This window comes from Elgaria multicarinata, chromosome 7 (assembly GCF_023053635.1).
Source record: "Elgaria multicarinata webbii isolate HBS135686 ecotype San Diego chromosome 7, rElgMul1.1.pri, whole genome shotgun sequence".
In the NCBI taxonomy this organism is placed as follows: Eukaryota; Metazoa; Chordata; class Lepidosauria; order Squamata; family Anguidae; genus Elgaria; species Elgaria multicarinata.
The window spans coordinates 44,581,238-44,725,416 of NC_086177.1; the positions used below are offsets into that span (position 1 = coordinate 44,581,238).

At 41.9% G+C, this 144,179-nt stretch overlaps 4 protein-coding genes across 6 annotated transcripts in view; 1 reads left to right on the plus strand and 3 right to left on the minus strand.

Annotated features, from left to right (window-relative positions):
* The window catches only part of ZNF407 (zinc finger protein 407), a 364,381-nt gene extending 342,837 nt beyond the window's left edge, over positions 1-21,544 (minus strand). The window contains exons 1-2 of the mRNA XM_063130500.1: positions 16,833-21,544; positions 6,367-6,481 (exon numbers count right to left, since the gene is read on the minus strand). Coding sequence (XP_062986570.1) covers positions 6,367-6,481; positions 16,833-21,528 — 4,811 coding nt within the window. The 5' untranslated portion in view covers positions 21,529-21,544. The remainder of the gene's footprint in view (positions 1-6,366; positions 6,482-16,832) is intronic.
* A 33,625-nt stretch (positions 21,545-55,169) lies between these two features.
* On the minus strand, positions 55,170-86,558 carry CNDP1 (carnosine dipeptidase 1). Its single transcript, XM_063129802.1, has 12 exons — positions 86,473-86,558; positions 73,432-73,557; positions 71,715-71,858; positions 70,512-70,674; positions 68,570-68,658; positions 66,190-66,390; positions 64,020-64,104; positions 62,098-62,258; positions 60,913-61,077; positions 58,625-58,766; positions 56,806-56,953; positions 55,170-55,757 (listed from the first exon to the last, which is right to left on the minus strand). Exons 1-12 carry the CDS (start codon positions 86,473-86,475, stop codon positions 55,649-55,651), a joined length of 1,536 nt encoding a protein of 511 aa, XP_062985872.1. The 5' UTR covers positions 86,476-86,558; the 3' UTR covers positions 55,170-55,648.
* Positions 86,559-88,947: 2,389 nt separating this feature from the next.
* On the minus strand, positions 88,948-117,487 carry CNDP2 (carnosine dipeptidase 2). 3 transcript variants are annotated; one of them, XM_063130502.1, is made up of 12 exons: positions 117,425-117,487; positions 111,675-111,767; positions 108,731-108,874; positions 104,011-104,173; positions 101,027-101,115; positions 99,049-99,249; positions 97,150-97,234; positions 93,612-93,772; positions 92,689-92,853; positions 91,313-91,454; positions 90,805-90,952; positions 88,948-89,800 (listed from the first exon to the last, which is right to left on the minus strand). In XM_063130502.1, the coding sequence occupies exons 2-12, from the start codon at positions 111,735-111,737 to the stop codon at positions 89,731-89,733; spliced, it is 1,431 nt and encodes a 476-aa protein (XP_062986572.1). In that variant the 5' UTR covers positions 111,738-111,767; positions 117,425-117,487; the 3' UTR covers positions 88,948-89,730. The 3 variants fall into 3 exon arrangements, with proteins under 3 accessions (XP_062986572.1, XP_062986571.1, XP_062986573.1); XM_063130501.1 differs by lacking the exon at positions 117,425-117,487 and adding an exon at positions 117,015-117,113; XM_063130503.1 differs by lacking the exon at positions 117,425-117,487 and adding an exon at positions 113,776-113,792.
* A 16,957-nt stretch (positions 117,488-134,444) lies between these two features.
* Positions 134,445-144,179, plus strand: part of DIPK1C (divergent protein kinase domain 1C) — a 20,235-nt gene continuing 10,500 nt past the window's right edge. Inside the window, exons 1-3 of the mRNA XM_063130020.1 lie at positions 134,445-134,937; positions 135,009-135,256; positions 143,802-144,179. The exon at positions 143,802-144,179 is cut by the window's right edge and continues 303 nt beyond it. Coding sequence (XP_062986090.1) covers positions 134,445-134,937; positions 135,009-135,256; positions 143,802-144,179 — 1,119 coding nt within the window. The remainder of the gene's footprint in view (positions 134,938-135,008; positions 135,257-143,801) is intronic.

Genomic DNA, 144,179 nt, shown 5'->3' on the forward strand with positions numbered 1-144,179 from the left:
ATTTAGCCAAGTCTGCAAAAAGGCCTCTGAATTGTTGCCTGTTTCACACTACAGACATGCATTTCATTCTACTGAGTCTCAGCATTTCATTCTATTGAATAGACAATACATTTCTCTATGAGAAAAGGTTGAGAAATCCCATCTTACTGGACATAGGTACACTTAATTATAATAAACTCTATAGCACTTGCAATCGAGTGGATGCAACATTTACAATCATTTCAGTTTTATTAAACACAGGGCATGTCCCGCAACAAATGTTTCTACAATCCCATAATGTATCCTGTTTTTCAGAACCATTCACACACACACAATGAAACGCCTCTGGAAGAAGCAGTACTTGTTCTACGTGGCACATATATCACAATCACATCGCTGTGTGTATCTTTATAATTGCAGTTTGAAAGTGCATTGCATTAGGTTATATATAGTAGAGGTATAGATATAAATCTTTGCACTGTCCCTAACTCAAATACAAACATATATTCAGCTAAGTATGTACTTTTCATATCTTTTCACTTCAGCAAGTCCAACAAAAGCACTGCCATAACTCAACTGAAGTACAGGTGGATAAAAATACGTTTTTCATACAGCATTACAACTAGAAGTTGGCCTTGACTTTTCTGCTTCATTTGCCATACTGGACACTAGTGAAGCATACTGCTAGGTATTCAATAGTAAGACCTTTATGACACCTTTGAGGGGGCCCCTCACATGTTAAAGCAAAACACTGATTCATTTCAGCCCAACCCCCAGAAAGCACAAAAGCACCAACATGCCCGTACCTTACATCTAGCATCCTATGAGGCAGTAGCAGATCACATTTGGAATGCAGCATATCACCCATTACTAAAACTTGTCTTGCAATATTAGAGCTATTGTATTTTCCTCTCTCTGTACTCCAGTTGAATTACTAACTAAAAACTAAATTTTAATCAAGGCTATTACCTTCTCTGAGCCCTTAAGGATAAGGTGGGCTATAAAGCTAGGTGATTATAACTGCAGTAAAGAAAAAAGAAAAAAAAATGATAGAATTATATGGGTTGGATCCAAATTTGCACTGGGTTAACTATGCTGGCATAAGTGGATTCTCCGCCCCTCCTTCCCACAACAGCCTCTCCAGCCCCCTCAAAAGACTACACATATAGTCAGGAGACTCTGCTGCATGGGGTGAGCTGACCTGTGAGGGGGGCAAGCCGGGTTCTTCCCCTCTCCCAAGGTCCCTTCCATTGCGGAAGATAGATCTAAACCTATGATGGCAGAAATGTTATATTATGCAACTGTAGGGTAGAAATACCACTGAAGGTTATCAAAGTCTAGCCCTTGGTTTATATCACCTGTGAGTGAGGCCAACTAAAAGCAACCTATAGACTCACACAGTGCCTTAGCACATATATTCTAGCATTTCCAAAAGAGTCTTAAAATCGAAGTTTTAAAACATTGACACTGAAATATATTATTATTGGTACAATATTTTCCTTTGTGAATCAACACCCACAGGTCGAACCATCACTAGAAGTAGGGCTGTCTCCTCTCTAACGTGGATAATTCTGATGATTTGAGCAGAAGAAGCAAGCACCGTTTTATTTGAATACAGCTGTGGATATGATGTGTGTAATTAATTGTTCAGTCAAAAAATGCAATTCCGTGGTGCATTTGATGATTTAAGTATACAACAGCTTTAGTTTTCTGAGCCAACTAAAAATAGTGATTTTAATTTATTCCTGCTGCCTACAATTACTCACAACCATGTATTTTTAAATATTTCCAGCCTATAAAAATTACTAATTTTTGCCACTTGTGTTTATCTGCCTTTAGACTTTGATTTGGATAAATTAAGCTCTCAAGTGTTCCTTGCTTTATGAAACTCTGCATGTTGTACACTTCAACACAAATAAATGACTTCTACCATTAGAGGTTTAAATAATGTAATGTATTTCATGCTCAGCCTGAAGCGGGATTCCAATGAAGTTGCTAATGCACGTAATGATTAAGTGTAACTCAAATACTAACTGTGTTGTTGAAAACATGACAGGCAATAATTTGGTCTATTATATTCTGCCATTTAATTGCCTAGTACAGACATTCTCTGACACGTTATGAAGCAATGATTTACAATTATTCAAGCTGCAAAGGTCAGAAAGTGACATTATAATCATCTACACAGAGATCCCTTCTAATGCACAAAAAATAGGTAATACCACACAAAAATAGTTTTACTGAAGTTTCAACTTTCTATTTAAAGATTTCTCTAACTACAAAACAACAATTCATTTGTGGCACCTTTAAGACCTATGTAAAAACCAAAATGCATCTCCCTCTCTTCCAAATGATACATTTAAGAATGAGTCTTCTTGATTCTTCAAAGGCAAGAATAGACACAAGTGTTTTTCAAGTCCAAGAATATTTAAAACACCAAGTATAATATACATAGTATTTTTTTTTGTGACAAAATGGATTCCTAGTAGCAAAACACTGAAATGGAGGAATATGGATACTTGTAAATATTTGTAACTACCAACTATTCTTCAGCAAGTTTTAAACTTGTAAAATATCCCATTGCCCTCAATAATATTAACATATCCCATTATATTAAGATTAATCACTTCAATTTATTTCACATATATTTTGAAAATTCAGTATGATTCTTTGAAATGGTAACTTAACTATTACAAAAGACATATTAATCAATGCATTGGCAATATTGCCAAGGTAAAACTTCAAAAGAAGTTTCAAAGCACTTCTCTGAATGTTGTTTAGAATAAACCTAAGACAGACAGACAGACAGACAGACAGAGAGAGAGAGAGGCAGAAAGATGAAAACTACATGCATGTTTTTAAAAAGAAGGAAAAAACAAATGCTGTTCAGAAATCTGAACACTAGTTGTATTTTAACAGATATTGTTTTAAAGTTATTGGAAAAATGCATAAACAGAAAAAAAAATAGAATACATAGGTTGATTTCAAATTATTTACATTTCTGGACACACAAAACCTTCCTCATCCCTGCAGTGATTTGTTTATGAGTGCCAACTTAAGAAAAGAAATAGAAAAGAAGGTAAATAATGCTATTTGATAGGTTTGTTGTTTTAAGTTCTCTATCCAAAGTAAGGGCAAGACAAAAGAAGATGCCTTTTTAAATTATAAATCACCCATAAATTCTGTTTAAAATCTGAAGTGCTAAACAATTCATTTTTCATGTACCTGAGGCATAAAATCTCAAAAGTGCATGATAAGCCTTTTTAGTACATTCCAGTGCACAAGTTCTAAAAACACAGCTAAATGCTGGGAAGCCAGTTCGGTTTGCTAATCTTAGTGTCATGAACAACTTCATAGCCAGACTTCTGAAAATTAAATTTAAATAGGTAGCAGTTGGATACTCACTGAAAACAGATCCCTTCTCAAATAAGGGATGCATTTTCCATTCATGAACATAATGCAAAGGAAAACAATCACCACACATCTGCCGATAAGGAAATGAGTAGCAGACGGTTTATTTCAAATGTTGAAAGATTAGTAGCTTCCAATTTCAATGGCAGAGTATTTCTACTGTGCAGCTGGAAAAAATTAAACTTGGATTTGAAACAATAAAAGCAACATGCAAAAACACTTCTGTCTTTTTCCTCCCTCTGTGTCGACCGTGCTACACGATACAGTACATAAAATCTTCTGTTCATTTTTAGCACTGAGATTGGCATTATTTTACAATGGTTCTTCACTTTCCAATTCATAACGAAATTGTATTTCAAGGCAATCAAGTGAAATCTTATATCCATAATCATTGACATTTCACCTTTAAAAAAATGCCCAAACAAGTTGTGTAGCAATTGGAAAAACAATTTAACCTTCTGCCTAATAGAAAGCTTGTTGTTTAGAATCTAAAAGTCACAGGATAGACTCTAAACTATGGAAGAAAAGAAAACATAGTACAGGACCTTCTGTTTGTGACAAAATTACTAAGTTAATGTTGCTGAAAGATCACTTCACCTTTTTAAACATGATTTTTTAAAAAGGTAAATTTATAGCAATTAAAGCTAATGAAGAAATGCAGCACGAGCTGCTTATGTTCAGGAACTAATAGGTCCACTGAGCATTTCTAAGATTATTTAGCTATCAATGATAATGAATTGACATTGTCAGTGGTGCTAAAGTACCAATGCTCTATATAGCCACTAATCCGATAGCCAATCCATGCAATTTTATGTTGCCACTTTATTTTTTAATCTACGTATAACCCTCCCTTTTTGGTTAACATGGCAGAAATAAAGCAGAGTATTATACTGTCTGTCTGTCTGTTTCTCTCTCACACATACACACACGCACGCATGCACGCACACACACTAACAGTTCAAAGTGCAAGAGCTATCTCTCTTTCTTTAAGCCTATTATAGTTTCTCAAGACTTTGCCAATTCCGCCATTGTTAATGTACAAAAACTTCGGGTGTATATCAGATTAAATGTAATCATGATTTTAATTGAAAAACAAGCAAATATCTATATGAGGCAGCTTTTTCGTTTATCTCTCTCTCATTAGCTATCACACACACAGGTCATCTCATAATATCAAAATCAATTATGTAATGCTACACAAAAATAATGAGATGGACTCTTGTATGGCATTCAAAGGGACTTTGACAAGTGATGCATTTAAGCGTGCAGTAAATATGACTCTTTAATTAACAAAACTGGCATTTTCAATGAGTTATACGCAAACTTTCCACCTTCTTCTGGCCAGTATACAAAAGCACACTACTTGTAAAGGTTATCTCAGTAACTAAAAAAGGTATGCCAGTCCTGTACTACCACCCCCACACAAGGTACATTGGACTACTCAGACACAAGTCCAAATTCTGGGCAGTACCCAATTGAACATTAACACTAATGTAAAATTACATTGCAACACTGTAAGGGAGCACAAGGCCAATAGCGTTAGCTGGAGCAGTGAGTTTCCCAGGAAAACCTGTTGTGCCATTTAATGCTATTGGTCTTCCACTAGAGATCCCTTACCCTAGTGCAACGTAATTTACATTAGTGCCAATATCCAAGTGGATTTTTCAGAGAGGTTTACAATCGGCATTTTCAGACAAAAGTTTCTGCTAAGTCAAGAAAGTCGTGTACACAGAACTATTACATTATTTTTTAAAAAACAAAACTACCCAAAATTTAGTATTTACTGCTAAAGGCTTAGATAATAGTCCTCCATCATTTTACAGTGAACAACTTTCACAATTACTTCCTTTGTGTTTTAAGATAATCTGGCCACCACCTCTCCAGTCCTTCTTCCCATCAGAGAATAACATTGCCCTTAACAGCACTATTGCTGTAACAGACACATGAATCTGTGAAAACTATTTTAGTTTGCTTTCAAACATTGCACTCACTTTGTTCTGTAAAGGGGTTTAATTGCAAGAGTTCAAAAGACAAAACTCTGGCTGAATTATATCCCTAACCATCACTATATTACCGTGCACTGTGGCACTCTATGCCTTACCATCAGGCCTCTGGAACAACTTTACCTGTTTTGAGGAAAGTGTTTTTTATATGATACATATATTAGCTAATTCTTTTACATAATAATATTAAAATACTCTTTTAATAGAAGTGCAGTACTAAAACCTACCTCTGAATGTCCTATGATGTACCATATATGCCATGGCATTTTAAAACCTTTTAAACATTTCTCCTAAATTAATTAGTTTTGCATTAAAGAGTCTCAGAGCTTCCCTATTAAATGCAACACATTTGAAGTACAATTAAATATTACGAATGGTCCAGCTCATGAAATAACCATTACGAAAGACAGGAAAACAGAGGTTTTTCTAAGACAATAACATTTGCAAGATGTCTCTCGTGGTTTTATATATATTTCTTACGTGTGGCAATATATAAAATCCTTTGAACATTTTCTTCTCCTGTGTCTCCTACAATACAAAAACCCTACAGGAGTCCATAATCTGTTCATTGAGCTAGAACTATAACAAGATATAGCACAAATACATGTATGGGCACATATACACAAAACACGTACAAAATTAAAGTCTATGTTATTTTTTTATATACCTTTAAAAGGGAATTTACAGTTCTCCCTGGCAATGTGAATGAACATCCTATAATTTAGTCAATTTACAGATTACAGGTTCAAATTGACCTTGTAGCCCATAAAATTGCTCATCTGCGGTACCGGATTAGAAGTAGGAAAAGAATGTCATAACTGTATTTAAGGAATTTACCATAACAATGGGAAGGAGGATATGCATGCATAATTTTAGCCTCTCTTGCTCACATCCCCGTTCTGAATGCTGAAACAATGCATAGCCTGCACTCCTCTCCGGTTAACCAAGGGAGGAACTGTTTCAATTTACTCACCCACAGACATGACACTTGTATTCCCTCATCCCAAGGTGCCTCTTGACATGGTTTCTGGCATCTCCTAGCTGAGCTGTTGCAAAGTGGCAAATCTTGCACTTGAACGGCTTTGATCCTAAGTAAAATTTAGCATAAAGATAGGAGTTGAATTAGAATATTATATTACCCTTGGATAAAGAAATCACAATTTGTGGGGGAAATAGCCTTTTAAAAGGGGGGAGTGGGTGTGGAAACTACTATCCGATATTTAACCTGTTTAAAAATCTTGCCTAGCCCGAAAAAGAAAATGTTCTGTTGCATACATTTATAACTCCAGGGATGCTGTTAGGGTATGTGCCACATATTTCTCATTAAAGATACTTTCCCGAAGTTCAAACACAAAAGTTAAGCGAGAATAGGGTTTCATTAATGAGCACTCACTTATTATAGAAACAGTATCGATAATTAGAAGATGAGACACTTAGGGAACTTTGAAATGAGGCCACAAAACTTGTTCCATAGTTTTGCCCACTATAAAATTGCCAGGACTTGGGGTACAACCCAGCAGAAGCCTGTTTTGGTCCATTTCAATATGACTCAGACTGCAGAGGTTTCTGCTGAACTCAAATTTCATTACTATGTTTAAAGTGCAAGTGTGGTCTTTTCCCTCCATTTTTACTCAAAGTCATCTCGTAAAGGTTGAAAACATGCTGGAAATGGCTAGAAAATGTAACTGTTTCAAATCATAGTATCTTAAAGTTCTATCACTTGGAAAAACTTTCACGACAGCATATTTACTATATGAAACTTTAAACTTTTTTAAATACACCCATACTTTCACATGAAAGCTGCATCTCATGTTATAAGTCACACATACTATGCCTAAAATCTAATATGGGAAGCAATGGTACAATTGCTTCCAAAAGAGTCAAGGGCCACTCCTGGTTTCTCACGGTATCTGGAGTTTTCCAAAGAAGCACATGACAGTATTAGGCACGGTCAACTTACTGTGTGACTTCTTCTTTTTAAAAATGAAAATGTCCACAATGAACAGATTGCTTATGCTTACATTCCACACCAGAGAGCTGTATGTGGTTATAAGTAATGAAAGAATTGTACATCACTTTTAAAAATGTATGAGAAACCTATTTGAGCAGTTATCTATTTTGCCTATGCCCCCCTCTCTGATAAGGAATAATTTTAAACCTTAACACTGATATTTCAGGTCTTTCTCTCTTGCTTTGCAGGGGGGGGACCATAGAGAAAGAATGATTCATTGCTTTTCTACTGCAGTGACATGCAGTGTATGAATATACAGTGAATAAAATATTACACCTTTATGACTGTTTTATGGTCAGGAATTTATGATTATTCTGAAAACCAGAAGTATTGACATTTGGGCTATTATTTATTTGAAGAACAAACTTTAACTGCCTAGAACAGACCAAAGAATTATAGGATTACTCCCACCACACACACACACACACACACACACAAGCAGAACTGACATGTTCGTTTGCAACACAATCAGGCCAAGAAAAAAAAGTGAAATTGCACCTTCTAATTGAAGATGACTTTCCAATCAGACTGAGACAATTATATTATCACAAAATGAAGTCATTGAACCTGGCAGGTGTCAGTACTGGGATACTGAGTGGTAACACATCATTTTAAAGTATGCTATGACCCTTTCCAACTTTTATAAGACCAAGAGATCGCTATATCCATAAATCCCAGAATTGCAGTTAAGAGTAAGTGCAATATGCTCGCAGAGACTTCATATTATGTTTGGGATATGTTTTGTGAAGAACTTCCTCCAATATAGTTAAGCATAATATGAAATATGGGATCTTTAATAAATATACATAAAAGAGCTTGGATAAGAAAAATGTTACAGTCCATCATACTTGATCAATGAACCTTTCTGCTATGCCCTTGAACACAGAATATCCTCAAAGAAGACTTTGTTTAAATTGAGGACCTTGGTTAAAAAAAAAAGAGTCTTAAATTTCAATTTAATTCCCAAAAGCTGACGAAAAATGGAGCATTTAATTTTAATCTTCTAACAGAAATAAAAAAGTCAACAGTACTAAGCACGGGCAGACAAGGTTGAATATTTCACAGTTCAATGACAATGAAGCCAGATCTCTTAATACTTCCATTTCTACTGTTAGAAGTAGATGTAAAATATATTTAGCACCTGAATGGTTATATCTAGCCAGCTTTATATGTTTAAATGTCAAAAGCAGGTTGATACTGCAGCTAACAGTGATCACATTCTATCAATCACACCAGAAAATTCCAGTTTATTTAAATTATCCTGATAAAACCAAATTAGCCATTAATTTGGTAGCATTCCATATCAACACTGCATTCTATAAAGGGACCTATGAAAATAAAATAAATTTGAGTAAAGTCAATCTATCTCCACATTAAATTCAAAGTGTTGAAGTTGATGTTCTAACTCACCAGTTTAAAGACTAATTAGGAAATATATAATGCTAAGACTATGACTGGCTATGGTGAAGCACTCTATTCGTATTTGTATTTCCATTTTAAAAAACAGAACTAAAGTATATTGCAGTTTCAGCCACATATTATTTTAGTTTCTTTCCTCCAAATGATTATATGGCAAGTTTCTTCTTCTGTTATCAATGATGCTCCATAGACTCTGTCCATTTCTTGTTCTCCTTTAAATTCCTGCTTTGCCCCAGCACCATTAGGCCAGTTCAGATGGTATGCATAAAGCATTTAGAAGCTTGGGGCAACATTTCACAATGTAGCAATTATAATTTGTAATTTTGATATTAATTCTACATCTACAAATACTTAATACACTGTAGCACCAAAATAAATATTTTTAGGTATTAAGGGTTAGATCTGGTCTGTTTCTAACATACTGATTGGGCTCTTAAAAACCATGAAACTAGTTCCGTAAAGCCCAAATGCTCAAACAAAAGCCCACCATGACATATGGCAAACCACTGTTGAAACTGAGGGGATTTTCAGCAGAGAATTAACTACTGTAACAAAAAAGTTTTAACATTTCATTGAGCTAATATAAGCCCCTTGTATTCACAAAAACTGCCCTATGGACCGTTACCATTTATATATAATTTATTTATTACATTTATATCTTGCCTTTTTTCCTCCAAGGAACCCAAGGCGGTGTACATAATCCTCCTCCTCTCCATGTTATCCTCACAACAACAACCCTGTGAGGTAGGTTGGGCTGAGAGTATGTATCTGGCCCAAAGTCACCCAGTGGGTTTCCATGGCCGAGTGGGGACTAGAACCCGGATCTCCTGACTCTCAGTCCAACACCTTAGCCACTACACCACACTGGTATTGTCCAAAGTATTGTCTTTCTTTCCAACATCAAGAGCTAAAACCCATCTGTGCCTGATCATTTACATTACTGCATTATCTTCCTTGCTGCGCTCCACTCTTACTCTTTCCCACCTCTTAAATCGATTCAAAATCATTCTACTGAAATTTTCTCTGTTATCTCTTAGATAATGCTTCTCTTGCCATTACTGTATCCTCACTGGATCATTTTCCATCTAGCTTAAAACTCCCCTCCAACTCATAACAAAAAACTATATTTTAAACAGAATTGGACTCTAAGAGTGCTTATAAATGGTACCTTCTTAAACTGGGGGGAAGTAACGAGTGGGGAACCGCAGGGCTCAGTCCTGGGCCCAGCGCTCAATATTTTTATTAATGGTTTGGACAAGGAGGTCCAGGGGATGCTTATCAAATTTGCAGATGACACAAAATTGGGTGGGATAGCTAACACCCTGGAAGACAGAAGCAAACTTCAAAATGATCTTAATAGGCTGGATTGCTGGGCTGAAAACAACAGAATGAGAGGACAATCCTCTGATTGATGGCAACCTCTATTGAACAAGCTGTCTTGTCTAGGTCTGGTTTAATGCCAAAGAATCATAAAAACAGAGAGCAACAGCCCCGAATTTGCCTGTCAACAGCACCTGCGCTGAGCAAAGCACCCAAGTCACAAGGTCACAGTCTTCCTCACTATGTATTGCATTTGTATTTAAATTATAGTAAATATTTTAAAATTTGCATCTATATGTATAAATTATCATATGCAAATTTCATGTAAATATGTGTCTGCTTTTTGTCCTTTTTGGTGATGAATTTCCTCTTTTTGGCAATGAGCCAACGGAAAACAGCAAGAGCGGGATTAGGCAGCCAAGATAATAAAGCAGAAGAAACTTAGGATCCCTTTTCCCTTCACCTCAGCAACATGGGAAGCACTTCCCCATAGCAAAATCTCATGACACTTGAATCACTATCTGTACATGGAACAATGTGGGCCAACTACATGGGTCTTTGCCATATGGCTGCTGTCCTATTCAAGCAATGACTGGTGGAAAACATCCACGAGAATGGCCCTGCTCAGAAGGTTCAGCCTTCTCGAGCCTGGCGCCCTCCAAGTTATTTTGGACTACAACTTCCAATACTCCTGACCATTAGCAACACTGGCTGGGACACATAGGAACTGATGTCCCAAACATGTGTCAGGAAAGACTGATGTCTACAGACCCTACCATAGTCATGTAAAATCTCACCACGTCAAAGTGGCTCCCACACCAGTAAACTTGATATAGGAACATTCTCACATAAAGAGAGAAGGGAAATGTTTTATAAAAGTGTACGGTCCAACTGAATAGCGGTTCTATGAAGGCTGGAGTGCAGGGCATCTATAAGTTTTTTCTTCTCTCCATTCTAAACTGCTCCTTAATGTTTTTAAGTATATAGCAGTGTCATGACACCAGTATCCAGCAGTGACCTGGACATGGACTCAGAGGCTTACAAACGAAGGGTGTCAACAGAAGAGGCACCAGAAAGAAACCCCTGAGCCTGAGTGGTTTCAACAAAGGAGGCACCACTGAGGAACCAGATACTCCCAAGCCTGAGATGCTGAAGACACTGCAGCCTGAGATGCATTAACTCTGAAAGTCACTTATAATTTGGCATCCCAAATTCTTAAATCAGCATTAGCTATGGGTTTCCCTGCAACAAATGTCTTCATCACAAGAGTTTTCCTGGCCCCAAATAATCTTGTACAATTACATTTTTTTAAAAAAACCTAGGATGCAAGAACTGTGGTTTAAGCAGATGAACATTTGAGCAATGAGTCTTCATCACATTAGTATCTCTACCCAGAACCCATTTGTAACTCCTGAGGAAATCATAAACAAGGAAGGGACAGGGAAGCAACTATATTTTCAGAATTCTGGTTGTTAATTAGGCATACAGGACCTGTTTGAATTGAAAGTTGAAAAGTCCTCCACCTCTAATATTTCTTTTGCTTTTCTTTACACTTCCTCATTTTCACTTGTCAATGTGTGATGGACTTGCTTGTTATCCGCTATCTTGTATAACCTCCCCCTTGCTACGTGAGAAGCTTTGGAATGAGTGCAAGGAAACCCTTTATTTTCTACAATTTGGAATCACTAGTGACTGGAAGAGGGGAGGGCTTATGAGAGAACAACACCTTAACATTTAAGGACATGTACAAGAATAAGACTGCAATCCTATACCCACTAAGTTGGGAGTAAGCGCCGTTGAACTCAATGGGTCTTACTTCTGAGTAGACATATATACAATTGCACGGTAAACTGTTAATGTAAATATCATATAGAAATCTGGTATACACTCATGCAGATGAGGTCGACATTTGCTCCTGCCTGTTTTCTCCATGCAGGAGCATACATTGTAGCATTCCTCTTTGGCCTCTAAACCAAAATGCTTTTATTTCTAAACAGAACTGCTTTTATTGTGCAGAAAATGGGAAGAAACGTTACATAAAACATTCAGTAAATCAAAAAATAGGAAGAAAAAACACACCAGGAATTGGAAGAGTAAAAACCTCTTCCAGTTAACTATTAATAAAAATACCAGCATTACTATTTTATGTGCATAAGCAAAGTTATCAGAAAAGCAATTCATTTTAAGGTGCAGGGAGAAAGAGAATAGATTAAAACCTCTTCTACAACTCTTCCCCCACCAAAAATGACTTGCAAAATGAAATGGTAGATACGTGTCTTATCATCCCTGCCCCCGGCGTTCTTTTGCGGTACATTCACATCTAATGCAAAGCACAATAAAAATACACTTGGTGATAAGACATACACAAGATGTTAAAAAGTGTGCTAACTTTTACTAAATGTTACAATCAATGATGTAACTTATGTAAGTAGGGTTGCTTTGTCATATATTGATAGTTACCTCACTTTCACATCCACATTAACTTGATTTTAAATGCAATTAATACATATAGTCAAGGAAGACTAATGGACTACATTCTGCACTTAACCTGGTGGACATTTTCAAATGGCACAAGTGACCAGTGCAAACCTATTTTGCATTGTAAACGACTAAATAAATCTTAATGGATTAAGAATGATCAGCTATCAACACACAAGGGAAATTAAGTGCTGAAATGCCTACATTGATTATTTTAAATTATTAGCCTTACTCTGTTCTTGAATTTGTATGCTTTTAGTGAGCTTTAACACATTTACAAGACTTATTGACTATAATTACAAGAGAATTCAAGTAATGGACACATCAATTATAAGCAACATGTCTTGACCAGACAGTTGCATAAAGAATTCTAAAGAGAGCTCCATTAGCATCTTCCCTGTAGTTTTATTCCATTTTATCTGCCTTAAGGAGGCATATTAAGGGCTTATAAAGCTGTTCTGACCATGGGAATATGTATGTGCCTTCTCAAAAGTCATCCTCAGATCCAAAAATCAAAACATTTCCTGAAACATTATGCACAAATATCGTATTGGCAGGCTAACGAAGGCTGGAATTCCTAAGGTTAGGATATTACTGTTTCTCAGAATTAATACTTTAGTTGCAAGAAGACACCTGAAGATGCTTAAAGGCAATGCCAATTCTCCCCAAATGAATCTTAAACACATTGCCCAGTGCCCTTCTTCGAAGGAAACAAAAACTATTTCGGGATTGCACCAAGAACATTAATATTTTCATAATACTTTTGCATCTCTTACCTTTTCATTTTCTTTCTAGTAACTGTGCACTAAGTTTCAACTACTGCATGAATTTAAACTATAGCTTCTATAATAAGCCATTATTTAAAAGTACAGTAAAATAAACCTTACAGTTTTAATGAAAATATGTTCATTGAAATGTGAATTTATTATTCAAATCCACTCATAAATTCAACCAGAGAGACACCACTTGTCTAAGCAGAGCTCAGTGATTTAGAAAAGCTGTCTATTTAAAATAAAGAATGTATGGCAGGTTTATAGAAACATAGCAGTGAATTTTTACATAAATTTAGAACTGCAGCTTATGCATTTTCGACAAAAGTGTTGTTTTAAATTTTTCCACTTAATATAAAACATAAAAAGAGAATGGAAAATGTGGCACAGCCAGGGTCTAAATCACCCGGCCCAACTTTCATAGGTACCACATTACCTCTACCACTGCCTTCTAAAATGATGGCCAATTGCAAATACTATGGCAATCATACAAGCTTTTTTCTAAGATCAGCAACATATATCCACCATTCAACCATTAAATGTGAATGCTGGATTCTCATTGCAAAAGGGATAAACTATTTATTTATTTGTTCATTTTTAATCCAACCAATAACGAACAGTGGCATTAGGCCAAGGTTGCCATCAGACTTGCATTATACCAGTCTGTCAATTGCTCAGTATCTGAACAGGTCACTGGCCTATTCAATGCAGTAATGATAAAGGTGTCATTTCCCACACTGCAGGGTGGAACCACCCATGAACTCTGTCTAATACTGAACTCAGCCGGTGCGGGCCAACCTTGTAGGCAAAATGAGGTTCATACAATAGGACTGTTTCCGAAATGGGCCACAGAGAAATAAAAATGAGGAACTAGCATGCAAAGTCTGTAGAAGTACAAAAAGCTCTAGGGGGAAATTCTAGCAGGAGGGGTGGACTCAAAGCAGCCCAATAACTAGTGAGCATATTCAGCACCCACAGACTGCTGAGTGTGGGTGTAGGTGGAGAAAAGAGTAGGAAGGGTTTGGAATACCCTTAAAGAGAGCTTGGCTGGCTGGCACACAAAACAGGAAGACACTCCATACTGTAACATTTTGTTTGAAGGTCCCATTTGTTACCATGCTAGATGCAAGTTCTCAATCTCACATGTCCCAAGGTAACACAAATGCAGGGAAGAAATGGATTTGTATGGGAGAATCAGCAACTGGGAAGAGTAAGTGGTTAACTCTTCCGCTACCTTCCAACTTTCTCCTGCAAACGCCCCCAGGTCATTTCCCCCTCAGTCAGGCTTTTTTCCCAATCCCAGATCATGAGTGCTAAGAAAAAAGTGTGAGGAACTGTCTGTAGGAGGACATTTTTGTTAGTTCACTCAAAGCACTGATATGCTCAGAAGCTGAAGAGGATGCTTGGACTGATCTGGTTACATGTTCACAACAGGGCTGACTCCCACGTTCTGTGGGTCCCCAGCAGCCCTTTCTGATCCATACATGACATGCAGGCTCAGGGCAAGGGGAGGGGAAGAGTTAGAGTGAAGTCCCTGATTGCACAATCATCTTCCTGGGTTCATTTCTTGGAGGCCCTGGAGTGGAGGTTTGAGGAAGCTCAATTTGGGGAGGGTACAGGCATTTCCACGTTCCCAATTCAGGTCAAGCTGAGTGCAAGTGTGAGATGGCATGGCCGAAATAGCTGTTCTGAGAAGAATGCACTTCATTCTTTGGAAAGAGATCTGTTAGTTGAAAGGGAAAGCAAAGAAAGAAAGAAAGAAAGAAAGAAAGAAAGAAAGAAAGAAAGAAAGAAAGAAAGAAAGACAAACCAAGAGAGGGGCAGATGCGTTTTGGTATCCTGGTCCTTGCTTGCCTGGGGTGAACCTAGGGAGCTGGTGGTCTGTCAGCTCAGGTGGCCACAGAATGCCACCCAAAGTTTCTTAGTAAGTATTACACACCAGATTACAGCTGCCCACCTGGACACATCTCTCCCCCCTTCTCCTCCATTCCTCATTTCTACTGCTCACTTCAGCTCACACACCTCTACCCAAAAAGTGACTTACCCACCCCTTTTTCTGGATCAACAGCAAATAATCTTTTTCTCTTTCCCCATCAGAGTCTCTGGAACATGCAAAGCCCCCAAGGAGAAGACAGGAGAGACAGAGGGCATGGCTAGACTAGGGGGATGGGGGGGGCATGATCTCACAATATGATGATCGCGAGATCCTCCCCCTCAGTCTACATGCGCCGTGTGACATCCCGGGAGGAAGAGGACATCACGCCCGCCATTTTGTTTGTTTTCTTTAATCAAAAAAGAGCACAGGAGTGCTCCATCGCAAAAGTGAGTTTAAAAAACAAACTCCCACTCCCCCCACTTCACCCCCGATGGGCACGGAGCTCCTGAGGAGCTCCATGCCCCGTGCCTGGCTCCTTGCGGTTACTCGTGAAGAGTCGGGACGAAACCGGGACAGCTGGCCACATGTCCCATAGTCTCAGGATCATCCCGAGACCATGGGAAAAGTTGGGATTAAAGCATAGGGCGATATCCAAGGGAAAGGGGGGATCATCCCTCCCTGCTCCCAGGATCCCCTGTGCATCATGTGGATGCACAGGGACGATCCTGGGATGATCCCCGAGATATCACCCTGTCTTGACATGCCCAGAGTTTGCCTGGTAAGGAAGGTGTTTGACTCTCCAAAATGTGCACACCCAGGACAACAGTACTGCCCACCAACACAGCGGCAGTAGTTCACACAAGTGTGCTTGCATGCATGGACAAAAATATTTAAGGGGGGCAACTTGGGAGGGATTTAGTTATATGACTCAGCTTGTGAGCCTCTTGCCAGTTCATGGACTTTGGTAGCTGTCCAATTTTGTCAAGCCTTAGCTCACTAGCATCGTCTGGACTTAGATAGTGCTGCTCCTAGGGATAGCACTGTCTCAACACTAACCTTTGGTGGAAGGGAAAGAATACAAATCTAGAGGAACAAAGGAGAAAGGAAGGCCCAGAAGGAGGCAATTTTTTTTTAAGGGAACACGGTAGCAAGCAATTCTAGATTAGGCAAGCAGGACAGTCATTGCAAGGTAAATGTTCTCCAAACCCAAAAAAGATTCACATAATGACCTGTAATCCAATTAAGGAATTATAGGTGGGTCTCAGGGATATAACATGTAAAAAATATACTAACAAAGAGAAGGAAATTACATTTTAAGAACTTTTAAGAGCATTTTTTTAAAAAACACCTTCAGTTTCCTGTTCTTTGTCTACTGGGGAGTACTCTTGAAATTCAGTTGTGAAATTTCAAGTAAACATGGAATTAGTATATAGTCTGGGTGATCTGAAAGGTTAGGATTAATTTATGATTTAAAAACTGGGAATAGGGAGAAAGAGAAGGAGTAGCAAGTCCTTAACTCAGTTTCCATTTGCAAAGCATTGGCTACACCACTTGTTGAAACATACCTGTATGGGTACGAATATGAGCTAGGAAGGCCATGGAATTACTACTTCTGCACATCTTCCCACAATATTTGCAAATATTGCCCTTGTTTTCTTCTCTCTCTCGGTTGATTTGTTCAGTATCTTCAACAATGTACTTATTGACTTCCCGGAGCAATTCTTCATGTTGTTCTTTAATATGAAGAAATAGATTTTGTTCAGAATCAAAAGGCTCTGTGCACTTAACACATTTAAAAGTGGCACCCCCTTCTGGTAGTTCTTCAACACTTGCTTGTTCATTTCTCATGTGGCCAGCACTAGCCAGGTGCTGGTGAAGATTGCTTTCAGTATAAAATGACTTTCCACACAGCAAACAGTGAAAATGCTTCTCTTTTGAAGGATGTTTCATGGTTATGTGAACGTTTAGGCCACTCAAACCATCTGCTAAAAAGCCACAGTCATCACAGCGAATACGCGTAGATTCTCCAAGGGGATGTCCTTCAGTTTTTTTCTTCTTTCCACCACCTTGTGGGACATCTACTTTCAAAGCTCTGTCACAAACTTTAAGACCACTCAGATTCTGTCCGTCAGCAATGTGGACAACTGGCTCACAACAATCTTCCTGGCTTTTTAACTTTACTATAGAGGAATCAAACTGGCTACAATTTTGGGTTGCTGTCCCCTCCTTGACTCTACCACTAGCAATGGTAAAAGCATCCAAACCTTCATTAGTTTCTTGCACGCCTTCATCTATTAAACCATCTGAGCCCCAAATATTATTTAAAGATGTCTCTGCTTCCTGTTGTGCTTCTATCAGGGTATTCTCTTCCTCTATAGCAGAACTCTGTGGGATGCTTTTCTGTCGCTGTAAATTATGCATATTTTGTATTCTTCTTTCAATATTTTCATCAATAGTTTGCTGTTCTAGTGTACTAGATGTTTCTGAAAGTATGGGCAAATGTGTTTTATCTGTTTTCACTTCCTCAGCAGGTACTTCATATTCGTTTCCAGTGTCTTCCTCCAAGTTGTTTTTATTTTTCATCCTATTTGGAGAATCTTTGCCAAAAGCTCTGTTCTGGTTTCCAGTTTCTGTTGCAAAATTAACATCTGGCTTTGCCATTTCTTGTTCATTTGAATTTTCGTGCAGAACACAATCAACTGTTTCTTTAAATGTGATCATCTCATCAGTTTTAACAACTACATCTTTTTGAACAGTTTCTTGACCAACTGCACTTTCTGTACCATATTCAGCTCCATCTTTGATCTCAGAATCGAAGGCAGAACCTTCTTTAGGGATCTTTAAAGTGGCACTATCTTCCGAAGTCTTCACTTTCTGCTCTCCCAAACTTTTCTCTTCAATGTTGTTTTTATATTTTGTGTCACCCAGTATAATCTGAAATTCCTCTGAGGGTTGCTGCTCTTCTTGAGACACAACAGCAGTTTCTTTGGCAATATTACTTGTATCTGTCTCCTCTCCAGAAGTAGATATATAAGATTGTCTCTTAATTTTATGCTTCTCCGTTGCTGCATGCCTCATCATCTCACGGCGAGTAACTGCATAATAGTCACAAGCCATGCAATAATATTCAAATTCTTTTGTGTGCTTACGTTTTATATGCACTTCCAGAGAAGAGAAAGAATGTGCAACAAAGTTGCAATGAGCACACTTATTATCATTTGCACTTGCAATTCTTGCATGAACCAACAAATCTCTATCTTGACTAATGTCACCTGATTCTGCATTTATATGCTGTTTTATTTCTGAAGAGTTTCCATCTCTATCAGGAAGCTGAAGCACATTTTTTATTTGTACTTGAATAGCATTGCTCTCACCATCTCCCTGGCCTTCCGAAACAGTATTGTCCAAATGTGAAGACTGATTGCCATGGTCAACAGGTTCATTCAAAATATCTACTGGACTATTTATCTTCTTGCTACTACCTTCAAGATTAACTCCTTCTGGGCAAACAATGATCTCTAATTTTTCTCCCCCATTGGCTTCCAAACGGCCTTTATGTTTTTTGGTAGCACAATGGCGTTCCATGTCACCTTTCGTTACAGTATAATAATTGCATATTTTACATAAATAGCTGTACTGGTGACTATGCTTTCGTCGAATGTGAACTGTCAAGTTTGTAACACTGGATGCCAATAAACCACAATGGGGGCATGTCCGAGAAATGGTACCTTTAGGCCTCCCTCTCTTTTGTACACTACCCAAAATCAAGTCATTGCCTTGAATGCCTTCACCTGATGGGAACAGCTCCTTATTTGATACACTCTCCATTGTAGAGAAGGGTACATGTATACTTTCATTTCCTGATACAGTCTTTAAGCTTCCATAAATGGAAGGCTCTGTCACTTTTTTACCATCAGTTGCACCTACACATACCCTTTCAATACATTCCTCAAAGCGTAAACCAATATTATTTTTTCTGGCATTTTCAAGGTGTTTACTTCTTTTGATGTGTTTTTCCATTCCTTCTTTGCTTAATGAATAGAGGTTGCACGCTTTACAAAGGAAGTGATATTCCTGAGCATGTCGAAGTTTTATGTGTCTTGTAAGAACGGAGGAAGATCTTGTTTTATAAAAACATTTTTTACACTGAAACTGGCTTCTGTTCAGAACAGATTCCTGGAACACTTTTCCAGGCTGTTCCACAGAAAGCTTGGGGATTTCTTGCTGTATTTTAACTTCTACAATCTTTGGACAAATACTTGATTCCACTGCAGAAACAGAAGCTGTTTGCAGACCCAAGTCACGGTTCAATGGCCAAATGGTATTTTCTTGAGGTAATAAGCTAATATGTTGCTCAGTTGTGTTATGAGCTGCCACTTCTTCTTCAGTTAGAAAATACAGGTGACAAATCACACAGTAGTGGGACATGCCATGCTCTTCGCACATGTGTTTCCCAAGGCTCATGTCATTTGGAGCAAGAAATGAACACTGAGTGCAATTTATTCTGCAATCACCTATAGGATGGCTATTCTTTCGACAGTGCAGTTCAAAGTCCTCTCTAGTTGCGCAAGAATAGCTACACATTTCACAATGAAATTTAAGTTCTTCAGCATGAGTTGTCTCAACATCCAATTGCATATCTTCTGTGTTTGGCAAATTAAATCCACAGTGAGTACAAGGATGTGGAGTCTTCTGGACATCAACAGGTTTCTTTGGAGAGTTCTCAGGCCCCAGGATGATAGAAGAACATGCATTTGTTCCATCTGGATTAAGTGCTTGTATTTCTGAGGCCCCTTTGCATAAAGAGTTAATATCACCTTCAATTTGTAAAGCTTTGACCTGTGATGAATCACCTTGGCTGAATTCAGCCCTAATGCTGTGCTTCAAGCTAGAGTCAGACTTGCTCCTTTTACCTATACCCAACAGATTATATCGTCTTTTAATCTGCTGGTTTAATCTGAAAGAACCACTTTGTTTGAAAGTTATTCTTCGTGATAAGATGTTTCTTTTGTGGTGGAATCTATCAAATATCTCTGTGGTGTTTACATTGCTAATGGTCTCTTGGCTACCTTCAGCAGGTTCTGATACATCTGGATTGCATTCTAAAACATCTAGCTTTTCAGCCTGGATGCCATCATCTCCATCCACATTGCAGAAAAATGCTTCTTCATTGGTAATAGTCTCTGTTGTTTCTGTGGAAATATCTTTCGATGGTACCATTTCAACAAAAAGCTGGCAGCTTTCTTTCAAGTTCTTTACCTTATTTCTTGAAATCCTTCGTTGATTTGAAATGGTATTCTTTGTTTTTGGTTTGTTAAGTGCAGATTTTGTTCTCACATTCTTTTCTTTGACTGGGCATTGCTGTTTTTTGCGAAAGGACTTTTTTGTTAATATCTTTACAAATCCTCCACGGGCAGCAAGGTTTTGCCGCCGGAGGTGTGTCTTGCCAAGAAAATGGGCTTGCAGGAGGTCTTCCTTAAAAGACTGAAAGCCACAGAGATCACAGAAATATCTACGTTGTCCAGGAGTCTGCTTGACATGCATTTGCAAAGATGGGGTATGTTCTGATTTTGAAGTACAATGTGTGTTTGCATGCTCTTTGGATTGCTTAAGGTGGCTCTCTTGAATATGCTTTTCTAAATCAGAATAAGTAGAAAAAGTCTCCTCACAAGTTTTGCACTTTGAACCATGTTCAGTACTACTGGCTGCACAGCCAGTGCTGCTTTCATCATCTGGAAAAGATGGACATTCTGGCAGGAGTGTTGAGATGTCTTGAGAATGCTCATTCTCCACATGTAATTCCTCTACCACATTACCACCTTCAGGCATGAAATCATGCTGCACACATAAAGCATCTGAAATAAATGCAGCACTACTGGGACAGGCATTTATAGCTAACCCTTCTATAGTTTCACCTGTTGTATTACCTATCCCATCAACAGAGTCTTCACAAATTGTGGCATTAGGTGGTTTGCCTTCATTATCTTCTGGACATTTTGCAACAGTCAGCTTTAATCTTTTTGAGACAGGTTCATTTTCAAGCACATTATCAGGTGATTTGGATAATGTCCGTTTGGCTGTGCCATTCTCTTCAACGTTTTCACCTGAAATTTTATGTTCTTCAGTTGAAAATGTATTTATTTCAGAGAAAGACTCACTATGAGCTTTTTCAGCTAAAACATTTGTTGCAGCTTCTTGTACTAATTCTTTTTGTACATTCTTGTCACCTTCATAATTCTTCTGAATTTTTTCAACTTCCATGCTTAATGAAGATAGCGTTGAGCACAATTCCCATAAAATGAATTAGCTCATCTGTTCCAGGGTTATCTAAAAAGAAAAGAAAAAGAGAGAGAGAGAGAGAATGGGAGGTTATTAGCTTCTTGTGTATATAAAAACAGGTAGTGTTTTATTTTAATACAAGGCATAATTTGTGGAATATAACCTATTGTTAAAAAAGGCTACGGGGACATTCTCAGCTAATGGTTTTGGTAAACACTTTCAAGCACAGTTCCCAAAGCAATGATATCGCAGTGAAGAATATATTTGAACATCTAAATATGTTTGAACATCTAAATAAAGTTTATTTAGTTCTTCGGAAGGAAGTGGAACAGCCATCATGAACAATCGAGTATGTGCTAGTGATTGCTCATGTTAGCAACGGATATTCACCAATGAGAGAAACAAGCTTTGAGTCTTTCTGGAAAACAGAATATTTTTTAACAAGACGGTAGTCTTGAGTTCCATTACTCTGGAACATGTAGCTGTTGCTTGGCTCCAGCATTTGCTCATTTGAATAGGAATATGTGCTTAAAACGGAACTAATCCAACACAAGTTGTTTCATGGTTGTGGCATAAATAACATGGCCATTCTGGGAATTCAAATTTAAAAAGTTTGACCTTTTTCTTTGACAGCCCTGACACAGTACTCTAAGATAGCATGGCCATTCAGTTAAAAGGGCAACTGGGGAAAAGGGGAGAAGATGAGTCTTTCCTGGATTAGCAGTTTCACAATTAAGAAATGAACTGTCCTCAAACTGAAATACATTGAGAAAATATGACTGGCTCGAAACAATGAAATAAGATTAACAGGACAATACTAAAGTCCAGTAAAGATGGTTATTTTTCCCATGGAGGTTACACCTGCATAACTTGTTAGGATTCTATGCTCGACCAAAAACAACATGAAAATACACAATATTAGCAGTAGAAAGAAAAAAAGTAAGAAAGAGAGGAAACATAGTAATGATGGCCACTCCCAGAAGAATTCCTAGCAAATTCCAATCCACGTCTAACTCCTGATGACAACATTGTTCTCAGCCTCCACATTAGGCATGCAAGGAAATCAGCAGCCAACATGCAGCAACAGCAAGAACATAGTTAACAATACTTAATTCAATTCCATAAACCTAACCTGCATGCAAGGCACAACCATGATGCCAGGAAGAATCTACAGCTCCTGTGTTTCAACCAGTGTCAAAGCCCAGTGGTTAGCAGGGCAGCAAGTGGTGCCTACAGCTTCAATTCCCCTCAAACAGAGGTTCAAACCTCCCGGTAGCCCAAACAGCAGGAGTCTGCAAACAACCATCCTTTTATTTATTTATTTATTTACATTTATATACCGCCCCACAGCCGAAGCTCTCTGGGCGGTTTACAATTAAAAATAGTAAACATTAAAACATTTTTGCATTAAAACATTTTGCCAGGGACAATGCAACAAAGGCAACAAGATGCCCATCATATTTTTCTTTATTTCTTCTCTTTGCCTTACAAGAAAAATGTGTCCCTCTTTATGTTAGCAAAGATGGAAATTAATTTTAGATAGTTCACTTAGTACAAAGTGGGTAGGATTACCTAGTAGCTAGAGTTATGTTGTTTCCTTTTAGACAAAGCCCCATCATCATCATCATCATCTTCCTCCAGATCTAGGGCAGGATCTACACTACTGCTTTAAAGCTCTTTAAAGCTCTTTATAATAGTTTTGACAACTGTTGGGGCCCAGGACACACTCCATATACTGTTGTCAAAACTGTTATAAAGCGCTTTAAAGCAGTAGTACAGACATGGCCTAGGATTCCCCTCCTGGTTGGCTAAATTCAGTATTCCCAAGGGAGAAAAACAACAAAAATGCAGACAGCTGTATGATACATTAAGTAATATGGAAAGAACGGCAGTACCATAAGGACTTTATTTAGGACCAACTAAAAAATTATAAACTAGTAAGCAAAGAAGAGTTGTTTATTGCTTTTTAAAATAAATAACAGGATTATGCTACCATTGCTCTTTGTATTTCTTTTTAATGGACCAGCACAGATGCCTGAATTTTTGTCTGTTTTCAGATAAATTACTCAGAAATGTTTGAGTCACAGATCTGTTTCAACTCGCTTTCTCCTACTACTGATCTCCTCTTTTGAGCACTAATGTAAGCTTAACGCTGGATATCATTCAAATGTCAGGATACACCCTTCAGCTGTGGGAATTCATGAACTAGGGGCATTCTGGGAGCCGAAAAGGAGGGTTGCTCCTTGATCCACTGCTGCACTATGTCAATAGTGATGAATCCCTTTCTTTTCTGCCACCTACAACAGCATCATTTGTAAAGGCCAGCACCCAAGGGAGCGAATACATCCCCCTCTTGTTCTGCCCCTGCACCGCCCTGCTGAACATCTCACGCCCAGCATCAGCACACAGCAAGGTCAAACAAACAAACAAATAGGACCCATGAGCCCCAGAGAGTCCACTGGGGCTGAGCTTATTATCCTTTAAACAACAACTACTTTTTCCTCCAACCCTGCACTCTAAAGTTGCAGCAGATGCCAGCTTTATTTCTCCAGAATGCTATTTCCTAACCCTGCCCCAGCTCACCTGTCTTGGTAACCTAACTGGGACAGGCAACTGAGGCCAATGGTGCTCAGCAGAGAAACCCCAAGCAAAGCAACTGCAGCCTCCGCCATTCACTAGGGTAGGACCACCAGGGGGAGGCACCAGGGCTGTGTTGGAGGTCGCTCGCCCACGGGCCTCCTAACTGGCTCTGCTGAGCAGATGAATTTCTCTTGAATGGCACAACTGCATTCTGGAAAATATAAGGGATCACTGCTGATGTAGGAACACAGATAATTGCTCCAGCACAGGGGCTAAATCTGGGATTGGGTTTAAGCGAAACCAACAATTTGTCCCCTCACCTGACCACTAGGTACTTTCCCCACCCCCTGTCCTATGAACCACTGCTACTGCACGTTGGTAACTAAGCTCTTGCCTATTAGGCCATCATCTTTTCAGTTATTTCAACGGAAGCTTAATACCACAATATGCTGAAGAGATATGGGTAATATTACTGTTAGCGTAGCTGTGAAAGTTTGAAGTCAAAAACCCACGCAAAGTAAGAAGTAGTAATCAGCATAAGAAAAGCATTCTGATGACACCTGGTGGCCACTTTACTCAAAGAGACTAAACGATGCTTTCTCGTAAGAGCAATGTTCTGAATAAAATACTTCCTTAAAATGCAAACCCTTACCCCAGAATATGCTCTGAAACATATTTCATATTTAGATTCAATTTAAACACAATCTGTTGTACCCGTTTAAGTAATGTAGATTTTCATGCTCAAAGCGTTTTTATTTTACAAGTTGCACTTCAAAATTGTTTTAGTTTTATCTACCAGGAAAACAGTGGCAACTGTTTTCTTTGTTTCTAGTTCCCTCCACGATCCAATTTTACAGAAGCAGCCACCACCAGTCTTGCCACAAATTTCTCAGAAATCTGAAGATCAATAGCAATCCGACCGGTGAGAGCTCTGAGCAATTCTTAGGATGCATCCCAACTTTATAAGGCTTGGTACCCTCACATTTGTGCCAGGCACAAATGCAGTTAACATAGTGATATGACTCCACATCTGCCATTCTAAAATAAAAGAACTGTCTTTCTGTTCAATTCCCTTTTCCCCAGCTCCTGCCAAGGAGGTCTGAAATAGTCCCACAGCCAGAAATGTCTTCAGATGATGGAGATGGGGAGAGCTAGTACACATGTCCCCAAGGCTGGCTCCCAATTTGCAAACCATGGTTTGCAAGGAGCCAGCGTTACCTCTATCTCTGCCCATTTTGGATAAGTCCACCATATTGATTCTGACTTCCCCAGAAGTACAAATACATATTTTTAAACTGTTAAGTAGTTAATATGAGGTTATCAATTTTTTAAGCACACTGCATGCTTTAAAAGAAGAGATGAAGGAAAGGATTTGTGGAAAATGTGGGAAATGAACAAATTCAGTGCCATTAAAAGCAGGCACATGAGATCCCATGTATCTTCTGCCATTTTTAAAAAGGTTGTTTTATTATCAGTGTAACTAATCACAATGAAGCCATCTTTTACAACCAAAGACATAATAATGAATTTTCTTTACAGCTGAAGAGAAATGGGATTTGCTGTTCCATATCAAACCTGAACAGGCTATATAAATTCTTCTTCATATTTATTGTTAAATGTAATTTTTATCTATAAAATCAAACATGAAATATTTAAAAAGTGAAACAACAGAATTTACATCCTTTACTTAATTTAGTTTAAATGGTCTATTCACTAAAAAGAGGGGAAAGGTTACATACGTATTATTTCGCTCCCTCCATTCTCCCCTATAGCTTTCCCATTATAAACCACAGTTTCTTGATTTATAACTCAGTTGTAAAATTTCCACTCCATACAGAGTATTGGTATACTTCTTCTATAACATTTTTAAAAAATTATCAATCTTTGTACAGGACAAAGAACCACTAGAGAAAGTCTAAAGGAAAAGCAACTAGACTAAAACCTTTGGCTGAAATACTAAGCACACTTAGTAGAAAACAAGTCCTATTAAACTGGGTAAGAGGCTCTTCTGTATAGATATATTTAAGATCACGCATTTTAAGACAATAATTAACATCTATTGCTTAGCCTGCAACTTGTACAGTCAAAATATGGTTTCAAAATATAAAGATCAGCAGTGTACACAGTAGCTCAAATAATAAATAATACTTATCTACAACTGAAGTGAAGGTTTAGTATTAGGGTGTGAGTCAAGGCCTCTCTCTCATGCAAGATCCCCCTTGCCCTCAACTAATTTTAGCATCACATGCAATCTTGGACAAACAAGGTTAAAATGAAGGTGAGTAAACTCCTAAGCGTACTCCGGGAACCCCAGCTGTGGATCAGTGCTTAAATAACTGTTTACCGTTACACCTGAACCACAAAACCATGGTTTAGTCCCTGCTTACTAACCAGGATATGAGACCAGTTCCTAATTGTGCAGTGTATAGGGAGGGTCCTGATTATCACAGCACTGTAGTATATAAATACCTACCAAGGAGCCGGGAACCTAATGCTTGGGTGATAGGGCTCTCTCACATAGGGGAAGGGTGAAAGTCACTATGTGCTCTCCCCAAATAGGGGGAAGGATAAGGCAAAGGCACAATGAAACCCCCTAGGTTGCTGCACTTTCTCACTTTTGTACAAACACCCACTGAATGTCTCTGTCCAGAAACTATGACCCATTTTGCACGATGAAAAACTCCACTGTGGTTGAAATAAGCCACGATGGCTTGTTTAAAGCAACATCATGTGACAGTTCATGCTGGGCAATATTAGCATAATTACCTGCCCAGGAGCAGTTTGTCTTATTGTCAACCCTCAAATAATCCATGGCCTGTTGTTGGGTGATTTGAGGGTTGTTTTCCCCTCAAACAAACCATGCCGCCCGGGTTCCAATGACACAAGAAGCCGTTCCCAGGCGGGTAATTAGGCTAATGGCGCCTGGCATGCACCACTGATTTAAACAAGCTACCGTGGCTTATTTAAATTTAATTAAATCATGGTGGATTGTTTCATCGTACAAACCACCACTATGGGCTACAGTCACTGACCTTTACTCATTACTGCTCCTGCCTCTCTCTTGGCTCTCCAGAGCAGATCACCCTGGGCACAGTGGACAAACCCATGCATGACCACCAGCAGCTGTTCCTCTGTGCAGTAGTTAGGTTTCCCATTCGGTGGGTTCCAATACTTTTGTGCAAACTGTTGTACAAACAGTTAGGTATTGGCAAAGCCACACCCAGGAAACAGATGTAGCATTGGGAGAAGACACATGCTACCCTATGGGCTATTACGAAGAATTAAAGGGCAAAGTTGCTCTACAATACAATGTTTGTTAAACCTATTCATCTTCTTATGCTTTTAGAACTCATTCCACCTCTGACACTATTTAATAAAAGCTTTCACTTTGTTACAGCCGTTGTTTTTGCTGGATGGTGTTTATCAGATAGAGATCCTCCCCCAACACCAACAGCACTACTGGAGATTGCTCCACCAGTGGGGACTTGAACCCCTGTCCCAGAGAAGTATGTATTTGCTATACAAACATGCTTCTTCCCAAGCAAGCTGTTCAGGAGTTGTATTGTACTGCCTGTCCTTTCTTCCTCCCTCCCATGTGTGTAGGTAATTCAAAAGATTATTTGAAGTTTTTGAGAGTGAGTGGCATAAGAGGATTTGACCCCCTTTGTGCATGGATACCTGCTGCATCTGAGTTTCTGTGCTCTCACTGCCTGCACCGTAGTAGGATGACGTTGCGGGAATTTATTTATTTATTTATTTGTTATTTATATACCGCCCCACAGCCGAAGCTCTCTGGGAGGTTTACAGAAGTTAAAAACAGTAAACATTAAAAGTATACAAAATTTAAAAACATCAAAACAACAGTATAAAAACAACAGTATCCATTTAAAAACAACAGTTCTGGGGGTCCATTAAAAAACAAACTTAGCGTTGTTAAATGGTGTTACATGCCTGGGAGAGAAGTCTTGACCTGGTGCCTAAAAGATAACAGGGTTGGCGCCAGGCAAGCCTCATCGGGGAGATCATTCCACAGTCAGGGGGCCACCACCGAAAAGGCCTTCTCCCTTGTTGCCATCCTCCGAGCTTCCCTCGGAGTAGGCACTCGGAGGAGGACCTTAGATGTTGAGCGCAGTGTATGGGTAGATTCACGTACGGGAAGATATCCTAAACACTGGGTCTGTATTTGTTCCATCCATCTTCAGCATGCTGCTCCCTGATTGGTGTGTGTCAGAGGGAGACTGCTGAGACAGACTGGCAGAATTGCCATGTTCTCTGTATTTTGGAGTGGTGTTTCCTTCTCAGTTTTTCTGTTCAGTGTACATAGGAACCTACACTAATGTTACTATAGCTATCGGGTTGGCCTGATGTGGGAACAGAAATCTGAAATAGATATGCCTTTGGTCTGATGCACTAGGGCTCTTGCTATGTCCTGATACATGATCCATTAGAGGAAATAAAAGGATCTACTTCTGATGAAGTTGGTCCCTTCTGAATCCCGCAAATCCTTAGATATAGAATCCAGTTTTTAAGCTTCTGGATACTCTGGCATTGGGATATTTCTGGGCATATTTCTATGAAATATGCATGGAAAGGTACAAACATATGTATATGAGTTTTTCTTACACCTACTTCTAACTGTACAGCAGCTGAGACAAAAGACAAGTTGCTGCACAGTCGGTTTTAAATAAAATCACAGATGCAATGCAGATTACCCCTAAACTGCATTGAGGACACCTCCATTATCCAGAAGGCAACAACCACTGAGGGAAGCCAGGGCGTATCTAACTTACCAGTAAGGAAGAACTAATGGAGAATAATAGGTCAGTTTGGTATGAGCTATTTCAATTCATCATAGCCAGGAAAGGGATCATTAAACACAGCAGTGCAAACGTATCAAATTACAAGAAAGACGACAAGTGAAGTTAGAAATAAAAAAATGTCAATTTTGTATACTGCTGCTACGTGCCCTTTTATTCATCTTCATGAAGGTAAGGTTAAAGGACAAACTGCAGCCAACTAGCACACTCAAGTGGGATAGCCACATACTCTTCCATTGACAGCAAATCACGTTATGGGTAGATTACAGAGAGATAGAGTCAGCCTGGTAACAACACTGCCCTATTCAGGCATTCACCGGCTCCTGCGTAGGGCTAAAGTGTGTAGGGGGATGTGGGCGTGCATGTCAGCCCCACCCACCCCCCAATGTCTCTGCATGCCCAGTACCAGTCTCTATAAGCATAGTCAGCTGAACATGCTTGCAGAGTCCCCATGATCGGAAACCCTGAGAAGGCAGGGTTCTCAATTCTAACCATTTTAGGAACAAAATAAAAAGTAAGATCATTACTGCAAATCCTGCCATGGCACATCAAATTTTAAAAGGCAACAAACTATGTTGCAAGCACAGAGATACCACATAAACACATATGTATGGCTTAACTGGTGGTTTAGGGTTTAGTTATCCTATTAGGTATAGAGGCAAAAGGCCCTCCTGGAGTCTACATTTCTTCATGAGAAACAGTTCAGCATGACTAGGCAAAAATGTACTTCACTCTAGCAACAGTCCCACAAGTCAACCAGTGTTTTTACTTCATCTACACTGCCATGAAGGTAACGGCACGTTTATCTCAGTTATGTTAGAAATAATTTCCTACTTATGAAGTCCCTCCCATCCAGCAGCATCAGCCCCTGGCCTGTTTTTGCTGGAGAGTAGAATGATTAAAGTCAAATGGCTGAATCAGATCTTTCTTGCAGATTTGCAAGATGCAGTTTATAAAGACTAAGCTAGTCCACAAACCAATGGACGTATTGAAAACCACTAATTTATCCCATTTTTCTGCTCGCTTCAGTTTCCTAACTCTTGTTACCGGATAGAAAATTAAACACTTGTCCACTGCTTACATAAGGGGTCCAACATCAAGTGGGTCCTTCAATAATGAGGAACCACCAATTCCCAGACCAAGTCATCCACTACAGCATACAGCGGCCTTCTTCAACCTGGTGCCCTCCAAATGTGTTAGTCTAGAGCTCTCAGCATACCATGCGGGCTGGAGGATATAATGAGAATTGAAAACCAAAGCCGGATCTACACTACTGCTTTAAAGTACTTTACAGCGCTTTATAACAGGTCTGGCAACTGTATACGGAGTGTGTCCTGGGCCCCAACAGTTGTCAAAACTGTTATAAAGCGCTTTAGAGCAGTAGTGTAGATTCGGCCCAAGACATCTGGAGGGCACGAGGTTGCAAGTGCCTGGCATGACGTTAGAATTATACAGAAACATGCACGCACACACAAGAAGCAGCTGAATACCTGTTGTGATGTTTTTGCTAAAGGCTCTAAGCCCCACCAAAGACGGCAGCATATTGGCAGATGCGATAAGAGGGCACTGGTCCAGTTCTAAGTGGCTGTTCCTTAGCAGTGAAACAACAACTAGTGCAATCTGCAAACTGGCTTGAATTGGGAGTACAACTGCTCCCTTCCTAGAGTCCTCCTCTCAAAGAAGCTCAGAGAACTTCCATTTTTCATAGAAGCCCTGCGGACTTCTATTATGGCCTATGACCTATATGGAAATCAAACCGAAGAGAAGCACTGAAACAATTCGAAGTGTGTGTGCAGAGTGACAACTGCTTCCTTTTCTCGAAGCAATAAGGAAATCTGTTTTTGTCTTTAAATCGTGCAAGGTGATCTCTCCGAAGGTAAAAAGAGGCTGCCCTCATGGGATTAGCTCGAGTAGACCTGAATGAAACTGCTGAGTCCACTGCCATATGTTTAAAGGCAAATCCTAGATGCACAAATCCTGTACAGATATTCTGGGAACAAAGCTGTTCTTAAGAGGGAATTCAAAACAAAGATTGCTAAAATTAAACACACACGTCCAAACAAGGGATAGTTTAAACAAATTGTGTTTGTGAGTGTTAGGCTACCGAAATAGTCTGTATCGTATTTTACTGTCAAAAGGCACATCTGAAATGGAGATAAACAGAACTCTTGGGGTCAGATTTGGCTACTGGGTGAGTTTTCAAGATTTGTGATAGTTAGCACTGTGAAATGTATTTCAGAAACACAGAACTTTGCCTTAAGAATAGCTAATTGTCTGCTTATTATGTGTGTGTTTTTCTTGAAGGACTTAAGCACTCCATCCAGGCAAGCCAGTCAATAGTCGATCCTGTAATCTTTGGAGGAATGAAAATTGTTTGCTGTTCGAAAACTCTCCTACAAAAGAGGGAAAGTTTGAAATTTAAATTGTTTTAGAGCTTAGAGCTGTACAAAAACAGATTTGCACTGTGCAATTCAGAAATAGAGCTATAAAAGGTAACAATTTAGAGAAGGTGACTGTGTAAGTAGGTTTTGGAGGGATTGTTTTGCTTTTAAGGTTGAGGATTCCTTATAGCAGAAAGAAAGATTTCCCATAAGCTGGAAAGAACAGAGATACGATTTCTTACGAATAGAAATTCTAGGGAAATAAATTTTGAGTTTACTCTGCAGTAGTGATGGTAGCAAAGATGAAATATTTTTTCATCCTCAGAGAGCTGTTCAGCAGAGGTGTTTCAAGTGATTAGTGGGGTTCTTTATCTTGGCCATCAAGGGAGTGTTCAGGTACCCTCAAAGACCTTGTGTGACATGTTTGCTAGGCACTTTGAAGCTAACATTACTTGAATCCATGGCAACTTACCCGTAGTGTGGTCCATGAATGCATCCAAAGACCTGTCTAGTCATATGTTATTGGGATGAGTTTCCATTGTTGAGACCTGAGTTGTGTGCTTTACCCTTTCTCTTCCTACTTATAACACCTCACAGGGGTGGGAGGGACAGGGGGAGAGAGATGACTAGGTTGGTCTAGGAAGATGGTCATCCTAGGTGTTTTGAAGGAGGCAGTCATGAAACCATTTCTGAAATAAGTAGCATCTTTGGACTCTGAGTACTAGATCCGGCCGGTTGTGAACGTACCTTTACTAGGCAAGGTGCTTGATTTCAGAAGTTTGGTTCAATGTTATAATGCTGGCTTTTCTACGCCTACTAAAAACATATTTTTCAGCAGGCATTCCCAAGAGAGTAATATTGTCTTCTGTACATTGCTTAGAAATTTCACAAGCAATTTATAGATAGTGTTGAATAAATAAACAATTAAATAACTCCAGACTCCCTTAGATTATCTGGATCCATCTCAATCAAGCTTCAGGTTTGGGCTTGGCATGGGCACAATGCAAAGTGCTGGATTTAAACTTTAAAGCCCTAAAATATTTGTAACGTAGATAACTAAAGGAATGCCTTCTTCCACATGAACCTATCCAGGTTACTACGATCTTCTTTAAAGGTCTCTAGGTTCCCCCATCATCAAAGGTGAGGCAGGCAGATGAATCTTTTTGGTTGTGGTGCCACTTAAACACCTTTTTATTTGCCCAGTTCTTTTGGTTTTTGTATTAGAACTGCCCAGTTCTTTTAGTTTTTGTATTATAACTGCTAACAGATTCTTCTCTCTGAAATTATTTTAATTAATTTATTGGCTTTTTTTATCGTGCCAATGTATGCTGCTTTTGGAACCTTGCTTTGGTTGAACAACAGGGTATAAATATTTTAAATAAATACACGGACAAATGAATAAAATAATCATCAGTCCCATTATATGTAATTCATTATAAGTTAAACCATGAAAAAAAAATACTGCTCTCTCACATGAGTGGTATAGTGCCCTAAATTTAGAATGCAAAGTTTCCATTTTACTTAAAAATTAAAAGGCATGCTGTGCTACGGTTGCGTTTGGCAATTGGATTAGTAGCACCCCAACCGAGTTAAACAGTGCCTTCTTCCTATTAGGGTTTATATTACCATATCCTTTTGTTTAAAGGGGTAACAGGGAGATGGAGGGAAGAAAGAGCAGCAAAGAAGAATAAAATAAATATGAAAAACATCAAGTGCAGTGAAAGACAGCAAGAGCCAAGATACTAAGAAGGCCTGGCATCAGCAGAAAGTAAGATAGCTGAAAGTAGAACAGCAAAGTATTTATGCATTTGAAATTTTCACATCTCAGAAAACAGAACTTTCCCCATTTGTCAAAGAGGAGTCTTTTTCAAGGTAAATGGTTTGGATCTCAGTTTCTTCACTCAGATTGCAATCACCACAAATTTAGGGAATACAGACATCAGCTGTCAATGAACAAGCTCTCACAGGCTGTCAACTGCTTAATCAGGGTCTGACTTTACTGGAAAAGTGTGAAATTATGTAATTACCCACATTTGGCAATTCTGATGGCTTAGACAAATTACAACACTCCAAAGATCTTGTTTTATAAAACAAGATTTCTTGTGCAGCTTTGTTCTAAAAAAGCCTTTGTCAGAGATATCGCTGCCTTTTCTCCAAAACTTAATAATGGTTTTTTAAGAGTTCTAGTTTAAGCCATATGTTAACTTATTTTCTGTCCCCACAACACCAACACACACACACACACACAAAATAGATATAAACTCATCAGCAAACACGATTTCCTGGAAGGGGGAACTTAAAAACACAATTAAAAATAAGTCTACTATATCCTGAACTCCATCAAAGTGTGATTAATTTATGCAGTCATAACATGCCCATCAATTCTGTATGAATCCAAATCTGAACACCAAAACACAAAAACCACAAGTATTGCTGTGCAGCTCATGTAAAATCTGAAGAAATTATCATAAAACAAAAATATGTATATCTGTGGAATGACCACAGAGCTCATGGATCTCTTTCTCTACTAAAATTCTGATACCTTTCAATAGAGGTTTCTAGAATAATTTAATTAGCCAAACAGCATAATGATAAAACTGCATACTCATACTTCATCCCACTGAGTTCAATGAAGCTTCCTCATAGGTTACTTGGGAATAGGATAGCAACCTAATTGGATTTACCTTGGATCATCTTGAATCAAAGCAATGGTTTGTATTTCCTCTTCCTCGTTCTTCAGGGCAACAGATAAGTAACCTCTTCTTTGGAGAAGAAGGGATGGTGTATGTAGATGGCTTTAAAAAGGGTTGGGTAAATTCCTGGAGGAGAAGGCTTCAGTTGGAAACCCACCCACCCCCACAGGGCTAACTGCCATCTTCACCCTGTGGGGAAGAAGATGCGAGGGAGACTGGAGCAGGCAGGCACCATTGGAGCCTGCTTCAGTTGGACCCCCCCCCCCCAGGGCTAACATCTTCACCTTGTGGGGAAGAAGGAGCTGTTGGTTTGCCCCTCCATTGGGAGATGAGAGGACGGAGCAGGGCCTTCCCACCAACCTAAGCAGTCTCCTTAATTTCTTTTTATTTTCTCCCTCTTCCCTCCATACACTTTTCCTTGTGTGTCATGTCTTTTTTTAGAATGTAAGCCTGAGGGTAGGGACTGTCTTCTTTATTGATACATTGTAAGCCGCTCCGAGAGCCTTTTGACTGAGGTGCGGGATAAAAATACTCTAAATAAATAAATAATAAATAAATAAGGCTATCAATGGCTATTAGTCCTGATCACTATGTGCTACCTATGTACACCAGTTACTGGGAAACTGGGAAAGCCTATGTACACCAGTTACTGGGAAACATGGGTGAGAGAGTGCAGTTGCATTGTGTTCTGTTTGCGGTTCCTTGGTCGACAGCTGATTGGCCACTGCGTGAACAGAGTGCTGGACTAGATGGACCCTTGGCCTGATCCTGCATGGCTCTTATGTTCTCAAAAAAATATTCTATTTACAAATGTATAAGCTGAACATGCATAACACAGGCATAGAAACAAGCAAGAAAGACAATGACATGGAAAAGCAAAACTGATACTGAGATGACATCACATGATGACTTCTATTAGATGTTAAAGAGAAAGGAAAAAAAAGTCACTTGGGCCTGCCATTATCAGCAGCAAGCCAGTGGCTGCCATAGCGTTGCCCCTTGAGAGAGCCATATCCCCACTTTGCATACAAAACAGCTTGGCTCAGAAAAATACATATTCCAAGCCACTGTGCATTTTCCTTTTTATCTAAATTCTAGAATTCTATAGCACAAGGATAAGCAACTAATGCTGATCCTATAATATTCTTCCTTTTGAAAGAAAAAAGTTGTCAAGTATTCAAAAGTTTCATGCATATGATAATAAAATTCATGAACTCTGGGAGGTTTGTTACCAAACTGTCTTCTTCTATTTGGATCCTTTCAGCAGTGTTGCTAACTGCAGGGGCTGAGTGTGTGGATGTAAGGCAAGTTCAAGAAGCAAGCTTCAAATAAAAAATCTGAAGCGATGGTTTCTTACCCACTTTAGAATATTTATCATAATTACAAGCTACTTATCAGTAGTGTTAGTTGTGCACTAGTGTTCAATTAAAACACTAGTGCACAACTATTAATGAACAAGTATATAATTTTTTCTTTAAAGAAAAAACCGCCAACTTCTGCTTCTCCTAATACTGGGTATTGCACCCACCTCTCCTATAGACCCCAATATCCACTCTTGCTTCCTTCACACAGAAAAGTGTACCCTCACCCACAACCTCAAATTGCCCTATTCTATGATTTATAAAGGTAGACGTGAACTCAAGGTAAGGGGTTTGACCCATCGGACCCAACCCTGATTTCCACACTTTCAAATCTACCATTTGTACACAGCCTACAGGAATACATCTGAACACACATAGACTCTTCTACTTGCTATCCAAGACCCTGCACCTCCCAGCATGCATAGACTCAGCAGAAATGATACACTTGCATGTGAAGAGGTTGGATGTAGCACCAGAAAGTGTGACCTTGGTCAGTATGCACCACACATTCTTGTGTGTACATGAATGAAGCTGCAAACAAGGTGATAAATCAGCCTTCCCCCAACCAGGCTGGCTGGAGATGGTGGGACTTGTATCTAACACATCTGGAGGACACCCAGTTGGAGAAGGCTACTAGAGATACTCAATCTACTCTGGCAGTGATGAACTCATAAGCAGTTCTTCCTCCTCAGTATCAGCCCCTTGTTAATCAATGTACTATAGCCAGTGTGAAGAAAAATTGATGGACACTGACCCGGTTTGCATGTAATGGCCAACTATGGGTTGTTTAACCTATAATTAAGCATGGCCACATGGCAGCAAGTGAGCATACTGCCTCCTATGTGCTCATCGCTTCCACTTTCTATTAACGAACCATGAACGCACTATTCCTGTGTTGTTATCGTGCAGTTCAAACCTGGAACTCTGGGTTGTTTAGGGATTCAACAAACTGCGGTTAACCCAACAAAGTGGTGTTCCTGCGTTGTTCAGTGAAAATTGAAGCGACAAGCCCCAACAATTCCTTGCTTAAATAACCTAGAACGTATAGTTGCATGTGAATTAGGGGCTACTCTTTTCTTTGTAAACAAGAATAGGAGCAAGGGAAAGAGGTCATCTGTGGCAGCTAACATTGCTCTCAATAAATACACTTACCCTACTTTAAAAAGAAATTCAAGGGAGAGAGAAGCCGAGCAAAACAATGAAGGATGCTTCTCAGTCCTTCCCACTGCTTATTTTATCTGTTTCATTTATATTTAATATACTGCTGATATTCAAACCCCCAAGTCCCTCATTCCCAAGTGTGTTCCCCCCCCTAAAGTTATCTTTGTATTGCTCGCTGCTCCAGAATCTGTCTAGATGTGGATCAGTACATAAATGTTATAAATAAATAATAAACGTGTTGCCAGAAAAACAGGCAGTGAAACAAGGGGCTCTGTGTCCTGATGTGTCCAAACCACTGGGCTCTTTTTCAGGGCTTCTCCAGGTGTACTCCCTTCAAACCCCATCCAAGAACAGTTTTTGTTTTGTTTTGTTTTAAGCGATTATTTATTTAAATTTTAGGCTACTTTTCAACCAAAGTCTGTCAAAGCAGGATATAATACAAAATAGAAATGCGAACATAAAAAGAAACTGTGACGTGAGCGATAGAAAAATTATCTGTGTGAGGGAGTTCCAAAATCTAGGCAGTGATATCAAAAAGGGCCTGCTTTATATAACCACCAAATGAATCTCTGATAGTGGTGGACAAGGAACAGAAACTCCGCCCATGATCTCAATGGGTAGATAATTCCATATGGAGAAGGCAGTCGTTTAAATACTCTGGTTCCAAACTGTATAGGACTTTCAAAGTAATGATCAGCTCCTTGCAACATACCAAAGATCAGGAGCATCACCTTCCAGACATGGCTTTCATTCCTCCAGATAGACATCACAGTATCCAGAAGGGTACTATGAGAAATAGCATTAAAAGCCACTGAAAGATCTAAGAGAACCAATAGGGACACCCTTCTTCTGTCCATCTCCCAACACGGATCATCTATCACGGAAACCAAAGCCATCTCAGTCCCAAAACTAAGTCAAGAACTGGAATGAAATACATCTAGATAATTTAGGTGCCTATTACTATAAGGAAAACAAAAGTCCTCTCATTTCTGTATGTACTGCATTTTCAGAATACTCATAAACCTGTTATCTACTTCACCCTAGTTAAAAGACTATGTTTTTCATTAAATCTAGATAACCAAATTGCCGTTTTGCACTTTAGAAGTTGTAAAATAGGCATCTCAAATTCTAAGATAAGGATAGCTGGAATAATATTCATTAGAATCTGGGATATATATTCAATGCTGCATAACATAGTTAAGGAAAACTCTTCATTAGCTTATCAGCATCAAACCTCCAACTTGTAAATAATTTAGAGTTATGAATGCAGACCAAAGGAGAGAAAGTCAATGCAAGGACTGTCCCTATTATAAAAATAAAACAAGGGTGGGGGGAAATCACACGAAGGCTGGAAGATCTTGAAGACATAATATATAACATACATTTCAAGAATATGCATCATTGAAACAGGTTATTGGGTTGAATCTCATCCAAAATATTAGTTTAGACATTCATCAGGATAAGCATGTTAAACTAGCTGCATACATGTTTGTGCTACCCTCAGGCTATTTGCATGTAGAAAATACATCATGAATTAAGCAATCCCCAAATAATCCTTTTTTACCCGTTTATTCTTCCAGAAGGGTCCATCTTGCAGCCATGTCATAATAATAATAAGCACTATAATTCTAGCTCTAAGCTAAAGCAGAAAAATAGCTTTCCATCAGCCAAATACACTTAGATAGCATTCTTCTGTGTCAGGTACACATTTGTGTACAGTGAATTTGTGGCAGAAAAGGTAAAAGAAGAACGAAAAGGTAATTACCTCTTTTCTTTCAAATTATCCCAAATAAATATGAAAGAATATTCACAGAGATATGTTAGCCCAACGTATATCCAAGTAAACTGATGGAAAGCATTCTTAAAGTCAGAACACTTAAGTGAAGAACGAAAAATGTTGAGGAAGAATCAGCAAGGCTTCTGAAAAGAAAATCCTATCTAACTGTTTGGTGAGAGCATGAGCATGTAGATCAGGGTGCAGAGCCCCTGGCCCACAGGCCTAATCTGGCCAGCTGAGCTCCTCAGTCTGGCATGCAGACTGGGCTCCTCCAAGGTGCAAGGCTCCCTAGAGGGGTCCCCATTGTAACCTCAGTTGAGATTGGAAATAGCAGCAGGGATTTCCTTGCACGGTGCTCTCTCTCCCAACAGGGATATGAGCAGTGGGGGACTTGAATGGAGCTGGGAAGAGCTAGCTCTTTATGTAGAATTTTGATTAGTGTTTTCTAGTTGTTCTCATAGTTTGCTTTATCCTGCTGCTATGAGGAATTTACTCTTGTAGATGTGGAAGTGGTGATTGGCTCCCCCCCCCAGTTTTTTTTTACTGCCTTTGCATTTTACAATTGTGTTTTGCCCACCAATACAAGAAGCCATTGAGAGTAGATCTGAACAGGGACTGGATTATTTTAAACATTTCAAAGTAAGACAGTTTTATTTATTTACTACAGTAATTTATATCCTGCTTTCTACAGGAATTGTACTCAAGGAGGACCACAATTTTAAAAAACAACAAAAATAAAACAGTATTTTTTTTAATAGCAGCAATTTAATACATTATAAAAGAGGTAACATGCTGGAATATAATCATAATAAAACAGGTAGTACTCCAAGACAAAAATATACAAAAGGACTGGAATGACTAAAATTCAGTCTTCCTTCAATAGTTTCCTTCAAGATTTGATTCAGTATTTAATTTAGATCATTTGAATCACATTTCCTAAACTAGTCTTAAGAGTGACATGTTTGAACATACTAAAAGTCACAATCCATCATCCTGATGTCGTATCAATGCACCTGGTTTTAAAAAATGAATATATTATACTTAAATGCTTATACAATGACCACATTGTAGTAATTTATGAAATAGAGAGAGGGAATGAGAATACTGTTATCTTTACAATATATAAAACATAGAATAGTCTGGGAGATTTGAAAGCAGGCAAAATGCAGTCTGAGTCTTAATTGTGCTCACAAGGATGTGACAAACAGCCAGTACAATCGCATGCATATCTACTCAATGGGACTTCCTCCCACATAAGTGTGCAACGAATTGCAGCGCACATATACCCATCCATTTATCCAGTGCTTTTCCTTTGATCAGAACAATCTGAAGACTGATAGTGGTGGATGCCTTATATTACCTATGCTGGGACCAGGACAGTGGGAGTGCTAGTTCTGGATCTCTCAGCTGCATTCAATACCATCATGCATGGTATCCTTCTGGATCATCTGGCAGTGCCTGCTTTCTAAGGCTGACCTCATAGAGGGAAAACAGGAGGTGTTCCAGTGGGTGGGGAGGAGAGAGGAGAGGTCCAGATATGAAAAATCCGACGGCATCTCCAGCCCTGGCCTCATTCACACCAGTGTGCCTCCTCTAAAGAAGCTCAAAGGTAAACATATAAAAAGGAAGAGAGCAGCCTGATAGGGCATAGGATACTTCTGAGATTAGAGACTTTTGTCTAACAAGTATCAACCTTAAAGGGTTGCACTCGAAAAGAAATATAGAACACAAACTAAAATATCCCCATTGAATTCAGCGAGACTTACATTTAAGTACAAATGTATAGGACTGAATTGTTAATTGCCCACTTCTTCAAAATATGACCTAGAGAAGCCCCAAACAACAAAATTTATCTCCAACTAGACAGCTATTTAAATCACTAAATACTTAAGCAAGTGTTTCTGAATGATGCAATGCAACTGGGATGGCACATCAAGTATTTTTCAAGCTACTATTATTTGCTAAATACAGATCAATTTTCAGTTTTAAAGAAATCTTGAATTTTGGAAGCTTTCTTTCAGGACCACACAGGACCAGGTCAAGACCAGCAGAATCTACAACATATATACGCCAACACAAAGGGCTGGTTTGGAAGCCACAGACCCTGGTTACTAACTCATAGTTTGGTGATCAAGAGAATCCCAAGGACTCATATGTTTCCCCCATTCTAATTAGTGATAACTATGATTGCCTGTGACAACTGAAAAGCCATGACCCTAATTACAGCTACCTGTAGTTTGCTCCCAAACAGGGATCTAATCCTGATTTTAATCCCTAGTTTGAAAGCAAATTTACTGTTAGTGGTAACAATATTTTTATGTGTTCAGATGTCACCGTAAACCAGTTATTCCTAAGAAGAGGGAGAAATTTACCATTAGTGGTAAAATATTTATATGTGTCCAGATGTCACAATAAACCAGTTATTCCTAAGAAAAGGGAGGGAGAAGGTGTGTATGGGTGAGCTATTCCCAACAACTTCATGGTAAGGCCAGCCCATAGTTGGACAATGCAAAGCATCCTACTTTGGACAGCATATTCTCAATTCCACAGCTGTGTATATATTTATTTGGAGTGAAGACTTTATTTTTTTATCTTAGTTCAGAATATTGTATCAGTATTCTGGAGAATTAAAGGGTTAAGATCACAAAAAATAGTAAAAACAAGACACCTTCATCCCTAGAATACAGTACAACTTTATGCTTCAGTGTACTGAAGATGTATTATATGTTCTGATGCAGAAATGAGTCTTTCTCCATACAGAAATTATCAGAGTGGTAGCCGCCTTTGCTGAAAAAAGATTTAAAAATACACACTATGTGGGAGGGAGGTGCGGATAGTTCCCACCATTTATTACAACTGCACAATCTAGTTCTTGTTTTCTAATGATATGATACTGGGCAAGTAAAAACTTTTAGGTTTGTAGTTTGGTTCACAGTGCAGACATAAGCCAGCTCTCTATATTAGCAAAGCAGGAGATGTTGGATGGCATACTAGGGTAGCCTAGATCTTTGTACTTCTTTTGCCTCTCCCCCCCTCCCCCTGCTTTGTGTAACATCTGGCCTGATGAAGACCTCTGGAGAGCTCAAAAGCTTGCTCGCTATGTTGTGACATTTTGTTTAGTCCTAATAAAGGGCCTGCCCAGTTACAGATTTTGACGCTTCTTCTTCTTCTTACAGACCAGTACAGCTTACTTCTTTCTATTTGTCAGTGTGAACACCAAATATAGCTATTCAAGGTGCAAGGAAAGAAAAATGACTTTCTACCACCTGAACAGGGACTTTGCATTTTGAGGGTTACATTCCTTCCAACCATCACATATTACATAGCTTGGCTTCAGTTAAGTGCTTTACTTAGTACAAACCCACAATTAATCTCTTAATTTATTTAAACTATTGTGGGCTCCAATTGTGCTGAGTGGGTTTTGAATATTCTAATCCACAGCTGTGAATTGACATGTTCAAACTCGGGGTGGCAGGGTTGTGCGAGCGTTAAACAACCCCAACATAACCTTAACCCTAGCACAGTGGTTCCCAAAGTGGGCGGTACCACCCCCTTGGGGGCGAAGGGATTAGATAGAGGGACGTTAAGAGGCAAGGGTGTGGCAGGGGAGCGCTCGAGGTGGTCTTTTCCAAGAAGCGCCTCTCCAGAAGGTCTTAAAACCCAGGAACATTTTTATGGGAGAAGGTAGTTTGGTCCCAAGCCATATAGGGGAAGAATCCACACATGTATTAATACCGTTTAAGAAGAGTCCTTTTAACGGTGAATTGAAATGTTTTAAAAGCACCAAAACGCTAATGAAGAGACATACCCTGCTTGGTGTGCCCCGCCACGCCGGCTGCAAAACAGAGGTGTTTGCTCTCTTTTCCCTCCTCCCCTCGGCAAGCCTGCTGCGGGTGCTTCGGATTTTGAATAAATATTCAATTAGTTGTTAGTGTTTTGAATTTTATTGTTATTATCTTCCTTAGTGGGTCGTTGAAAACTGCTATTCTGAATTATTTTTATAGTGCAGGGTAGGGGGCACTGGGCATGAGTTTGTGGAACCAAGGGGGTGGTTACTTGAAAAAGTTTGGGAACCCCAATTCTACCGCGCCCAGCTTCGGACATGACAGCTGTGGCTTGAATATTCAAAATGGGTGCCCACACTGCAGCCCACTGTGGTTTAAGCGGTGTGGGCCCAGTGTCGTGTTTCTCTTTGCTCACTGTCTACCCATGAACCTCGGTGTTTTGCTCAAAGCTAGAGACAGAATGGATAATAGCTGGTCTTTATGTTTTCTAATAAAAAATATTGCCTGATTTTATTTTGGATTTTCTAATGGAACAAAACAGCTTGCTGTTTTTATATGTGGGTTTTTTGTGCCCTGCACAAAAAAATGAAGCACTTGATTTACTTGCAAACAGCTACGACTAAATAAACTTGTGAGAGTACAGACCTAGAAAGTCCATATAGTATTTGCTTTCGGAGCCAATTATCACAGGGCGCATGCGTGTTCTTCATTAGCAAATAGGGAATAATAGAGAGCCTTGAAGGTACGTGTTATTATCACTCGCTCTCAAACACAAACGCCGCCGGGCAAGCGCGGGCACAATCCTGCACTAACATTTTAAAACAGTATAAATGTTGCGCGTGCGCACTGAAAGTCTGCATCTCTCGTGAAAAGCTGTCATGGAGGACACATGCGCAGTATTAATATAGGAAGCCATGCACCACAAATGACTCCCGCATGCGCACTTTCGACGTCCGTCCCCCCCCCCAAATGTGTAGGAGAAATCTTGTAGCATTAGCCAATCACTATGTAGCTCCATCTTCCCGCCTTCTACGCCCAACCACTCAGAAATCCGTTCATAAGCGTCAGGTCCAGGCAACGGCTATTGATTGGCCAAAAACTTATTTCCTGGCCTCCCTCCCACCACCGAGAGGAGGAAGGGGAAAAAAACGACGGCAGCACAGAGGCCCAAAAAGCCCTAGGGAAAGAGAAAAGGCCTGCTGAAAGTCAGGAGGGAACAGGCGCCCCCACGAACAAACGCCTATAACAGTCTTAAGCAGAGGCCTTCCTATAAAGCGAGGCAACTGCCGACCGTTGGTTTTTACTCACCGGATGGGGGGAGCCGTCCTCCTCCGCTTGTGATGATCTTGGTCACAAGTGGCGTGCCGTAGATTCGCCGTAGTGCGTCATCGTCAGAACGTGATGCGTAACGTCGTGCGGGGGCGGGAAAACAGGAAACGTAATTATTGCGACCGCTGCTGAAGCGACGTCGGCGGCGCGTGACCCCTTAGGGGAAACGGCCTTAACTGTATCTCGAGCGCGAGGCGGAGATCGCTTCTCCCATAAGGCGCGTCGGTTGGGGACACGGGAGCCATAGACGTGGGTCCTGGAAGAAGCCGCACCTTCCACCGAGCCAGGGTGCGAAGGGGGTGGGTTGTGGTTTTGCACCGAGGGAGAAATGCGCTCTGCGCGTGTTCAGAGGCGCTTTTGTCTTTCCTAGGACTATACGCGAAAGCGGGTGCTGGGCTTCAGATATACTCACGCACACAGCCCTACATGTTCCCTTTTACCAGCGGATTCAATCCTCGCGTGATCTTCTGTGCCTCAAATGCCTTTTCCATCACTACAGAGAAACTATGTTTTTATGAAGGCTAAACTAAAGATTTGCTAATGGATTGAGGCTTATTTTCAGAGAGTTTCTGAACTCTTGTTTGCCTGCTCGCATATGCTGGTAGCATACAGTGCAAAACTATTTATGTTTATAAGTGAGGATAGGACCTTCCTAAATGCAACCATCGTAATTCTTATGCCGTGCACCCATTGTGCAAATATTTGAAAATTCTTCAGGGAGTAAGAATTTATTAATAAAACTAAGCCTCGTGAAGAACACTGCATATAAGCCTATGCAGCCATTTTGGAGCTAGCAACAATGCCCTTCCATACAGTGCTATCAAGCAATAGGCCAATCAGATTAAGAATATCTATGAAATAATGGTACATTTAGTAGGCTACCTATAATCAATATATTTATGTGACATTTATGTATTTAGGACACAATCCTATGCAAATTTAGTCAGAAAAAATAGGATTGTGCCCTTAAAGAAAGAATAGAATGAAAATTTAACAGCATAGAGACAAAAAAATCCATTTTTAAATGGATACTGTTTTTGTTTTTTAAATTTTGTATACTTTTAATGTTTACTATTTTAAATTGTTGTAAACCGCCCAGAGAGCTTTTCACCTGTGGGGCGGTATATAAATGTAATAAAATAAGTAAATAAATAAATAAAAACAGTGGGGAAGGAACTAACGCAATGGTGCAAAATGTTCTTAACCAGTCTAAATGTCAATAATAAAGGGGGCAGCTAGACTTGCTGCAGTTTCATTCAAGTGCAGTGAGGTCTTGACTCCATAGAAACCAAACCTTGAGGAGAGCTAGAAAGGCTAAGGGTGATATGTCAGTAATGGTGCTGCTGACAACAGTGTGGTGGGGGTGAGACTGATCAGTGAAACGAGCTCAGTTTAGAAAACCTCATTGCAAAGATGAAGACAGAGCTTGGAATAATCTTATTTGTATTTATCCAAGAAAACGAAATTTGACCCACTCCAATCAAGGCGAGCCTCAAACCTTGGTGCTGAGAACTGATTCATCTTATTGTGGATCCTGGTATTCCTTCCAAAGAATCCTTTTTCAGTCTTGTATATTTAAATCAGCTAGTCCCATTGATACCAAAGTTAAAATTTATTTTAAATGCTAATATAACAGCTAAAGCATGAGTTCAGTACATCACTTAGGAAGACTAGCTTTATATGTATTTACATAAATATATCACAATATGGTTACATTATTAAAATACACAGATTTCCTGGTTGGATTGATAAGCATATATGTAGGGTAGATACACATGAATATGCTTTGGCATTACAATACATATTCAGGTGAGAGACAGGTGATGCGGCCTCTGCTTGCACTACGTAGTGTAGAATGGGAATGGGAATCCACAACTGTTTTCTTAGGTTGCATATGTATTCTTTTTTACTATATTCTGCCAGCTGCCTTATTATTTCACTTGGTTTTTCTAAGTTATACACTGTCTTTTTCATGTGTGAAGTTTGAAAAAGTTCATTCCAGCACATACTCCAACCTGAAGTATGGAACTTACTCTCTAAGAAGTGTGCTTACTATTGTAGCGTTGACTTGCTGTCTCCTCTATACGAAAGAAAAGTCTGTTAGACATTCCCTTATATCAATGATATATAATATTAACAGTGCAGTCCTATAATTTTCAATGGGGCTTTTTCCCTGGTAAGTATATATAGGATTGCAGACTAAGTGGCTTAGTGTCCAGAAAACTGAACGTGTGCCCAAGAATTCATGAGTGTATCTCTCATCCTCAGATGAGAATGTGTACAGAACAACCCTAATTTTCTATTGAAAATACAGTTCTGACTCAACTAAAATAAGAGATAAAATTGTACTTCTCAGTTCTCAAACCAAGAAATAAGTACAGAGGTATGTATGACAGTAACTATTATATGTGGTGAGTATGACTATATATAAAAAGGATTCTGATTTTTGGAAGTAAGCTGTAATGAAGTGTGTAGCCAGCAGAGGGTGGACTGCTCTTATAAATAACTACAGCATTCCTATCCCTTCCCTTTCTCATTAGTGCTTGTGAGTTCTCTATGATCTAGGCTTTCCAATTTTAGTAACAATTTATATCCCATGTCTGCTTTTCCCTGACTGGGCGAAGAGCACCCTTGATATTTTAAGTCGGAACACTGTAAGCAGCAGTGAGGATAAGGCATTGGGGAGGTCTGTGAGGAAAGGGTCCCTAAAAATCACACCTCAGCATGCAGTGAATATTCAAAATGGGGCTTATTCATAGGGGGAAAGGCAGGATTTACTGATGGAAAACAGTTACAAACAGAACAATTACTCCGTAACAAAAGAGTTACTACCATCCCTAGCTACACTAGTTCTAAGCCTGAAGTCATTTTGAACAGCCTTCCCCAAATTGGCACCCTCCAGATGTGATGCACTACAACTGGGTTGCTGGGAGTTGTAATCCATCACAAGTTGGAGGAGACTGATTTAGAAGGTAATACAGTAATATAAGATAGACATAGGTAAAATCCACCGCTTTCTCAGGTGAATTGCCTACTCCCTAAGTTCCAGGTGTCGAAATCTAACCAGTGAAGCTGTGACCCCTTCCCCTCTCTGGTTCTATCATGGAGAAGGGCCCTCCCTCTTGACAGACAATTCCTCAGGTCCAGTTGCCAAGCCTCCAGATGACTTCGTTACAGCGCTCAATTACATTTATTTGTTATCAGGCTTCTATTTTTAAATGGGACTTTTATTTTCAAGTAAACGTTTAGGAATGTGATGTGTCATTTGCAAATAACATACTTTTTTCCAGAACATGGTAAATTAGAAGAAGCTCACATTAAACTTACAAAATATATGTTTGCTCCTTTTTCTTGCTGGAAAGGGAGTTATTTTTCAAATGCAGAAACAAGGGATAAAAATAAATGTACGCTTTGTATTTGCTTGGAATTCCAATACGTGATCCTTGATTTTTTTTCATCATTCTTTTTGTCTTACATATTTTTGCAGGATTGTGGTTATATGACAAAATCAGATTAGCTCCTCTATCAGTACATGTGAAAGAACATACCTTCTGTATTCAGATGATAGAATAAACTTTCATCATGCTTATAACACAATATAAATAAGGTATTGATTTGTTCCTGATAGAAATTCTATAACCAATGGATAGAATCCGATGGGGGCACTGCACTCCTGCTGATTCTGTTGTGCAAGCATAATCCACCACTTAGAATCATAGAATAGCAGAGTTGGAAGGGGCCTACAAGGCCATCAAGTCCAACCCCCTGCTCAGTGCAGGAATCCACCCTAAAGAGTACCTGACAAATGGTTGTCCAGCTGCCCCTTGAATGCCTGTAGTGTGGGAGGATCCCACAACCTCCCTAGGCAATTGGTTCTATTGTCATACTTCTCTAACATTCAGGAAGTTTTTCCTGATGTCCAGCTGAAATCTGACTTCCTGTAAGTTGTACCCATGATTGTGTGCCCTCCACTCTGGGATGATCGAGAAGAGATCCTGGCCCTCCTCAGTGTGACAACCCTTTATGTATTTGAAGAGTGCTATCATGTCTTCCCTCAAGCTTCTCTTCTCCAGGCTAAACATGCCGAGTTGCTTCAGTCTCTCTTCATAGCGCTTTGTTTCCAGACTTATGCCACATGATTTAATGCTTTATAAAGCAAGTCCGCAAACAAGTGGAAACGCTTGTTTCCAGATTGGGACAAGTAGACAGAGTTCTGTCATACAATCTCCTCTTACTTGCCCCAGTCTGGTAATGAACATTACTGCTCATTTCCATTTACTATCTGATAAATCCCTATTGTGCAACCAATGAGTCCCACTGGCACTTGGGTGTTGGATACTGGCCATAATTCCCAATCAAAAGACCTTCCCATTCAGGGGATTTCCATTATTGGAGATAACAGCTGATGTTCTGTGAGTGTATAGGACATTTCCTGTTTTATAGGGAACCTTTGGATCCTATGAATATTTAACTGGAATAAAATCCATTGAACTCAACGGCTCTTATGAGTTAATATATTTAGGGTTCTATCGCATGTCTGCAATCCCATATACACCTGGGAGTAAGCCCTATTGAACATAATGGGACTTACTCCCAAGTGGACATGCTTAGGATTGTCCTGTTAATATATGATTCCTGTATAGGTTTCTAGAACAGTCACATCAATTGAAGAAAACATAAGTGATTGAAGTGTTAGAACAGAGAGAACAGAAAATGCAGTTTTAAACAAAAACCAGAATGCTACCCGTTCTTCCACTACTTTGGTGCCAACATTGTTATATTTTTCGGCGCCAGGTCAAGACTTTTCTCCCAGGCATTTAACAGCATTTAACAACATATGCTAAGTTTGTTTTTGTTTTTTAATGGACCCCAGAACTGTTATTGATAAATGGATACTGTTGTTTTTTATATTTTTGATGGTTTAAATTTTGTATACTTTTAAATGTTCACAGTTTTTAACTTTTGGAAACCGCCCAGAGAGCCTCGGCTATGGAGCAGTAAAATAAATAAATAAATAAGTAAACCAGACATATTGAAATTTTCCCAATTACTCTTGCAGGGATTACAGTCTTTGATCCATGCGCAGAGAAAGCTCCTTCATTTCCATGGATGGACAGAGATGGGTAGCATGAACTCCATTCTATTAATTCTTTCTAAACAAAACCAGCAACTTTTAAAGCAACAAAGTCTTAAATAATAAGCAGTAGCCAGCTAGCAACCCTATTACTTCACTATGACAGATTCCACAAGTGATCTATAGACAAAACATGAAAACAATGGATAGATGACATTTTCTCCCTTATAATTCTAGATTTGGGATCACCCAATGAAACCGATTAGCAGTAGGTTGAAGACTGACAAAAGTATTTCATAGAAGATGGAATTCATTTCTACAATAGGTTTCCCCTTTTGCATACTATTTTGCTGGCATTTCCTGCCAAAGGGAAATTCCTGTTTCTGGCACAGTCTGGAATATTGAGTGAAGACATTTAGGAGAATTAGTGTAAGATCCTATTGTTGCTGAATGCGGCCCGCACGCTCTTGGCCTTTAGAAAGGGTATGAAGGCCCATCTTTTAATTTAGCCTTTGAAATTATGTAGTTTTAACATTTTTTGGTTTTTAACGTTCTTTTTATTGTATGGGGTCTTTATTGTTTTAAATCGTAGTCCACCACCTTGATGACTTTTTAGCAAATAAGGCAATATATAAATGTTAATAATAAAAAGTAAGTAATATTCTAACAAATAATATTCTGGACAAATATTTTAACCTGCTGGAAGGTAGCTTTGGGTCTCCAATGTATGATTAAGTGGGGCATCCCATGATAGGCTTCTACATCAAAAGTAAGGTATGGAGAATGCTTCAAAATGAGGGAAAATACAGTGCAGAAGCCTGCAGGCTCTAGCAAGATGTGGTAGGCCAAGCTAGATTTCCTGGCCAAAAAAACAACAGAGTTGAGCTTCCTGGTGATAATAAATATAATGAAAACAAAATCTGATAATAAAATTATCTATCTACATAGTTAAAAATATATACATAAAAACAATAAGAAAAAATACACTGTTGTGGTATTTTAATTCTATCGTTAATAACTGCTGCTTAAAGCTACATTAAAATATATCAAAAGAATATTTATTAAAAGTTAAAAATCACCAATTTGGCAAGCTAGATTTCCTATCTTTCTGTTTATTTCTATACCACCTCTGGGCAGTTCATAATAATTACAGAACATATATAATATAAAAACTTTAGTATACAAAATTTAAAAACAATTTAAACAGCTAAGCTTAGGGGGTCGCATAACTAGTTAGCCATTTCTGGTTACACAGGGCTTTTCTCCATGATGACATCAAGCACAAACATATTGTAACCATTTCAGAGTTCTTCTGCCTCTTGACTTTTCAGTCAACTTAGCCAACCCACACATGATGGAGATGAGGATATAGGCTTGCTGTGGGCAGATAGCTGTACTGCTGTTCGCCACTTTTTTAAAAAAAAACATTGGCTTGAAGTGCAGATCTGTGGAGGGGTTCTGTTTGCAGTAGGTATGTATAGCCTCTGAAGAAAATAAGGAAAATATGATTCACAACAAGCATATGGGGAAATAAGAGGTTTTACGATAAGCATCTCTAATAATGTCACAAAGACAGCCCATATGCAAGCGGTCTCAACCACGTTCAACACAGCAGTCACAATAGCAATGAATGTTCTTGTTGAGGGAAGTATCACATTTTCCCTAGTACAAAGAAATGTGCAATGTGTGCCCAAACTGTGAAAAGGTGGGCTATGAAGAAAAAGAATGTGACTGTGCACAAGAAATGTATGGAATGTGATTGTGCAGAAATCTTTTTAATGGCATTTTAAATCTAATTGCGCTATTCATGAGCGCTTTAAACCCAGATATGATAATCTTCTTGCAATTATGAGTCCGATGAAGAAAAGATTCCTTTCCCCACTATGCTCATTAGAAATAGCCATGAGCAAGTTCTCACATATTAATGTCTTATAATTGTTTTGTTTTTAGCTTTAGTGGTTTTCCAGTGTAATTAGCGTCAGAACAGTTGATTCTGATGAAACGCTGCAAGCAATTAATGCTTCACAGAGGACTGCACCAGTAAAGACAGATGTATTGAAAGGCCTTTTAACAGTTTTAAATTACATATTGACAAAAACATATTCACAAAACTAGGGGGAAATGGTTGTCAGCTAACGAGAAGAGCAGCAAAGATTTCTGTTCAAAGAGATTAAAGACTTGGAAAAGAGATACATCAGCTGCGATTAACAAATCAGGGCCTTTGTGGAACTATTAGCCAAACATCGTTTTTTACTTGTGAATGGGGTAGATTATGCAGAGACATTGTACGTTGTGCATGGTTTTCATTTTCTGTAACTCCTTGTCATGGATCCATTCAGTGAGAGCAGGAGAAGGAAAACCTGGTGTCCTCTGGATGGTTTGGACTGTAAGTCTGAGCCTAACACGGCCAAGGGTCAGGGATGGTAGGAGCTGTAGTCCCAAACATCTGGAGAGCACCAGATTGCCTTCCCCTAAGTTAGAAGAGAAGTGGGCAGAAGTCACTGCCAGCATGGCCAGTAGTCATGAATGGTGGGAGCTGAAGTTCAAAACGCCTGAGTTCTACTTTCTGCCCACTCCTGAATTAGAGGGCCTTTTTTGTGGCCACACCCTGATGTGGAATTCTGTCCTGCTGGAGTTTTGCCTGATTTTGGACCTGGTTTGGAGACTGAATTAGCCTTGGGTCCTGAGGGATGACCTTTATCAGGAGAGCAACAGGGAGAGTGGAACCCTATTAGTTTTTCTCGATCCCTCATTGACTTTGATGCCATTGACCATTATGCTTCTAGCCTTACTTGTGGGGTTGATTTCAGAGAGTAACATTGGGTTACTCTCTGAAGTAACATTCCTCAGCCTCTTGACAATTGAGCTGTTGGGTTCTGCAGGGTATCATCTTGTCCCCAGTGTTCAACATCTATGTGAAGCCATTGGGTGTGGTCATTAAGGGATTTAGAATGAACTGCCATCAGTATGCTGATGATACATAGCTGTATCTTTCTGTGATATCTGAATCAGGTGCAGCTGTGCAAGTCCTGCATCAGTGCCTAGACTCAGTGATGGGCTAGATGTGGGCAAATAAACTGAAATTGAGTCCTGGCAACACAGAAGTCCTGTTGGTGAGTGGCTCTCAAGTCTGGAGATAGGCTCATTGCCTGTTCTGGGTGGAGTTGCACTCAATTTGAAAGATGAGGTTCGTACTCTGGAGGTATTTCTGGATCTATCACTGTTGCTGGAGGCCTAAGTGGTCATGACAGCTCAGAGCGCCTTTTACCAGCTTTGACAGGAACACCATCTATGTCCTTTGTTGGACAAGGATAGATATGCCACAGCAGTACAGGGATCAGTAACCTCAACACTGAATTACTGCAATGTGTTCTATGTGGGGATGTCCTTAAGACTAGTCCAGATGCTAGAGCTAGTGCAGAATGCAGCAGTTTGGTTGTTGTTTGGATTTGGCCCTTTTCAGCATGCAACTTCTTTGCTGAGGGAGCTGTACTCTCTGCCTACTTAAGGTTTAATAGATTTAAGATTTTGCTATTAGTATATAAAGCCCTAAACAACTTGGGACCAGGATATTTGAGAAAACACCTTCTCCTTTATCATCCTGAGGCCACTGAGGTCATTAGATGGGATAGTTCTGTATTGTCCTATGGTGCATATGCAGGAGCACTTAACAATTACCATATAACTGTTTTGTACACACTCTGCTTTGTAAATTTAATCTTCATTTTTAGCCATGTGGGTCCTAATCTGAGAAAGAGGGAGTATGCATACAAAGCTGAAGTCAGCCCATCTCTGAAATGGAACTGGGCATAGCAAATAGGGAACTTGAAACTATTTATCTGCTTTAGCCTAGGGACTCTCCACCCACAGTTAATGTTCAATGGCAACAGCTGCATATTATCTCATATGCACACACACACACACATACCTTCTCTTCTTTTCCAATAATCACAAGATTTGTCCACTCTACTTTGATTGAAATAGGTATAATCAAGTACAGAATCTTCCTTTTCTAAAAAAAAAAAAAAAAAGTGTTTGTGCCTCTGACCACTAATACTGTAACCCATCAACATATTAACTGAGTAACCTAAACTTATCATGAAGTCCTTGAACCTTTGTCTCTGAACAAAAGTCAATAATTCTCATTCCAGAAAGTAAATGGCTAATGTGGGACAAGTTTCATTGCATATAATTAAACTGGCAACATTACTTAGTTCCATTAGTACAGCATTGTATGGATCAAGTAAACCAATGATCTCATGCAATAGCTCTGTCACACAAGCACTCTAGGCCTTTGAAGGTGCACACTTACACCAAAAACAGGCGCTAGCATGTTTTATCACTGCAGTTAATCCAAAAACTGCCCTCCATCTTTGTTTTACAAATAACTCATGGATTACCAACTTTCTTTTTCTTCCTTTGGTTCTCTTGTTTTTTTTCTCAGATTTTTACTCTTTCTCGTGTATAATGTATAATGATATTCAATATAAATATGACATGTGTTGTTCAAAAAAATGTTTTTTGTTCATAGCTCCTGAAGGAGGATTGGCAGATCTGAAACGTCGAGCTTTCATTCAAAAAGTCTTGTAACAACAATACATTTTTAAACGTTTGAGACATCTGTACAAAGAGATTAATTTTTTTGGCTTTTTAACACTAGAGACTATCTCTTCCTTTTTTTGGTTTCACATAGTGTTTTCCCCTCATTTTGACATGCACACACATACAACACACATGCATGCACACAAGCGCACGCACACACACACACACACACACGTATTTATTTTAAGCTGAAAGACTGGGTAGAGAATGTTTCATAACTTCACAGGTTCCCAGCCAGTGACCACTCTGTTCAGCTCATTTGATTTCAAATTGTCAAACTTGTTCCCCCTTAATTTGATCCCCAAGAGAAGACTACCTATGTGACAATGTAGAGAGTATGAATGGGGCAGCTTGTATGCACATTATTTTAAGCACTTCTTAGTAGCTTCCTGTTACCTAGGTTTGTTACAAAGCCTCCATCCCAAATATCTCAAGGTTTTATCAGGCAATAATCAGACTTTAAATTTTAAATAACTTTACTAAAATTCTAAGGCTGGCATTAGGACACACATAAAAGGTTAATTGTCTTACAAATAGATGTTGATTGTATAATCAGACTGATTAAGTTCAAATGGAAAAGATGGGAGTATGATGTGAAAATATATATGAATAACTAGAAATAAGAAAATTGCAGTACTCATATCACCAGTAAGCAAATGAGAATTCAAAAATTAAACATTAATCAGAAAGTACAAGCTTCCTATTGTAAAGAAAAACATAAAAGTATGTTTTATCTTGATTTGGTGCAAAACAAGGCAGAATACAATTACAATGCAATGCTGTTTCCAGTTCCAACATTCGGCTTTATTTTTGACTCAAGAAGGCAGTTCATAGAACCCTTTATAAACAAATCCCACAATGTTAATTTATTAAATGCCAAACAACAAAACAAAAAACCAACAACTGCCCAAAATAAACCAAAAGTGGTTTTGGAACTCTCTCACTGCTGCCTCAGAGGCTCTAGGGTTACATTTGCCCAGGTTTTGACATCACTTTCTAATCTCATTCTGACTTGAATGATATCTGAGTTCACACCTGTTCTTTTTATGGGTATAGTTTAAACATCACTTCCACCTACAACTACTAAAAGCAATGCCAAAGCAGGTGTCCAAGCTAGGTGAGGTGATGCTGTATTTCCTCTCAGTGGAAGTAGGTCATCTAACCAACAAGATAATGAAATTCATTTTAAATATGAATAATCTATCTTTGACATCCATGTTATTCTTAAGAAAAGCCAATGCTATAATTGTTATGTTTTCAAAAATTCATATTGAGGCAATACCTTTATTAGGCCAACTCAAAGGTTACAAAATAGTGTACAAGCTTTTGAATTCTCCAGAACTTTTCATCAGGTTAGATGCTAAACGAAAAAGAACTGCGGTTCGGGGGGGGGGTGTGTGTTTTGGGTTAGTGCTGATATTGAAGCAACAGTCTGAATTTACTCGGTCTTACTGGAATGTGGAAGCTGCAGATATTAAAATTATGTTCTATCTGCAGAGATGGTTCCAGGTTGCACCTAGACAGGTGGATTCCCCCATTTTATTTTACTTTTAAAGAAGTTCTGTTACTCAGAAAAATCTCCATGCATTGGTGAAACACCAGGTTCTTTTGCAGGTAAAAAACAAAGAGAACCTAGACAATTTTTATGTTAACGAAGTTAGAGATAATTTTAAATGATGTACTAAGTTTTTTTAAAAAGTATCTCTCAAGGTAAAGCTATCCAGTTTGACCTGTGGTACAATTATTTATTTATTTATTTATTATTGCATTTATATCCCACTTTTATTCCTCCAAGGAACCCAAGGCAGTGTACATAATCCTCCTCCTCTCCATTTTATCCTCACAACAACAACCCTGCGAGGTGGGCTGGGCTGAGGGTCTATGACTGGCCCAAAGTCACCCAGTGGGTTTCCTTGGCCGAGTGGGGACTAGAACCCGGATTTCCCGACTCCCAATCCAACACTTTAGTCACTACACCACACTGACTCAATTAGAAATTATTACTTTAATATCTGTAACAATATGGATTAAAAAAATCATTTTATTCAAACATTAAAGGGAAAAAGAAGTTTGCAATGGATAGAAAGTAACATTAGAGCTAGAATCTCCTGGGGTATTGTACCAGTAAAATTATAGAGAAATGTGAAGGGAAAATAGTAGTCTGAGTATATAATTTTTCCTTGTCATGGTGCTAAACTCACAAGAACTGAAAAGGAAGATAAAGCATATTATGCTGAGGACCACAACAGACATAGGAATTGAGTAACAATGGAAACAACATGGCACATGTTCATTTTATCAGCAAACAACCCATCTGAATGAATGTACGTCCGTGTTCCACAAGTGGAATAGTATATATGGGAATGACTGAAGTACACAAGTTTAAGAAACCAAATGCATTCAAAACTAGAATATGTTGGAGTGTAGCATAACTGTCAGTCAGTTCAGGATATGAACTTCAGGGATTTAATACATATTTCTTTGGAAGAGAAGTACAAAGGAGAAATAGAAAACCGATAGGTATAATTTGCTTCATGGGCGATCATGTCTCAATCTTCAACTTGGAGGCTTCCAATTTTAATTCCCCATGGAGCTTTGAGATCTCGAGTAAAAAGGAGGCAAATACCTTTGTTCCATTAATGTAGTTGGATCTGATCAGGAAAGAAGAAAAAACAATTATCGAGTAATCTGAACATCAAGGATGCTGTGTTGCTTTGAAGTGCCAAATGTCTTCAACTCTTATAAAATCTGAGGGCACACAGAACATTGTCTACATGCCTCTTTCAGGAATGAGGAAAAGCATTTGGAATGAGCATGGAATCAAGATGGTGGTTCTACTTTATTATATCAAATGGAAATGTTAGCATCTTTGACACACACACTTTATACATTAGAGAGACATGGATGAATTACATATGGATTTTATTAGCAATATTTCTGTACCTTGATTCATTTGTACACACACACACACCACACCACACACCACCCAGGAAAGAGCAGACAACTTTAGAAGCGAAATAGGACTGTAATTTCCACTCAGTTCTTGCTCTATCATAGTTTTCTCTATTTTCAGTCAGACAAATCAAGGCACTATCATAATTAAAATCATATAATGGGAAATAGTCAGATGCTGTGAGACAGATATGCTGAGGAGTTCCTAGGTTCTTGACTCTTTATGATTGACATCTGCCTTGTATAAAGCTGCTTTTAGTCTTGGGATCATGTATAAACAGTTCAGTGAGACACAAAGTGAGACAAAACTGAAAAGTATAAGAAGGAAAAAGCACTCATATACAGGGTAATTAGAATCATAGATTTGGAAAGCATCTAAAAGGTCATCCAGTCCAACCCCCTGATAATGGAGGAAATTCACTAGTACAACATCTCTGATAAAGAGAAACACTAGCAATTATTGTGTTTACAATAATAGGGATGGGGCATCACCTACTGGGTTGGCAACTAATATGAATGATCTCTGTGTAAGAAGCCAGGAACAAAGCAAACATAGTCTGGATACAGGTAATGCACAAAGAAGCAGAAGTGGCAGGGAAAAGACTGCATTATTTTCTCTATTGCTATGGAAACAGCCTTCCCCTTACCCAGTCATCCCCACTGTCTAGAGGCAATGTAAAATGACAGGAGAATTATGCCCATTCTTCAATTCTAATACACTTATGGAGTTTCTCTAAAATTGTTAACCTGCTTATTTTCTCTTTCTGGGAGTGCTCTCCATCATCCACTGCTCCAATTGGAAACATCATCACGCTCTTCTTTGTAATTTTCTGAAACATCCTAGCAATTGGAATTGTTGCTCCATCCCGGATCATATCTGGATCCTGCTTAAAAACTGAAACATATAGAGGGGGAAAATATGTTCCTCTTTAAACTAAATGAAGTTGCATTTTCATTGTGGTGATTAAAAAAGCAAAATTAAAAACAAAGCAATTCAGAATGCTGTACCTTCCAGGCACAGGTCACACCAGCATAGTGGATGCTTAAGAAGGAATTATTCCACAGAAAACATTTCCACAGTTCTTTGCATTAAGGCAAAATAACCTGATTCGGTATTTTCACTTCAGATTTATTTATGACATGACCTTGCCTGTGCCAGGAATCAGGTTATTCTATTCAAGCAAAGAAAGGAAATTGAATGGTTTCATTTTATCAGCAAAGGGCACCTCTATTGCATCTCAAGTTCCTTCTGACATATGATTGGCAGAGGGCCTTCTCAGTGGTGACCTCTCAGTTATGGAACGATCTCTCTGAAAAGGCCCACCTGGTGCCAACAGTATATTTTCGGAGCCAGGTTAAAACTGCCCTCTTCTCTCAGGCATTTGGCAGCTAAATTAGGTCCTTGGCTGATGGTTTAACAAATTCGTTTTAGATCTATATTGACTGTCTGTGTGTTATCTGTGTACATAGTTTTATGTAAATGCTTTTCTTTTTGTGCTTTGTATAATGTGTTTTAGTGGTTTTTAAATTTTGTGAACTTTGCTATGGGACAGTATAGAAATGTAAGAAATGAAATAGGGGGTGGTACATCAACTGAGTTGACGGGAGAGAGCAAAGCCATGTTGACAGGATCTTGGCTTCAATCTGTATCTGAATAAGAATCCTGCTATCCAGAACATTAAGCAGGTGCTAATTGTGAACAGTAAACCTGTGTTTTAGCAGGTATGAAAAATTCACCAGGGTTATATCAGTTGCCAGTCTTTGCTGCTTGTCCACTGTGTTGTACAGTAGACAGAGCATTAGGGATAGCCCAGAGAGATCTGAGTTCAAATTGCCGCACTGTTGTGGTATTAGGTTACTGAGTGGCCTTGGGACACTCTCTCTCTTTCTGCCTAACATACTTCATAGGATGGCTGTGAGGATAAAATAGGGGGTGGCCAGCCACCTATGCTACCCTGAGCTCCTCTAATGAAGGATAAGATGAAAACATAATAAATCCTATTTTTTATATTTTTCAAGTTACAAAGGATATTGCAAATAAACTGGAAAATCAAAATATATTTGACAGAATGGCAGCACCAAAAAAGAATGTTTTCCACAAAACACTTGATTCATAAGACAATGCCAAAATCATAAATAACCATATTTTAAATTCGCATTGAAGTGAAACGAGCCTATTTGGGAACAGTCTGAGGCAATGGGTGGCAAAATTGCCATTAACTATAACATTGGAATCATTCAATCACTCACCCCACTCCACCCCCAAAAAAACCTGGCGACATTTTTCATCTGAAAAAAAAAATCATTTCACCAAGCATAGAAATTAGGTTTTCAGGAGAATACAAATTTGCTAAAATTGAAACCCTAAGCACATCAAAACCTATCTTTCCTGGTTTCTGTTGACAAAGCCAAAATTAACAATAATTTCAGAATACATGTACAGTCTAAATATATGTATAGTGCTCAACTTTGTTATTTACATGTATTTCCTAAAGTTAGAGAGGATGTGTATCTTAAAACTGTTTAAATGAACAAAATATATGTGTAAGCCAAAAAAAGTCCAGACCTTTTTTGATTGCCTTTTTAGCAGCTTCAAACTGAGGGTCTCTAATATTAGCAACCCACGGTGACGCACCCATTTGCATAGTCACTGTCAGCTTGTTTGGGCTTTTTCGTTCAGAGAATACATCTTCTAAATACTTTTTTACCTAAACAGAAATTAAATATTTTCAGTCAAAGTATTTGTGATGTTTTTAATATCTGTAGTATGTTATGCTCATAGCAGTAAAACCTCTGATAGGCATTGATTGAGCTGGTGTGGCAGCATATAATGTTCAGTTGGTCAGGGAACTGAGCAGCTTGCAGTCCAGCTTCTGCGTGGGAATGGAAAGTTGTCAGTTTGCTTAGGACTAAAACCTCACACTGGAGCAGGCTGAAGAATGTGCACAATCCTCCAAGAAGAAAGATCAGTGTTAGTGAGCATCCCTTACCTGTGGGTAAAGGAGGCTGAAGGTAGAGAATAGAGTGAGAAATAATAAATTGTATGATCAGTTGGAGGCTAAAGAAAAAGGGAAGAGAGATGAAACTGAATAAGAGGTTAATTAAGGGGGAGCTCTGAAGCAACTTCAGAGCACTTAAGTTCAGGAGAAGCTGTAAGTCAGAGTGGGGAGAGTATGGAGTGCTAGGAAAACTGATCACGCCCTTCAATCAGAGCTCCATCACACCAGTGTTATAGTCTGCTGTCAGGGTGAATTGCATGCAAAAGATTCAGATGATGTTGACCATGTCCTCCTGTGATTGTGGTTCTTCCTCCCCCTTTCTCCTCCACATGTATACTTACACATGTGGAAGGAGTGTGTCTGTGCCTGCTGGCCTACACCCATGACATCAGTTGTCCCCTTCCCCCAGAAACACACACACACAGAGAAATCTGTCAGTTTGGCATGCAATCTGTAAAGGCTAGCCTACTTGAATGCTGTTGTACCCAAGTAGTCTTCTACACGATTGGAAACCCCACTCAAACAGGACTTCCAATCACATGGTGGAAGTTTACATAGGTACAGGTGCACACATAGGTTGCCTTTTGCAGATATCATGCCAAATTTGCAATTGTTAGTAGCAGGTGAACAACATCAGGGCCTCCCTCTTCTGTGCATTAGTGTCCTGCTGTGGCTGAGTCCTGGGGCAGCCTATGGGGCAAATGCTTCTCAAATGTCTCAAGGTAGACAGAGGTCAGAAGCACAGCATTACCCGTCAAGCACAGAGCAGTCCAAAAGCAATGTTTGAGTTAGAGCCAAAATCAAGCAGAAGCAACAGTCCAATGCAAGCACAATCCAATGAGCAGAGTCTTAGCAGGAGTCCAGCAGTCAGCAGCACAGGAGATCAACCAAGAGAAGACACAGACTCAGGAAAACTAGGTTGCAAGGTCTCAGACCTAGTGTCTGTAACTGAAGGCTTTTAAGCCAGAGCCTTTGACGCCCCACCCAGAGCACAGCCATTAGAGCCACCCGAGGAAAGGTCTATTCATGAGCATGTCATGCTCATGCATACACCTTTACTCACAAGGAGTCCCTATTCCTCTGGCAGCACTTCTGGGCCTGCCCAGCTGACTAGGCCTTGGACTTTTGATGCCTGATCTGCTTGGGGCAGAACTCGACATCTGCCCCAGAGTATGAGAGGGGACTAACTACATTGTGAGAATCAACACCTGCTTCTCCCCTGCAAGGGCCCCTGTTCCACCTCAAGGTCTTCATACACAGGGCGGCTCCCCTAAGATACTTTTCTCAGGGGGTCCCTGTCATTGGCTGAAGAGAAGTCCTCCAGAGGGGGCATGACAATTAGTATAAACGTGCAGGAGATTGACTGAAGAGGACTGGGGTGGCTAAAGGAAGTGGAGGCTTGCTTAGACATCTAGACTTTGACAAGAGAATTCTGCCAGTTGCTGCTTTTACTGCCAATGTCAGTGCTGCATTGTGACCTGGCCATCCTAAGGAGGCAAAGGACAAAAAGGGAAGGGAAGGAAGGGAGTTCAATTTCACATATTTATTTGAACTAAGCTGTAGGCTTCTAGTCTTTCTCATGTGGACTGACTTTATTATCTGTCCAGAGCTTAATTTGTAAATTGAGAAGTGCACGAACTCAAGCTCTCTTTCCCTCTAACACCAGGCATGTCAGGAATCACCTGTTCATCTCTGGGGGTTTGAGGTGGAAATAACTTTCACACACTGATCAGATGCCCTCCTTACTCCACATGTTCCAGCATAAGAGCCCTGCTGTTGCCCCATGCCTGGGGCAGAGCTATTTGGAAACAAGCTGAATGATCCTTATAATCATAAAGTATGCAAGCAATATTACCTGACATTCCACTGTAGAAAGGGCCATATGAGGGACTTGCCGGATGGAAAATTTCCCTGTGACTCTTGATGGGATAACTGTTTTGATCCCGGGTTCATAAAAAGCTCCTTCTATCCCATGAATAGAGAGAGATGGGAAGCGCCACAAGTGTAAGAGGATTTCCTCCTTAGAAGTATAAAGAGTAAAACAAAATCAGATAGGCTTTAGTCAGCAAGGACTCACTCAAAAAAGCTACTGGACAATGTAACAGCTTCCGATGAATCTTTCAATAGCTTTTTAGCTGCGTGGGAGCAGCTTTTCCAATGGCAGCTCCTACACAGGTAAGGTAGGGTTTAACAGTCCAATCTTAAGTGTGTTTTCTCTGAAGAAATCCCTACTATGTTCAACAGGATTTATTCCAATTTAGGACTCAATCTTGTACCTTTTTAGACAGAAAAAAGGAAGTCTTACACCCGCCAGCATTCCCCAGCCAGCCATGCTGGTTGGGCAATGCTGGGAGTTGTAGGACTTTTTTTCTGTCTAAACATTTTATTTATTTATTTATTTATTACATTTTTATACCGCCCAATAGCCGAAGCTCTCTGGGCGGTTCACAAAAATTAAAACCACAATAAAACAACCAACAAGTTAAAAGCACAATTACAAAATACAGTATAAAAAGGTATAGGATTGCATCCTAAGTATAGGACTGTAGTCTAAATGGTCAGCCATGTAGGTGGAGGTCCTTACATCAATCTGGGGAGCCTGATTGGAGGGTAAATTTAACTGTTCCTCCTTCCTACTGTGGTTGTGGCAAAAAAATGCTCTTCCGATGAGAATTTCCATCTAGATGCAAATAGCAGATTTGCAGGATTGATTTTTATTGAGTTAACACGCTCCCTACCTTCGCTTCTCCGCTGGTGTTTTAGTTCCTCAGTTACTTCCTCTTTTCAAAAGAGGAAGTACGAGGCCCATTGAGTCTGCTGTTCTACACAGCAGGAGAGAGCAGCAATTCCGAGTTTTAAAAAACATCGGACTTAATAAGGGTGTTTTTGTTGTTGTACAAGGAAGGCCAGAAGGGGCGGAAGACACGTGGGAGGCAGACGACGTCATGTGAGGGACCTGAGCAAACTCCGTGAGTGCCTAGTAATGATCGTGCAATAAAACGCTCATGGGATGGAGCTCTTACTGAAAGACAGTACCTACCTTGGTATCATAGAGAAATTTCTTTACACCAATATTAGTTTTGTATTCCTTCAAGTCAAATTCTATTGGCTCATACAGCTGCTTCTCCTCTTCCGTAAGTGGAGCAACATCATCATAGATTCCAGGAATCAGAATGTGGCCGGATGAATTCACAAGACTGTCTATGGAACATGGCATATATACATTTTAAAAAGTATGCAATTGCTATTGTGTCCTGTCCTTGTTCTGCCATATGAGATCTCAACTACCTGAGACCCTGATCTATTTATCACTATACAGGAAAAGGACAGACTAAGGATTTTTTTCTTTACTAAGACTAAACAGTGAGTACTATTGTACTATGTGCGATGTGGATAGAAAGAGCCATTTTAAAATATAAGGTAGTACATTCATGTCATTTTACATTTGCATTGCAAACCAATTTAAGCAAAAACATTTTAAGCCTCAGGTCGTGTGAATAAAGTTTTAGGCATCTCTGCACCAATTAATGTTCACACAAATTAATGCAATCTGTGTTAATGCAACAAGGAGCTTGTGCAGTTGGCACCCAGTTTCATGCCCTGTTTTAATTATGGTTCCATTTCAGCATTTGTAGCACTTCAGTTAGGATCTCTTAAAATACCTACTAACTTTACCATATGTCTCTTTGCAATAGCAAAGGATTGTCTAGAGATTAACATTTTGCAATGCTATCCACCTCAGTGATTATCTTGCCTCTATTCCTCCACTTTTTCTCAGAGCATCCCGCAGATGTATATTCACATCTGTATATTCATTTGGAAACTACTATTCCCCCCCCGCCCCGAATTAATTGCACAGTCTACTTCTCAGCTATACAGAAACCTCTCATGCTACATTCTTTACTGCACAATCCTATGCATATTTGGAAAGGAAAAAAAGTCCTACAACTAAGAATGTAAGAACATAAGAAGAGCCATGCTGGATCAGACCAGGGTCCATCCAGTCTAGCTTTCTGTTCAGCCAGAGGCCAACCACCTGTCAGCCAGGAACCCACAGCAGGACACGGTTGCAACAGCACTCTCCCACCCATAGCGTGACCATATGAAAAGGAGGGCAGGACTCCTGCATCTATAACAGCTGTATTGAAAAGGGAATTTCAGCAGGTGTCATTCCCTCTTTATCTCAATAGTTTAAACTGCAGGAGACCTGCCTGGCGTGACCAGATACAAAAGAGGAAAGGGCTCCTGCAGCTTTACCTGTTGTGATGAAGAGGGAATTTCACCAGGTGCTGCAAGCATACCTGCTGAAATTCCCTTTTCAATATAGCTGTTAAAGGTGCAGGAGCCCTGCCCTCCTTTTCATATGGTCACACTATGGGTGGGAGAATGCTGTTGCAACCATGGCCTGCTTGTGGGTTCCTGGCTGACAGGTGGTTGGCCTCTGGCTGAACAGAAAGCTAGACTGGATGGACCCTGGTCTGGTCCAGCACGGCTCTTCTTGTGTTCTTATATTCTTAGTTGTAGGACCTTTTTCTTTCCAAATATGCATAGGATTGTGCAGTAAAGAATGTAAGCCTTAGTCTAGAAAGGGGGAGGGGGAGCATGAGAGTTTTCTGTGTAGCTGAGAAGTAGATTGTACAATTAATTTTTTTTTTGGGGGGGGGGAATACTAATGTTTCCAAATAAATTCTCCAGCCAGCATTGTGGGCTGGGACACATGGGGAGTTGTAGGAGTATTTTCCATCTATATGCATAGAATAGCACCCTAGCTTGCTTATGCAAACTGAACTATAGCTGCAATCCTAAACTCACTTTATGTGGGAAGAAGACTCACTGAACTCAATGGGAGTTGCTTCTAAGTAGTTTAAATAGGGTTGCACTGTAAGCATCTTAAACTTTTGAGACACATGTGCAATTTCTGACTGACTAAAGACCACGTAGACAAATGAACACCAGTTTTACCAAGCAGGGCTATCAGATCAGACATGGGTTCATGGATGATGCCACCTACACCTCCGGAATGAAGATCTTTTTCACCACCTTCTACCTAGTTGAAACAAAGACAACACAATAGTTGACACATAATTATCATTGTTTTAATTATCGCAACAATTCTGGGTAGTATTTTGGGGGGGGGACACACATTTAAACTAATTTGAATTTATTCACACCTGAAGTTTAAATTGCTTTTTTCTTTTTTCTTTTTTGCATAAACCAGTTTGCATGGATACTTCTGACATTCAAACCCTCAGGATTAAGCCAACAGAGTTTAAATGCCCAGTTGTCTGTGACCCATGCCTGACCCAGTTAACCAGGAAAAAGAAAAAAAAAGTGTGAGGTGCCATCTCTGTGAAGGAGGAATTACACAAATGCTACCCTCTGACCAGAGCTGGGTTTAGTTGTATCGGCATAATTAGCACTCATAGATGTATATTCATAGGGACAATTTCTCACATAGAAGAACAAGAAGACAAGTGAGATAGCAATAATTTTGGAGACTAGAAGTGCTGCTTCAATATCCTCAGGTACAGCAATGCACATCAGCCCAGGATGGTATTCAATAACCCCACAAAGCTGATGTGAGCCCACATGAGCTAGGAGACCCAGGGCCTTACTAGACCTGCCGGCTAACGTTAGTGCGCCTCCCCCAGGCTACCACACGTCGGACGCGCAGGGACATTGCGTCCCTGCGGCGTCCGCCATTTTTTTATTATTTTAAAGGGGCCTGGTGCAGCCCGAAGACGTCGGACTGGTAAGTCCGGTTGTTTTGGTTATTTTTACGGGTGGGGGTGTGAAGGATGGCAGGGTGGGTGGCACGGGGGAGGGCGGCCTGCCCCCGTGCCACCCACCCTGCCATCCTTCCCCCTCCCCTATCTCCCCCAGTATGAGCGCTGTGCCAGGCAGGTCCGCAGCTTTTTGCGGCTCCTCGAGAGTAAGCGAGGAGCCGCGAAAAGCCGCGGAAGTCACCACACTTCCCCCAGCCCCGGCCTGAGGCCGGAGCTGGGGAAAAGGCGCGCCATAAGCGAATTCGCTTATGGCGCATTAGACCAGGCCTCAGCGCGGCCTGCCTCCGGATTCCCCTGTGCGTCATCTGGACGCACAGCAGGGAAACTGGGTCAGAAGGCGCGCTAAGGCCTCATCTAGGAAGGTTTCCATTGTTTTCATGGGGAGCACCCAGGGAGAAAATGGCGCTAGCTTATTCACTGGGCACTTCCTGCATTTCCTGTGAGCCGAGAACACAGGAAGTGATTAGCCCAAGAATTTGACATATAGAGCATTAAATTGAAGCCAGGGTGATTCAGTGGCTAAAGTGCTCTGAATGCTGGGAAACCTGTTTAACATTTCTGTCAGCTACAAAATTCTCTCAAAAAAAGTCACTAACCCTTTTAGCCTAAACTATCTCAGAAGATTATTGTGGGAATAAAATGAAGCAACTCTATGGGCTGGTTTGCATGATCAAGCAGCCCACTGTGACTTATTTTAGCCATGGTGGGCTGTGATATGTGCGAATGATCATTCTGAATATTCAAGCCATAATAACAACAACAACAACTTATTTCTTACCCGCCTCTTCACTTGGAACGACTGTGGCTTGTAGTGTTGTCCAAACCCAAAGCGCATTGATTGTCGACATGGTTATCAAGGTGGGTTTTTGGTGTGGTTAAAAAACAGCCATGAGTTCTGGGTGGATTGTTACCACATGAACAATCCATCCTCACCAGGTTCGGATGACACGACAGTTATGGCTTCAATATTGAAAAGCTGCCCAGCATGCACTAGAACGTGCCACAGTGGGTGGCAGTGATCATGCAAACCCAGTCTGTGTGTTCCTGATCTTCATTGGCGATAACATATATAATAAATGCATGAGACGTGACAGTGAACTATGAGTTTACAGGTAATGATCAAGTGGTAGGAAGAAGGGAAGTAGAAGTGGGAGAAGGATAGGTACTCTATAGCAGCCTTTCCCAACTTGGTGCCTTCCACACATATTGGACTATAACTCCCATTATCCCCAGACAGCATGGCTACTGACCATGCTCTATAGGTAGTAAACTGTGCATCCTGTTACACCCACAAAAATCATGCTCAGAATATTTTAGACACAAATGGCTCCATCTTGTGCTTTTACCTCAATAGAGAAGCAGGCATTTCCCCGAGTTCCATACGTGAGAGCTGGCTTTTTCGTGGTGAGCCAGGTATTATCTGAAATCACAATATAGTCAACACTGGAGAAAAATCGTTGGTTTTCTTTTTCAAGTAAGCCTTCTAGTCCAATGGACTGTGCTTCTTCCATGCCTTCAATAAGAAACTTGATGTTGACTGGTAAATCCTTAAAAAAAAAAAAAAACCTCTAAATTTGTTTAAAATATTGACTTAAATCCTAGTAGACACATTATTTAAGGTTATAATTCATTAGAAAGTGACCCATGATTTGTATCCTCATGAAGAGCTCTATGGAGTGCAAAAGCTTGCATAGTTATGTAAATTCAGCAAAAAGTATCATTTTAGTAAGTATCATTTCAAAAAGTATCATTTACTGAGTCAGGCCAATGAGGCTTCAGCTTCACTGGCATTCATTTGGATGAGCAGCATCTCGCTGGGGCAAGGCTCCACAACACAGGCTTTTTAACTGGAGGTGCCAAGGATTGGAATGCAATCCCGTTGACTGAAAAGGACCACATATTCTTAAAGTGAAATACTCTGACTGAATAAGTTTGTGGGTTGGTCTCTTTGGGATAAACATTGGGGGGGATTGGATGGGAAATAAGATAATCTGGAATACTACAGTCTCATGAACCACCTGCAGGCAAAATACTACTACTAATAATAATAATGGTTGTGCACTGCTTTGGATCCAAATTCCGAAGCAGGGTGATTTGAACCGAATCAGATCTGGATCAGTCCAAAGTAGGTCAGATCAATCCGAACTGCTTCAAACAGATCCAGATGATTCTGAAGGCCAGGCAGCCTCTCCTGGAAATGAAAAAAAAAATGCTTAAGATTAGGGAGGGTGAGAGAAAGAGTTGGGAGGGGAGAGCTGAGCCTTGGCAAGTGACATCTCTGGATGCCAATAGGGCTGGAGGTTTAACCCAGCAGTCTCCAATCACAATGGTGGAGAGGGGTTGTATATAACAGGAGATCCTGCTTTCATTTTGCAGTGTGAGAAAGAGTTAGTAGAAGGAGGAGTGTTCTTTAGAATTGGATTATGCTAGTGCAGCTTTACTAGTTTGTAGGTCCCACAGTACTACCTACCCAACCCTTCTCAATTGCATTTTGTAGCCTTTCCTTTCCCTGAAATCCTTCTTCTAGATTTTTTAAATTCCCTTAAATGTCTTAGTCTTCCCTTTCTCGTAATCCTTCTTCTAGAATATATACATACATATACATATACACACATACACACACACCCTTTCTCTTCTAGTTGTTAGACTTCAGTTTATTTCCTTGCTTTGTTTACTGCTTGTTCTTGGGCTCCCACCCGCCCACCACCGCTCTTCTCAATTACTATTCCTTCCCTTCCCATTTTCAACTCTTCATCTATATTCTTATTTTTAAAAAATACAGAAAAAACCCTTTCTCTTCTCTTAGGTTTTAGATAGTGTTTGTGTTATTTCCCTGCCCACCCACCCCCAACCCCTTAGCTTGCGTAGGTAGGGTTTGTTTTTCTGTGTCTGCTTTTCTTTTGGTCTCTGTGTGTGTTTGTATGTGTACGCTATGTGAGTGTAGCATACACATTATTGTGCACAAGTAAACAGTGTGTGGCCAACACAGTACTTACACAGTCCGATATATAGTGTGGGGCAGAGCACTACACAGGGGGACTGTGCCAGCCTTGAGCAGGTCTCTCTCTTTCTCCCTCTCCCCCTCCGCCTGCCCAGTGCCCATTCAGTGCCTTCCTTGCTGCTGCCCTCCTCCTCCTCCTCCTCCAGCTTCTGCCACCTATTCCACACTGCACAGTTTATCCACTACCAAGAGGACTGTACCAGCCTTGAACGTGCCCACCTGAGTGTTGGCTGGCCATGTTAGGATGACAGTTGAGGACCAGACTGAACGTTAGGTTGGAGTATTGCAATTAGAACTCCAAATATAATTTTCTGCTTTAAAAAAAACAGCTGCAGGGCAGTCATTTCAGAGAAGAACAATGCCTGCATGCTTTTTCTGCCATAGCTACAAGCAGATCAGGTGATGCAGATCAGAACCATGGTGTGGGGAAGCCTTCCCCAACCTAGTGCCCTCAAGATGTTTTAAATTACAACTCCAGGAATTCCTCACAATTGGTCATGCAGATGGGCTGATGGGAGTTGAATTCCAAAACATCTGGAGGGCATCGGGTTGGGGAAGGCTGGTGTAATCTGATCTCCCTTGCCTCACGCTATGGTTCCCCTTCAACTTGCCCCCACATGGCTGCATTTTGAAGAAGAGAGTTATGTCCTGCAAGACAAAATGTCATGGAAGCCATTTAAAATGCTTCTGCTTCTACACATGTACTTTTTTTTTTTTTTACTTACTATGTTTAATGCTTTGAATGTGCTCACTGCATTTATCCAGGCAAGGACAGGACCTTTGTTATCTGTTGCTCCACGGCCATAAAGGTTTCCTTAAGATAAAGGAAGTCGACTTTAAACTTTGAAGTTCCTGATAATGCTGAAGACAACCACTGTGCTACACCAGCTTTGTTCTAAGAGACAAAGCTATAAATCAAGTATCTGGTTCAAATCATGTCTCTGCCTTGAACAACGTATTAACTCTGGCTTTAGACAAGTCATTCTAGCTTAGCCTCAGTACCCCCATGTGCAATTTGTAGGTTAATCATAATGCCTGGCCTTAGACGGTTATAGGGGTTAAAATTAAATTGTGCACTTAAGAAAAGACTTAAGGGTCGTCATCAGCGCTCAGCATGACCAGGCAAGCAGTGCCCCTGTTCAGACAACATGCTAAGCTATGTTAGGCCACTAACCATTTTGCAGCAAGTGGTTAGTGAGTGTGATTATACCCTGATTATGTAGCCCCCCATGGTTAGGTCATGCTAGGTCATGGTTCAAAACACTTAACCGTCATGGTTTAGCATGTCATCTGACCAGGAAAATAGCCAGGTTTTGGAGAGGAAAGTGCCTTCAATGGGGGCCCTCCCTCAGTTAGTCTATTTTATCACTGCCATTGTCATCAGCTGCTATTGCTCCTCATCTTCTTTCTCACTGTTGCTATACTTGCTTACTTGTCAAGCAGAGAGTCAGAGATCAAGTAGACAGTGGTATCTGCTCCTCCACCACTGCTGTCTGGGCCAGAGTGCAAGACAGGTAAACAATCAGGTTATAAGGGTGAAGAGGAGGAGTGAGTCCAGGTGATCTTGTTAGTGGGCCCTGGCTAGGGAGTGGGCCTCTGACAGGTGGCCAACCATCAGCTTCTGCACAAGGTCTCCTGCTGCCCGAGGCAAGAGCAGCACATGTGTCTCTGTATCACAATTCCCAACCCACTTCCCCTTCTGCATGTTGTGGCTGCCACCTTCTCCTTCCCACCACCGCATTGCACCCCCAACCCCTTCCCTCTACAGTATCACCCATCCCACATTGACCCCCTTCCTGAATTTCACCCCCTTTCCCTTTACTACCAAGATGCACAGCTGGAGAAAGCAGCCACTGTGGCTCTTCAGAGAGCCTGCCTGGCTGAAACACCTGGCTCTGAGGGGCCCTGAGAAAGGATCCCCTCATAGTCAAACATTTCAGGCAGCCAGGCAGGCAATTAACTACCCCTCCTGCTCTGCTAACTGAGACTGGGGCTTCACTCTGCTTCATGAGGGGGTCCAGCCCTGCTGACCATGCCTACCCTTGACTCCATCCTGCAAGAAAATGCTGTAATCTACTCTCTGTGGCAGACCCCATTGTAGCTCCTGCCCTTCTCTGCCTTCTAGTCTCGCCTTCATATCTTTCCCCCTCTTGCATCAGCTAGAAGGGACCAGAGCAGCTGCTTGCTCTGATCAGAGCTGACAACTACCATTTTTATCTCCCACAATGCACAAAAAAAAGTTGGTCACCTAACTCTGATCACAGCTGAGTAACCACTCATCTTCCACCTAGGCAATTGTAGCACCACCGCACCTGCTTTCACCACTACAGATGGGTAAACTAGTCACCCAGAGGAGGGGGTTCTCAGTGTCTGTAGCATTGCAGCCGTCAGTGGGGCAATTGATTTGGAGTTGATCAACACTAGGCAGGCCCATTAGTATGCTGAGTACTGTCCGACCAAGCCTGGTGCTAACCCTGAAAGTGCTATACAAATGTTAGGTATGATGATATAAACCAATGTGATATTTTCAGTTGGAATAAAGTACTTGTTTGTTTCTGGAAAAACTTGTGTGTTTTTTTAATCTTCACATTATGAAATGAAGAAAAAAAGATATTAAATGTATATATATTAAAATAATTGTGTTCCAACTAAGGGTGGTATAGATACCATCAATTTCAGTCAAAGTGAAGGGAGGAGTTTTCCATCCATCCTGAATTTTGGCAGGCATCACATCCACATGTCCATAAAAACACACAGTGGGTTTTAGTGGGTCTTCCCCAAGCTTTGCTAGAATGACAGGAGGTAATGAAATGTTCTGGCCATCTGGAAGCTGTTGGGAGATATTGAGACGTTGTCAAATGAAACGTAGAAACCTTATGAGAACTTCTAATAGCAATAATTACACTATTTGAGCTGCTTTCTTGAAACAATGGCTATTCCTGTTGGAAGATGTTGGTTCGGTTCATGCTGAGGTGGTTCCTTATATTTCCTGACTTCTAAAGACCCCATAGAAGCAATAAAATAAAATAAATTATCTCTAATCAAATCAGTTTTTGTGAAGGAAATTCATCAGACATCCAAAGGTTGGATTCCAGAACTGGGGCAGATCAGCCCAGATCATTGTTGGGCAACTGCTAGAGCCACAGCACCTGGGAAGAGCATGCTGATACATGTCCTGCCCCCCCCCCAAATGGCTTGGAGCTGCCATTTTAAATTTCCCACAATGCCTTGGAGCAACGCTGCAGCAAGGCATCCTGAGAAATTTAAAATGGTGGCATCAAGTCATCTGGTGCTAATCACAACATTGCTGCTACCAGATAAGCCTACTAGAGCCCACTGTCATGAGGGCTCCCTCTTAAACACAGAGCCAGCTCTCTTCAGAAGACCGGCATTCTTCATTACATGTTCAGTAGTCAGAGGCAGCCCCAAGACAATTCAGTGACTGAGGCAAAAGAAAATTAAATGGTGTCCCCATAAAAGGTAAAAACATAGCAATAAGCCAAATAATGGACAAATTACTGCCCATTAAATAACTTCAGCCTGGTTCATACTTACGGCAGCCCCCTTACCTTAGGAGTGTGTAGTCTGCTGGCACGCTTGCAGCTGGGCAGTCAGTGGAGGCTGGTGGTTCCAATTTCCGTGGGGTGGTGAATCAGAACCAGTCTGAACTGTAAAGGAGCTGTCCAGGACCAGCTCCTTCAGAGTTCTGACCGAAACCCTGGGCAGATTCTCTGCCTCATTGACATCGGAGCCACCAGCCTCCACTCCAGGCAGCACTTACATGTTTCTCTCACCAATGAGCAGCAATTCCTTCTGTTTGTGCAAGGGACTCTTTGGATCCAAGGCAGGATCAATAATAACTTGGTATACCTGTTGAATGCCCGTATCGTTGAGTGTCACATCAGCGCCTAAGCAGCGGAGACTGACTGCAGCTGTCTTAATCATTTCTGTAACTTTTGCTCTTAGTCGTGGCTGTAAGGAATCGCTCTCCACAGCCACCCATTCTGCAAGTTTCTGCAAAGAAAGGCAGTAATAAAAGTCATGGCCTCGTGACGTGTCATTCAAAGATTTAATGCGTGATTGTGTGTTCCTATTTTGCTTGGTATTTGAGAATCAAGTTACTAGATTGGGGTAGAGAACCTGTGCGTTGCGGACTATGATGCTGTTCCGTCCAGATGACACCAACCTCCTAAAACCACACCACCTTTGCCCAGGCCACACACCCTCCAGTCACACCAGCGTTCGCATGTTCTGCCATTTTAGGGCCATTTCAGTGGAACACTCTCCCAGGAGAGGCTGGCCTTTCTATGGTCTTTTTGGTGCCCCATGAAGACCTTTTTATTCTCCCAGGCATTTTAAGAACTGTTATTAGAGCTTTTAGTATTTTATTCTGCTTCCGGTTTTAACTTTGTTTTCTATGCTGAGATAGTTTATTCTCTGCTCTTCGCTTTATCTTGGTTTTATTCTGGGCTAGTTTTATTTATTTATTTAGGTTTTAAAGTTTGTATTTTATGTTTTAAAATGTATTGTACATTGCCCAGATCAGTTATTGGCCAGTTTAAAGGTTCAATAAAGATGCAATCCTTATTGACAGAAAAAAGGCCTGCATCTCCCAGCAACCCCCAGCCAACATAGCCGCTTGGGACATTCTCGGAGTTGTAGCCCTTTTTTCTGTCTAAATATGCTTAGGATGGTAAGTTAGGTAAATAAATAAAATTAGGTTGTGATAAACCTGACAACAATTTTCTAGGGTAGATTAATACCCCTATGTGGAGATTAAAGGGATGAGAGACAGTGGCTTGCTTAAAGTTCACGGTAGAGGAGAAATTCAAACAAGTGGCTTCCTGACTCATAGCTCTTATTATGCTACACCAGTTAGTGCATTACACCAGCGCTTAGAAAAAACATTTAATTTTCTCTGGAAGGCTCATTAAAAATAATGGCATTCAGGAAGGCTTTGTACGGGGCATCCATCTTTGTAAATCTTATTTCTTTCTAATCACTTCTAAGGAACCCTTCATCAGGAAATCTACCTTAAAGAGGAATAAGAGTAATATTGAGAATGTCCACCCACACATGTAATGTTGTTTGGATTGTGTAATTTCATTCACTCTGTACTGTTAGGTAACTTTGGGCTGATTTTTCAGGAACCCCTGCTGGAACAATAAATAATGCAAGTGTCATTAACTCCTTGAAGAAGGTCGCCTTCCACCAGGCACCAACCCCAGATTGGCCCCGGAGTGACGCTAGACTGCAGAAGAGCCATCTTGACATTGCTCCGATTGACAAAGTCGTGGTAAATCCCTGACTTTTTCAATCCACAGCTTTGCAGGAAAGTCCTGTGGTGGCTGTGAACCTGCGCCTGCATCGTCTAACTGACTCAGCGCAGATCTGCAGCCACCAACAGCACTTTCCCCACGTAAAGACAGCCCCTTGTTCTAGTGTTTGTGGTTCTGTGATTCAAGCTGGTGCTATTATCCTGGCTTGGCAAAATATCTTATTGAACACAGTAGGACTTCCAAGGAAACGTGCCTAGGGTCGGCCTGCACATTTCCCCCCTGTTATTAGCAGAATTTACTGTTTTTACCTGAACAAATTCATCTTGATGGTCATCTATGTACTGGAACAGCTGCTGCTCCACTAACAACATGGGATTTGAAAATGAGGAGTGGCCCACGCCAAAGAGCAGGATGATAAGGGAAATGTGGAATGTCTATGGATTATAAAGACAAGATTCAGCATGTTAAAGAGCATCTTCATAAGATCTTTAGTGTCAACTGACTGTGCAGATCCACTGTAGCTGGCGTCCACAAATAAATAATGCAAAAGTGGAAAGATAAGGAGAAATGCCTGAAATACTTCAGTACGTACAATAGACAGTAAACAATATTTAGAAATTCTCCCCCCACAGAAAAGTTTATATGCAGAGTTCTTGTTATGGGGACTTGTCATTTCTCAATATACTATGTGAAACATCAAACAGCAAGTTCTGAGATGAAAACCAAAAGGTGAAAACATTCAGTCTTTCTTTATTCATTTATTCCTTATCCGAAGCTCTCTGGGCAGTTTACATAATATTTAGACACTTAAAAACAATATACAAAAATTAAAAACCACAAAAACATACAATATATACATACGTTTAAAACCACTATAACAACTTTAAAACTATGATCCTAAAAAAAACAGACCCAGGCTCATTTCTTCAGGGAGAAGAGAAAAGTCTTGACCTGGCACCAAAAAGATAACAATGTCGACACCAGGTGGGCCTCGTCAGGAAGATTGTTCCACAGTTGGGGGGCCACCATAGAGAAGGCCCTCTCATTGACGGCCTCCAAGCTACCCTCGGATTAGGCACCCAGACCTTAAATGTTGAATGTAGTGTTCAGGTAGGTTTGAGGAGGCACGGCTCTCCAGATAGGAACCAGAGACATGGAAGAGCCTAACAGAGTGGACCACGAGAATGGCTTGCACACTTACCTTAAGTGGCTGGGGAGATGTCTCTTTGGCATGTTAGGGTTATAGCTGATCCTCAGGTTAAGGTTGAGGAGGCATGGTTGGCGAGCCAGTGTGGTGTAGGACTGGGAGTCAGGATATTTGGGTTCTACTCCTCACTTGGCCATGGAAACCCACTGGGTGACTTTGGGCCAGTCACAGACTCTCAGCCCAACGTACCTCACAATATTGTTGTTGTGAGGATAAAATGGAGAGGAGGAGGATTATGTATACTGCCTTGTGTTTCTCAGAGGAAAAAAGGTGGGATATAAATGCAATAATAAATAAATAAAGGTTCCCCAGGCAGGAATCTGGGGAAGAGCCTAGGAGGTCCAGACAGGCTGAGTGGGGCACCAGGACTGCTTGCACGCTCATATTAGCAGCTGGAGGGAAGTCTCAGTGGCCCTTGAGGGTTAAGGTTAATCCTTATGTTACGGTTAGGTTTGAGGAGACAAAGCTCCCCAGGCAGGAACCCGTTCGCTGAAGACTCTCCCTAGCCAGACTGAGTTGGCCACCAGGATGGCTTTCCTTTTGACTTTTAGTAGTAGTTAGAAGAAAGCCTCAGTGGTATATTAGGGTTAATCCTCAGATTAGTGTTAGGGATGGGCGGTCTCCCCTGTGCCTGGCTTGCTGGTCATTTGTTGATCTGCCTGCTCTTGCTTAAGGAACTGTGCGAGCCTGATGAGGCTGCAGGGGGCCATCCGCCCTCTTCGCAAGCCGCCGCCATTTCACTCAAAATAGCAGGGTGGATTGTTCCAGGAAGGGAATGTTGCGTAAAGGAGCCCTTTTCACAACATCCCCTGCCGGAGGAGGACAAACCACCAATGACGGCCACTGGAGTCCCCATCGCCATGCTCCAAATGCTTGTTCTTTCCTCCTTGAAAGGTGAAAGGACAAACATTTGGTGCACAGCAGATGCAACTCCTGCCCACACTGGCTCTCAAGCCCTCACGATCCCATCCCTTGCGATGTAAAGAAGTGAGGGGTAAACCTAAAAGGTCGGGAATGGGGTTGTGGCTGGGGGCAGGCAGCCTTTATTCTTTGTCTTGTATCGGTAAAAAATAATAAAAAGTTGGGGGGGGGGAGAGAACCAATTCAAATAGTATTTCCTATTTTCAATGTAAGTTGTTTCAAGGATAATATTTCCATAGAGATATATGCCAGGCAGTAAATGAGTTCTGTGTATCATTAAATACCAGGGCAAAGCCAAAGCATTCTGTAAGCTAATTTTTGTCACTGCAAAAGAAAGGTTAAGAATTTCAACCATTCCCACCACCACCACCACCTTGTATCGTATATAGCTGCTACTTCTGTCTTGGAGTTTAGGGTTGTGTCTTCATAGCAAGAGGAAAGCTGTAGTCAAACAAAAGCAATCTTTTCCATCTCAGCAGCTCTGTTGTCCTTGAAGAAGGATTAGAATTTCTTCTATAACTATATTTCATTCATGTACACACATATTCATATTTATGATCTATAGCTTGTTAAATGATTGTAACTAGGTTACTAACACATTTTTTGTCTTTCTAGCCCTACTGTCTGGTCCAGATCTCTCCCAGACTTTGGGACAGGGAGAAAGCAGATATAATGAGGTCCCTTAACAACACATAGACAAGATCTACCCTATTGCTTTTTAAATGGTTTATGATGGTATTGACAACTGTTTGGGGCCATGACACACTCCACATACAGTTTTCAAACTGTTTTCAAAGTGTTATATCCTGCTTGGTGTAGATCTGGCTATAATCTGAAGGCAAATGATTCAGTGACCTTCCTTAAGAAAAGCTACTCTGGGTGTGGGCATTGTCTGAATGGAAGACACCCAAATAAATAGCTACAAAGGATTTCTTTTTCTGACACAGGAAGCCTCTACAGAGATGGGAGAGACTCCTGACACTTATACAGTTATCAACTTATTGATACTTGGGTCAGGACAAAGTGTAAGGAGATAGTTACTTTTCTTGCTCTATGGTAGCTTGTGATTGGGAAATGTATTTAAAGCCAGCATATACATCTATCTATATAAATAAAAATGAAAAAGACCTTTCGTTACTGTCGTTATATCTCCGAAAGTTCTTCACCGATTGCTTTGAAATTTTGACACAGCGTTGCGTTCGAATACGCGAGCGTTGTTATGTAACTATGTTCTCTATGGGGTCAAAGGTTTGTCTTAAAATCGAAGAAATAGGCCTCCTCAAAACCAGTCCTGCTGATCATTGTGACATCACCAACCAGTAGGCCAATCCGCTGCCTCTGCCTCCTCTCCTATTTGCATGTACTCTCGCAATTGGCTGAGTGAATATAGATGTCACACCTGTGACAGTTACACGTTCTGAAGAAAGGTAACTGCCATGAGTTTCCACTAACCTCCTCAACGTAACAAAAAACCTTTTTTAAAAACCAAACAAACTGCTTTACTTCATCCAAATAATGCCTCGCAGAAGATCACACTTAGGTCGTCGTACTCGCGGAGCGGAAGCACTGCGATGAGAAATTGCAAATCAGACTCAGGAAGAACGGGCTTCAGCAAATGAGAAAAAAAGAAAAAAATGGCTCAAATACGTGCCAAGGAATCAACCAAGCAACGTTCAGCCAGACTTGAGGATGCACGGTTGCGAGCACGGCAATCGCGTACTACAGCTACAGATCTGCTTTGTTCTCAACATAATGAACGCGAAAGGCTGAGAGGGTCTGAAAGACGTCAACGAGAAACAGCACATCAGCGTCAAACACGACTCCGTGGTAAACAATCACACGATTACAAACGCCTTGCATTCCGGTACAACCCAGCTGATGATTATAGTTTGAGGCGGCATGTTCTCATTGGCACTATGACTGAAGTGTGTCCTTATTGCAAGGCTCTTAAATTTAATGGAGAAACAAAAGGAATGTGTTGTGCTGCTGGAAAAATGAAACTGCCTCAACTTGGAGAACCACCAGAGCCATTACAAACTTTGCTTGCCGGATATACCGCAGAATCAAAGCATTTCCTATCTAACATCAGGAAATACAACTCAAGCTTCTAAATGACGTCGTTCGGCGCAGAAATCATCACAGCTCCATTTATGCCAACTTTCAAAGTCAAAGGACAAATTTATCATAAAGCCGGCTCCTTCCTTCCATTTCAAGATAGTCAACATAAATTCCTACAAATGTATTTCATTGGTGATGGTCCATCGGCATAAAATGTATTTTATGCCGATGGACTGGCATAAAAAGGTCCATCGTTTCAAAACCTCAACAGCTACTTCACGAAAAAAACAATTTAGTACATTTGTTCAAAATAGCAATTGACATGATGTCATCTGATACACACAAGATTGTTATTCATGCTGACAAAACGCCTGCTGGACAACATGTGCGAAGACTCAATGCTCCAACTATAGACTAAGTGGCAATTGTTATAGTCAGAGATCAATCTTGACAGGACCTTTCAAAGGTGAAGATGTCCTCATTCCTCGCATTCCTATGATTCCAACAGATATGCCATTTCAATTTAAGAGATTGCAATTCCCAATTCGATTGGCGTTTGCAATCACCATCAACAAAGCTCAGGGCCAATCTTTAGAATTGTGCAGTTTAGATCTAGACACAGATTGCTTCTCACATGGACAATTATATGTTGCGTGTTCTAGAGTGGGCAAACCAGACAATCTCTATATCTACACAGACAATGGAACAACTAAAAATATTGTATATCCACAAGCATTGTGAAATTAAACATATTAGAAACATCCGCTTTGTCTTTTCTTTCTTTTCAATTTAACCAGACTGAGCCACAGCAACGCGTGGCAGGGTACAGCTAGTTCTTGAATAAATATAGAAATAAGGGACTTCCAATTATAAGAATGTCACAAACTTTTTATATGTTGTAGAACTTCAACATTCTTTCTAATGAAAGTATTTATTTTTACTTTCATTAGGAACTAAGCTCTTACTTAGGCCATTTAATTGTAAATGTTCCATAAAACTATCAGGCATACACTAAGATTTATAATTAGGGAATTCCTTTGTTTCTTTAGTGATTGTGATTAATTATTATCTACATTCTTCTTTTACTGCTTTTGTTAACCTTATTTCAAATACAAAAAAATTCATGGGGGGGGGGAAATGTTGACACTTCAGTTAGCAGTTTCAGTATTATCTGTGAGAATTATTTGGCAACCTTTGTCTAGAATGGCAAAAAAGAGAAAGGAGAGAGACTAGTATTGGCATACTGATGGAATGTCTGTTCTTGAAAAAGGCACTTTCCTCACAGAAGTGTGGATACAGCACGAGATTAACTTCTTTATGGAAGGCCAAACATGCAGACAGGCATAATGATAAGAGTCTTTTGGTCAGCCACCCACACTGTGATGCCTTCCAGATCCATTGGACTATAAGTCCCATAATCCTCTGCTACACCCACCCACACCATAACATCACAAAATCACACAAGTCAGCATGTTGATCTTTTGATCCATAAATGTATAACCATTTTTATTTTTTATTTTCTTTAAACCCAGGGGCAATCTTGCAACAGTTTGTGTAGATGCGGTGACATTTACTCCAAATTCCTAGACTCTGGATTACTTTCAAGCAAGTGGTTTTCACTTGTCAGAGGTTTTGTCAGACTTAAGGTCATGTCTGCAAGAGGTCAGCTTTATATTGCAATGTGATGAGCGATAATAAGAAACACAGATCCATATACAATGTATTTATTACTTAGACTTAGTTACTGATGATGACAACAATCAGTGCTAGTAGTGATTCGAATTACGCTTGTTAGGAACCAGGAAAGTTGCTCATCACTAGAATGGCATGATAAATTACCTGCACATCATAATTTGAACTGAGACCTCTTCCTCACTTTCTGAACAAAATCAGATAGAATTTGAAGGAACAAAAGGCAGTGTGGTATAGAATGTTGATGTGGGACTGGTGAGACCTGGGTGATTACTGGGTGGCTTTGAGTGACTTACTGAGTGGATTTGGATGGCTCGCTCACCCATGATGGGTTATTATATCATCTGGTGGGTTTTTTTTAAAACCCACGATGGCTTATTTGGCCAAAATAACCCACTCTGATAACCCATGGTCTGCAGGGCAGGTTATTTAACCCATCATGGGTTATTGTGTCATGTGGTGGTCACAGTGGGCTATTTTGGCTGGCTGCAGAGCTGTGTGGCAAGAGCAGTCAAAACTTCTGTGGCTCTCCTGTTCGCTGGCTTACTGATTATGAACATATTAAAGAGACAAAGCCAGCAGTGTAGAGGAGGCAGGCTATAGGGTTGGGTCCCAATTCTGCAAACTTCCAAGGTTTTTAGCCACCTCCCCTTTTTGGGGTAACTTGGGATTTTTGCTCCTCTGGAGTAAATGCACAGGGGTTTGATGGTGGGCCAGGTGCCTCCTGACAGGGGGAGGTTGCGTATGAAGCTGCAAACCTCCAGTGCTTCGGAAGCGAAACAGTGCCACTGCTTGGGCAGGCAGACTGCAGCAGGACAAGGGGACGAGTCAAATTACACACAGTAGCTTAATAAGCTACTCACAGTAGTTTATTTGTCTGCTTGTGTGGTGGGGGATAGCAGTAGTGTATTTTCAAAATAAGCCACTGTGAATAGTTTATTAACCTATCATGACTTAAAGTGACATCCGAACACAGCCACTGCCTCTCAACCTAACCTAGCTCACAGGGTTGTTGTGGGTATAAAATGGAGAGAAAAGGCCCATGCAAGCCACGTTGGCTTCTTTGCAAGAGGAGAAAAGGCAGGCTATAATGTATTAATAAATACTGCTAAACAGAGTGACCAGATACAAAAGAGGGCAGGGCTCCTGCAGCTTTAACTGTTGTGATGAAGAAGGAATTTCACCAGGTGCTGCATGCATACAAGTGACACCTTCTGAAATTCCCTTTTCTATACAACTGTTAAAGATACAGGAGCCCTGACCTCCTTTCCATATGGTCACCCTATGAAATGTGGCTCACTTTGTTGCAAAAACACACACAAAAAGGGCAGCAATGCAAAGTGGGCAACGACAGACATTCAACAAATTCAAGAGAGAGAAAAATAGCAGTTGCATAAATCCGTATGTGTTGCAACCAAACAGTTCATTTCTTAGATGACTAACCTAATCTACTGAATCTCACAAAGATTGCTGACCACTTCAGCTTCATTTGCTCACAATATTTTGGGCTTGAAATATGGTAATATATTATTCTTATTAAATAAAGAGGCAGGAGGGGAAAATGTGTAGGAAATATTATGCAAACTTCAGTCCTCTATCCTTTAAAAAAAGAAACGGGGATAGGTACTATAAAAAGCAGCCTTCCACAACTTGTTCTCCAGATGTGTTGGACTACAAGTCCCATCACCCTCAACCACAGTCAAATGGGAATTGCAGTCCAAGACATCTAGAGGACACTAGGTTGGGTATGCTAATATAAAGACATTACATTCTAGATCCTATGAGTTTTCCCCGCAATGCAATTTTCTTTCTGTTCATAGTGAGTGTCATCGGGCGAGTGTCTTATTGCTCACTTGTTACTGCCAACTCACCATTTTTTGCACATCCTTTAGATGACATTGTCCACCTCCTGTGCACCTCCCTCTCCTCTCGCTCACTTTTCCGTTGCAAAAAAAGACCCAGAAAATCCGACTTACTTTTTTAAAATGAAACTTGCTGCCATTTCCTGCTGTGTGCAGGAAAAGCAGCGCAATAAAAATGCCCACTGAATGGGCCATGTGGTCGTTGCTACTTCTTCTTTCTCTCCCCATGTAAAGAGATTGTCACTATTGTGGGACAGCAGCAGAAGGCCATAGTGACAGTAGGGAAATCCCCTACCCCATCTGATGACGCCCAGTATCAACTATATATTTTGAGACAGAGCCATTTGATTTAGAGTAGTCCATTGGCAGAATGTCTGAAAACACCTTTAGACAAACGTTAGAATTCCTTATGTGTGGGGGAATTTTGACCTATAATAATAAATGCTAGGAGTTAAAAGCAGTGAGCAGTGCCATACTTCTTTGAAACATAATTGCTCTGACACAGTGATGGTGTGGAGCTCAGACATGCTCACTGAGATCTTTTGCCTCCAGTGCTTTCCCCAATTTGTTTCAACCAAGGAAACATTCTGTGTACACAAGGCATCATCCAACTGGACACTATCTCTAATGTAAATTACATGGCACTAGTGTAAAGGAATCCCATTTCACCAGCTAATTCTGTTGCTGTTGTGCTAGAGGTGACCTCTAGCACAACACCAATAGTGTCAGCTGGCACAACATCATTTACATTAGCCCTAGGGTCCAATTGGATACTTCCCACGGCTCCCTCCCTCTATTGAAGCTTCATGTGTGCCATGGAGCAGGTATAGTGAAGAACATGCACGCTCCGTCTTGAATGGAATATATTTGGACGAGTCATGATTATTATTATTTTTAAAAAATGCTCTTTTGTTATAAGCAGTTTATTTTTTTCAGTTGCGTACAAAGTGCAAAACAGTGATGTTGTTACATAAAGGCCCTTTTCCCCTCCCGCCTTCACCCTCCTCGCAGCCTCTCCCTCTATACATATGGCAGGAGTGGTTGACTGAATCCACTCTGGAAACAACAGGAAGAAACAAATTAAACATAACAGGACAAGCCTCAATTTAAAGAAATACCGTTTTGAATTAAGTGAAGGCATACACACAATGGCCATCTAAAGAGCAGGGGTCCTGTTCTGCTCTTCAGTCCAGAGTCAAACATTACTTAATTCGACCACTGAGGCGTGAGGCTGAGTGAGAACTGCTCTGACTGGCAGTTGCTCTGTAGCTTCTCCAGCAAAGGTCTTTTCCCTCACCTGCCTGGCTTATAATACCAGGGGCTGAACTTGGCACCTTCTGAACACAAGGGGACACAAGTGTCTGCTTCCCTGTCTTATTTTTGGGTTTCCCCTGATTATAACTGGAGGCTTAAATAAGAACAGTGGGCTCGTTCAGATGACATGGAGGGCTCTGTGGTTAACTTAACCATGCTTCTCTGTGGGTAGCACTAACCACAAGCTGTATGCTCACACATGACATGGTTAACCCTGTCCAGTTCCCCCGTGTCCTTAACCACATGCTAACCACAAAGCAGTGAGATGAGCACCTGAGTCCTCCGAATGCTCCGCCCTGTATCCCATCAGCCCTTGCACTAAGAGCTTCGGCTATTGGGCAGTATAGAAATGCAATAAATAAATAAATAAATAAATAAATAAATAAATAAAGCATAGTTAATAGTGTCGTCTGAATGGGGCCACTGTTTAGCAAAACTGAAGGCCTGAAGACACCAGCTGTTATTCTCCCTTTAACCCCTAAAGAACCATAACACACCACCACTACTGGCACCTCCCTTTCTGAGTTTCATATTTTCAAGACCGCCATGGAAATATCCCATCCAAACCCGGGCAAGATCTACACTACTGCTTTAAAATGGTTTATAACAGTAGTGACAACTGTTGGGACCCTGGACACACTTCCTATACAGTCTTCAAAACGTTTTCAAAGTGTTATATCCTGTTTAGGCTGAAACAAACGTTGTAGAGCCCAGAGCTGCTATGGCTCATCCCCATCACAGCTCCTCGCTGCTCATTCCGCTGAATCAAGTTTGGCGGCAATGGAGGGCGGGACGCTAGGAGGAGGCCCTCACTCACCCCTTGTGCAATGGAGGCATTTTCACGTGTCTTTTCCATCTGTCGGCTTTTGACTGGGACTTTAGTTTGGGCACTAAAGTGACATGGGGGAAACGTACGTGTGTGTGTGTGTGTGTGTGTGTGTCAGTAGTAGGGTGACCATATGGAAAGGAGGACAGGGATCCTGTATCTTTAACAGTTGTATTGAAAGGGGAATTTCAGCAGGTGTCATTTATATATATGGGGAACCTGGGGAAATTTCTTCTTCATCACAACAGTTAAAGCTGCAGGTGCCCCGCTCTCTTTTAAATCTGGTCACAGTATAGTTGCAGTATAGCTCCTGCAGGTTTAACTGTTGTGATGAAGAGGAAATTTCACCAGGTGCAATGTGCATACAAATGACACCTGCTGAAATTCCCTTTTCTATGCAACTGTTAAAGATACAGGAGCCCTGTCCTCCTTTTCATATGGTCACCCTAGTCAGTAGGACTCTCTGCAAACGTGCACAGCAGCAGGCGACAGTTCTGAGCCGGGACTCGGGAGGCACGACCTGGCGGCTGCTGCCAGCCTTCCTCCTCCAGGCGGGCGCTCTAAGAGGGGACTTGCTCCAGGAGCGACACGGGGATGGACTACTTACAGGAAGCTCGCAAAGACTCTACTGGGGCTGATTCTACGCGACCATCCTGACCAAGATTCCGGTCCCAAACGGACGCTTGTCAATCTTGCAGCTCCCAGCTGGCTGGCCGGCTGCTCGCCTGCTATTGGCTCCCGTCTCTGGCTGGGGATGGCCACGAAACGTCCTGTAGCAGCCAGCTGCTTGCTCACCGCTGTCATTGCGGCCACCTGGCTGGAGGCGGCTTTATGAACCTCGCCGTAGGAGGCGGAGGCAGCGGCAGCGAGAGTCCCAAGGAGCCGGCGGGGAGGGGCGGGGAGGGGCAGGGCAGATGGGTTCCCTTCATCCACCGCTGGTTGGATTCCCTTGCGCAAACGGGCTGCTTCGGTTTAAGCAACATCGCCCCGCCTACAGCAACCTCCGCCACCCTGGGGCCATCCAGGAGTTTTGGACTACAACTCCCAGCATTCCTGATCACTGGCCAGGCTAGCTGGGGCTGCTGGGAGATGAAGTCCAAAAATATCTGGACGGCACGAGTTGGGACGGGTGGTCTATAGGCTTTCCTAGACTCAGATGTTAAAACAGCCATGCTGCAATCCTAAACCCATTTACCTTTGAATAAGCTCCATGGAACTCAATAGGGCTTACTTCTGAGTAGATAGTAGGCTTTCCTTTTATATTTTTGCTGCCAGGATAGGCATACAGGCAGCTGCTTTATGTTAGGTCGGATTATTTGTCCATCTAGCCCACACACAGAGAAAGGTCAGAGTTTTCTGACTAATGGGGTTGGGTATGGAACCCAGGACCTTTTACATGAAGGGTGGGAAACATGTGGGCTCCAGATGTTGCTGGACTACAATGCCTAACATCCCTGACCATGGGCCATGCTGACTGGGGCTGATGGGAGTTGGGAGTCCAACATCTTCTGGAGGTTCAGCCCTGCTGGATCAGACCAATGGTCCATCTAGTCCAGCATTCTGTTCATACAGTGGCCATTCAGCTGTTGACCTGGAAGCCACAAGCAGGGCACAAGTGCAACAGCACCCTCCCATTCATACTCCCCAGCAACTGGTGTACATAGGCTATGTGCTTCCTCTGAAACTGGAGGTAGCACGTAGCCATTAGGACTAGTAGCCATTGATAGCCTTTCCCTCCAGGAATTTATCTAACCCCCTTTTAAAGCCATCCAAATTTGTACCCACTGCTACATCTGATGGTGGGAAATTCCATCAGAAATTCCATCAAATTTGCTTTGCCCCCCCCCCCCCCAAGATATGGTCCCTCTCTATAGGATGACATACACTGCAATGGGGCTGACTTACTCCCAAGTAAACAAACTCTAGATTACAGCTTTAATTGGAAGCAATTAAAAAGCCCTGCTACAAGCAATAGCATATAAATACTTATGCAGCACATTATCATGTGGGTTTGGGCTCCAATCAGAGGAAGAAGCCCAAGTCTTTGAAGCTTGGCCATTATCATCTTTCAGTTAAATATTGATCTGGTTGTGGTGCATGTTCACAAGACCCTTCATTGCATATTGCCTTTCCATCTCACAGTAACCACGTGGTTCGTCATGCATACCTTGGCTCACACCAGACAGTGTAGCTACACTTCAGTTTCTTTAACAAAATAAAAATCTATGTTGAAAGAAACATTTTAAAGCAGGTATTAGAGAATAGATGGGCAATATTAGAATATTATTAGAATGTAAGCCTATGCGGCAGGGTCTTGCTATTTACTGTTTTGCTCTGTACAGCACCATGTACATTGATGGTGCTATATAAATAATAATAATAATAATAATAATAATAATAATAATAATAATAATATCAACATGCCTGCTTAGATGAAATAAAAAAGTTAGCCATGCTGGTCAAAAGAAAAATGATAATATATATATTAGGGTAATACTTGTTATTATACCAACTCAGAAGTCACAAAGTACTGTGCAAACTTTTGGGTTCTCCAGAACTCTTCATCAGGCAAGATGCTAAGCAAAGCACACACAAAGAAGCTGGGCAGATGGGGGTGGGTGGGATGGCTCTTGTTCAAGCCATGGAGATTGCAACTAATTACAATCTTAAAAGGGGGAAATGGGATGCGGCTGAAATTATGAATAAGCAACCTACTGCCCTCCAGACGTCTTGGGCTACAACAACCCAGCCAACATGGCCAATGGACAGGGATTATGGAAATTGGTTCAAAGCCCTACTGTAGGCATTCAAATTAGGTTCTAGCAGCTGATGTTATGTTCTTCCTGGGATCCCTCCAAAGGTTACTGGGAAGAAGAAACAAGCAATAGTTGCTCCTCCATTTCTGAAACTATAAAATCCAGCTGTTACTCAGATATTTGCTCAGGTGTGTGGCATGCCAGATTGTAAGAGAAGCCACAAGGTTTAGAACCTGCCCACAATCATACCTTCTTCACAGTAACATCTGAGAAATCCTCACCAGCATTGTTTGTGGACACAGAGCATACACCGCCTGCAATGTTGCATTTCATGCTAAGCCTGAGAGATAATGTATCAAATGTTGATAATGTTCTACAGCTGCTTACAGCAGTGTAGGGAGTTCCAAGGCCTGCCCCTTTACGATTCCCAATCCACATATCCAGAATTAAGCCTTGTCAGATCTAATGTGTTGGAGATGCATGCAGGAGAAAGGGTCCCCTCACTTGGTTTAATTCGCAAGCAACAACCTGGGAGCCTGGGAAGTTAACCTGTTTTAAACGTTAGGGACTCTTTAAATTTAAATAGCAGGTACACTTTCAAAGGAGTTTGTTACAATGAGTCTCTGTGGACGCCTTTGAAAGTGTATGTATTTACATTTTACATGTGGATGATCTATATCCAAACCCAGGAATGCAATTGAAAGAAGGCTTACCATAATAAAAGTTCTGATGGCAAAGGGGCAAATGTTTCCTCCTTCCTTGTTCAGTACCAAAATGCTAATTCAGCTTTCTGTCCTTAGTGCTGCTCTCCTTTCCGTCTTATAAAAGCTTCTCCCCCCGCCCCTCTATCTTATTATCTGTTGACTTATAACATTCATGGAATCATGTGGTGACAGGACAACAAAGGCAAAATGACAGACTCCTCTATTCTTATTTTACAAGGAAAAGCTCCAACTTTCCACACAATGGGGTTCAAGCCTCCAAACAAATAGATGTATCTCAGATATTTTATTTTGGTCCTTCATTCCATCCCCACTTTGAAATCCATTTGTTGTTTGTTCTGTGTAGATGCTGTTGTGTGTGGCTAGAAGCCAGTAAAAACAAGAACCCAGCATCCCCAAAGCTGAGCATTTTCATTAAGCTATTTTGTAGCCTTGGTATGGCACATTCCATTTGGACTACTTTACATCCCATCATGCCTACAGCTTCAGTAGAGGGAACCTGAGAAATCCTGTGGTCCGGGGATGTTCTCCAGGAACCACAGAATTGCTCTGTAAGTTTTACCTCTCTCTTATGCTGAGGTTGTGTGTCTCTTATCTTGGAATTTGTGCTATTTCTGCTCAATTATTTCTGATTTTATGTATGTTAAGCTGTATGCCACTCTAGGGAGTTTTATGACTGAAGAGCCAGGATATCTAGTATTTGTAAATAGATAAAAGCACTAGGAGTGCCCTCTCAAATGCTTTCTACTACGGTATCCTAATTGCTCTCAGTAGTAGTAGTAGTAACTTATAACTTCCCAAAAGGTATGCATCCAGCACATACCTGGCATTCCCTTGCCCACACACATAGTTAAGACACATGAAGGCTCTGGTCTGTAATGAGTTCCACCTTACTATATAGCATATGAGGGATGGGGCAAAGCTATGCATCCACAGGGGTTGCTAACCAGACGATGCCTATTAGAACATTTTTTCTGGGCACTTCCTAGACCTCAGTATAGCATTATTACTCAATTCTCTGAGCAGTGAGAAGTTCTAGAGGTTACCCAGGTTTAGGTTCCTTTGGGTGAAGGTCACCTGAGCCTTGGGGCTGGGCCATAGCTCACTGATAGAGCACATACAAAGGGATCCAAGCTTCAATTTTCATGTAAAGTGGGAAAATACTCCTGTTTGAAACCCTGCAGAGCTGCCCTCAGCCACTGTAGACAATGCTGAGCTTGATGAAGTGATGACCTGATTCAATGACCTGATTTGAATAATGCAGCAAGCCACCATGGCTTAACTGACCCATGTGGCTTGTTGTTCCACACCTACCAATATTTTTTAAAATGCAAGCCACAGAGCGTGTGGGTGTGCCACAGATTGTCAGGTCATGTGAAGCCAGCCAGGATGGGTTGTTGCCATGGATGAAAAGAACACCCACAACCCTAAAATAACCCTTGCATTTGAAAAATGCTGGCGAGTGCACAATGACAAGTCCCACAGACAAATTAACCCAGCGCGGCTTGTCGTGAGGTGAAAACAGGAATGTACCTCGACTCGAATTCTTCTCCACTATAAGCCCTAGTCATGGAAGGGAGACTTTGCATTTAAGGAAGAAATTAGCTTGATGAGGCTGCACGTCTGCTCTCTACAAGTCAGCTTTCTGAAATGCAAAACCTAGTTTGCCTTACAGTAAGCCCAGCGATGCGCAAACCTGTGTAATGCTATTTTCAGGAAATCTGAAGGCTAACTCTGGGAAATGCACAAGACTCAGAGCTTGCTCCACATTCTCCCAGCATTAGCAACTGCAAAACAAACCAAGCAGGCCAAAGCTAATATTTCACCCATCCTAGTACAATGAAGAGTCCTGTCATGAGAAATCATACTTTAGCTGAACCACAGCAAGCCTTGGGCTCATGGGCTCTTTCTTCCAGCTTGGCCACAAAGAGACTGGAAACTTTTATTTTTGACTAACTTAGAATTTAAGAAGACCCATGCTGAATCAGAACAAGGGTCCAATCTAATGCAGCATTCTGCTCACACAGTGGCCAGCCAGCTTGCCATTTCATCTGAGCCTGGTAAAAACTGGTTAATCTTACCTGTTGTTGTTTTTCAAAACAAGCCAACTTCATAACATGTATTATCAAGCTGGCTTGGATCATTAAACCATAGTTAAAATTAACCAGGGTTTAGAGTTTTGAAGCTAAATTGCAGGCCTTCGAAAATAGAAGGGAAAGCTTCCCAACTTTTTTGCAGCCATGCTGGAAAAGAGAGAAGGAGCAGCGCACAAGCCTTGCTGCAGCTCATTCCTTTCACATCAAATCATGTCTGAATATAGTCAGTCAGTTTCTTCCAAGTCTGCACCACGAAGAGTTGGAGCCTTGTGTTCCTGAGGCAGGTGAGAATGCCCTATTCAGCTGCTGTGACCTACCAGCCACTGATCACCTCACGTTTTCTTTCTTTAGCAACAACGTTACCACAGGATTAACAGAGCCAGGTCTATTTTTATTTAGTAGCATGGGAGTACAAAGGATGCTTTAGAAAAATACCAGCTTGTTATTAATAACCGGGAATATATAATGTCACCAAGGCCTGCAGAGATTGCTAACAGGCGCAGGTATCTGAAGAGAAACACCCATAAGCTCCTAGGGCAAACGGGACGGCTCATGGGCTCTCCTTGCACCCAGCACAAACCCTCCTTCGTTTGCAATTCATTTGAAACTTTCCAAGAGGTCTTTGTTGCCTTGTCTAAACGTCTGACAAGAACAGTTTCTTCCAAGTAAAAAGATACGGTGTTGGCCTCAGATTCTGGTTTTGTAATATTTAATGTGAGAAATGGCAAATAGTTAAGAGGACGATGTAGGGGTAGCAGATGCTGATAGAGGCATCAACGGTCATTTGCTGTTACACACGGACACACGGCAGATTATGGAAAAATAGAAGACTTTTGTCTCCCCACCCCTCCAGCCGCCTCAATGGAATAGTAAGTAGGTTGATTAGTGAGTTACGGTACTGTTGGAGTGCTTGGAAGTATGCAGAACGGGGTGAGGCGTTTTTTTGTTTTCTTTTTGTATTTGTTTTTTTTAAAAAGAGGCTTCTCTATATAAAGTGCTCCATATAGAGTTCAATTTTTGTTTTCATCAAGCATCTCAGCAAAAATTAGTCTGGAAGGAGAACAAAATACAGTGCAGTTTTTCAGGTTGCAAAAAAGTACTTTGAGGAACTTTCTGGTCCCAAAGCAACTCCATTTGCAAAGCTCATTCACATTCAGTCCTTCAGCTGGGCAACTTCGTGGAAGTATGCGCCCAACAGTTTGACACCTTGAATATAGTTGTACCTGGGAAGAAAACATCTGATATTAATGCAAGCAACCGACACTAGTCAACCCCATCGATGTTGGTTCAGTCGAGATTTCATCCATCCCATGGTGTCTGCCTGCACTGGCAGCGCTGCCCCTGTGGACAGGGACACCCAACAGTGCATATTCCTGCCCCATCCCTTCCCCTTGGGAAGGAGCACTTCCCAAAGGGGCTTTCTGTGCCCAAGCACCTGCCAGGAACAGCCACAGCCCAGTGGGTAGAGCACCTGCTTTGCATGCACAGAAGATCCCCAGTTTGATCCCCGGCTTCTCCAGGCAGGGCAAGGAAACAATCGGGCCTGTAACCCCGGAGAGCCACTGCTGCCAGTCAGTGTCAATAATATTCAGCTAGATGGACCAATGGTGTGACTCAGTATAAGGCAGCTTCCTCTGTTCCTGTTTGCTGGTCCCCTCCAGCCCAGTGCTGGAGTAACATGGCAGAGACCTGTCTCTGCCCTTGCTGGGCAGTTGGCGGTCTAGCTATCTGGCAGGCACATAGACAGAGAAAGCTGGCATGCCTCTACAGCCGCTCTCAGGCTCTGGGTAGTTGGGCAATAGTAACGTTGGCTCCTTTTGTCCTAGACTGTGATGCATTTCAAAGATGCATCATGAGGGCAGGGACAAGAGCCCACCCCTTGGAACAGGGGCAAGTCCCGGCAACCAATTATTATTTTTTTGCTCAGCCTCCAAGGACTTTCTTGATGGAGGAAAGGAGATTGTATCCAAAAGAGAAAGAAAAAATGGGGTGGGAGAAAGAGATGGCTCCAGCCCCACTGGCCACTGGCTCCAGCTCCCTGCTGACTTTTTGTATGGGTCGACAGCCCTCCATAGAAAGAAGGGCCCCCACTTAGAATTATGGTCTGTGTAATCATGCAACTGACAAACTGAGCGACTATTCTGAAATGGCCTCTCTGAGGGATGGACAAGTTCAGCTACAGCTGCCTGATGCTTGATGTTTCCTTCCCTGTGCCCAAATGCCTTACCTGTTGAGTTTCTCATTCTGAGAATGGGCTCCGTCATCTGCAGATCCAACAGGGAGCAGCATTACATTCTTGCCTGTTGCTTCCTGGAAGGTCAGGGTGACAGGAATGCTTCCTCCCTCTCTTGTCAAATCTGGCTCCACACCAAAAACTAGGAGGAAGGAGGAGTGAACACGGCCATCAGCTTCTAAACCGTGCATCAACGGATGCTTTTAAATTGTGGACTGGCATTTCCTCAGTGCAGTGAATTTCCCTCTTCTAATGCACACCCCTCAATTCAATCTCCACGAATGCTATAATTTTTGCCTCTGCCCTTTTATCTCTAGCATAGCTAGGTGCAAAAGACCATTACAGTCAAGCTTAGAATTTCAAAACTGACAAAGGTGACTTTGGATGACAAGAGATACCTAATTTAATTGCTCTAAAAACAGGTTTTTTTTACTGTGTTCTAATGGAGGAGGCCTCTTCTACTTGGGCCTTACTTGAGAGAGAAAATGTAAGATGTACTGACCTGTTTTCATAGCTCTTCTACCAGCCATGTAGTGTGGGTGGTTGAAATCGGATACCCAAGGTTTTCCACCATGGCCCAGATATACTTTGAACTTATTAGGGCTGTGCAACTCAGCAAACTTTTTCGACAAGTAATCTTGAACCTTTAATAAAAACAACACCTGATTAATTAAGACATCAAAGAATACACAGAGGTAGGATGAAATTGGTATCCAGTTCTTAAAGTAATGTTTTAAATAAATAAGTAAAAGTATAAATTCACTTCTAGGCCACGAAGTGAGATTTATGACTATATCTGAAATATTAAGCTCCCCTCGCCATGTCAAGCAGCTTAACCCTTTTTGAAATGAGGCAAACCTGGAACTGGATGTCCACATATGTTTTAGCTACCAGTTATGAATATATTCCACCATATTGAAGGGACCACGCACTAAATTCCAAACCTCATTGAAATCAAGTGCTCCATCATAACAAGTTTGTGTACTGGGCTGATGGAAGTGAAGAAGGATTAAAAAAAAAAATCAAAACCTACAAAAGCTATATGAAACCACTTGGGGTGTCATATAACAGATAACAGCCACTGCACCTCTCTCGCTCCGCCCACCAATTCATAAATTTAACTGGAGTCTTGCCACTGGAATAGTGCTTGTAATGGACATTTGCTGATGAGCTGAAAAATACACATTATGCACAAGAATATAACAGCGCTACTGATTTCAACAGCACTGTTGCAAAAAAGTATTACATAGGTTGTGCACCGCTTCGGTTCAGATCCAAATTCTAACCAAAATGGATCCAAAGCAGTCCAAAACGGGTTGTGGTGTGCCCAAACGGGTTGCTTCAGAGCCCAGACAGCCTGGATGGCCAGCCCTGCACCCAGCTTTCACAGGCAGTCACCGAGCAGTGGCCTGTAATGTTACGGAAATGGCTGCTTTACGGCCACCATTTGCGCAGGATTTGGTATACTGAAATAGACAAGTTGCCATTTCCATATACCAAATCCTGCGCAAATGGCAGCCATAAAGAAGGTGGATGACTGCGGACACTCACTATGGGTCCAGGGAAGGAGCAGGCAACTCATGTACTCAATGGGCAAATATGGGAGGGGAGAGTGTGGGCAGCTGTTGTGGGAAACCACAACATCCGATCCACTTTGGATGTCCGAATCTTGCTTTGGATCCAGATCAAAAGCAGGCCTTGGCAGATCAGAGCCTATGTACGTACACATTCTCCTCTCCCTTCTTTTCCTATTGAAATGTTTGTTTTTAAAGGTCAACCCAGGGGCACAGCCTTCTGACACAGTAATTGAAGGCCAGTTATCTGAATCCTGCCATTTGAACTGCCTTCCTTATTTCTCTTCCCCTCCCTGCCACATACCTGCTTGGTCACAACTTCGGGTGTCATGTCTGGCACCAGCCTGATTGAAAATTTGCCAGTCACTTTCCGTGGAATCACAGTTTTAGCGCCTGATCCAGAGAAAGCACCTTCTATTCCATGGAGGGATAAGGACGGATACCGCCACCTATGCATCAGTATATCTTTCTATAAAAGAAATTAAAAGAGGATTATTGGATTCTGAAGTCTGTCACGAATCTTCAGCCTACAGTGAGAATGATGTAAGTAAAACTGGAAACTTATTGGGTCAACATGGATACCGGAGGCCCTTCTATTGAGCTCAGAAGCTTGTGCACTCTTCCGTCAGCCTACATTAGTCCAAAGCGAGAATCAGTTTCACCTACTTTGTAGGTTCTGTTCTTTGAGATGAACTGTCTACTAGGGCTGGCGTTAAATAGCAATGAACAGTTCAAAGTCATTTCACTCACCTCAGAATGGGGTATTGTGACTTGTTGGGAGATATAGCAAAATAAATAAGAATGCCTTGCAAAAACCCCAGAGATGCTTTAGTTGAAAGCAAACCCAAAGGTATGAGTCACTGCAAACCATTTTGAAGGGTGAAGTGGAGTGTGGACATAGGAGAATCATAGATTAAAAATACAAATGTTGAATCAGAATTAAACTGCAGTGAGTTCCATGGGACTTTTCCCCCAAATAAGCTTGCTAATGGATCAGAAAAATTAATCAGGAAAACAGAGATTTCATAAAACTGTTTTCCCTTGAATTCCTGAGAATTTCATGAATTTTTGATCAAATCAACATAAGAAGAGCCATGTTGGATCAGACCAAGGGTCCATCTATTCCAGCACTGTTAACACAGTGGCCAACCACCTGTCAACCACTGTCCACTGATGGACAGCAATAGGCTATTGTAGTATCTTATAAAATGAAGAGGTCTACTGCACCTTGGTGACATGCAGCAGTCGACTGGCTCCTACATCCTTCGCATACTCCCCCATGTCAAAGTCAATTCTGTCATAGAGTTGATGCTCCTCATCCGTGACAGGAGCTACTGCATCATAAATGCCAGGAATGAGGATTTTCCCTTTCTTATCAATTAAGCAGCCTGCAAGGAAAAAGGCATTCGATAGTAGAGGCGGGCAGTGAAATGAGAAATCATGAAATACAAGCAGCTGGCATTCACAAACATCTGGCATTTGTACAGAAATGGCAGCCCAGGGAGGCAGCAAAAATGGAGAATGAGGACAGATGCACCCTGGGTAGGACGGACACCAGCTCTTTGAGTTCTGGCAGAGGAAGCATTCTGTGGCTCAGGCGGTTTAGACTTGCTCAGCAACTTTAGAAACATACAAACAAACTCAAAAGAACACTCAGCTCCAGCACTGATCTTTTCCTTGGCTATCTGCACAACAGCTCAGCCATCTGTCTTACAGCCAATACACACAGCGGGATTGTTTTGATCAGACCAGATTGAACACAGTGATGACAGTCACCTGAGCACTTCACTGCGTACCTCTTACCTTGAGTATCCCGAGTGGTCTGAAAACCACCCCAGCGAGCTGCTTCCGAGCAGCTCCCCTTTGTCACCGGTAATAATGTTAAAGAATTTCCCGGAGGAATTAAAGAGTAGATTAAGTAAAGTTTTAATAGAAAAAAATAAAATGAAATTAAGGGAATGGTTAAGAGGAATGAATACAAGAGAGGATTTGGAAGAGGTTTTAAAAGATAAAAAATTAACTTGGTTAAATTATTGGCAATTAGAACAGTGGACTAAAAAGTGGGTAAGAGATAACGGAGATTGTAGAGAATTGACGAAGTTTGAGGAATTAATAGTTAAGAAAGAAAATGATAGGGAGAAAAGAACAGTGTTAAAAGGGTTGATGAGTGAAATATATAGAATATTGGTGGAGAAAGGGTTGATGGATAATTCAGGCAAAATGGTTTGGGAGACAGATTTGAATGTACAAATAGGACAACAGGGCTGGGAGGGACTATGGAAACAAAGACCGTTGAGAAATATGTCAGTAAGAATAAAAGAGAATTATTTTAAAATTATATGGAGGTGGTACCTAACTCCGGTTAGATTGAATAAGATAAATAATCAGCAGTCAGCAAACTGTTGGAGAGGTTGTGGGGGTAAAGGAACGTATTTACATATGTGGTGGGAATGTAACTATGTTCAAAAATTTTGGAAGATGGTGTTTTTGGAGACTGAAGAAATTGTGGAAATGAAGGTAGAACGAACACCAAAAGTTGCATTACTGTCACTATTTGAAGATTTTAAATGTAAAAAGAAAATCAAGGAATTGATAACGAATTTGCTGACTGCAGCAAGATTGATTGTAGCTAGGAACTGGAAGATTCAAGGGGAATATTCTATTGAAGAATGGTGTAAAGAAGTATGGGATATAGCTATTAATGATTAATTGACATGTAATATTAAATGGAGAAGAGGTAAAGCTAAATCAAATGATTTTGAAGGAATTTGGAAACAGTTCCTAATATTTGTGTTTTCTAAAGGAAGTGGGAAACCACCAGCAGAAGAAAGTATGAGATTCTGGAATCAGGAATGAGATCCCGAGGTGGGGGGTGCACTTCTAAGTTAATTTTGATTATGTATTTAGATAAGATATTATGTATTCAACGTTTCAATATTATGTAGTATGTTGTTGTTTTTTCTTTATGAGAGGATGTAATGTGTATGTTTAAGTATTGTAGAAAAATAAAATTACTTTAAAAAAAAAGAAAAGAAAACCACCCCAGCCAGCCATCCTTGCCGGGTTCAGACATCATGACAACCCGCCCCTGGCGAGGGTAATTATGCTAATTCAGCAGCTCATAACTGGCACGCACGGCAAGGGAAAATAATCGAACCATGGCTTATTTTCCCTCCGTGATCATGCAAACCCACTCAACCTCTCCAGCTACAGCATAAGTAGGATAGTAGCATCTCTGATTTGCTCCCCCCCTGCCCCAGTTTAGAAGCCAGAGGTAAAACAGGCTCTAGCCAGTGTTCAATCACATAAAAAACACCCACCCACCCAAATAAAATTAGCCACAAGTCTGCAGGCGACAAGCATCGACACCCGAGCCATAACTGCTTCTTGATGAGATTGATCTGTGCACAATTATTTCTAGGCATTTACTCAAGTCACATATTTCTAGTTTTTTTTCTAAAATTTACTGCTGGTAGTGAAGTCCAAGGTTCTCTTCTTGCATACAATCTTCTGGGCAAAGTCTGATCCCAGAGATTTTCCAGGTTCATCTAGTTTAAAAGCAGCCACCTTTAATTTCTCCCCACCCCACCCATTTTGGAAACAAGAAACATTTGACACAACCATCAGCCAAATCAATTTGTCAGGGCTTCCTTCAGGCAAGATTCAGGGGGAATCCATGTGGCCGAGCAGATGTGAACCACAGCACCCCGTTCAATGCATCTCCAACATATTCTCAGTAGGTTTGCAGCAGTGCATTGGAAGTGGGGTGTGCACAAAGAAACAGTGACAGAGCTACTTTTCGCATATAGGCAGAAGCATTACAGTAGATTCATTATGAGCTTGACCTGTCCTTTGGCACCGGAGCAAAATACTTGCCTATTCAATCCAAGTAAATGATCTGGACTTTTAAAGTTGTCATTTTAAATGTTTAAATGTTTTAATATTGGAATATGTTTAATATATTTTTAACTTTTGTATATCTTTATTTATAGGTTTTTAATGTATATGTTTTAAATTTTGGAATGCCGCCTTGAGGCCCAGCATTGGGCAAAAGGCAGGATATTAATAATAATAATAATAATAATAATAATAATAATAATAATAATAATAATAGAATCCACTGCACATTTGATCTGCTGTCCCAGGAGTCATTACCAGTCTCATGCTCTTGCTGCTCATGGGGTAGTAATAGAAGAAGACGTCAGCAACTACTGCCACTGTAAGCAACAGGGTTAGGAAGGTGTAATGACAATGACACAGGGGAGGAAAGAGACTTGCGAGGGCTAGTTAGCCATCTGTTGATACACGCGGATATAGTATACGAATCCATCCATCTGTTCTTTACATAAACAACCCAAATTTGTGATTAAATGGCTACTTTGCTGCCAATGTCTTGAATAGCATCCAGAGGCCAGACATGTAAGAGGCAGCCAACTCTGTGCCTCGGCATATGCAGAAGCAATATTCACACAGCCTAGAAGAAACTTGTGACTGTGCCGTGCAGATACAATCTAGATCCTCAGCAGTTACATAAACCTTTGTCCTACAAATAGATCTTTGCTCTCTCATTAAGACTCTGGCTAGTCCATCAATTGTTAACCTTGACATTATCGTAAGCTTTTAGGGTGGGTGAAGTCAAGGTAGGGTGGGGGTGGGTTTGCAACAAGGCGGCCTTTGAACTACAAACGCAGAACTATTTCTCCTGCAGTTTCTAGAAGATCCCCAATTCTGTTTATGTGTGGGAGGAGGAAAGTATAGACCTTACCCATCAAAGCAATGAGGTCTGTCATAGCCTCATGCACTGAGCCGCCATATACTCCAGAGTGAAGGTCTTTGTCACTGCATTCCACCTTGATGGCAAAACAAACCAAAACACCACCATTAACAGTCATAAACATTTGATGACTTCCAGCATTAAGTTATTATATTACACCACTGTCACTGTCAAAGTTAAGCTGTTAGTAACAATGGGTCTGTTCAGACAACATGCTAAGTCATAGTTAGGCCATTAACCCCTTTGCAGCAAATGGTTAGGGAGCACGTTTACACTGTGATTATGTAGCCACCATGGTTAGGAATGGTTAACATGACACGTTAAGTCATGGCTCACACGACATGCTAAACAATGTTTAGCTAAAATGCTTAACTACTGTTGTTTAGCATGTTGTCTGAACAGAGTCAAGGAGTTTAGCTGCAACACTTACAAGTTCTGGCAAATTATTCTATGGAGTTTCTGTTTCAGAAAAAAAACACTAATTTTCTACAGAAACTACTAATTTCCAGTATCTTGCTTATGCTTAACTCCCAACAAAACCAGAATTTACTATGTTTATGCAAAGCTACGAGAATTGTGCCAAAGTGTGTGAGGACGTGCAAGCGGCTCCTCCGGCTGATTCTGTAGAGCAAGCAGAACCCACCACCTGTGCAATCAAGATTGAATTAGTGTTTCTTATTGGAAGCCCCAAAACGAGTGGAAACATTCATTTCTAGATCAGGGCAGGTTCCTGGAACTCCCACATGCAAGCTCCACTAACCTGCCCCATTCCAGAAACAAGTGTTTCCACTCTTTTCCGATGGCTCCCAGAAGGGCTAAATCTCTGTGACACAAGTGGTGGGACTCGCCTGCAGAACAGAATCATTGAAGGCCCAACAGAATCAGCAGAGATGCAGAGCCATTGGATACTGCCCCAACCATCCAAAATCACTTTCGCGACAGAAATCTACACACGTCGGCCAAAGGATTGTCTGTCTGGCATACGCCTGAATGTTAATTTAGAACGAACGCCAGGTGTGTGGCATTATTATTATTTTTGGTCATCTTATCTACTACCGAAAGTAAGTTGCTAGCTGTTGGGCTTTATTACTGAAAGATGGCTAGCGTGTTCATCAAAATCAGGCCCACAATAAGAATTACTATGCCCAAGGAGCACTTTTTGCAAGAATCTACCTTTTTTTTTTGGCCTGTACAATAACCGTGAATTACCTGTAGTCATTATGCCAATTATCTGTACCTAAGACAGGGCTGGGCAACCTGTGGCCCTAGGATCTCCTGCAGCCTTGACTTAATTCCATGTGGCCCTTGACTTACTTTCAAAAGCTCTCTGCAAGTGATCAGTTTAAACTTCTGGCTAGAGCAATCTGCCTTTTGGTGGGGGTAGAGGAGAGAGAGAGAGAGAGAGAGAGAGAGAGGTGACAGACAGGGTCGGGAATGACAGAAATGGAGAGAAATGGGGCGGCCCTCACACTATTGGCTCTCTCCCTACCTGCCAGCATATTCAGGCACCAACAGGATGCAACCCTCAAAAGGCTGCTCACAAAGAAGGTCATAGAAAATGTGAAGTTTGGGCATTATGCAAACAATACCAACTATGCAAGTACTATCAAGCAATCTAAAGCTATGGAAGGTTTCCCATTCAACCACCCATCACAGGTTCTTGTTCACACAAGACAAACGCCATGTCAACACAGACGCTCAAACCTCAAAGCAGCAACAATTAACATTAATATCTAAGGCTGCAATCCTCTATGCACTTGCTTGGTTGCAAATCCCATTGAATTCAATGGGACCCATTTTTGCAGTAGACATGCATAGGATTGCACTGTACAGCTAACTCCCAACAGTCACAGCTTCTTCAATAAGAATATTTGCTCTTTGGTTCTTTACCTCTATGAAATAATAGCAGATGCCCCTGAGGCCATAGGTGATGCAGGGCTTCTTCTTACCCAGCCAGTAGTTATCAGAGATGCAAACATAGTCGACCCCTTTGAAGAAATCATCTTTTTGTGCAAAAATCAAGTCATCAAGGCCTTCAGAGCCAGACTCCTCCATACCTTCTAGGCAAAACTTGACATTAACCGGGATTTCCTACAGGGGGAAAAGGGAACAGCGCAATTTCAAGAGTGAGGCAAGCAAAGTTTTTTTCCGCTTCTCAAGCGAAACTAGACATTAAATCATTCAACATGTGTTTTTATTTACTTAAAGCATGTTTGTCCTGCTCCTCAGCCAGAGTGGCTTCTCCTCTCAGCTCCCTCACTACAGATCCCTTCTCAAATGCCAGTCGGGTGAATCACGTAAAAGTAAAGAGCAGGCCTGGGGGCTCTGATCCAGATTGGGACCATGGAAGGGAGAGGGGGGACTTTCCTTTTTTGTGCCTGCCCCCCACTCACTCCACTAAGGGGATGGGGTGAAACTGGGGGAGGGAGAAACACAGAGAACATGAGGCTAACGTTCCCCTACCCACAATTCAAGAGGCAGCTGGACAACCATCTGTCAGGGATGCTTTAAGGTGGATTCCTGTATTGAGCAGGGGGTTGGACTCGATGGCCTTGTAGGTCCCTTCCAACTCTGCTATTCTATGATTCTAATTCATCCTCCCAACCCTCAATATATTGTAAAGTCTGCAGCAGGGGTGGGGAACCTCTTTCAACTCAAGTTCTGGAGAAGCTCTTGGGGGCCACGTTCTAGTGGTGGCCTGAGCTGAAGGCAAAAGGCCCAAATAGGTCTTCTTGGCAGTAACAAAGCTTTAGGGGAGGCATTTCGATCTTTCAAAAGGCAGGAAACCACCAAATTATCAACGGTCAGCAGAAAGAGTGTGGGGAACTGAGGGGACTCGATTTGGGCCATGGGCCTGAAGTTCAATACCTCTGGTGTACAGCAGGCTCCTGGTGGTTCTGTATGGGCCTATGGCCCGAATGGAGTCCACCTGGAGAAGAGCCTTCAGTGTGGTGGCCCCCTTTCTATGTAACTACCTGCCTCTGGAGGTCAGGCAGGTGCCAATACTGTGCTGTTTTCAGTGCCTCCTGAAAGCATCTTTATTTCAAGGAACCTTCCTTGATTGACCAGCCACGGTTTTTATTGGTACTAAAAACAAAAAATAATAATATGGTGTTTTATCCTTTGTATCTTTTATTGTTCACTGCCCTGGAACCTGTCTAGATGTATAGTGGTATATAAATACTCCCTTGACACACTATTGCTTAGATCTGGGACTAGATAACAGCTTTCTCCTCATCTGGCCATGAACTTCAGCAGTCCAGTGCTATATGGCAACTGCAGGAATTCTACCAGGCTGCATCTGAGGGAGGGAAGATATAGCATGATCTGCTCCATTGGCTCATCTAGGACAGACTGTTATTAGTCTCCTCCACTCATCAGTGGCCATTCTACCTAGTCAAAATATAACTAAACATTTTGGTCCCTGATATTTGTTTGTTCTCCTCTTCCCTCCCCATATTTTTTCCTTAAGTGCTGTGTCTTTTAGATCTTAAGCCTGGGGGCAGTGACTATTTCGCTTATTTATCTTTGTATATTGTCTAGGAAATGTTTGGCACTTTACAAACAAAAATCATGGCTAGTAATAGAAGCAAAAAAAAAAGTCCAAGGCTAAGCAAGTAGCCTGCTTAGCGTGCCCAGTTGCAGCTCTGGAGAGCAGAACATCCCGGGTAAAGAGCAAATCCTTACAGCAAGCCATAAAAACATGCAGTTCAGCAGACAGCCAACCATGCAGGCTCTCTCTTTCAACTAATTTCAAATTCAGCAGGTTTAATTTTTATCTTTACAGATAACTGCAGTGATTTAATGCAAAGGTCAAGAGTTTAATCTTTTACTAGCAAAGCAAATTTTGCAGAATGTATCACTATACCTGTTTGGTTTGTTGATAAGCCTCGAGGGCGTTCAGCCAGGCCAGCACGGGGCCTTTGTCATCCGTTGACCCTCGGCCATAGAGTTTCCCTAAAGCAGTGAAAAACAGACCGAAGCAGTGACAATCCTGGATGTTCTATCCCACTAACCAGTCCTTACAAGAAAGCTGTTGTATGTAAGGCACAGCACCAGCGGCACTGCCTTCACATCTCAACAGGCTGACTTCAGTCCTATTAATAAAACCCATCGTCTCTCCTAAAATCCTAATTGTGACCATTTGTCCGTTGTTGATGCTCAGTTCCACACACACCTGTTCACCTCTCGATGACAGCAGCACCACATGGTGCTGAATGAGCCAATGGGGTATGAATGGGGATCACTGGGTACAGCTCGCTTTTATACTGTCCTCAAATAAAATACTTTCCCATAATATCAGTTCATAGATTCAGCCGAAAGACGCCAAGCATTAAGAAACTAAGTAAAGAACATACATTACAGAGGGGCCTGTTGAATAATTCCAAGGTAGCATCAGATATGACTCCCTAGAACAGTGGTCCCCAAGCTGATGCCCCCCCACCAGGTGTGATGGACCGCAACTCCCACCAGCCAAAGTTAGCAGAAAGTCTTCTGCGCCACTGAGTCCATCTGAGCATTGTGTGACAAAAATGGCTCCAGGAGAACTCGCTAACTATAAGTCTGCTTCTTACTTGCATTTTTATACCGCCCAATAGCCGAAGCTCCCTGGGTGGTTCACAAAAATTAAAACCATTCAAAGTATAAAACAAACAGTATAAAAACATGATATAAAATACAAGATAAAAGCACAAGCAGGATAAAATCAGCAGCGGTGCAGAAATACAAATTTAAAACAGCAAAGTTAAAATTAAATTAATAAACTGTTAAAATGCTGAGAGAATAAAAAGGTCTTTACCAGGCGTCTGAAAGAATATAGTGTAGGTGCCAAGTGAACCTCCTTAGGGAGCTCATTCCACAACCGGGGTGCCACAGCAGAGAAGGCCCTCCTCCTGGTAGCCACCTGCCTCACTTCCTTTGGCAAGGGCTCACGGAGAAGGGCCCCTGAGGATGACCTTAGGGTTCGGGCAGGTACATATGGGAGGAGGCGTTTCTTCAAATAACCTGGCCCCAAACCGTTTAGGGCTTTAAATGTCAATACCAGCACTTTGAATCGGGCCCGGACCTGGACTGGCAGCCAATGAAGTTGTAAAAGGACTGGCGTAATGTGATCTTGCCAGCCAGTCCCTGTTAGTAAATGGGCTGCCCTGTTTTGTACCAGCTGAAGCTTCCGGACCATTTTCAAAGGCAGCCCCACGTATAACGCATTGCAGTAATCCAAACGAGAGGCTATCAGAGCATGGATAACTGTAGCTAGGCTATCTCTTTAGGGGGGAATGCAAAGCGGGAATAGCAGCTTGAAGGTAACTGTTAGACTGCAATGCCCATCATTCCCAGTCAGCATGGCCCATTATACTGGCTGGCAATGATGGGCACTGCTACCCAACACATCTGGAGGGCCCTAGGTTAAGCAAGTCAGGGCTAGAGCCTTGCTCATGGCAACCCCAGTCCAGAGTGGCCATCCCCCGGCTGCTGTTCTCAACGTAGTGCCTGGGCTAAATGCAACAACGGAGTCAGCTTCCCACACTACAGCTCCCAATACAGAACATGGGCAGCTGCTGTCTGGACACACCCTAAATCATTTGGACTTTCCGATTTCAAGGCCAACTTGAACGTGACTAGTGGCAGACAACAAGAACTTGCTCAAGCACCATTACGTGTGCCAGCATCTCATCAAGAACAAGTTATCCCAGCTGTGCAGACAGGTTTAGCCAGCTGGGGGTTGCATTGGCAGGCAAACTTTGCACAAGGCCCAGCTTCATGCTTGCCTCCCAGCACAACGCCCCACCTTCACTAGGGATCCCTAGCATTGCCCAGGCGAGGAGGCCCGGTTTCGATGGGAGGCTCCGGCACACAAGCCGGGCAGCACAGGTAGGTTCTTGCCTGCTCAGGGATTGAGCATCAGCTCTCAAGTGATCCGGAAACATGGAAGGGAACTTGTCAAAGGATTCCACAGCTCATCTGACAAATCTTAAAAGCTCTGCTTAAAACTCAATTACAAGGGTATGTTTCATTGTTTAAGAACAAGGAGCCTCGCCTGGCAAGCTGTAAGACGTTCTAGTTACCATAATGACTGTTTGTGAAGGCAGGTATTGGCTTAGTCATCAACCTTTGAGTTGAAATCACAAGCTTATCTATGACTGTAATGAATACAGCAGTAAGCAATTTCCACTGTGGGAGAAGCTGAGTCAGCAGGAGGGAAAAAAACAGTCGTACGTTCCAGCACTGTGCCATTGCCGAAGGCAGCACTGTCATTGAAACACACACGAGCGGGACCTGCAACAGAAGGTTGCAGTGCACCCTGCCTTCTCAGGATGCCAGTCAGCCAACCATGCCCTCCTCCAGGATACTCTATTCCACGCCGAGAGTTCCTTTTCCCCCCTTTTCCAACTGGATAGAATCTTCTGTAATTACTAAGTATTCTTTTGGAACCCCCCACCCACCCACATAGGGGTCTCTTGCTAGTTTCGATTCTTCTGCAAACCACTGCTTGTTTTCTTTGAAACAAGGAAAAAGCAGCTCTTTTTTTCTGCTGTGCTGAATTTAGGCAGCAAATTCGGAGGTGGTGGGGACTGCCAAAAAGGCCTGGGTGACTTCAGGTGGCTTGGTGGACCACTTGTTGCCCACCCCTATCTTAAAGGATGACTCTAATGAGACCAGCTTAGATATTTTACTTCTAAGGTTAGACATTTAGGGTGCATTTCTCTGGATGGTTAGAGAGGAAAATGAACTACAATTCCCAGCATTCCACAGCCAGAATGGGGAATGCTGGGAGTTGTAGGACTTGCTTCTGTTTAAACATGCATACGGTTGCACCTATAGAGACCCAAGCCATATATCTGCATGTCTTACCATCTTTTTCTACCAAGGTAAAAGGTTCACTGTCCCAGCCATCGTCTAGTGCTGCAGGCTGCACATCCAAATGTCCATAGACACAAACAGTCTTCTTGCGAGGATCTGAGCCAAGTTTGCCCAGAATGATTGGAGGGAGAGGAATCTCTGAACCATCAGGCAGCTGCAATTAAAATTATTAAATGTCAATGGCAAGATGTCTTCTTTTCTTTTTTATTTATGATTACATTTATATCCTACCTTTTTAACTGCCTTGAGTCCCCATACTGGGAAAAGGGTGGGATATAAATAAATATAATAACAACAATAATAATTTCCCTTTTGCAAGGAACCCAAGACAGCTTGCATCCTCCTCCTCCTCCTCTCCATTTTATTTTCACAACAACCCTGTGAGGTAGACTATTTGAGGCTCTTTCTTCAGCATTTTATTGAAAATGGTATAAACCAAAGTTCTATATCATTAAGAGAAGGTTAGGACAGAAGGAGAATACATGACAGCTGTCTTAAGATGGCCATGGAGAAGACAAAGAGACTTGTTCTCAATTGCTCCAGAGAGCAGAACTAGAATCACTGGATGGAAATTGCAGAGAACCTGCTTTTGGCTAAACGTTAGGAGGAACTTTATAATGGTAAGAGGTGTCCAGCAGTGGAACAGACCTTTGGTGGAAGTATTTAAGTAGAGGCTGGTTGGCCATCTATCAGGGATGCTGTAGTCACATCCTGAATTGCAGTTCCTACATTCAGCAAAGGTTTGGATTAGACTACCACCAAAGTCCCTTTCAACACTATGATTCTATGAGTTGCATTCTGATTGACCTGGTTCACACAGCATGACAACCCACCATGGGTGATGACAGCAGTTTCTGCAGTATGCCTTATTATTCATGAAAAAGCCACCCTGAGAACCCATGGCTTGTTATTGAGTTGTTCAGGGTAGCTTGTGGTGATGTCCAAACCCGGCAGTGCAACTTCATCATGGGTTGTTAGGATCAACCAGAGAGTCACCCACCAATCATGTAACTTTGCATTGAACTTCTGAAAAACAAGGTACATTAAGGTTTTAAGTACCTTCTGTTTTAGGATGCGACAGCAACGATCACCCATGCGGTTTTCCGCATCAGAAAATATGTCCAACTCTGAAATTGTATTAATTAACAATTTTAACCCTATTCTTCAGCCTTCCCCAACCTGGTGCCCTCCAGATGTGTTGAACTGCAACTTCCAGCATCCATGGGATGCTGGGAATTGTAGTCTATCACATCTGGAGAGCACCAGGTTGGGAAGGGCTGCTACACTTTCAGCAAGCCAAATGTTGCCAAATTGTACAAGTGTAAAAGGCTGTTCGTTTAAAATCAAGCTGTTTCAAATTAGCCATTTCATAGGTTAATCAAAGATCAGAACAGCTTACTTCGTTATTAGGGAGTCGCACAGAGAGCAGAATATAGTTAATATCTACACAAACTATTCAAGTGAGTCAAACTGTTTGCATTTGCATCCTATTCTGGTTTGAAAGGTTTCCTGCTGAAACGTGTTTGAGCTGTTTTGTTCTCAGGATAACAAACAGGTTTGTGCTGTATGCTGAGATGTCAGAACTGAGCCGCATCAGGTTTTTGTGGGCTGAACCAGTACAAGTACTATTTGACAAAACTGTACATTTGGAAACATAGGGCTGAATCGGACTCAACATTAAATGAGTCTTTGCATTTAATGTACAGGTTTTAAAAAGTGAAAAAAGAATTAGCTGGATGGAGGACTTGATCATTATTGGGTTCACAGTAGGGAGGGAGGGGAACTTAACCCTCCCTTGCTCTGCTCTCCCTGAAAATCTCTATTCTGAAGTTATTTTCATTGGGAAGAAATCCCCTAAAGGAGGGGGGCAAAAGGAGACCCCCCCTTTCATTTGCGAAGGTCCTGATAATTATCCATCCCACATTTGCATTTTATTAAAAGCCAGCATGTTAAATGCAAAAGATGCATTAAACACCACATATAGATTGGCCCCAAGTTTGGATATGGCTGCAAACCACGCTGCAGAAAACAGCATAAAGCAATGAATCTTTAGGAAAACAAAAGAAAAAGAGCTGCAGAGCACAGTCACTTGTATGATGAAGGTTAGTTATCCAAGTCAGCCCTACTTGGCTCCAAGTTTATGTGGAATTAGTGTTATTTTAGGGTGCTTCCAGATGGACAGTTTCTAGCATTACTAGGAAACAGACATTTTGCAGCTATCCTGCCTTTCCTTCCTTAATGGGTTTTCTGCAGTAAGAAAAAGGTACAGAAGAAACAGTGGGAAAACACAGCAGGATTACAAACAGAAGGTGTTGTTTCAACCTGCCATAAAATCCTTCAGTTAGACCAAGCAATTACGCAATAAAAGCCTCATTTGGAAACCCCCTTAGTTATACAGTGCAATTATTTTCAGCCACTGACCTGCAGATTGAGATCTCTGCTGCTATCAAGAAATAAAAAGAACTAAGCCTACACTTTAAGCCAAAAACAAAACAAAACCACAAACCAGCAGAACTTGATTCATATTACTTTGAAGATAGGACTTTGAAGAGCAGAGTTTCCATAATGAGACATTGACCTGATTTGTATGCAATGACAAACCATGGGCTAGTTTACCACGGTTTGTTGAATCATGGGTGGTCATTATGTGTGAACCCGGAACTATGGATTAACCACGAACAACCCGTGACTTGTTGCTAGATTGTGAAGTTTAGGCTGTTTAAACAATGAGTTATTGCTACATATGAACCTAGAATCCTGAGTTGTTCATGGGTTGTTTTGCCAGACTATGGAGGCAGTGGGCAAGAGCTTCATTACATGGCAGTACTACAGTGACACAAAATTATTTGGGATACAGGGAGGGAGCAGGCAAAGGAGAAAAGAAACAACCAACCGAGGAACTGAGAAAACAAACCAGGCTTTGTTCGATGGTCTGCTAGACAAACCCTGGTTTAAACAAATCATGGATTAGTGTTACACGTGAATTAGCCCACTGCTTAACAAGAATGGGTTTCAAGAAACAGTAAGAAGTCCCTATTTAGTGGAGTTCAGCCTCCAATTCTGGATGGGACAATAGGCTGGGATGTTGTGGCATGCAGCATCTAAGTCACATTGTGCCACCTGCTTAAATTGAGGTGTGTAACCCTTTTTGCCCCAGGGGCTGCCTGCATAGAAGAGCAGTGGCTTGGGGACCACAAGATGGAGGTGGCCATGGGTGAAAGCAGTGGTGGGGTGAGGAGCACAATTTAAATGATGCCCACCGCACAGGGATGACTCTCCCTGTGTGCAATTTCCCATTGAAATTGCACACCCCCAGCTTACGAAACAGCTGTTCAGTGGGCTGTAAAGAGTGTGATTTACATGGGGAAGATGGCACATGGGAAGGATCATCCCCATGCGCGCCCCCCAAACATCACAATCCCACTTTCCTTGCCTGCCAAACAGCTGAGTATTTCCCCCAGGAGATGCATTAGAGGAGGGATGTGAAGGCTCTTTCAGCCAGAGGGCCACATTCAAATACCAGCATATTAAAGCTCTTAGTGCAAGAAACTGAGCCTTAGGAAAGGCATTTCAACCTCTTAGATTGGGGAAAACTATCAGCAGTCAGAGGAAGGGGGTGGGGTCATCTGGCAAACCGCAGAGGGCTGTGTTGGGACTTACAAGTCAGCTGAATTGCTTGCATGTCTCTTGGCCCCTTCCTAGGCATTTCACATGGTACAGCGGGAGTAGTGGCCAGGCTGAACAGCCAATTTCAGTCCTAGTCACTTCACATGGTTGTGAAAGGTTGCAACAACATGAACAGATGGGGACTAAAATTGGTTGTTCAAGAGCGTCCCTGAGGAAGTGCTCGTTTTGAAACACATTGGGCTAGATAGAAAAAAGTATTTGGGGCACGTGGAGGTCGTGTCTCTTCCTTCTTTCCCCGTGATTAGTGCCTTCCTGTTTTTATTTTCTAGATTTGTCAGTGAACAGTTTGAGGGAAGCAGGGCAGGGCTGGGCCTGCTGCTCAAATTAGTGCTGCTCCAGTGGCGGTATTTTAAAGAAAGCACAGAAGTGAGATTCTGACGGTTACCACTGGTGGAGGAGAGGAGCAAGCTAGTTGTGTATCCATTAGCCACCGAAGGCCCTAAGCAGAGTTGCAGAACGAGTGGTCCTCTGAATGCAGTTGCACTGCAATTCCCATCATTCCTCACTTTGGCTATACTGGCTAGGGCTGATAGGAGTGGCAGTCCCACAACATCTGGAGGGTTGAATGTTTCCCATCCCTGCCCTAAGATGTCTCAGGACATACCAGAATTCTTCGATTCCAACCTTTGCATTTTGACTTACGCCTCTCCAGAAAAACTGGAAACTGAGTAACACTGCTTACACCCTCTTACCACCTTAAACCAGAAGGCCTCTTTGGACTTGCTATCTGCTTGCCCAGCTTCCTCAAGCTGGGACACGTCTTCAACAGTACCAGCAGTTGTATCTGGAGCAGTGTTAAGTTTCAGAGCAATTATCCTGCCATTTTGAAGAGATGGTTCTAAGTCCCAGGGCCATGTGAGAGCAGCGATCGTCTCCAGGCACCACAAGGCAGGAAGAACTCTCCTCTAAAACAGGATGCCGTACGAATAATGAATCCAATTTAAAAACACACTTCTCTCCATGCTGCTAGGATTGTTATCCAGTTCTCCCGACACTACCTTGATGAACACACACGTCTTCCTACCTTCTGTTTCCCGATATCCTTTAGCTCAGTTGTGCCACCCAGCCGTTCAATGTCTTTGGCGGCAACTTCCATCATTCGTCTGATTTCTCCTCTCTTCTCCGGCCATGCTGACACACTCTGGATTGCCACCCACTGGGCCAGCCGCTGTATGCAAATAGTTAAAGAAAGAGGCCAGGGTGACGAAGAGGAAGAGAGACAGTAAGGTATTTACTGGATGGCTTCAATTGGTTTGGTTCTGATTTCAGAAGAGACACACCATAAAGGTCAAAATCCAACTTTTCTGGAGGGAAAACTAAAGCTTCTATTGTCTTGAAGTGTGTATATACCCACAATGTTTTCATTACATTGTTACCCAGTGGTTCTCAAACCTTTTAACATCAAGAAGACTTACTCACTTTTAAGTCAGGGTGGTATCTATCGCAGGAGAATTATGACATACTCCAGTACAGCCCTTTCAGTCTGCGCTAGTCTAAAAAACAGCACAGATCAAGGAACGCCTCTTTCAACCAAGCTAGTACACTCTTCTGGACTCTTCAGGTTCACAGCCTCAACTTACTTGCATGCTGACTCCATTCAACGTGGTTTGACTTTCATGACAATTATCTCTATAAAATAGGGCTGGGCAAACCCTTCAGATGTTTTGGTCTACAACTGCCATCAGCCCAAGCCAGCGTAGCCAGTGGTGAGGGATCATGGGAGTTGCAGGCCAAAACAGCTGTGCATGTTCTTGGCAGGGATTTCCCCCTCGCTCTACAAGGGAAGCAGTCACTGGACATGTTCCATCACCCTCCAAGCTTCTCAGGGCTTGTACAGCCTTAATGCTCCCAATTCCTTGGTTAGCACCACTGAGGGTAAGGTTGGTGCTGATGTGAACATTAGGGAGCAACCCTATATATGTTCAAAAAGAAAAAAAGGTCTACAATTCCCAGCATTCCCCAGCCAGTATGGCTGGATGGGAAATGCTGGGAATTGTAGGACTTCTGTCTCAACAAGCATTGGGTTGTACCCTTAACCATTTTTAAGGCCCACGAGGGGAGGAAGCCTGTGATACTACAACTGGTGCCTGGACCCTCACCCTTGAGATTGGACTGTCGTGTTTTCACCAGCCGATATTCAAAGGATTACGGGACAGCGAGCAGCCAGAGAGAGGTGGTTCTCCAAATAAACGCTTTCCAATCCAGCAAGGCTACAATATTTCCCATGACGTACAGGGTTTAGGGCACGTGGAGCAGCTCTTCTCCCAATTCGTCAACTGAGACGAGCCAAGAACAAACCAATAACTTGCTTCATAGTACTATTGTTTAAGGAAAGGATTTTGCAGCTCAGGATGCACAGATAGGCTTTGCGATCATGAAGTAAGAGGCTCACTGAAAGCAGGGATGGGAACCTCTGGCCCACAAGCTATTGCAAACCCCATCCAGCCTCCAAGATTCTTTTGCGGTTCTCTCTGATCAGAGAGATAAAAAAGGGTATGTAAAGGCAATTAATACCCTGCAAAAAATCAAGTTGCTACAAAGATTTTGAGCTGTGTGTAGAGATGTGAAGGCCCTGAAAAAAACCTCGACAAATTCAGGAAAGAATAAATCAATTTTTCCATTCCCCCCCCCCCCTCGGACTTTTGTTTGTTTGTTTTTTCTGAAAAATTGTACAGCTTTGGATTATGAAATAATTTCTTTTAAAATTTAAGACAAAGTGTTTATTGTTACTAAGCCTTTATCCTCCCTCAGAAATTATTTCTAAAAAACTATGTAATAAGAAGACCTTTATAGAAAGACTAAAGATGTAAAATGTCTGGAAATAATGAAGCCATGGGGAGAAACGCCTTTTAATCATCTCTGTAAGATTCTCAGAATAGTTATTTCTTCAACTTATTAAAATGATTGATCCCATATATCTTACTTATAGGCATTTTGTGATGCTCCAAGTCATGCTCAGTTTTACCAACATGTGAAAAAGAGTCACCATATCATCATATGGAAGACAATGTACATTCCTGATAGTTTGGGTTTTGTTTTACAGAGTCCTGTGTTTCTAGACTTTTCTTTCTCTGCCTCCATTTCTTTCTGCTTCTTGGATGATTCAAATGTTTCAGGGACTACTTCCCTCTGGTCAGACATATACTAGAAACCTAAAATATGTTACGTATGACTTTGTTTTAATAATTACAAATTTATGGAGTTCACTTTTTTTAATTTTTCAAATGTAATGATAATTTTATGAGCAAATCATGTTATATACAAGATAACTTAAGGAACATAAAGGCTGCTTTACATTCCTAAAGCAGCCTTATTCAGCCTGGTGCCCTACTGATGTTTTGAATTACAATGCCCAGCATTCCTGACCAGTAGCCATCCTGCCTGAGCCTGATAGATTCTGAAGTCCAAAATATCTGGAGGGCACCAGGTTGGGGAAGGCTGTCCTAAAGCAACAAAGTGACTTTAATTCGGTAAAGAGTGTTTTAAAATAAGTATTACTTATTTTTCAGTTTCCCCCTAATTTTCTCTTTTTCATCAAAAACAAACACCCCCTCCCCCAGGAAAAAGTTTTTTTCTAAGGGTTCAAAATTCTGGGAATTTTACATTTCTAGCTGTGCTTTTTGCAGCCAGGAAATCCACTTACTTGTGAGTAGACATGCAGAGTCTTAGTACATAAGAATATAGGGCCATGCTGGATCAGACCAAGGGTCCATGTAGTCCATCATTCTGTTCATGCAGTGACCAACCAACTCGAGTGTTTAGGATGCTACTTTAAAATGCTGCTGAGTGTTCCAGTCCTGCTTACTTCTGAGTAGTCATGCGAAAGTCCTGTCCCACTCACTTCTGAGCAGGTTCTACCTACTCTGCCTTTGGCCATGTCCGCAGATGCAATGTGCCCCCCCTCAGACCTCTCTCATTTCTCAATTTGGCCCAAAGGCTGAAAAAGTCCCCCAGAAGAGGCTACTTACCTCAACATACAGATCCTGGTGTTTATCAACATACTCAAAGAGTGTTTCAAGAACAGATGACATTTTCTGATTGGAATAGTGCGGCTGAAAAATCTAAAAGGTGTGGATTTGAAAAAAGAAATCGGGGTGGGGGAGGAGAGAGAAAGAAGATTTAGACTCCAGAGCTTTCAGTGGGCTGCAGCCTCAGCTGACAAGAGTATTCCTTTATACATTACACATTCTGTCTGCCTCTAATCTGTAGCTCTGCAATTTTTAGCGAGGTCATGAGGATATGATAAGCGAGACACCTCACTATGAATCATTCTATGGGTTCCAGGATGGGAGAAAGCGAAGTCATGTCAGCTGCCTACTTTAAATGCTTACGAGTGCAATCCTATGCATGTTTAGACAGAAAAAAGTCCTACAATTCCCAGCATTCCCCAGCGAGCAGAGGATTGTGCCCTAAAGCTCTGCCATTTCAAGGGAAGTTAGTCTCATGACAAACAATGTCAGGAAATAGAACTGAAATATGGGCTGTTTCAGGCAGTCACCACACACATATATTTTCTTTGCAGACTGTACCATGCTTGTGGTCACACAGCTTTGCAAAGAGACTGTTGAGATGGCCAGCAGCACGCTACAGCAGGCTTGCAGCTCAGGATAAACAGGAAACTTCAAAATCAAGCTGTGCTCATCATAATTCAGATGGCTGGTTTGCCATTAATATTTTGCAATATAAGCAGAAGAAAACTGCTGTTCAAGTACATAATGCTGTGTCAACTGGCATCATGTTGTTTTACTCTGTACAGCACCATGTACATTGATGGTGCTATATAAATAATAATAATAATAATAATAATAATAATAATAATAATAATGTTTTCCTCCGACCTGCAGAAATAGATTATTACTGTCTAGCCCCTTGATCTTAAATACATGCTGTGAAATTTATTTATTTATTATTATTTATTATTAAATTTATATACTGCCCCATAGCTGAAGCTCTCTGGGTGGTTTACAAATTCCATATTGAACTGCTTCAGTGATACACTCACTAGTAACCCACTGCCTGGTTTGGAAGCCTCAGTGAAGGGCTTCAAGGGAACATGATTTGCCTTGCCCCAGATTCTCTACCAAACATAGCCTGCGCTTAAGCTCGGGGAGGCAGAAGAAAGGCAAACGTATTTGCTGTGTCGTGTCCCCATTTTATTGTGGGGTTTCCCATGCCACTTTCCGTGCCTGGAAGCCACCAGAAGAAGGGTGTTGAAACTCACCAAGTGATGGAGTCACATGGTCGATACTCTCAAGTGTTAATAGCTGGAAGGAGGAATGACTTCCCACAGGGAAGCTGTGCTCTGGTCCTGAATCTGGAGGACCAAGTTTGGCCCAGTAACAAATCCTTATAGCAGTTAGTTGCAACCAGGCAGGTTGAGTTAAGGACTAGCATATGCTTCTCCTCGGCATCAGAAGCCAAGCACTCTTCCATATCATAGACGGAAGTGAAAGTTCCTCCACTGGACTTGCTCAGCTGAATCCAATATTAAGGGGGAAGCTACTAAAGGCATATAAATCCGATAATGACTAAACACCAACACTCTATATTGAAGACTGGAACTCAACACAGTCTGAGCTACTTAGGATTTAATCTGGAAAACACAACACGTATAGGGAACTATGGGAATGCAGCCCATCACCTGAATGTTTAAATTCAGTTTGTGTCTGCCTTGATAGTGTTCTCTATGGCAGAAGGTGTGGCCCTGCAGATGCTGTTGGATTGCAACTTCTATCAGTCCTACCCAGCATAGCCAATGATACCAGGGATGATGGGAGTTGCAGTCCAACAACTTCTCCAGAGCCACACCTTCCCCATCCCTGCTCTAGGGCAACTCATGCTTGATGAACAGGTTTCTGCAGAAGTTTTAGAGTTTCACTTGCTCTTCTGTTTTCACAGAACTGATCTGTTTGTTCTGGAGTGTCAATGTAACAATGGCAGTTTTTGTTGGCGACTTCATTCCTTTGTCACACTTTAAAACAGTGTTTTAAAGACCATTTTCCATATATGTTCAATGGGCAGCAGTTTTAGAACAGTATAGGTAGAGAGTCATGTAGCCGTGAATATTACCAGAATCAAGTATTCATGTTGTCCACTAATCTGAAGCATGCTACCATGGTCTTCCTCCTTCAGATTCAGGGCCAGAACTCACTACTATGAGTGTGCCACTGAAAACAGTTTCCCTGTGGGAAGCCACACTTTCTCCCAGCTGTTAACACTTGAGACTACTGGCATGTGACTCCATCACTTGGCAAGTTTCTACACCCTCATTCCAGTGGCTTGCTATTTAGAAGAGGGTACGGCTTCAGGCTCTATGTTTCTCCAGGTACACTCAGTTTAGTGAGATCTACAGCATTAAATGGGTCCACAGCCAATTTAATGCCATGAGAAAAAAGGTTTCTCAGGGTAGAAACATTTTTGACTGGGAAGAAATCACATCTCCCCATATAAGCTTGCCTGACAACTCATTCTGTTTCCAAGGTATAGGTCTTTCCAGTCTGATAAAAATACGGGTGGGGCCTTTTTGGTGGTGGCACACATGATTTGAAATAGCGTCTCAAGAGAGATGCCCTTCACTGCATGCTTTTAGACAAGCAGTAAAGACAGTACTACCTGAGCAGATTCTATCACAATATTGTTACTAACAAGTACATCCAACTTTTAAATGTTTGTGGGAATTTTTTGCCTGCGTTTTTTTTTTTTTTTTTAATTTAAGTCAACCTTTTTATTGAAACTTTTAAACTAAAAACTGGGGGAATGCCGACGGGAGCTGGGAAGCATCCATTTCGAGTTAAATCATCTGAGGGAGATGAATATGAAAATGTTTTGGATTATCCAAATGTAGAGGGGGAGCAAATAGGCCATGAGTATATCTCAATACTGTTTCTAACAAGGATGTTACTGCTTCTTTTAAACGTCTGTGGGAATTTTTGCTTGTGGTTTATTTGTTGATTATCTATGCATAGGTTGCCTTTAATTTATTTACTTCAGAAAACTAGTCTGTAAGTATTAAAAATAACGAATAATAGAAATTCTAGAACAATCATTCTTTTTGTCTGTGCTACCCACGTCTGTCGATTGGACTAGCCCCTTGATTAGCACAGCTTTTACACTTTGTGGGTGGTTGGCACATTGGATTAGCCTGCCAGATAACCTATACCTCTTTTACCATCTGCCACCTTAAGACTTGCATGGATATTCAAGTTTTCTACCTCTATAAACCTGACTTCGCAAATAAAATAGAAGGATCCTCAACAGGTAGACTATCTGATACAACTCCCATAATCCATAATCACTGGCTGAGACTTATAGGAGCTGTAGTCCAAAATATCTGGGGGCCACAAGTTTGCCTGTTTTAACAGGTATTACTTGCAGCCGTCACACAAAGTCATAAATCCCTACCTGTTACAGAGGATCTTACAATTCCAGCAGTATTTAAAAACTCAATATTAAAGAATCATGAGACCATGTCTCACACTTCTGGTTTAATCCGCCAGTAATTCTAAGCTTTAATGAAAGCATCTTTAAGTCCCCTGCAATTAGCATCACTGTCTTGTCCAACTGGTAATCACGGCATGCATCTTCAATGTTTTATAGTTTTAGAGCACGAGAGCCACAAGATACTCACAGTGCAATCCTATATAGGACTACTTGGAAGAAAAGACCAGAGTTCAAATAGCACTCACTCCCAGGTAAGCATGTATAGGATTGCCTTAGTTTACTGGAAGCAACACTGTTTATAAAGGAAAAGAGAATGCTCAGGCAAAAAAGAAGTCTGCATGGAGTCCATTTCCTCCTTTTGAAAAAATAACACTATTTACAGAGTACACACACAAATATGACCACACCTGTTCCACATCTGCAAGAATTCCCTGTGACTGTCCTCGACACAATAGGATTAAAGACATGCAACCGCCCCTGAAAATGCCAGTAGGGCTCCATAAAGTTCTTAGGTGCACATGTGCAAGCAAACAAAGGTGGTGGTTGGTGGAGGTGGGAGAATAGAATCATAGAATCATAGAATAGCAGAGTTGGAAGGGGCCTACAAGGCCATCGAGTCCAACCCCCTGCTCAATGCAGGAATCCACCCTAAAGCATCCCCGACAGATGCTTGTCCTGCTGCCTCTTGAAGGCCTCTAGTGTGGGAGAGCCCACGACCTCCCTAAGTAATTGGCTCCATTGTTGCACTGCTCTAAGAGTCAGGAAGTTTTTCCTGATGTCCAGCTGGAATCTGGCTTCCTTTAACTTGAGCCCGTTATTCCGTGTCCTGCACTCTGGGAGGATCGAGAAGAGATCCTGGCCCTCCTCTGTGTGACAACCTTTCAAGTAACTGAAGAGTGCTATCATGTCTCTCCTCAGCACAAGAGGGGAGACATGATACAGCACAAGAGAGAAGGAAAATAAACCTGGAAACAGACAGAGGAGATAGTATGGTACAAGGGGTTGCCATGGGGACTAGAGAAAATGATGGTGGTGTGCCAGTGACAGAGAGTGGAAATACAATTCCCAAAACAAAACTAGCATCAGTAGCTATAAGAGATGAAGGGCAAAGGATAAGGGCCCTTGAAGTGCCCAGTTTCTGGATTTAGCAATGCTGCCCTTTCTTCCTCCTGCTCTGCAGCTCAAGTGCTCCCTTTTGAGCAGCCCATCCAATTCCGTTAGGTATTTGGGTGCATCTTACTTATGGAGCCTTCTGCATTGGTGTGTGGCTATCAAGGGTCATCCCACTATTGCCATCATCAGCCTTCTCCAGTTGCTCAACCCACAGCAGCTCTAGGGGCTGCACTTGCTGTTGTCTTAAATTTCATGGAAATAAAAATACAAGATAGCAGGGAATAAAGGGCAGTCGGGCTAGGGGTGGGACTCTGAACATGCAGACGAATGTGATTTCACCAAGTCAGCGTCGTCGTCCCCTCTCTTTCCTCTATTCTCCTCACCCCAACCTGGTTTTTAGAACATCTGGCTGGTGAAGAGATCTGGAGATCTCGAAAGCTTGCACCTTTTTGACGACCTTTTCGTTGGCCTAATAAAGGTGTTGAAGTAATATTTTAGGATCTGACTTAGGTCAACACGGCTGCCTTTGGTTTCTCCCCGCCCCTCCCCAAAGAAAGGACAACCCTCTTGTCATAGTAAGCGAGGGCCCGGCTTTTGCCTCTGCGACGTGCACGCCCCAGGAAGGGCGGGGAGACTCCACCAAAGCGTAAAGAGAGCATTCAGTCCCCGGGGAAAGGACCCCCAACTCAAGGGAGGGGTGGTGGTTGTTTCTAACTCCCCAGGGAGGAAAACACCGTCGCCTTGGCGCTACTCACCCTCCGGATCGGGGCGGGCCTCCACCGCCGAGCACGGAAGCTGCTGCTGCGGCGGAGGAGAGACCCACAACCCCTGGACAAGATCAGCGCTGCAGCCATTATTCCCACGGGGAAGGTCGTGAAGGGTGGGGGGCAGGCAGAGTGGAGGCTGCAGCTTTAAAAAGGAGGCCCGGGCAGGGGAGGAAGGGATGAGGAGAGAAGCGCAAATCCCTCGCGGCTCCTCCTCGCCATCTGCCCACAAAGGCGGGGAGGGCAGAGGGCAGAGAGGAGCCCGGCAAACTTTGCCAACTTGCCACTGAGGGCTCGGATCCAAGGGGGCCCCAACATCTACAGCCGGAGACGCCTTCCTCTTCCTCCCACCCCTCGCTCCCCATTGCCAGCTGACTCTGGAAGGCGCTGCCGCGACTCACCGTGCGACGCGCCCACGTGAACCCCGGTGGAGGCAGCGGCGGCCGAACCTGAAAGAACAGTCAGCAAAAGCAGCCTGCCTGGACCTTAAAACCCTTTCGTGGGCCCGCCCCTTTGGAACCGCGCGAAGGCCAATCGGCGGCCCTTTCGGCGGCCCGGTTTGCAATCATTGGTGGCCAAGCAGGAAGGAGCGCAAGCCAGAAGGGAAGGAGGCGGGGATGAATGAGGAGGGCAGCGAGCGAAAGGGATCTGCGCGTTGTGACACTTTTGGGAGAAGTTGGGAAACGCATCGATCCGTTACTTAGAACCGTGTTAGGTGCCTTTGCACAGCAGCGTTCATGCGCGTCGGAGAGACTGCGAATCTTCTTGCTCAGAAGGCCGAGGAATGCAAGCCAGGTTTCAGTTCATAGGAACGTAAGGAAGTGGCCTTATGCGGAGTCAGGCCACTGGTTCATCTAGCCCAGGATTGTTCACGCTGAGTGGCAGCGACTCTCCAGGGTTTCAGGCAGGACTTTTTGAACTTGCCAGTCAGGTGGTATACAAATCTAATAAATAAACATCAACTGTGATAAATGATGAAGTTTAATGACTGAATAATGCAGTTATGTGCTCAGGAAAAAGGGCACATAACAGTGCCTCACCATAACATGGTGGATATAGCGGAGCAAGTATTTAGGATCTTTGTATTGATGACTGCTTAAAATAACCACATCTTCTATTGAATCAAAAGTATTTGGTGTCTGTAGTAAGATGACTTTACTGTGATAATGTATTTGATAGTTTAAATTATCCATATGAAGTCCCACTCATGATATTTTAAACTAAGCTACTGAATATTATATGAACATACAGATGTGAAACCAATTCATAGAAACATGGGAAGCTGCCTAAAATTGAGTCAGAGCATTGGTTTAACTTTCTTAGTATCGTCCCTGCTGACTGAGAGAGGCTTTAGACCAGGATCTTTCCCAGCTCTTGCCTGCTGGACCACAAAAACCTTTGTTATTGTTTTCTGGCAACTGTGCAACCTTGAAAGCCTGTAGTAGTGCACCTGTGCTGCTACAATTTATTGGATTTATGTGTTATACATCATAACTGCCCTTACTTTCATTCTCCAGACTTTAATACTGCCATGGCAGCCATTAGTAGGCTTGTCGAACCTGCCCCCTGCCCCGCATTCCCATGCGTATCCTGCACTGGGACCTGCCCCTAACTATGGCCATAGCTAGACCTAAGGTTTATCCCTGGATCGTCCAGGGGTCAAACCTGTTCATCTAGGTGACACAGGGGATCCAGTGCTCAGGCAGGGGCAAACCCTGGATGATCCCAGGATAAACCTTAGGTCTAGCTGTGGCCTATGTCCACTCTCTTAATCCAAACTGAGGCCACTACTGACAGATGAACAAACAGCGGTGGTGACATCAGAACTCCGGACACTCTTGGATGAGACTGATTATCTGGATCCATTTCAGTCAGGTTTCAGGACTGGTTTTGTCACAGAAACAGCCTTGGTCGCCCTGTATGATGACCTATGTTGGGAGAAAGACATGGGAAGTGTGACTCTGTTGATTCTCCTTGATCTCTCAGTGGCTTTTGATACTATCAGCCATGGTATCCTTCTGCGACAACTATCTGAGTTGGGAGTGGGAGGTACTGCATTGCAGTGGTTCCGCTCCTACTTGGTGGGTCGGCTCCAGAAGGTAGTACTTGGAGAACATTGCTTGGCCCCATGGATTCTCCAGCATGGGGTTCCGCAGGGGTCAGTCTTGTCCCCCATGCTGTTTAACATTTACATGTAACCATTGGGTGTGGTCATCCGGAGTTTTGGAGTGCGTTATCATCCATACGTTGATGACACACAGCTCTATTTCTCCTTTTAATCTTCATCAAGTGAGGCTGTGGTTGTGCTAAACCAGTGCCTGACTGCAACAATGGACTGGATGAGGACTAATAAAGTTAAATTTAATCCAAACAAGACTGAGATGCTGTTAGTGGGTGGTTCTTCTGACCGGATAGAGGGTATTCAGCCTATTTGGATGGGGTTGCACTCCCTCTGAAGGAGCAGGTTCGTAGTTTGGGGTTTCTCCTAGAACCATCTCTGTCCCTTAAGGTTCATGTAGCTTCAGTGGCATGGAGTGCCTTCTACCAACTTCGGTTGGTGGCCCAGCTACACCCCTACCTGGACAGGGATAACCTGGCTTCAGTTGAGACTACAATACCTGATGGAACACCTCTCCCAACATGAACCTTCCCATACACTACGGTCAATATCTAAGGTCCTCCTCTGGGTCTTTTCTCCGATGGAAGCTCGGAGGACGGCAACAAGGGAGAGGGCCTTTTCAGTGGTGACCCCCCCAATTATGGAACGATCTCCCTGATGAGGCTCACTTGCGCCAACATTGATATCTTTTTGGCGCCAGGTCAAGACTTTTCTCCCAGGCATTTCCTCCTAACAGCATACATTGAGGTTTTTAACTGACCCAGAATAGTTGTTTTAAATTAGGGGTGTGCACGGACCCCCTGATCCGCCCCGCAGGCCGATCCAAAAATTTCGGATCAGCCCGCTCCGCGCCGCTCCGCCCATAGTCCGCTCCTCTTCGCCGCGGAGCTCCGGCTCCGAATCGGAGCTCCCCAGTGGAGGGGAGTGGTGCCAGGTAAGGCCCCCCTCCCTCCTCTCCCTTACCTGCAGAGACCAAGGGGGAGGGGGGCCTTACCTGCGTCCGCCCGCGGTCCCTCGGCTTCTTCAATTGAGCCCGTGGCTCAACCAGGAAGTCTGGACTTCCTGGTTGAGCCGCGGGCTCAATTGAAGAAGCCGAGGGACCGCGGATGGACACAGGTAAGGGAGAGGAGGGAGGGGGGGTTACCAGGCCCTGCCGCCGCATGGGCGACAGCGACAGCGGCAGGGCCCGTAAACCCCACTTACTTTTCTGGCGGAGCTCTGGATCAAGGCCAAGGATCCGCCTTCACCTTGATCCTCTTCGCCACGCTCTGCCGGCCCCCCAATCCGCTTCGCCTCCGCCTTAAGGGTAGCCGAAGCCCCCCGCTCCGCTCCTACTTCTCCGGTTCAAGGAGAAGCGGAGCACATCCCTATTTTAAATGGCTGTTGAATCTAATCTGTTTTTATGCTTTTAAATTTTGTATAACGGTTTTTAATGTCCAGTGTTTTAATCTTTGTAAACCACCCAGAGAGCTTTGGCTATGGGGCAGTACATAATAATAATAATAATAATAATAATAATAATAATAACAACAACAACAACAACAACAACAACAACAACAACAACAATGTTGTGGTAAAATGTGGCTGTGAGTTGGCAGCCGTGTCATATAAATAATGGGGTGCAAGTGTGCAGCCATGACAGGGTAGACAGAGCATATACACAAACCCGTGGAGATGGCAGGGATAGGACCTGGGATGTTCTGCATGCAAATTATGTATCATTGTGCCACTCCAAATTGCCAAGCTTTTAAAAAGCTTTCTTTTTTTAAAGCAGTACCAAAGCCTGTGGAAATACTCTGCTACTCCTAAAATGGACTTGAAGAAGGGCATACTCACTTATCAGGTGAAAAGTACCAATATGGTTCACTTTGATATATGTAACCTCTGCATGCCAAAGTAAGAGCCTGATTCAAAGATTACCTTTCTCAGAGCCTAGCAGCGTGCATATAGTCTTTTGTTTTCAAAAGAATACTGTTACATGCATGCACCCCACTTTCGAGCAACACGAATTTTCAGGAGTTCCAGTACTTATCCAGGGTTCAGTTTCCCTAGAAGGTCACTGGAGACTTATGGTGTTTCTGTGGTACAAACTTTATTTACATCTATATACAGGCTGATCATGAGATGAGAATCCACAGCATTAACACTCCTAACAGATTCTTGTTCGCCATCATATTTCTAGGGGAAACCTTAGTGCCATAAGATTTTTAGCAGAGAGCAAAGTGAGCTCTCTCCTCTTTTTCACTTCCAGTTCTAGCACAGACTTCCTGCTACATACACAAGGGGGGTGGGGGTGGAGAAGGATGAGTCATCTCCACCCATCACCTATACCTTTGTGGGCCATCCTAGCTCCCATTGAAACACATCACCATAAGGTTATCAGCTATCAACTGTCTTTTTGGCAGGTCTTAAGAGGTACTGCCTCAGGGCACCCTCATTGCTAACTCTACTAAATCTTAAGAGCCAGGGATTACAAAGTTTGACTGGAGCCTGAATCTTGCTGCAATAAGAGTTCAAAGAGTGAATCAAGAAGAGGGTCAAAACTCTCTCAGATGTTTGGGAGTTATTTAAAACCCCGATACTAAAAGTTCAGCTAGACTACTGATTGGGAAATGTACCACCAAGTCCAAGAGGCTGCAGCACATGGTCATGGAAGCTATAAAGGCAAGAAGGCTTTCTTCACAAAATGAAAGTCTTGCCCAAATGAAGAGAACAAAATGAAACACTCTGGCAAAAGAAAAGTATGTTGACAGTGTAAAGCAAGCAAGCAAACAAAAAGAAGAAGAAAAGAAAAGGAATTTGAAGAACGCACTGCTAAAATGTTAAGGTGAACAAACAAAATGTCTTTAAATACACCTGAACCAGGAAACCAGAAAAATGTTAGATCGTTAAACCAGGGTCAGCAGAAAATAGATCTGGATCTCCTGGCAGATCTCTCGGTAATTTGCAGGAGATTAGCATGGATTTCTGACTCTTGTCCAGTCTAGATGGCATCTACCTGAGTTTAAAGAACTGAAATGTGAATTTTCTGATCTTGTAACAAATATATGTCATTCGTTCATAAAACTGGCCTCCTTACCAGAGGTCCGAGAAGTAGCCAAGGTAACACTGAGCTTTAAAAAGGGATCAGATGTGTAGTGACATCCAGGAAATTATAGGCCAGTTAGCTTAACGTCTGTTCTGGGTAAATTGGTGGAAAACTTTATTATAGATAAAATTATCAAGCATAAAGAAACAGGTCTTGGGGAAGAAAAGTTAGCATCGCTTTTGTAAAGGGAAGTCTTACCTGAGTAATGCTTTAGAGACCCTTTACAATGTCAAGGAGATGTAGATAGGGTTGATTGAGTATACAATGTATGCCTGAACTTCCTTTCAACAAAGTCCTTTATGAAAAGCTCCTGAGTAAACACAGTGGTGATGGGATAAGAGAGGTAGCCCATGGGATCCTCTTAGGGACTGATAACTGGTTAAACAACACGAAACAAAGAGGATGAACAAGGGGACAGTTCTCACAATGAAGGGAAGTCAGAAGTGGGGTCCTGCAAAGATTGGGATTTGGGTTATTTCTTAACTTGTTTATAAATGAGCTAGCAGTGAAGTAGCCACAATTGCTGATGACATCAAATTATTCTGGGAGGTGAAAACTGAAGCAGGCTTTGAAAAACTCCAAAAGGATCTCTCCAAACTCGACAAGTGGGAGAAAAATGGCAAATGCAGTAAATGTAAAGAGATGCCCGTTGGCATCAAAACTCAAAAGCACACACAGAGAGATTCCTGTCTTTACATATATGTTGAACTGGCAGTAATAAGCCAGGGTATGTATATCAGGGTAGTGATGGATAGCTCAATGAAAACCCTGACCGAGCATGTGGCACCGTGAAAAAGGGCAAATTCCATGCTGGAGTTTATTAGGAAAGGGATTGAAAGTAGAATGTCATTCTGTTGCACTCATGTCCTACTTGTGGCTTTCCTGCAGGCAGCTAGTTGGAGGGTCACTGTGTGAACAGCATGCTGGGTGAGATGGACTCTTGATCTGATCCTGCATGGCTCTTCTTATGTCCCTATTATTATAATTACCTCAACGCAAATCTGTGTTGTGACCACACTAGAATACTCGTCGTTGCATCTCAACAAGGTTACTGTAAGGCTGGAAAAGGTAAGGAAAAGGGCAACAAAAATTATCAAGGAGCTGGAGCAACTCCTCTGTGAGAAAAGGTGACGGTGATTGGAAGTTTCATAGTTGGTTTTTTGTTTGTTGTTTTAAAAAGATAAATAAGGAAGACAACACAGAAGTTTAAAAATTATATATGGTATGGAGAAAGCTGTGAAAGATATACACCCAACCTCTGATTACACCAGAATCCAAGGTTGCCCAATGAAGCTGATAGGCAGGAAATCTGGGACATTAAATAATTCTCCATGCAATTTATTGAATTCACTGCCACAAACTATGGCAATGGTCATTAGCCTGTATGGATTTAAATTAGACTAACTCATGAAGGATAACGCTATTCATGGCTACTAGTCATGATGGCTATGCAACCCCCAGGTTCAGAGGAATACCAGTTTCAGGAGAGCACTATGGGAGAGGGCTTTCTAGTTGATTTTCTCAAGTCCTGCTGGTGGGCTTCCCAGAGGCATCTGGTAGGCCACCGAGGCAACAGGATGTGGACTAGATGGACCTTTGCTCTGCTACTACAGACTCATCTTTTGATGAAACTTTCCAGTGCTCAAGTAGTGCCAGTTACTTTGAGCACCCCAAACTAAGCAGTTTGTGATCTACTATGGATTGTCTAATAATAATAATAATAATAATAATAATAATAATAATAATAATAATAATAATAATAATAATATTCCACAGAGTGTGATAACTAGGACAGGCCACAAGGTGGCCCTTTGTACCTGCAGTGAAAACACACTCAAAAATAAAGTAAGTAGTTTTCTATCTCCTCCTTGAATTCAGAGGCCAACATATATTTACTTAGGGAAAATCCTGTGCATACTTAGACAGAAAAAGTCCTACAATTCCTAGCAGTCCTGAGCCAACATTTTTTCCTGTCCAAATTACAGTGTATGTATATCACACACACATACAGTACATATAATCTCCAGACTCCTTGAACCATCAGAAAGTTTAGATCTGTACACTTTCAGGGTGGTTTTATAATGAAATGCTGACATTTAAAGTTTCAAATCAAACTCCGTTGTTAACATGTATTGCTAATAAGAAAAATTCAATGGGTCTGCAACAAAATAAATACCTCACTTTTAAATCAATCTGACTATACCATCTTCTCTTTTCTTTTAATGTAGACTAGTCCTGGGATCCTCATTAAATTAATCTATAGGCAGCAACCACAGAGATCCCTTACCTGCTTTTCCTGTCTAGTGCGCAAAATTAAGGGCAAAGCTGGCGGGAATATGAGAGTTCAACAGTAAGCAGTATAGGGAACACCACTATCAGGAAGGGAATTGTGTAAGAATGAGAAATTTGTAGTGCAATTCTATGCATGTCTTCTCAGAAGTAAGTACCATTGAGCCTAAGGCTGCAGTGTTATGTATACCTACCTTGGAGTAAGCCAATTAAATATAGTGGCATTTAATTCTGAGTAAACATGCATAGGATTGCACTATCATGCAAGAACAATTTCCAAAGGAAGTGTGAATTTGCTTAGGCCCGTAGAATTTGCAAGGTGGGTGGGTAGCAAAAAAGTGACTAGGTGCAGGTAGCTCAGATTATGTCCCTTCCCATAATCTTAGATCTGTGTCAGAGATCTTGCCTGTGTCCCCACCAGTGAGATCAGTTAGGTTGGTGAGCACATGAGACAGGACCTTCTTGGTGGTGGCCACACAGTAGTGGAACTCTCTCCCAGTTAACGTTCAATTGGCCTCTTCAGTTCTGGCATCTAACAAATCCCTAAAAATGTATCTTTTTACTGCATTTCATGAAGTGAATTGTGTGATCTAAAGCAGTTGTTCTTTTGTTCGCTATTTAGCTGTGTCCACTCTATTCTTGCATGTTTCGTCTAACGTTCCACTGTTTCTTCTTCCTGTGTGTATCCCTTTGTGAAGGCTTAGCCCTGAAAAGTGACAAATAAATAATTGGAGAAAGCAACCAAATAAATAAATAAATAGTCATTCGTGAGAATGAGCTGACCCATTGTTAGTCACTGCAATCCATCACAGTCCTGCACACTTCCTCTGATGCTGCTTTCTGATATATGTCAGCCAACTCAGAACGATTGAACCAACTCTGGATAATCAAGAAACCTATAAAATTCAAAGATATTATCTGTTAAGGTGATGGCTACAGTGAAGTGGAGTGTAGCGAAATCAACCAAGTACCATGGATCCATTATTCTAGACTCCGTATAGAGGGCTAGGGATTGTGAGGTCTGATATTGTGAAAGCTTGCATTCTTGGAAGACTGCTATGTTTCCCAGAGCAACGCTGGCCTTTAACTTTCCCTAATGAGCATTCAACACTCCCTTAACTCCTCTGAATATTTCTGCTTTTCCTTGGGGGTACTGTTCTGTGCCTATAATTCACCGTGTTTGCCACTTTTATGTTACACTTTTGCCACTTTTATGTGCCTTTTGTGACTCCTCCAGTATGTCACCTTCTCAAAAGCTGTCTGAGTTGCAGTGGTGTTAGCGATGATGACATTGATCACTGTGGTTTGGATGTTTCATAAAGCACACATCTCAACAACCACTTGTACTTTGAACCCAAGAGTTGGGAGGGCTGTGCTTATAGAGGTCTGGGTTTAATATAGCATTAAAATCAACCATCACAACAAGTGTATTTTTGTTGTTAAAATATGACAGCATTTAGCATAATAAGAAACACGTTGGATGCTCCCAAGATGGGACTGTGGATGAAATGTTTCCTTTCAGTTCCTAAAAGATTACTCCTGCTTCTTATTCAAGTGGCTGATGAATTGATGCAGTGCAGGGTAGCTTATCCGTCTCCAGAAACTGCATCTTTTTGGGAAATTATTTTTCAGCAATTCTCCCTCTACCTCCTTAATGAAACAATCAGTTCATTAGAATGCAGCACAGGTTCTGTAACAGCTCCCCAAAGTTTCTCGTTACTGGTTTTAATGAGGAAGATACATTTGGTGTTGAATGGCTGGCTCATCAAAAAAAGAGTTCACTGCCCAGCTAATGCATTCAAACATCTGCCAAACCTTGTGATGTTTCAACTTGGCTGCTAGATATCAGAAAGAAATATTTATATGCTAAAATGTATTTTTGAAAACTGCCTCCCAGTGGGTTTTTGAAAATTTCATGCACTTTCTAGATAAAGAGATCCAATTGTTCTGAATGCAAATAAGAGGAAGACAATATTTCCAAAGACCAGTTTCATATCCTGATGGCTAAGCAATGAGATCAATGGACTGGTACGTTGTCTCATAATGGGCCAGCACATCCCTTGACAATTTCTTAGAGAGTCAAGACTGCCAGCAAGCTTGCAAAATACTGACGATCTGAGAAGATGAGTAGAAACATCTTGATGTCTCAGCGGACATGGAGCAAAACTATTTTGCACTCAGAAACAGAGACAAATGGGATGAAGAGGTAGTCTTTTGCATGGATTATTTGAAAGGAGTCAGCTGGTGGAACCACAAGCAAGGAAAGACATGTTTGTGGCCAGGAATCTCTTTGTTGCCAACCTGAAGAAGCAGACCTAACTTGGAGGATCTTATAGGATGGTCCAGGTATTGTTACATAATTGTCACATTATGCATGGTGTGGAGAAAGTGGATAGGGAGAGATTTTTCTCCCTCTCCCATAATACTAGAACCTGGGGCCATCCCATGAAGCTGGTTGGTGGGAGCTTCAGGACAGATAAAAGGAAATACTTCTTCACACAGGGCATAGTTAAACTATGGAATTCACTACTATAAGCTGTAGTGATGGCCACCGATTTGGATATATTTTAAAGTGGGTTAAACAAATTCCTGGAAGAGAAGGCTATCAATTTCTCACTAGTCCTGATGGCTCTATGCTGCCTCCAGTATTAGAAACAATATGCCTATGTACACGACTTGCTGGGGAACATGGGCGGTAGGGGTTTTGTGCTCATGCCCTTCTTATGAATTTTCTGTGGGAAGCAAGTTGGCCACTATATGAACAGAGTACTGGACTTGATGGACTCTCTGTCTGATCCAGCCCTGTTCTTTTATGTTTTTATGTAATCTACTCTGACCTATTACATGTTCAGACGACCTTTATTAGGTGGCCATCACTGGGTTGGGACATACAAAATGTAGCATTTGTTACTATGAGAGGAATTTCCCCCCTCATTTTAAAAGGTTTAAGGCCCTCCTAAGGTTTAGTTACTGGCCTTAACTAAAGCTGAAATATGTTGGTATTTTTACCTCTGCTCCTTTTGTTTATGGCTCTGCCAACCACTAGAATGCCAATGTGGTGTAGTGGCTAAAGTGTTGGACTGGGAGTTGGGAGATCTGGGTTTTAGTGCCCACTTGGCCATGGAAACCCACTGGGTGACTTTGGGCCAGTCACAGACTTGCAGTCCAACCTACCTCACAGGGTTGTTGTTGTGAGGATAAAATGGAGAGGACGAGGAGGATTATGTATGCTGCCTTGGGTTCCCTGGAGGAAAAAAGGTGGGATATAAATGTAATAAATAAATAAATAAAATAAAATACAGCCTTGGACAGCTTCTCTGAAATGGAATTTGGCCCTTGAAAGGAAAACAGTTCCGCATCCCTGAGTGTAGGTTCTGTAGTTGTTTTCCTGATGAGTGGATGAGAAATAACTTCTTTTTCTAGGTATCTGTTTTTATTTCCATTCACTTCACAATATTGATTTCTCATTCAGTGGAGGCTGGTGGTTCTGATGTCAGTGGGGCAGTGAATCTACTCTGGGTTTCAGTAAGAACTGTTCAAAGTTCTGTCTGAAATTCGGAGCAGATTCACCACAGCATTGACATTAGAGTCACCATCCTCCACTGTTTTCACTTCATTCATTCCTTCACTGGTCTTTTAAGCGCCTGGGCTTGAACCAGAGTTTGTGGGTACCCACCAAACCTGGTTTCTAAACAATGGTGTGCTGAGGCATTTCATTTCTGACTTTCATTTCTGCAGTCAACCGACATCTCAGGCTCAGCCACAGCGTCTGGTAGCTCTGAAGGCTTTTGAAAAGCGCAAGGAGGCTGTGACCATAAACACATTTCCATTGGTTCCTTGCCAGTAATGGCTCTGTTACCAGCTTAATTACACTTAAATCGTCACATCCATTCAACTGTGGTCTGCTTTGACATTAACTTGTTTGATTTAATTGCTCTCACACTTCAATCTCAGTCAAAATCAGGTCGAAAGCATTAGAGTTAGTATGGTGCAGTGGTGGGTGTGCTACATTAAGAGACCCAGGGAGACCCAGCTTCAAATTCCCACTTAGTCACAAAGATCGCCGGGGTCCTTTGTGATATTTTAGCTCAACTTATGTCATAATGTTGTTGTGAGAAGATCAAAAGAAGGGGAGATACTAATATATGCTTGTGGTGGGAATGGTGGAATAAAAAAGTAATAAAAATAAGTACGTAAAATGCTTTTCTTCAGTATCATATCTAATGCAATATATCCTTATTTTAATGTGTATTGGAGCAGATCCTCCAGCTATTCAAACATGGTTCTAATATGAGGAAGTCTGAATACGAAGGGTATTAAATGTATCCAGAATCAATACGGGTCCAGATAATATTTATTTGCTTATTTATTTAAAACAAAAGCAAAACAAATTTAAGGCGGTTAACAAGGAATGTACAATGTAATTAAAACAAATCATACAATATAACAGCCAAGAGCCAGAAAATAAAAATATTCAAGGATCAGAAAACCAACAACCAAAAAGAAGCAGCAGAGAAAAGATCTATTAAAAGTCCATTAAAAGTAAAAAGTAGGCAGCGCAAGCATTTAAAAGTCAAAGAGAATCAATCAATCAGATGTTACACTCTGTCAGGGAGGTTATACAGAAGGGGCCCGATCAAGATTCTGCCAAAAGCTGTTCTGAGGGGGGTTGTGGATTTGCCCCCTTTTGAAATTGTTGTTCTTAGAATTTTATACTTCTTCAAACCTCAGGGTTCTCCTGAATGTGCTGGTAGCTTTCTCTTGTTTCTCCATGGTCCCAGTCTTTCTGGCACAGGGGAATTGAGCTTGCTATTAGAGGAACTGACAGGCAACCTATAGGGGTCAGAGGTTGAGACCCAGCTACAACAGGTCTTAGGCAGGGGTAAAGGGAGAGACCTGCTATTATTTCCTACCTAAAAGAGAGAGAGATGGCATCTTCCTTTGACCTATAAATCTTTGATCCCTGCCACACTTACTACTGATGGACCCTACGGAAAACAGAAACATCCATCCACACTGAGCCTGTGCAAGTATAACTTGTCCATTGTCAGGTATAAGTTGTATAAATTAAATTTATTAGGAATGGTTTTAGAACATCAATGTCTCTGCAATCTTATCTCTGCCAGAGTTTCTCACAAGAGTAGCTCTCTCACTCCCTGTTGTGGCCTTGAAGCTCTAAAGGTTCTCTGGGAACTTAGGAGTGTTTTGGAAAGGTAGGGGCCCGCTTATTGAAGGAGTAACTCAGATGGTAGCGTCACCTTAGTGGGTTGTGCAGTCCCGCTCTGTTGGCACATGGGCATGTTTTACAGGTCACAGGTCCAGTCTGTCAAGTGGCTTTGAATAGGTCTATAAGAGTGGCGAGCAAGGCTGAAGAGCCTTGCTAGGTTTCATCTCTTGACGCAAGGCCTGAAATCCCTCCTGTTTGGATTCCATCTCCGATTGAGACTTTAAAAGCACTTTGCACATGGACCTGCTCAGGGCCAGTACCAGACTATTTTGCACCCTAGGCAAGGTGAGCTACTTGCACACACATACACACCAAATATTGCCAACTTCAGTTCAGCTGTCCAAGAAGAGTTTCTGAACTACTGTATTTCCCTTTTATTATGTTTTTTCTTAAAACTGCTAATTTGTATAAAACTCTGATCCTTAAAGGGCAGTACTGATGTCTGCGTCCTAGGCAGCTGCCTAGTTGGCCTAATGGTAGCACCAGCACTGGACCCGCTGCTATTTGGATGCTGAATTTCTAAGGACTGTGCCATGAAAGTACTGTGAGGCTTTTTCATAGACTTGAACTTGCTTTTGCTGTGGATTGTGTATGTGTGGCCTGACTCAGGTGACAGAGAGCTCCCCTGGAGCTAACATTACGTGCAGGGGAGTTCCTGTGCCTGAGATTGTGTTTCCCTGGTCAGCTCAGTGTATGGTAGGCTGGGTGGGACTGTTAGATTTCTTCCCTGACAGACTCAGGTGGTAGAGAGCTCCCCCAGAACTAACGTTACATGCTGGGGAGTTCTTGTGTCTGAGATATTTCCCTTCCCTGTGATCATGCCCACTGGGTCAGCTCAGCAGAAAGCAGGCTGGGATTGACTGGTGCATGAACTCTTTCTCTCTGCCAGGCTCAGGTAGCAGGGAGTTGGCAGTGCTAAGCAGAAAGCATGGGGCTCCTGTCCCTGGGATTTTACCCTATCCATGATCTTGTTTAGGCTTTTACCATATTCCTTGAGTTACGCACGTGTGGCTGCGTTTGGACTAGCTCTCTTGGGATGGTTTGTTAAGCCTTTCAAGAATTCCCTGTATAACTGCCTGAAGCATGCAGCCTAAAGTGTTCTGACCATCATTCAGCTTTAAGTGTGTTTTTGGAGTGTGCAACCATTAAGCCTATTACCATGAGATTTCCTCAATAAAAAGAAGTTTCACTAATGGGAGTGTCTCGTGTCAGTTTGCCAGCTCGTGTGAATGTCAGAGGGAAAAGGCATGCACATGACATCCATTTCCATAGGTTATCATTTATCATCCTTAGGAAGGATCATACATTGTGGGGGTAAGACTGAAGGCCTTCAAAAAGGGTGATGTGCTAGAATCTAGCAGCTAGATGAAACACAAAGGGCGTGGGTAGAAGTCACCCTAGCAAGAGAAAGTTCTGGGGTTGTGTTTAGAATATTGACGACTAAACTGCTTTTCTGAAACTGGTACTTTCCAGATGTGTTAGACTGCAACTCCCATCATTCCCAGCCAGCATAGCCAACACATCTGGAAAGTACCAGTTTGAGGAAGGTTGCATTAGACAGTCAGGTCCCGCAAGGATCTCCCTGATGCCTTGAAATAGATCAAGAGACTGGCCTGGTTCAGACAACACGCTAAACCATGTTGCTTAACCACAAAATGGTTGAGGGAATGCATTAAGGTTAACATATTCCCTTAACCATTTTGTGGTTAAGCAGCATGGTTTAGCATATTGTCTGAACCAGGCCATTGAAACAAGTTGTAGTAATGGCCACCAATTTGGTTGGTTTTAAAAGGGGGTTGGATAAATTCCTGGAGGAGAAGGCTACCAATGGCTACTAGTCCTGATGGCTAGGTGCTACCTCCAGTATTAGAGGCAGTAAGTCTATATACACCAGTTGCTGGGAGGCATGGGTGGGAGAGTGCTGTTGCACTGTGTCCTGCTTGTGGGTCCCTGGTTGACAGCTGGTCAGCCACTGTGGCCACAGCTAGACCTAAGGTTTATCCTGGGATCATCCAGGGTTCGCCCCTGCCTGAGCACTGGATCCCCTGTGTGTCACCTAGATGAACAGGTTTGACCCCTGGATGATCCAGGGATAAACCTTAGGTCTAGCTATGGCCTGTGTGAACAGAATGCTAGACTAGATGGACCCTTGTCTGATCCAGCAGGGCTCTTCATAGGTTCTTAATAAACAAAACTCGTGTCAAGGCAGATAACGACCAGGGGGCACTTTTTGTTGACCTCCATTGGGCGTGACTTGATTCACTTGCTTGAGTCATCTGTGATCAGGATTGTGGTTGATCTATGAAGGGTAGCAAGAAAATGTTGAACTTGATGGCCTCTTGGTGCATATTTATTTATATTTATATTGACTTATTTTAAATATTTATATCCCACCCTTAATTTTTAAATGTATTTAAAACCATATGAGTTTAATTTACTTGGACTATATGAGTTTAGGGCTGGAACATCTAAGGAGGGAGTGGAGGCAGCAGGCTATTTAAGAAAACAGGCTATTTAAGAAAACAGACAATCACTAGCAATAGGCCTATTATTCAAAGAAATGACAATTAACAATTAAAAAATAAACAACCCTCTCCTAGCTGTGTTATACGCAGCACTGAAAATTAAAATGTTATAGATCTCTGTCCTTATTGCTGCCACCCAATACTAAATTGTGGCTCATTTTGATTAATATGATTGGACTAATATGCTGTTGTTAAAGTAACTGGGTCTGGGGCTGAAAAAGCATGCAGGCTGCAAATGGGAACAAGGAATGAAAGGGTGTGAAGAGGTTAGAAAAAGACCTCACAATTAGAGAGGGGGAAAGTGGTTTGTGATAAGGTTTCAGCCTCTAGGGTGTTTTCAGCGAGCATAGCAGAGCTTTTGTTTTCTGGTTCACCCTTCCATTCCTCCCCCCAACCTAAAGAAATCTGTAGGTCTTGTGCATCGTTTGTAGCATTTTTAATCTTCTCCAGCTTTCTAGCTCGTGCCTTTTAAGTGCTTGTAAGAAATTCCTTCACCCCTGTATAAGGGAATTTTGTCAAGGATAAAGTGTCTGAGAGCATAATCCTGGTTCCAGTACGTTCCATCTGTCTAGATAAGGAGCTCTGATGGGCCTGCAAGCAAGAAAAAAATGATCTGCACTCACAGGCCATGGCTAGACCAGGTCTATATCCCGGGATTGTCCCGGGATCATCCCTGTGCATCCAAATGACACACAGGGGATCCCGGGAGCAGGCACGGACGACCCCTCCATTTGCTTGGGATAATCCTTAGGTCTAGCTAAGGCACAGAAGTCTCTCTTTAATATCAAAAGAGATCTTCCCTTTAGCAAATGTCTGGATGTGATGTTATAGTAGCACATACATCTCACCTGTGGTTATTATTTTGCTTCAGTCCTTGTTCTGCTGCCTTTCTGTATGTTGAGGGTACAACATCCCGAAAGTAATCTAACACAGCCTTCCCCACTGTGGCACCCTTCAGATGTTTTAGACTACAGCTCCCATCACCTCTGACCATTGGTCATGTTGGCCGGGGATGATAGAATTGTAGTCCAAAACATAAAAACTACCCCACCACATTGGAGAAGGCTGATACAGCCCAATCTCTTGGGACAAGGCAGATTTTTGTACGTGGCATATGACAATTTACACAGTGGCTTATCTTCAATGCAAATGGCCTGGAATTAGGTGTTTGATAAAACAGAGAAGGGCAGAGAGCTAGAACACTATTGTGGCTATGACACGGGTGACTCTAGACAAGCCGCCATCTTTTAAAGTCAACCCCCCACTCTTCATCTCTAATGACATGCTCGTTACTGGGCACTCACAGCGTTCCCTCACATGATGTTGTCTGTCTCCCGCCCCTTCTGGCCTTCTTTTTGTGACCCCTGCCCCCAATTAAGTCCAATGTATTTTTAAACACGGAATTGCTGCTCCATTAGAGAAGTGGACTCAATGGGCCTCGTGCTTGTTGTGTACTTCCTCTTTTGAAAGAGGAAGTAACTGAGGAACGAAAATACGGGCAGAGAAGCGACAGGTAGGGAGTGTGTTAAACCCTGTGTGATGGAGCTTTAAGGCTCCAACCCTATGTACACTTTCTTGATAGTAAGCCCAATTAAACACAGCAGACCTTACTTGTGAATAAGCAAGTATAGGATTGAACTGCAAAAGTGCTTTGTGTCATTATTATTTATATATATAGCACCATCAGTGTACATCAGTGTGTCACTTGTGAAGATGCCCTAACAACTCACACTTGTACATGTCTGCTCAGAAGTAAATCCCATTGAATTCAGTCCTAAACCTACTGAAGTAATCCCAATTGAGCTTAATAAGAGTTACATTTGAGTACACATGTATAGGATTGCACTGTAATTTGCACTTTGCTTTGCTGATTTCCTTTATCTTGAAAGAACATTTGACCATGTATGGTTTGCAGATTTGCTGCAATACTAAATTAAGATGTGCTAATATTAGAGAGAGAGAGAGGGGGGGGGAGAGGGAGATGAAGGGAAGAAGTGAATAAATACAGAAAACTAAAACAGGAAAGATAAAGATAAGAAGGAAGGGGTATAACAACAAGTCTGATGAAAAGTGATATTCATGTCTGCCTAACTATGACTTTTAATTTATACATTTATCTGTTAATTATAACGGGATGCCTAGCGGGGCGTTAAAGTTCATCGGGAATAACTAAATGGAAGCAACTGCTAAGCTGAACGAGTCGCACACTCCAAGGCAGGCATTTCGGAACTGTCCCTTTAAAAGTGTCAATCAGCCATCTAGATGTAGACAAGGGAAAGCAGCATCTCTCTCCCTCTCCGGCGTCCTTCGGGTACGTGAAAGTTTGCCGGGGGAGCTGCATCCGAACCGTCCCAGGGACGCGGCGGACAAAAGAAGGCGGAACTACGTGGCTTCCCACCGAGCCGGCGGCAGCAGCAGCAGCCGGGCTCCCCAAAGCCCCGAGGCGCGGCAGTGCGCGCCCAGGCGCGTGTCCTTGCTCGGCGCCGGGGGCCCCGGGGCTGAAGAGCGCGGCGCTTCCCCGCCCGCCGCGGCTCTTGGCCGCCCATCGGAGCCTGGACGTGGCAAGCGGGGCGCTGGATCGAGCCACGCCGAAGCCACCGGCTCTGACCTGACCGCGCCGGGGAAGCCTTCGAGGGTGGATCGAGAGCAGCCCGGGGCTGCTCGGCGTCGCGGATGGATCCCGGGGGCTGCCGTCCTCTTCTTCCCCTTCCTGGACGCCGTTATTACGCGGGCTAAGGCGGGAATCCCAGCGGGCGGCGGCGGCAGGAGCCGGGGCGGACGCACATCCGAGGGATGCCCAGCTTGAAGCGCCTGCTGCGAGCGAGGCTGGGCTGCAGCAGGCGAGGCTCCGTAGCGTTTTGCCTCTGCTGGGCTGTAGGGGGCGCCTTCCTCCTCCTCGTCTTTCTAGCGCGCGGCGGCGGCGGCTTCTTCTTCTTCTCTGGGCGCTGCACGGACGAGCAGAGCCACAGGATGCTGGCCAGGCTGGTAGGTGGCGCTGGAGTGGAAGGGGTGGTGTGGGGCAGGTGTTTTTTTTAGTGTGCACTTGGACACAAAATGTGCAGTTTGGGGGGAAATGTGCAGTTGGAAATCTGATAATGTGCAGTTGAAAAAAGTGGTGAAAAATAAGTGTTTTTTAAGAACTTAAAAACAGACAAAGTCAGGGATGGCATGTAACACAAATTATATAAGGATGCAGGTGAAAGAGCCCTTGATGGTGTGGCTGATGCTGTTGGTTCCTGTGACAGTGTTGCCTGAATAGATGTGGGGGCAGAGTTGGCACTTGGGTCTATGGCATGGTCTAGTCCCTCTGCCTGTGTCTCTGTCCTGTGTCCTGTTGCTGGTTAGCATCCGCTTCAGGCTGGGAGGTTGTCTGTAGGCCAGGACTGGTCTGCCTCCCAAGGTTTGTGAGAGCAAAGTGTCTGTGTTGAAGATGGGTTGGAGTTCACTGATGATCCTTTGCAGTGGTTTCAATTTGGGGCTGTAGGTGACAACCAGTGGTGTACTTTTCTTAGTCTGTCTTCTTTCCTGGGTATCCATATGGCCCTGTAAATCTCTCTTTAATTTTAAGGTGCTACTAGTGTTGGTGATAATCTGTCCAGTCGTGAAAGAGAAGTAATGTGTTTGGCTGGGGGCAGCAGTGAGGTGTATGTGTGTCTGACAGGGAAATTTGCTTTAAAAAAACCTGGTGTAGGGGTGGGGGGTGGCTAGGTCAGCGGATCTCTCCCCTCAGTGGATCCCAGGGCCAACTGGGCTAGCGGACTGAGCATGGGCACTGTAGGGTGGCCACGTCCGGATCGCCCCAAAGAGGATGCCTATTTGCATACCATTAGCATGTGGCATTGAGATGCAAATTTTGAAATAGTTGTTATAAGTTAAGTGGAAGTGCAGTGGATCTTACCCTGTTGTGGAACACCATGTGGTTGCCTGTTTAGTTTGCTGTCCAGGTTCAAGGTCCAGCTCTTCTGATGGCTCTTTATTTTTCAATTAGACTTGGACTAAACAGCCCTTCAAATAGAGGATGCCTTCAAATAGAGGACTGTTCTTTGTAAAAGAGGACACCTGGCAGCAGCAAAGGAGGATCACATGGGATCCAAGATGTTAGGGATAAATTTTCCCTCCTTGATCTCTTCCTGATGCTTGGGTTTTCTGATGTGCTGTAGAGTTTGTTTATTTATTTATTTGTTACATTTTTCTCTCTTGCTTTTCCTTAAAGCAGCTTTCATGGTTTTCCATCCCCCTCCCCTTTATCCTCACAACAAACCTGTGTGGTAGGCCAAGCTGAGGGAGGATTTAAACCTCAGACTCCTGGTTCCTCAACTGAAACACTAATGACACCACCACCACAGGAATGGTGCTGGCAGACAAGGCTTTCATTGTGCAATTGCTTCGTTCACGGAATGTTGTGGGGTGCGTGTCTTGATGACATTGCCTTCAATTTGTTGTTCCCTTCCATGTTTTTCTACACCTTCTTCCTTTTATTTTTTCTTAATCCATTAAGGAACAGAAGATGGAATAGCTGCACAATGCCTTTTGACTTTTAGCGCCACAGGCACTCTGTCTGGAAGCATTTGGGAGTCCTGGGAGTCACCCAGCAGAAAAGATTGAGCTGAAGTTTGACTAAAGTTTCATTTTCAGAATCAAAGTAACATCCTGGTTCTGTGGAAGTTCTACACACAAAGAAATCCCCCATGTGTTTATTCGGGGCTTCCTGCTACGTAAATGTGCATAGGGTTGCAGTTTGTAGCCTTATGATACAATCCTGTGCTAAGTAGGTTCTTGTAGGAGCAAGTCCAGCTAAACTTCAGTGGCTGCAATTCTGTGCATACTTACTTGGGTGTAAGTCTCAGGGAATGTAGTAGGACTACCTTTTGAGTAAGCAAGTGCAGGAGCAAGCTGTCATTATTGGTTTGATCTTTTTTTAAAATTTATTTTAATTGTAACCAAAAAGTGATCAGTCCCCTAACAATTAATGTCTAAACAGCGGTTATATAAAATTAATTAATACAATTTTAGGTGGGGGGATAATACAAAGTAGGAAAGAAAAGAGAAAAGAAAAAGGGAGGGGGGGAACCTAATTATTGGTTTGATTAATAGGAGAGCAGAGGTTGCGGCAGAGAGGAACTTTCAGTTCTGGTATAACTAATGAGAGAGGCTTGTCCAGTCTCCCTGCTGGTGGTGGAGATCCTTCCCCAACCTGCAGTAATCCCTAGATTTCAGGAGGCAGGGTGGGGAAGTTCAAACCTCCCTTATCCTTGAGCGCTGAGATATGTGCGTGCATGGGGGTGTTGTAAAAAATCCCCCCACGGCCCCCCATCCAACACCAGATGCGGCCCTCATGGCTGAAAAAGGTTGTGTACTCCTGTCCTAAGCAGCCTGGGACCATCGTTTCTCAGGAATTGTCCCCTCTCATTTGAAGCTGCCCAAGATCTGCACTCATTTTCTGAGGCCCTCCTTGATGCCAAAGGAAGTGGATTTGATAAGGACAAAATAAAAGGGCCTTTCAGGTGTGGCACCCAAATTTAGAAAAAGCTTCCTAAGAGAGGCGTGTATCTCTTCGTCCGTTTTAAAACAGGTTCTTGGGATCGTACATGTGGGGTTCTTTTTCATTGATGCACTTAACCAGTCCCATGCATTGCTAGTAGCACAATAGTCCTTCCCTTAATTCACTCTGAGACGTCTGTTATAGGGCAGCCTAGTCCTTGTTGTTCACAGTGATGTCCTATCCCTTTGCAGTTGTTGGAGGTTACCCCATTGCTTGGAAGATATCCTTGTTGCAGGGAATACCTGAACCCATATTCACTGCTTCTTTTTTTCAAAACAACTGGAGAGCAGAATGCATTGCCTTGAAAAAATGAAACTGGTTTCCACTCTGTTCTACTATGGGGTTGCAGTGCTGTAGAGTAAAACACAAACAAAAACAGGATACCCCAATCCTAAAATCGTAAATGGCACTGCAACGTGCGATCACCATTTTGTGCCATGCCATGTGATGCCCCTTACGCCTGGAACGCTCTTCCAGAACATTTGAGATCTACAAGCTCAATCACAACTTTTAAAGCTCAGCTAAAAACTTTTCTTTTTCCTAAAGCTTTTAAAACTTGATGTTGCTCGGACTTTATACTGTTAGTTTTTACCCTACCCTGTGCCTGTTTGCATTCCCTTCCCCTCCTTATTGCTTTACTATGATTTTAGTAGAATGTAAGCCTATGCGGCAGGGTCTTGCTATTTACTGTTTTACGCTGTACAGCACCATGTACATTGATGGTGCTATATAAATAAATAAATAAATAATAATAATAATAATAATAATCCTTTTCCTCCCGTGTGCCATGGATTTCATTTCCACCAATGCTAAATTGTGACCCATAGATGGTAAAGGACCAGCCTTTTGAGTAGAGATGAATGGGAGCCACTGAATACTTGATGCCATGAATAGGAGATTTGTGAATGTGTTGGCATGAAAGTCACACGGAGGCGAGTGGTCCATGCTGATGGAGTTTTGCCTGTGCTTTGTGGTGGTGATTGGGGTTGGTGGGAGGAAAGAAGCCAGGCTGCTGATTAAGGAAAATGATCTGCTGCTTGCAAAGCATTTACTACTATGGCTGCCTTTTACACCTTCTAGGCACCAGTTACTGACAATTAAATAAGACAGAGTGTTCAATTGCTGAGTCTAACTGATACTAAAAGCAAACAGAAAAGAAGCAGAGTTTAAAGACAACAGTGGAAGTAGATGCTAGGCTGGTCAGCTAGAATATCTGTGGTCCATATCCATCTCTTTGCTGTGATAAAAGATTTACTATTTTAGGTTAGCTGAAGAAAGATTTGCTCCACATTGTCTGTGATATTATATCATGATATAACCTGTGCCATACATATTTATAAAGCAGAAATGTTATTTCAACGTTTCCCATGCTTTTGGCTGTGTAATGTTTTCTTCTCAACCTAATATTAGTAATATCTTGCTGGGAATGCACTACCACACATAAAATGTCCTTTACGTCAAAAGGCATAGATCGCCTTCTCAGCATACAAATTAAGCTGGAATACTTGGATGATAAGGTGAACTGCTTTTTGGTTAGAACTGTGACTTGTGAACATATTTAAAACCAAATACTGGATGTGTGTGTTTCACAATAACACTGAAAGGAACCATTTATTAGTTTGCAAAGGGGATAGAAGGGTTAAAGAACAAGCTAAATTCTTTTATTTTTAAATGACTTTTGTTAAACAGGAAAAAACCTTAAAGGAAATTAAATAATCTATTATGGTAGCAAGCTATTGATGACTATAAATTTCCCTGTTCTGCATAGTAAACGAAGACAAATTATCTGCAGCAGCCTTGCCGACTTCTTGGAAAGAGCAAGAAGACTGAATTCTTTTCTTCTGACAGGCAGCTGTGAAGCTTGGATACCTCTGAGATACGGAATATTTTCCATTTCCTCCAGAGCTATGCTGGCGCTCCAAAATATTTCGGAGGTATCTGACGTAACTCTGAGAACCACATTTGCATTGTTCCCTTTGGCTTGCGTCCGAAGTCAGATTCCAGAAGCAGACCAGTTATGTGCAGCCTTATCCATAAACCACAAAGGTCAGAATACTGCACTTGAGTTTACTACTATTTACTTCAAAACACCTAAATTGTCTAACATCCAAACAGACTAATTTTAAGTGGTTTCTGATTACTCTGTAGCAAAATAATGCAATTTATTTGTAGTCTAATCCACAAAGCAGTAAAGTAGCTTAAATGCTATGAATTTTATATGATTTATTTGAGAGGGTTGCAGTTGTTAATAACATATTTGACTTTTGTAACTGTTACAGCGCATGTTTACTCAGAAGTAAGCCCCATTCTTGTCAGTGGGATTTACTCCTACGTAAATGGATATAGGATTGCAACGTTATACTGCAATCTGTAAGTATTCTTCCAGAAGTAAACTCCATTGAGTTCAATGGGGCTTACTCTCAGGTATAGGAGTTAGTGGGTATAGGAGTGCAGCCCAAATCATTCTATTGTTAGTGTCTTATTTAAGTGTTGATTAAAATAAGGCAAACGGGTTATCAGCCATTATAACAACGGGAAATGAAATGCTTTGGCAATTGGTTCTAAAATAGATATTCCAAAATTTACTTAAATCTGTCATGTTGTACTACTTGCATCAGTGAATGGCTTCAGGCAAAAACTGTGTTACTATTTAAATCCAGTTTTTAAGTGTCTACACACAGAGGCATGTGTAACATAGCTTTTACAATTGTGTGCATTTCATTGTTCACATCCTTTTGGTTTAGCCCCAGGCTTTCATGACCTTAAGAGACCTTCATGACTCTGGAGACTAGTAAAGTATGCAAATTTGTTCCTGGAATAATTTTAGGCCATGTCTCACAATTTGCACACTTTGGGAAACATTATTATTTCAGATTTGCTAGCTATGATTATATTTTCTAAATATATATATTTAGAAAAACAAAAAGGGAATAGAATTCCAGAGCTGGAAAAGTCCTTGATAGAAGTTTAAGACAAAATACTTAAGGTTGTATCCAATGGAAGTTTTGTGCTAGTGGAAAGCAATTCTGCTCATGTAAGGTGGGGCAACCAGTTTTAGGTGATTCCGATACCCACTGCAGACTGCTGTGCTGTCCCCCAAATTTGCCCTGAAACAGTATTATGCGGGGCTGCACAGTGTGGCGATGTCAATGAAAACCGAGTGCCGTTCCTTGGGTGAGTGGAAGTGCTTTCTACTAGTACAAGGCCACCACTGGATGGAAACCTTTTCTCTTTCTGTAAAGCAGAGGTGAGGAATATGTGGCCTTCCAGATGTTATTTGACTGCAACTCCCACCAGCCCTAGCCAGCAGAGCCAATGGCAAGGGATAATCTCCATCGTGCCTGGGTCCAGCTCCAGCTGAGAGCTCCCTCCCTCCTGCTACCAACTGTCACTGCTGAACTTTGTAACTAAGGCCATAGCTAGACCTAAGGTTTATCCCTGGATCGTCCAGGGGTCATACCTGTTCATCTAGGTGACACACAGGGGATCCAGTGCTCAGGCAGGGGAGAACCCTGGATGATCCCAGGGATGATCCTTAGGTCTAGCTGTGGCCTAAGAATGTAATGCCTGAATTTTCTTTTCTTTCCCCCCTCCTCCTCCCTACCAAACCGCTTTCCTTTTGTGTCGTGTTTTTTAGATTGTAAGTCTGTAGGCAGGGACTGTCAAGAAATATTTTTGTAAGCTGCCGTGAGAGCCTTTTTTGGCTGAATGGTGGGATAAAAATGCATAAATAAATATAATAAATAAATAATAGGAGTTGTAGTCCAACAACATCTGGAGGGCCCCACATTCCCCATCACTGTTATAGAGCATATTCAGACTCAATGCTCATGACATTATTGATGGCCAATGGTTTGTTTGTTTCTCTGTTTAAGAATTTATACATACCGCTTCTCCTTTAACAATCCCAAAGCAAATTATAAAACAATACATCATTATAAAAGGACAACTATATTTAGACAAGTTAATGGTTGGGAAAAGCCAGGGTTAACAAGTGGATACTGATGTGGAGGTGGCAATGGGTTCTTGAAGGTACAGCTATCTGTTTTATTGACTATCATGAAGGACATTCCTATTGGGGGAGAAACTAGCCATGAACTCCCTGTGTGCTTCTGGATCGTCTTAAATGCTTGCAGCATGGAAGGGCCCAGGAATAGTCTGAAGGCAATTGATATGAATCCCCCTGTGGGGGCAGTTCAAACTAGCCAGCGCTTGGTGTGTGTCCCTCAAGTGCTTCAGAAGCACACAAGGCTGCTCTCGAATTTGCAACAAGGAGGCATGCTTGCAATTTGCAACCAGGAGGCACACCGGCATAGAGGCACAGTTGTTGGGGCTTGGCATCTCATCCACATGGCAAAAGATAAAATAGATCATCTGTAGGTGGGCAGATTGGAATTGCTGCAATGTTTTCAACTCTTTCCCATGCAGACCTCATAGTCAATAGAACGTACGCCGGCAGAGACCTGAGAATGGGCAAGCAGCCTAGAGAGGTATGAGAAGGTCCCACGGGGCTTTTGTTTTCTAGGTCCAACATTTCTCAGGGAGCCTGACTGAATATAGTGTGGGAAATTGTTAGCTGGAGGAAAGTGGGGCTGGGGAAAAATGAAGACGGAAGTTGGTATCCAGCCACCGTCTGGCTGTGTAGTTTTCTGCATCTTCCACGCCAGCCCAAATCAGTGATCATCTGCTCCGGAGATCTGCCCAGAATAGACTCTGCAGCTGCACTTCTGGAAGGTATGAATGGACACAGTTGTGCAGACTGCCTACACTCTTAGAAGTGGAGGGATGGAAACAATTATGGGTGGAGGAAGAGGCCAGCAGGGGAAATTCGTTTTATTCCTTTCTTGCATTTGAAATGACCACACAACTACAGAGTATCTCTTCTTCTTCTTCTTCTTCTTCTTCTTCTTCTTCTTCTTCTTCTTCTTCTAAAAAGGCTTTTCAGTCATGAATGGCAGAACCCACAAGCCATACAAATATATCCATACATTTCTCATGCATATCTTCTATACCTTTGTCAGCAGATGTCAGGTGATTTACGAACATATAATAAAGAGACTTTCTAACTCTGCTGTACAAACTTGTTGTAGGTTTCGAAATCTTGCATATTTTCAGCTTGATAGATTACAACTGATTAGACGCTGCTACATCTTAGAATGAACAGAGTCCGACTATAGTTCACATTTACCCCTTTTTTCCCCTTGTAAAATCTTTGCTGTGAATTTGGCCTGGTTAAACTAACAGGAATCTGTCCTATGCATTTCCGTTGCTCCTACAAAGCACTTTCTGTGACATTATGACATTGTTCTGCTTGAGCACACAGGGAAATGATTCCATCTTACTGCTGCTTATTATATTTATCACTGTGGTTCATCATAGTGTGCTTTCCTATGGTTTTTGCTAGCTAGTTTTATGTGTGGCAGAAGAAAATGTGTGTGTTGGGGGGCTGGGGTTGGGTTAAAGCTACAGGCTTCAGCTTGTCCTGTGGATGGCTTATTCTGTGGATAGGTGCGTAGCAAATGCACCAGGCTGAAACCAGTGACCTTTTCTATGTGGCAGAGGGAGAACAAATAACATTTTAAAGGTACAGGCCCTTTAAGTTACCACCACCTTGGCATGGTCCACAGAGGAATCTGAACACAGAACTCCATATTCAGAGCAAAAGCACAGGACCCAAACCACTGAACCACAATTTACTGGCTGTTGTGGGCAGAACATAGGCCCAAAGACACCAAGCCTATGCCAATTAGCAACAGTTGCTGGGCAGTTATGACAGTTCTACAGGAAAGACAAACATGGACAAAATTCATCTCAAACTTGACACCTTGTGTGTCTGTGTGTGTGCGTATATTTTGTGTCTGCCACAACTGGAAAATATATTTTAAATATAAAGCTGCTGAGGTGATTCTTCCTTTCCCTGACTCTCAAAGTGACTGGAAAGTGTGGCTTTTGGCTATCAACTGTTTGATTGTTTCCATCTTTCTCCAGTGTCTTGACTACAGGACAGGAGCCTTGACAGGGGACCTTTGTGAAGACTTATGCGTGGCACAGAAGTTGATATACAAACGCTGCCTTTATTATGACAGAGGTAAGAAGGTCATCCAAGCTGACTGGAGAGGTCGCCCAGTGATCCTGAAATCAAAAAATGAAATATTCTCTAGTTACCACCACCTTAGCTTTCTGGAGGAAATGGAATCACAGGGTATTCCAGAGGCAGAACTGCTTCTGATGGTTGCTTTGGAAATCAAGAGTGTTCTGGGCTTAGAACTTCCCAATAATACTATGGGAAGTTCTTTGTGGACTAAGAGGAGAGGTCCGCACTGGAAAGCACAACTGGCTAGTATGTGGTCCTTACTCCAACAAGAA

Bases quoted from the DNA above. Each gene is read 5' to 3' on its own strand.
- CNDP1 (XM_063129802.1), bottom strand. The intron at 68,659-70,511 runs GTATCTATACCA...CTTTATCTTAAG, and splicing joins CACTTTGACTGAAATTGATG to GAAACCTTTATGGCCGTGGA. The intron at 64,105-66,189 runs GTAAAAGCACAA...TGTTTCAACTAG, and splicing joins ATGCCTGCTTCTCTATTGAG to GTAGAAGGTGGTGAAAAAGA.
- CNDP2 (XM_063130501.1), bottom strand. From the start codon at position 117,113: ATGGCTGCAGCGCTGATCTTGTCCAGGGGTTGTGGGTCTCTCCTCCGC. The intron at 101,116-104,010 runs GTAAGACATGCA...TCACTGCTTTAG, and splicing joins TACCTTGGTAGAAAAAGATG to GGAAACTCTATGGCCGAGGG. The intron at 89,801-90,804 runs GTAAGGCATTTG...TTTTCTTCCCAG, and splicing joins CAGAATGAGAAACTCAACAG to GTACAACTATATTCAAGGTG.